The 144,179-nt window shown below is 45.5% G+C and overlaps 5 protein-coding genes and 1 long non-coding RNA gene across 8 annotated transcripts; 4 read left to right on the top strand and 2 right to left on the bottom strand.

Moving 5' to 3' along the window:
- Positions 1–29,202: 29,202 nt before the first annotated feature.
- On the top strand, positions 29,203–33,029 carry LOC127345899 (serine hydroxymethyltransferase 4). Its single transcript, XM_051372420.2, has 4 exons — positions 29,203–29,958; positions 30,306–30,696; positions 30,782–30,883; positions 32,504–33,029. Exons 1-4 carry the CDS (start codon positions 29,281–29,283, stop codon positions 32,746–32,748), a joined length of 1,416 nt encoding a protein of 471 aa, XP_051228380.1. The 5' UTR covers positions 29,203–29,280; the 3' UTR covers positions 32,749–33,029.
- A 36,110-nt stretch (positions 33,030–69,139) lies between these two features.
- LOC127338931 (uncharacterized) lies at positions 69,140–81,768 on the top strand. Its single transcript, XM_071827693.1, has 8 exons — positions 69,140–69,465; positions 69,547–69,781; positions 69,880–69,952; positions 70,053–70,307; positions 70,390–70,829; positions 71,002–71,332; positions 71,412–71,681; positions 81,692–81,768. Exons 1-8 carry the CDS (start codon positions 69,158–69,160, stop codon positions 81,766–81,768), a joined length of 1,989 nt encoding a protein of 662 aa, XP_071683794.1. The 5' UTR covers positions 69,140–69,157.
- Positions 81,769–81,901: 133 nt separating this feature from the next.
- LOC127338929 (uncharacterized) lies at positions 81,902–83,449 on the top strand. Its single transcript, XM_051364870.1, has one exon. The coding sequence runs from the start codon at positions 81,948–81,950 to the stop codon at positions 83,187–83,189; it is 1,242 nt and encodes a 413-aa protein (XP_051220830.1). The 5' UTR covers positions 81,902–81,947; the 3' UTR covers positions 83,190–83,449.
- Positions 83,450–87,838: 4,389 nt separating this feature from the next.
- On the bottom strand, positions 87,839–94,209 carry LOC127345898 (uncharacterized). Of its 3 annotated transcripts, XR_007879112.2 has the most exons (14): positions 93,994–94,209; positions 93,815–93,903; positions 92,391–93,742; positions 92,011–92,157; positions 91,274–91,372; positions 91,043–91,135; positions 90,711–90,909; positions 89,699–89,790; positions 89,453–89,605; positions 89,301–89,355; positions 88,807–89,191; positions 88,610–88,725; positions 88,145–88,546; positions 87,839–88,001 (listed from the first exon to the last, which is right to left on the bottom strand). It is a non-coding gene; the product is annotated as an uncharacterized lncRNA (long non-coding RNA). The 3 variants fall into 3 exon arrangements; XR_007879110.2 differs by having other exon boundaries at positions 88,807–89,355; XR_007879111.2 differs by having other exon boundaries at positions 88,610–88,680; positions 88,807–89,355.
- Positions 94,210–125,015: 30,806 nt separating this feature from the next.
- Positions 125,016–126,929, top strand: LOC127345895 (uncharacterized). Its single transcript, XM_051372419.1, has one exon. The coding sequence runs from the start codon at positions 125,169–125,171 to the stop codon at positions 126,441–126,443; it is 1,275 nt and encodes a 424-aa protein (XP_051228379.1). The 5' UTR covers positions 125,016–125,168; the 3' UTR covers positions 126,444–126,929.
- Positions 126,930–127,870: 941 nt separating this feature from the next.
- On the bottom strand, positions 127,871–128,434 carry LOC127340460 (cytochrome P450 CYP71D312-like). The gene has a single exon (XM_051366202.1). The coding sequence runs from the start codon at positions 128,432–128,434 to the stop codon at positions 127,871–127,873; it is 564 nt and encodes a 187-aa protein (XP_051222162.1).
- Between the last annotated feature and the right edge of the window lie 15,745 nt (positions 128,435–144,179).

The raw sequence follows: 144,179 nt of genomic DNA, 5'->3' as shown, positions 1-144,179 counted from the left end.
TTTTGAATACAACATTCGTGCATTCGTACATCCACAATCTTCATTTGCCTTGAATTATTTCGCAAGGACACTCCACATTACTCTTTTTTCTTGTGCCAAAATCACTCCATAATGTTAAGACGTCCATTGTGTGTATACATGCCAGCTGTATAGTGTTAGATTCTTCTGCTTTACTTATTTATTGTCTTTGTTCAATTGAATCACTATGTTAGTGATTATCTGCTAATTATTCTCCTTTCCAAACTAAAAGTTCTTCCCGCAAGTTCTTATGACTGGATAATAAGAAATGAACTTTGACATGTGTCGTGGATGTAGTAACTGTATCAAGGAAACTACTATTTTGTTTGATGAATTGGTGTACTGTCTTTCTAGTCTTATTCATGGTTGAGATTTTCTTTACAATTGGTTTTTCCCTGCCACATTACTGCTGAAATGCCCTCTCCATTAATTCTGGGTATCGTTTTCAGGTGCTCCTGCGATCACTTTGGCTCAAAATCCTTCTCGACCAGACCCCTTGGCTACATGGTAAAACACCTATTGATATCGCTCCGCTCATCTATGAGAGCTCCAAGCGGAAGTCTTGGAAGGTTGCGCATGCTCTTGAGGGGAGGCTTGGATTGCAAAGATTAACCTACAACGCCCCTTCTCTTTGGACCATTTCTTGCAATTTGTGGACCTTTGGACCTTGCTCACCACCATTCACCTCGACCCCGAGAGGCCCGATGATATATCTTGGAAGCTCATGGCAAATGGCCAATACACCACGAAGTCCGCTTATGCTATGCAATTCTTCGGCTCCACCTACTCTACATTTCACAATACTATTTGGAAGATATGGGCGCCGAAAATCAAATTCTTTGATTGGCTTGCAAACCAAAATAGAGTGTGGACGGCCGACCGCTTGGCAAAACGTGGATGGCCAAATTGTGGTTGTGCCCTCTTTGTAAACAATGTACGGAGACCGTGGACCACCTCTTCATCCATTGCCGTTTCACCACTCGCATTTGGCGCTCCATCTTCGAGTGGTTGAGTATCGTTGGCGGCATCAATCATGTTTGGTCCAACTACGAGTTCTCCGGGTGGTGGGACATGATGGCGGGGGGCTCTTCCAACAACCGTAAGGGCATTGCCTCCCTAACCCTTCTTGTCACTTGGGAGGTGTGGAGCGAGCGTAATGCTAGGGTCTTTCGGAACAAGAGTGCGACCACGTTCGTTCTTATCGAAAAGATTAGAAAGGAGGCAGCACTTTGGGTGCTTGCGGGTGCCAAGCGTTTGGGGGAAATTATGCCGGGAGAGTGATCCCTTGTATCTTCCTTTTTTCGGTTTTCGTTGCATGGTTATACATGTAAAACTCCTTCTTAAATAATAGAATGGGGTAAAGCTTTTGCCTCCATTTCAAAAAATAAGGATTTTGAGCAGATTGCTGAGTTCCTCCACCAGGCTGTGACAATCTGCACGAACATTCGTAGAAGACGGCAAACTTCTCAAGGACTTCTCTAAGGGCCTAGTGAACAACAAGGACATTGAGAACCTCAAGGTTGAGGTTGAGAAGTTTGCCACCTCCTTCGACATGCCTGGCTTCACGCTCGAGAGCATGAAGTACAAGGAGTAGGATGATGCATATGGTGCTCTTGTTGGTAATTGTCAATATTTCAGAATGGAGTAACTATCAGTTTACAAAATGCGACATATCTGCCTTCTCTCTAGAATGAAAAGGGTCACAAAAACGTGATTTCTGTAGCAACATCGTGTCATACCGGTCTATCCTTGCTGCTTCGTGCTTCACATGTTGTATTTTAAATTTTTTTCCCTTCCACATTGTATCATGTATCAGTTCAAAATATGCAGCATATACATGGGGAATTCCAATTCGGCTCATAGGTCCATATGAACCTATTGTGTGAAAACACAATTCAATTTTTTTTAAAATGAAATAAAATGGCAGTCCAATGGGCGTCGATGTAGGCGTGGGGCTGTCAGCAAGGACTCGACCCAGGCGCTATCTCCCATTCCAATGGGTGGGCGACTGCATGTGGCACTCGTGGGTGTGGTCGGGACTCAGAGGCAGCGCTGGGGTTGCTAGTGGGGGCGGGGAACTGCTGATGGAACAGGGAAGGGGAGTGGCGTGTCCAGCGGCAGCGCGTGGATGGCCTGCTGTTGTGGGTATACTTTATGAGTATATCAACGGTATGACCTAGATCCGGCAAGCCCGGGTGGCCTGAGACGGTGATCTCGGCACGTGGCCCATCGGGCGGCCCGATTCTTGTAGATCCTGAAGGATGAAGTCCAGCCCAGGAAGAGGAAGCCGGATCCCAACCGACCTACGAAGGAGGCCGGATCCGTGAAGGCCCATGAAGTATCCGGACCCAGCACGTTCTTAGAGGAAGGCGGATCCTTAACGTACACGGCAAGATATTGTACCATAGTTAGGCAACTTGTATTCCGGCTAGGACTCTCCGTGTAAACCCTAGATCCGTGCACCTTTATAAGCCGGATCCCGGGAGCCCTAGAGGCATAACCACAACTCATTGTAACAACGCGAAAGCGCCCAGATAATTCCAGACAAGCAGCAGTAGGCCCTATCATCGTGCAGATGTTCCGAAGATGGGTAAATCGCGTACCACCGTCCCGTGTGCACTCCTCCCTATGGCCCCTACTTCTTCTTCACCCTCGTGAGGATCCCTCCTCCGAGGCACCATCGAATAGGCAACGACAGTTGGCGCCCACCGTGGGGCCAGCAGCGTCTGGAGGCCGGAACCGGGAGGGTTCCGCCATGGGAAGCTAAGACTAGGGATGGCACCCGCAGGGTATGGGTGCGGGTAGAGCCATCCCATACCCGTACCCGTCACCTTCAATCTTACCCATCACCCGTACCCATACCCGTCAGCGGGTACAAGTTTTTCCCATACCCGTCACCCGGCAGGGTAAATGGGTACCCGCGGGTAAAAATACCCGCGCTTATAACACATCAAATTGATCAAAAAAATATGACATGAGCTGAAGCGATCCTAAATAGGGGACTAATCCTCACCAACCTACCAGTAATTGTGAGACCAGAAAGCGTGAGGTTCAACGTAGCTATGTGAAGGCATAATTAGGGGGAAATTAAGTACCTTTAGAATATTACATCGGTCTACTTTTCAAATTTAGATGGGTAGATGGGTACATGGGTATGGGTTCTACAATCCCATACCCGTACCCGTCCTACCCGATGGGTACGATATTTTCCCATTTACAAACCCATGGGTAATATTTTGTCCCATACCCGTGCTTCTATTGGGTTTTTACCCGACGGGTACGCGGGTCATGGGTACCCATTGCCATCCCTAGCTAAGACGACACCATCGCTGTGGGGCGCGTCCTTTACGCCGGAAACCTTCCGATCGTCCCTCCGGACGAGTGCTGGATTCCGGCCAAGACAAACCCCGTCAAGCTCTCCATCGTCCCAGTCAGCGGCATACACATCTTCATCGGCGAAACCGTCGATTCCGACGGAAACGCTCTGGTAAGTAACGCTGACGCGACCGCCGCTGAGCAGGACGCAGTTGCGAAGATCCGATCTGAGATGCAGGAGCTTCCTAAAGAAGATTCCGCCTTGGATCTGGAAAAATCAAAACCCACCCAATCCGCCCCTGAGCAGGAAATAAAGGTGGAAGACCAATGCAGATCCGCCTGGGTCTCCCAGGTGTTAGAAAAGCAAAGGTGTCACTTCGTACACTTCTTGGCCCATACCGCCGGAACCGCCCCTCAAGAAGCCGGAACTGGTCCCGAGCAGGTTGAGGAACCGGAAAACAGCGCTGCTCCAGATCAGCAGGAGGCTGTCGGAGAAAGCAGCGCTCCGGGTGAAGAATCAATCCTGGGCAACCTAAGCCCAATTTCCGGGGATACCCCCTCCATGGATACTGAAGAGTTCGATCGCAAGGTGAAGGAATTTGGATACGGTGATCAACCTGAAGTTGAATCCGCCCAGCCTAAACAGGTTCTCGCAACCTTGGCGGCGCTGGATCAACGGGAATCAGAGGATTAAAACACCCACTCCGACCCACAGCCATCCCATGCAGGATCTCCGCTCTCGCGGGAACGACCGCCTAAGGAAGCCTTGTCCCCAGAAAAACTGGTTGAGCAAGCAGGCATGGATGCAATCGCACACTCGGATATCCTCAACAAACCCATTACCCCCGAGGACGCATCAAATGCGGAGGCCCTAGAAGCCAAAAGGCAGGAGATGCTGGCCACAGCCAAAAAGTTTGCCACCACCACAGCCGCAATGATTGACGAGAGGAAGGAGGCCGCGAAGTTCGTGGACAATTTTCTCAAGCGAGAGCGTGAGGTGGACGAATCACTGGTGAAAGTCAAGCAACTCCGGAAGCATTGGGAGGACAAGATCACTGAGGCTCAGCAGGAGGTCGATAAGATCCGGTGAGAAACTATAGCTCCCCGTAAGATCACCTTCGCAACTCCGACCGAGCAGCAGCCGTTCGCCACTCCAAAGGATAATATGAAGAAGGCTGCGGAGATCTTGAAGAAAAAAGACAAGGAGATCGACATCGACTATGTCCGTACGCTCGTTGCTTCAGCAATGAAACAGCAGAGCAAGGCAGATACTTCGCGCAGGTTGGAATCCAACCCGGAACATTGCATCTCTACTGCGCAAAAGGACGCCTACGACAATCGTCATCGCGATGATGAATCACGAACCGGATCCTCGGAACGCAGAAGGAAAATTAGAGAATACCCAAATCCAATCCCCGTACCATCAAAGACGCCTCTGTCAGATCCGAAAAAGGGAAAGGATGCAATGTACACTGGTAAGGACAAGTACCGAAATCCCTCACCTCCGCCTAACGGATACCCGCGTCCTCCACCTCCTCGCCGCCGTAGTCCAGCCGGAAACACCAGACCCCATGGGCCTGGTGGAATCAATATCCGCGACAACGTGCAACCTCCAAGGAGCAGGAACAGGGAGCGAACGCCGGAACCTCGCCGGAGCCAGATCAATGATCGTGAGCATGGGCCCAGGAGGAGTCGGAACGAAGAAGCAACCCGGAGCCTCGCAGAAGCCGGAACGGCCAAGGCAGCCAGCACCAAGGTGAAGGCAGCCATCGAAGCCGGAGTCAGCATCGCGAAGGGTGGGGAGAGTCGGAAGGCGGAAGCAAAAGGTCGCATCGGCCCCCTCGCAGGTCTCCCTCACCACCACCTAGCGGTGGAGGAGGAGGTGGAGGCGGAGGCGGTGGCCGGAGATCTCGCTCACGCTCAAAATCCCCCCACAACGGCTCGCGTGATGCGCGGGAACGTCTCAATGAATACAAAACTGACTACATTGGCCCAAAGTGCTTTGGCAGGATGATTCGAGAGGAACCAAAGCCAAGGATGAACCTCAAGCTACCCGGAAACCTGAAGAATTATGATGGCACGGAAAGGCCGGATACCTGGATTGAGGATTACTATAATGCAGTAACCTTCGCGAGAGGAACCCCTAATATCGCCTGCCACATGCTTCAGCTGTACCTTGTAGGTCCAGCTCGGATCTGGCTCAACGACCTCGAGAAGAACTCCATATTTTGCTGGTTTGACCTGAAGACCGCCTTCGAAAAGCACTTCAGGGGCACCTACAAAAGGCTTGCCACAACAAGCGACTTACAAGCATGTATCCAGAAGAAGGGAGAAACATCAAGAAACTTCCTCACACGATGGTTGGCGACCAGGAACGAGTGCGAAAACGTCGATAATCGTACAGCCATGCATGCCTTCATAGGTGGATTGCAGAGAGGAGGACTGTTGCAACACAAGCTCACTTGCCTGGTCAACGCAAATAAACTGACCTTGGATGACATGATCACCATCGCCAGCGATCACACTGCCGCCGATGATGACGCAGGCGGAGATCACGCAGCAACAGCAATTCCCCTACATCAGCAGAAGAAGAGTCGTGATAACAGTAACAAAAGCGGAAAAATCCTCCTGATGACCAGAAGAGTGGCGGATTCGAGATGGTCTCCATGGCTTTCCAACGCGGAGGTCAAGGAGGCGGAAGAGGCCGCGGTCGCGGAGGCGGCGCCGGCAAAGGCCAGCAGCGTGGTGATGAAGTCACCCTGCCGGAACCCGCACCCCCCAAACCTATGAAGAGTACAGAGACATGCCCTGCCTGGCCCATTTGGATCTGGCTACGGGGAAGTCCACTCACACCAACCGCAACTGCAAGTGGGTCAATGATCTGAAAAATGACCCGGAAGCAGGATACAAGCAAGCCCGGAGCACCGCCCACGCGGCAAAGGAGGCAAGGGCAAGAACAAGGACAAAGATGAAGACAGTTCCGAGGCGATGGATGAGGATGATGCTTCGCCAGATCCCAAGGAAGGATCCGCAGCTAAAACCAACCCTTCGTCAAAAAGAGCGCAGGCGCATACCACACTTTCCTCGGAACCCCAACAGTCCGCGCCAGCAAGTCAGCTTTCCGGATCCTGAACGCCACAGTTCCAGCTGTGCCGCAGTATGTCAGGTGGTCGGAAGTCCCGTGCACGTTTGATAGGCAGGATCATCCTACCATTGTGCCAAAAGAGTGCTACGCCTTGGTTGTAAGTCCCCGCATCGACGGCTATGACTTCTCCAAGTGCCTCATGGATGGTGGAGCCAGTCTGAACATTATGTACCTGGAGACTCTAGAACGGATGAACCTTACCAAGGAACAGCTCAAACACAGCAACACTGAGTTTCATGGCGTGGTTCCAGGTAAAAAGGCGAATTCCCTCGGCAGCATCAGACTTCCTGTGGCCTTCGGCGATGTTAATAATTTCCGCGAAGAGATGATCACGTTTGAAGTCGTGCCCTTCAAGAGCTCCTACCACGTCATCTTCGGCAGGCCCATCTACCACAAGTTCCATGCAAGAGCGTGCTACATCTACAACAAACTCAAGATTCCGGGTCCCAATGGTATGATTACCGTATCCGGAGACTACAAGAAGGCTCATGAGTGCGAGTTGGGCGAAGCCGCCTTCCCAGAGTCTGTGTTATCTGGAGAGGAGTTGAAAGGCTACAGAGCCACGGTGGATCCGACTGAGATGCAGACCACCAAGAAACAGATCTCCGAACAGAAAATTCCTTCAAGGCCGCGATAGAGATTAAAAAGATCAACTTCAAGGAAGGAGATGCTACCAAGCAGGTCTCGGTCGGAGCCAACATGGACCCCAAATAGGAAGACGCGCTCGTCGAGTTCCTCCGCGCTAACATGGATATCTTCGCATGACAGCCTTCTGACATGTCCGGAGTACCTAGGGAACTCGCCGAGCACTACCTCAACATAAATCCGGGGGCTAAACCGGTGAAGCAAGCTATGCGACGCTTTGGAGATAAGAAGCGTCGCGCCATAGGAATGGAATTAGCAAAGTTACTAGAGGCAGGTTTTGTAGAAGAAGTTATCCATACTGATTGGGTCGCAAATCCCGTCCTTGTACCCAAAAAGAATTCTAAAATACTAAGAATGTGCATCGATTACTCCGGCTTGAATAAGCATTTTCCGAAGGATCCGTTTCCCCTGCCGCGCATTGACCAGGTCATTGATTCGAGGCAGGGCGGAACTTCTTTGTTTTCTTGACGCATATTCCGGGTATCACCAGATCCGGATGAAGAAGTCCGACCAAAAGGCGACCTCGTTCATCACCCCATTTGGCACTTACTGCTATGTTACCATGCCTTTTGGTTTGAAAAACGTAGGTGCCACCTACCAACATACGATGCAGCGGTGCCTGAAGGACCAAATTGGCTGGAACGTACACGCCTACGTCGACGACATCGCGGTCATGACCCGGAAAGGATCCAACTTGATCAGCGATCTCACAGAAACCTTTGAGAATCTCCGACGGTACAAGATGATGTTGAATCCGCTGAAGTGCGTCTTTGGCGTTCCAGCCGGAAAACTCCTTGGCTTCATTGTCTCTAACAGGGGCATCGAAGTTAACCCAGAGAAAATCAAGGCAATCTTGTGCATCAAAAGGCCAACTTGTCTCAAAGATGTGCAACGACTAACTAGTTGTGTTGCAGCAATCAGCAGGTTCGTTAGCCGTCTTGGCAAGATGGCGCTACCCCTGTACAAGCTATTGAAGAAGACAAACAAATTTGTCTGGGACGATGCAGCTGATGCAGCACTTCAAGGGTTGAAGGAAATACTTACCTCCCCACCTATCCTAGCAGCGCCAGAAGAGTCAGAGCCCATGCTCCTTTACCTGGCAGCTACAAACAGAGTCATTAGCCTCATCATCGTGGTGGAGCGACAGGAAGAAGGACACGAGTATGGAGTCCAAAGGCCAGTCTACTACATTAGCGAAGTGCTTACGGAATCCAAACAAAGATATCCTCACTTTAAAAAGCTAGCCTATGGAGTGTTCCTAGGCAGCAGGAAGCTGAGGCACTACTTCCAGGAGCATCCAGTAACAGTCGTGAGCAAAGCTCCGCTGTCAACGATTCTCAATAACGCTGACGCAACAGGACGCACAGCAAAATGGGGCATTGAATTATCCGCCTTCGACATCAACTACAAAGCCAGGACTGCGATCAAGTCCCAGATCTTGGCGGATTTTGTCGAAGATTGGACAGAAGCTCCGGATACAAATTTGGAGCCGGAACCAGAGAGATGGGTTATGCGCTTCGATGGATCCAAGCAGCATCAAGGCTCGAGAGCCGGAGTCACCCTGAAGTCCCCTACCGGAGAAGAACTGCAGTACGTTCTGCAGATCCACTTCAAAGCTACAAACAACATGGCGGAATACAAGGCACTACTACATGGACTGCGCATCGCTAAGGAGATAGGGATCAAGCACATTATCTGCTGCGGAGATTCCGACCTGGTGGCACAGCAAGTAGCCGGAACCTGGAACGCCAGAAACTCCGTCATGGCGGCTTACCAAGACGAAGTTGACGAGATCGCCAAATGCTTCCTCGGATACGAAGTCAAGTACGTCAGGAGAGATGACAACGCAGCGGTAGACATGCTGTCCAAGCTCGGATCCGGCAGGAAACCAATTCCGCATGGTATTTTCCTGGAGCATCTACGGATACCCTCGGTGAAGGTCACTAACCCGGAAAATCCAGATGTGGCAATATCTCCGGCCAAGGAAGTGATGGTCATCACTCCGCCCTGGACACAACCTTTCCTGGACTACCTCATTGATCAAAAGTTGCCAGAGGACGAGGTCCTCGCACGACAGATCATCAGACGAGCAAGATCCTACACAATCGTTGACGGACAGCTCTACAAATGAAGCGCAACAGGAGTATTTCTCAAATGCGTCTCCAATCAAGATGGCATTGAAATCCTCAGAGAGATCCACGCAGGGGATTGCGGGCATCATGCCGCCCCCAGGTCACTCGTTGCAAAAGCTTTTCGGCTTGGGTTTTACTGGCTCACAGCTAAAGAAGATGCTGACAAGCTGGTAAAGACCTGCCGAGGTTGTCGATTTACGCTACTCAACCAAACGCTCCAGCCCAAGAGCTGAAGACCATCCCTATCACCTGGCCATTTGCGGTCTGGGGGCTCGATATGGTTGGTAAACTAAAGAAATCATCTCCTGGCAGTTTTGAGTACCTCCTGGTTACTGTTGACAAGTTCAGTAAGTGGATCGAGGCAAAGCCAGTGAGAAAAGCCGACGGTTCTACGACACTAAAATTCGTCTGCAGCCTCGTTGTGAGATACGGCATCCCACACAGCATAATAGGGAGAATTGAAGGATTATTGTGAAGACGTAGGGATCCGGCTTGACCTTGCCTCTGTGGCCCATCCACAATCCAATGGTCAAGTTGAAAGGGCCAACGGCCTCATATTATCAGGAATAAAACCACGCCTCGAAGAACCGCTGCGACGCGCAGCTAGAGCTTGGGCTGATGAGTTAGACTCTGTCTTGTGGAGTTTACGAACTACACCTAACAGGTCAACCGGATTCACTCCGTTCTTCCTGGTATACGGATCCGAAGCCATGCTCCCCTCCGACATCATCCACGATTCCCCACGAGTTTCCGCCTATAATGAAGAAACTGCTGACGAGGCCAGACAACTATCTGTGGACTTGATAGAAGAAGCTCGTAATTTAGCTGACCAACGCTCCACCATATACCAGCAGAAACTCCGACGCTATCATATCCGTCGAGTTCGGAATCGCTCATTCATGGCCGGAGACTTGGTCCTCCGCCTTCGTCAGGTGAAAGACCATAAGTTGCAATCTCCATGGGAAGGACCCTTTGTCGTTAGCAAAGTACTTCACAATGGATCATACTACCTTGTTGATTTCTGGGAGTTAAAAGACAGACCTCCTAATTGGCACCGGAAACGCAAGAGAGAGGATCCGGATGACATATACGACGAAACAGATCGCCCTTGGAACATTGCATAGCTACGTCATTTCCACACTTAGCAAAAAAATTCCGAGTTACATACTCTGTAATAGTTATACATGATCAATGAAATAAAGCATTTGGTTCACTCTTTGAGTCCTTTACCTCCTTTACTTGTTCATTTTTAGATCGTGTATGTTTTCCAACTAAAACCGCAGAGCTGGATATTTCCGCCTTGGAGTGTATGAAAGTTGTGATTTTCAAAAATCGTCCTTTAGGACGTAAGCTTAAGTTTTCTGGAAGAAATATTTTCTGCTGCAAACTCATGGATTCCTAGTAGCGATTTCCGGCACCTTAGCTGGGGGCTTGTTTCCGCGGTTATTGATGGATTTCCATTGGGCTTCGTCGCCGCTGGCAAGCGTTTCCGGTTAAAGGTCTTCCGGCTCGCGGAAGGTCAAATGAGTAAGCCAGAAAATATAGAAACCAGCACTTGCTTTCATATAAATGAAACATGCAAATAAAATCAAAGGATAGCAGGATAAGTTCTTTCCGCCCATGCATACGTGTTTCGTCCCTAACTACTTAAGAATTTAAAGTTATATTACAAACCCTCTCGGGGCCAAAATGATGCATTGTTTTTTCCATCTTTCCGCAGGAATAAGTTTTTTACTTCTCCTTAGCCGGAGAAGTTTCCACATCGACATCAGCCACCGGAGCATTTTTCTCTTCACCCTTGGCAGGAGAGGAGACATCATCGTCATTTTCTTCTTCATCTACAGCCGGAGATGCAGCGCTGATACGTCTCCAACGTATCTATAATTTCTGATGTTCCATGCTTGTTTTATGACAATACTTACATGTTTTGCTTGCACTTTATAATGTTTTTATGCGTTTTCCGGAACTAACCTATTAACAAGATGCCGCAGTGCCAGTTCCTATTTTCTACTGTTTTTGGTTCCAGAAAGGCAGTTCGGGCAATATTCTCGGAATTGGACGAAATCAACGCCAAACATCTTATTTTTCCCGGAAGACCCCAGAACACCAAAGGAGAGTCGGAGGGGAGCCAGGGGGCCCCAGACCACAGGGCGGCGCGGCCTGGAAGGGGGGCGCGCCAACCTATGGGGTGGGACCCCCAGGCGCCCCCTTGCGCCGCCTCTTCGCCTATTTAACCCCTCGCGACCTAAAACCTCGATACCGATTGAAAAAACTCCAGAAAGACTCCAGGGGCGCCGCCGCCATCGCGAAACTCCAATTCGGGGGACAGAAGTCTCTGTTCCGGCACCCTGCCGGGACGGGGAAGTGCCCCCGGAAGCCATCTCCATCAACGCCATCTCCTCCATCATGCTCCGTGAGTAGTTCCCCCATGGACTACGGGTTCTAGCAGTAGCTAGTTGGTATTCTCTCCTCCATGTACTTCAATACAATGATCTCATGAGCTGCCTTACATGATTGAGATCCATCTGATGTAATCGGTGTTGTGTTTGTTGGGATCCGATGGATGATACATTATGATTAGTCTATCTATAAAGTTTGTGAAGTTATTGTTGCTGCAATCTTGTTATGCTTAATGCTTGTCACTAGGGCCCGAGTGGCATGATCTTAGATTTAAGCTCTATAATTATTGCTTAGATTGTATCTACAAGTTGTATGCACATGTCTATGTCCGGAACCAAAGGCCCCAAAGTGACAGAAATTGGGACAACCGGAGGGGAAGGCGTAGGTATGAGGATCACATGTTTTCACGGAGTGTTAATGCTTTGCTCTGGTACTCTATTAAAAGGAGTACCTTAATATCCAGTAGATTCCCTAGAGGCCCGGCTGCCACCGGCTGGTAGGACAAAAGATGTTGTGCAAGTTTCTCATTGCGAGCACGTACGACTATATATGGAAAACATGCCTACATAATTAATAATCTTGATGTTCTATCTTAATGCTTTGAATCCTATCAATTGCCCAACTGTAATTTGTTTACCCAACACTTGTCACTTATTATTGGAGAGTTACCACTAGTGTAGATCGCTGGGAACCCCGGTCCATCTCTCATCATCATATACTCGTTCTATATGTCATTGGAAGTAGTATCAACTATTTTCTGGTGCCATCGCCTCTGTGTTATTGCTACTGCTGCTGTGTTACTGTTACTACTGCTCTCATATTACTGCTGCTTTCACATCACCCCTGTTACTAGTGCTTTTCCAGGTGCAGCTGAATTGACAACTCAGTTGTTAAGGCTTATAAGTATTCTTTACCTCCCCTTGTGTCGAATCAATAAATTTGGGTTTTACTTCCCTCGAAGACTGCTGCGATCCCCTATACTTGTGGGTTATCAAGACTGTTTTCTGGCGCCGTTGCCGGGGAGGCATAGCTCTACTCATAAGTTCACCTGGGGAGTACACTCTACCTCTCTCTGTTTTTATTTTGTTTTATTTCGTTTTGCTTAGTTTACTTTTGTCTAGTTTATTTGTGCTTAGTTTATTTCTATCTAGTATTATTTTGCTTAGTTTCTTTTTGTCTTGTTTTATTTTTCTCATATACCCAAAAATCCATAAAAATTTGAAAAACCTAAAAATTAAAAAACTGCTATTATGGGAGAACCCACAACCTACTTGGAGCTTATAGAATATTATAATAATTATAGAGAATCAAGAACTGGTAAAGTAATGAGTGCTATGATAGAAAAATTGAATACAATTGCTAAAATCTTGCTTAAACGCCATGATATAAATTGTTGCTCTAAAGAGGATACTAAACATCTGAAATTTCAATGTGGCTTTAGTGAAGAAGCTTTAATTAAGAACTATAATTGGAATAGCTATATTCATCTTGGGTTCGAAGAGGTAGAATAATTTGTCTTATTTATGGGAGCCTCTGAGATAGAATCCTTCATGTCTAAAAATTATGAAACTTGTGCTGTTTGTAAGGACCTTAAAGATTATGTCTCTTCTATCCTTAATTTTTGCAATGAAAGTTACAGTGATAATCCTTATATTATTGATTATAAAGAGAGACTCATTAATGCACAAGAATGCACTCACAATTTGCGGGAACCTATGGAAGAAGAAATTGATGAACCTGAAAGCTCATTGGATGAAAAAGAGGAGGAAATTGATGAACCTGAAAGCTCATTGGATGAAAAAGAAGAGGAGAGTGATGAACAAAAGGAGGAAGAATGGATTAGCTACCCATGCCAACCTTCTAATGAGAGTAACTCTTTATCTCTTATACTATTTGATTGTCCTCCTTGCTTACCGAAAGAGGTTGAATGCTATGTTCCTGTGGATTCTCTTGAAATATTACCTATGAGTAAAAATTGTGAGAATAATTATGCTACTGATATTTATGATAATCCATGCTACTTTGATAAATCTTATGATAATGCTTTGTTTGTGCCTGATGTCGAAATGCATGGTACTAAAGAGTTTTGCGTAGCAAATGTTTATGATAAAGCTCTAGATGATGGTCCTATGTTTTTTGATAATATTAATTGTACTACTAATGAAAATGGGATTGGAGAGTTCTTGACTTTATGTAGGAGTCCCATATCTCTTGAGATTGATCAATCATCCTGTTATATTATTGATAAAAGTGGATTTGAAAGTTTTAATCCCACCATTTTTTATCTTGATAAAAATTATGTGTTTGTGGATCATGAAAAGCATGCTTTATGTGATAGTTATATTGTTGAGTTTGTTCATGAAGCTACTGAAAATTATTATGAGAGAGGAAAATATGGTTGTAGAAATTTGCATGGTACTAAAACACCTCTCTATATGCTGAAATTTTTGAAGTTACTCTTGTTTTATCTTCCTATGCTTGTCACCTTGTTCTTCATGAATTTATTTGTGTACAAGATTCCTATGCATAGGAAGTGGGTTAGACTTAAATGTGTTTTGAATTTGCTTTTTGATGCTCTCTTTTGCTTCAACTCTTATTTCTTATGAGTGCATCATTAAAACTGCTGAGCCCATCTTAATGGCTATAAAGAAAGAACTTCTTGGGAGATAACCCATGTATTTATTTTGCTACTGTTTTGTTGTGTTTTGGAAGTTGTTACTAATGTAGCAACCTCTCCTTATCTTTATTTTATTGCATTGTTGTGCCAAGTGAAGTCTCTAATAGAAGGTTGATACTAGATTTGGATTTCTGCGCAGAAACAGATTTCTATCTGTCACAAATCTGGGTAGGATTTTCTGTAGGTAACTCAGAAAAATCTGCCAATTTATGTGCGTGTTCCTCAGATATGTACACAACTTTCATTAGTTTGGAGTTTTCTGATTTGAGCAACGGAAGTACCTCTTTAAAATTCGTCTTTACTGGCTGTTCTGTTTTGGCAGATTCTGTCTCTGTTTTTTGCATTGTCTCTTGTGGACTTTAAGCAAGGCTTTCTAGACGTGGAGAGCTGTAGCTAATGTTTTATTGAGTTCTTGCAATGTGTCACTACAGGACTAAGGTGAATTAAAGTTTTTTGAGTACTAACCCCTCTAATGAAGTTTATGAGAAGTTTGGTGTGAAGGAAGTTTTCAAGGGTCAAGAGAGGAGGATGATATATGATCAAGAAGAGTGAAAAGTCTAAGCTTGGGGATGCCCCCGTGGTTCATCCCTGCATATTTCAAGAAGACTCAAGCGTCTAAGCTTGGGGATGCCCAAGGCATCCCCTTCTTCATCAACTTCTCAGGTTTCTTCTATTGAAACTATATTTTTATTCGGTCACATCTTATGTGCTTTACTTGGAGCGTCTGTGTGCTTTTATTTTTTTGTGTTTGAATAAATTCGGATCCTAGAAATCCTTGTTTGGGAGAGAGACACGCTCCGCTTTTTCATATGAACACTTGTTCTTCGTTTTACTTTTAATGTTCAATGACAAAAGTTGGAAGCTACAGCACTTATTATTGTTTGGTTGGAAACAGAAAATGCCTCATATTGTCTTGAATATTTGATACTTGGCAATTGTTTTGAGCTCTCAAGTAGATCATGTTTAATCTCATGCATCATGTAGTTTGAACCTATTAGTGGAGAACTACCGTAGAGCTTGTTGAAATTGGTTTGCATGATTGGTCTCTCTTAAGGTCTAGATATTTTCTGGTAAAAGTGTTTGAGCAACAAGGAAGACAGTGTAGAGTATTATAATGCTTGCAATATGTTTTTATGTAAGTTTTGCTGTACCGGTTCATACTTGTGTTTGCTTCAAACAACCTTGCTAGCCCAAAGCCTTGTACTGAGAGGGAATGCTTCTCGTGCATCCAAAACCTTGAGCCAAAACCTATGCCATGTGTGTCCACCATACCTACCCACTATGTGGTATTTCCTGCCATTCCAAGTAAATACTTCATGTGCTACCTTTAAACAATTCAAAATGCTTCTCAATTTGTGTCAATGTTTTATAGCTCATGAGGAAGTATGTGGTGTTTATCTTTCAACCTTGTCATTTACTCTTGACAGACTTTCATAATGGACTAGTGGCACATCCGCTTATCCAATAATTTTGCAAAAAGAGCTGGCAACGGGGTTCCCAGCCCCAATTAATTAACTTTCATTAATAATTCTCTTCACATGTTTTGCTCTGATTCATCAGTAAGCAACTTAATTTTGCAAATAGACACTCCTCCATGGTATGAGATTGTTGGAAGGCACCCGAGGATTCGGTTAGCCATGGCTTGTGAAAGAAAAGGTTGGGAGGAGTGTCACCCATAAATAAATAAAAACTAAAGTACATGTGTAAACAAAAGAGAAGAGGGATGATCTACCTTGCTGGTAGAGATAACGTCCTTCATGGGAGCCGCTCTTGAAAGTCTGGTTGGCGAGGTAGTTGGAGTACCCATTACCATTCGTTGACAACAACAAACACCTCTCAAAATTTTACTTTTATGCTCTCTATATGATTTCAAAACTTGAAAAGCTCTAGCACATGATTTTATCCCTGCTTCCCTCTGCGAAGGGCCTTTCTTTTACTTTATGTTGAGTAAGTTTACCTACTTCCTTCCATCTTAGAAGCAAACACTTGTGTTAACTGTGCATTGATTCTTACATACTTGCATATTTGCATTCATCATATTACTTTGTGTTGACAATTATCCATGAGATATGCATGTTGAAAGGTGAAAGCAACTGCTGAAACTTAAATCTTCCTTTGTGTTGCTTCAATGCCTTTACTTTGAATTTATTGCCTTATGGGTTAACTCTTATGCAAGACTTTTGATGCTTGTCTTGAAAGTATTATTCATGAAAAGTTTTGCTATATGTTATCTATTTGTTAGCAACTATAGATTATTGCCTTGAGTCACTTCATTCATTTCATATGCTTTGTAATAGTATGATCAAGGTTATGTAAGTAGCATGTCACTACAGAAATTATTCTTTTTATCGTTTACCTACTCGAGGACGAGTAGGAACTAAGCATGGGGATGCTGATACGTCTCCAACGTATCTATAATTTCTGATGTTCCATGCTTGTTTTATGACAATACTTACATGTTTTGCTTGCACTTTATAATGTTTTTATGCGTTTTCCGGGACTAACCTATTAACAAGATGCCACAGTGTCAGTTCCTGTTTTCTGCTGTTTTTGGTTCCAGAAAGGCTGTTCGGGCAATATTCTCGAAATTGGACGAAATCAACACCAAACATCTTATTTTTCCCGGAAGACCCCAGAACACCGAAGGAGAGTCGGAGGGGAGCCAGGGGGCCCCAGACCACAGGGCGGCGCGGCCTGGAAGGGGGGCGCGCCAGCCTATGGGGTGGGACCCCCAGGCGCCCCCTTGCGCCGCCTCTTCGCCTATTTAACCCCTCGCGACCTAAAACCTCGATACCAATTGACGAAACTCCATAAAGACTCCAGGGGCACCGCCGCCATCGCGAAACTCCAATTCGGGGGACAGAAGTCTCTGTTCCGGCACCCTACCGGGACGGGGAAGTGCCCCCGGAAGCCATCTCCATCAACGCCATCGCCTCCATCATGCTCCGTGAGTAGTTCCCCCATGGACTACGGGTTCTAGCAGTAGCTAGTTGGTATTCTCTCCTCCATGTACTTCAATACAATGATCTCATGAGCTGCCTTACATGATTGAGATCCATCTGATGTAATCGGTGTTGTGTTTGTTGGGATCCGATGGATGATACATTATGATTAGTCTATCTGTAAAGTTTGTGAAGTTATTGTTGCTGCAATCTTGTTATGCTTAATGCTTGTCACTAGGGCCCGAGTGGCATGATCTTAGATTTAAGCTCTATAATTATTGCTTAGATTGTATCTACAAGTTGTATGCACATGTCTATGTCCGGAACCAAAGGCCCCAAAGTGACAGAAATTTGGACAACCGGAGGGGAAGGCGTAGGTATGGGGATCACATATTTTCACGGAGTGTTAATGCTTTGCTCCGGTACTCTATTAAAAGGAGTACCTTAATATCCAGTAGATTCCCTAGAGGCTCGGCTGCCACCGGCTGGTAGGACAAAAGATGTTGTGCAAGTTTCTCATTGCGAGCACGTACGACTATATATGGAAAACATGCCTACATAATTAATAATCTTGATGTTCTGTCTTAATGCTTTGAATCCTATCAATTGTCCAACTGTAATTTGTTTACCCAACACTTGTCACTTATTATTGGAGAGTTACCACTAGTGTAGATCGCTGGGAACCCCGGTCCATCTCTCATCATCATATACTCGTTCTATATGTCATTGGAAGTAGTATCAACTATTTTCTGGTGCCATCGCCTCTGTGTTATTGCCTCGCCTTTGTGTTCTTGTTACTCTTTGCTCTCATATTATCACTGCTTTCACATCACCCCTGTTACTAGTGCTTTTCCAGGTGCAGCTGAATTGACAACTCAGTTGTTAAGGCTTATAAGTATTCTTTACCTCCCCTTGTGTCGAATCAATAAATTTGGGTTTTACTTCCCTCGAAGACTGCTGCGATCCCCTATACTTGTGGGTTATCAAGCGCCACCTCGGTCCTTGGAGCTTGTCCAGGTATACTGGCTTCCGGATTGAGCAGGTCTAGACTCTGCCTCGCGTTCCTTGAGAAGCTCAGCTTCAAGGGGCTCGTCGGCTGGAAGAACCACCTTGTCATAAAATTCGTCGTGGCGAATTCTCCGGGAGATGTGGGTGTCGTAGCCGCTAACTGTGTCCAGTAGTGCGTTCACATCCGTGTCCGGAGGAACACCATCAGTTACTCTGTCAATGTCAAGATCCGGATTATGCGCAAGACACGTAGCCAAGGACATGGCAGCAGCACCCCGAGCCGATGATGCCTGCAGATCCACCACCTACTCCGGAAGAACATCCATCCTCTTGATAAGCTTGCGAACGTTGCAGGTTTGGCTCTTCTTAATGGATAGGTTGTGACAGATTTTCCGGGAGGCGGAGATGAGATCCTTGCAGTCCTCTCCGGCGAGCTGAAGCAAATCATCGCACGGGAATTAGCTCCGACGTTCTTTGTTATATCCAAGCGGATCTGGAGGACACAATTTTTTTGATAGGGATTTCTATTTTCATGCCCTCGGGTCCTTAGTTGTGCTCAGTTTTCCCCAGCTCCTTAGTTTTTCCTCAGTTTTCCCCAAGACCTTGTCTGAAACCCGCAGAAGGAGCTCGGACGGAAGGAATCCGTTAAGTTGGCCGTTCCGTGCTAACGAGTGGGGTCGTGTCGTTTGTGGGGCCGCGTCGTGTGGGGCTGGTATGAAAGAACCGCGTGGGACAGGACGAGACCATGTTTGTGTGGCTGTAGTGTGTGGGGCCGTAGCGTGTGGAGCCGTGTGGGTCCGGGACGTGGGCACGAGTGGTTTCTGTCTCTTTCGCCCAGATTAGCAGTTTTCAATGTACATTTTTCCTCTCTCTCGCTCGATCTCATTCATATTTGATAGCCCAAATTGGTAGCAAATCTAGAGCAGCTTCTCCTTCTGTTTTTTAACGACATTCATTTCTTTATGCCTTCGTTTTTACCCAATCAGGTAGGAAATCTAGGGCACAAATCCAGAAAAAATATAGGATAAGCTGCATACAGCAGCCAACATAGTGCCGATAGAACCCTACAACATAAGCTACATTTAACATGAATTTAAGCTGCTCTACAGATAGAGCAGTCACATACAGAGAGTGCAGTAGGCATGTTCAACGCCTCCGAGTTGCTTTGTGACTACTTTGGAGGTTGCGCAGGCGAATCCCAAGTGCTTTGTGTTTGGCCATGAACGCATGCACGTTCACCGTCGTTCCAACTCTAGTGCCACATCTGCCAATGGATTCAGCATGGTTCACCAGGCAGTTGAAGTCGGTGGCGCGGAGCTTCCAGTTGCAGAAGGGGCACTTGTAAATGCCTCGAGCAAAGGGGCCATCGTAATGGCCGAACTGCAGCCTCCTGAGGACGTGACAAGTCTTGGTGTGGAAGGACTCGTCGTCGCTGTCGACATCGCTGCTCTGCACCTGTCACGTAGCACCAAAGATCGTGCAAAAAACACGGAGTCAATTGCAACGATGATGGAACAGAGAGTGAACAAAGATCATGCATCATAATATGGGCTCGAAAAAAAGAGGTAGCCTCAGTTACATTGGACACACTTATATCCAGGATTTGAGTGAGTAAACCAAAGATCAAGCACAACAAATTTGAACACACCAATTGTTTACTGACCAAACCCAGAATCAATTTGTGCCCAAATATTCATCATCATCGGCACAAATCTTAAACAAAAGCAAATCAAAAGCACTAATAACGCAAGATCTAACACAAAAGGATTGAACTAGGAATAGACGCACCCTAATAACGCTAGATCTAACACAAATGGATTGAACTAGGAACAGAGGAACCCTAATAACGCTAGATCTAACACAAAAGGACTGAAATGGGATAAGAACAAGGGAGCAAAGGGTTACCTCCGGCTCGTCGTTGACGATGCTGGTGTCGTAGGGGTTCTCCGGCGCGACGTAGGGCACTGGTTCATACGGGTCCCAAGTGACGGGGGCCTGGACGGTGGCGGCGGCCGATGCGCCGGTGGCTGATGCGCCGGCTGCTACGTTGGAAGCAGCGACAGGGGCCTGGACGGGGGCAGCGGCCGATGCACCGGCGGCTGATGCGCCGGCTGCTACGTTGGAAGCAGCGACATGGGCCTGGACGGGGGCAGCGGCCGATGCGCCGACGGCTGATGCGCCGACAATGGGCATCTCATTCTTCTCCATCGCTGGCGGTTTTCTTCGGGGTTTTTTCTTCGGTTGTGGAGAAGATGATGGGACAGGAGAGGTGGTTGCAGTGAGAACGTGCGTCGAGGGAGAGGAAAAGGGCTCTATAAAGATGAAGGTGGCGTGTACCGCAACACGCGTCCGCTATGCACGGCTGCAGCGTGCACCGCGACACGAGTCTAACCCTGGGACGTTTGATGTACTCAGTTATAACCTCGGGCCTTATACAGAAATTTTATCTGTACTCAGTTTTCCCCTCGAGTACTTAGACTGGCAAGTGCAATATACTCAGTTTTACCCTCAAGTAGCTAGTCAACAGAGAGTCAACAAATGAGATTAACATATCTAATTGAGGCATTTCATGCGCAAAAAAATTCAAAAAATAGAAACATAGTGGCACCTACTCATGGAGTCTTCCTACGCAACCTGCCACCAAGAAAACCTTAACAAACATATATAAATCAAGTTTTACCATAAATTGCCACTTCTCAGAATCACTAGTGTAGCTATGAAGATGCATGGTTTTCCACTCAAACCCCTTTGCAAAACATCTTCCCCAAAAACATAGTTTGTCTAAATGATGCCATAATTGTCACACTCATGTATATTTGAATTGCAAATAATTTGATGTAGCCCAATATGAATTATATTGTACAAAACACGCATTTTTCATTTTGTAATTCTTTTTGTTTGAATCCCTTAGTCTATTTACTATTTATGTGCCCTTGGATTGTTAGTACTACTCAGTTTTGCCCTCAAGTTCTGTCACAAATGCTCTCAGAAGCCCAAACTTATCCTGATTGGTTGAGCCGTTGTCACACGGATCGACTCCACGAACCGTTGATCAACTGATCTAACGGGAAGTATACCCCTCCCCGTCTCTTCGTGGCCACCCCTCTCTCTCTTCGTGGCCACCCCTCTCTCTCTGTCGGTGGATGCATTATTGTCACCCCTCTAACAATTATCAACTATCTTTCGCTTTCCTTTTTCTTTTAGGGGATATAGTTTTGGCATATAGTTTTAGTAATTTGAAATGGCCCAAAAGTGGTATAATTTTGGTATAAACATGAGGCATACATATTTGCGGATTTCGGTGAATGCATTATTGTCACCCCCCTAACAATTATCAACTATCTTTCGCTTTCCTTTTTCTTTTAGGGGATATAGTTTTGGCATATAGTTTCGGTAATTTGAAACGGCCCAAAAGTGGTATAATTTCGGTATAAACATGAGGCATACATATTTGCGGATTTCGGTGAATGCATTATTTTCACCCCTCTAACAATTATCAACTATCTTTCGCTTTCCTTTTTCTTTCAGGGGATATAGTTTTGGCATATAGTTTCGGTAATTTGAAACGGCCCAAAAGTGGTATAATTTCGGTATAAACATGAGGCATACATATTTGCGGATTTCGGTGAATGCATTATTGTCACCCCTCTAACAATTATCAACTATCTTTCGCTTTCCTTTTAGGGGATATAGTTTTGGCATATAGTTTCGGTAATTTGAAACGGCACACACTAATATAGTTCGGTGAGCAATGATAAGAATCCCTTGTATAAACATGAGGCATACATAAAGCATTCCAATATAGTTGGTAATTTCGTGAATGCACACACTAACCATGAAAACAACTACAAGTACATGTAACTGAATAATGAATTTGTAACAAGGTATCCCTTGTAACAACTTCTAGCGCCTGGTGAGCAATGATAAGAATTCGATCGCAATTATACAACAGAAAAAACAACCAGCCATCAGATTAGCTTGCTTCTTCAACTCGATCAGCTGCCTTAACTGCTTGTTCATTTTCTTCAGTTCTCCCTTCACTTCCACCAGTCCTACATTGGGAGCATTGGGCATAATCGGAACGGCTCCTCTCTCTGCCGCATTCTCTACAGCAAGTCCCCCCTCCCAAATTGCGCTCCCCAATAGCGCCAATTGATTCCTGCAATTGAAGCCTCTGAACGTACACATCGATCCACTCGAAATGCCTGCATTTCTTCAGGATCTGAAAACAACAACGGGAACCCTAAATCCCAAATTCGAGGGAATAGCAAGAAAATCGAGAGAAAACAGAGAAATTGGAGCGAGATCTAACCTTATCCCCCTCTCTATATGGCAAGCTCTCGCATGCAAGGAACTCACTTCCACGGTTGCCGTTCTCGTCCGTCTTACAGATCGACCGCTTCAGAGGCTCCTGGCGTGGGCAGTCAGGGCATCTTGTCAAAGGCACGGGTCCATACTGCGGCCATGAAGAACGGGAGGTCGAAGAGAAACTAGACATCACCCGCCTGCCGGAGAAGGGCTGCCGCTGGTGGAGAAGAAGAACAATGGGGCACGGGGAAAGAAAGGGGAAGCAATGGCACGGGCACGGGCGCGGGGCTGGCTCGGGCTCCCATTTTGCAACGGTCACCTGGGTAAGCTGTGGGTCCGGCGCATTTAACATGGACAAGTTGTGGGTCCCACGATGATCTGGATAAGTGAAGACGTGTCCACTGCGGGGCACCAACAGCGGCCCCACTTGCCAGCACCAACCAACGTCAACTAAATGTGATTCCTTCCGTCCGAGCTCCTTCTGCGGGTTTCAGACAAGGTTTTGGGGAAGACTGAGGAAAAACTAAGGGGCTGGGGAAAACTGAGCACAACTAAGGAGCCAGGGGCACGCAAATAGAAATCCCTTTTTGATAAGTATAACAAATTAAGCGCAACATATGCATTACTCTATGAGCTTCGAGGACATACCCATGAAGTCGGAGTTCATCAAATCCCAGCATTGTTCTGCTGTCTCCATGTACTTCCGGAGTCCGCCCAGTTCTTTTTGCTGCTCCTTGATGGTTTCGCTGTCAGTTTTCCTCTTGAGCTGGAATTCACCCTCCTTTCGGATGAGCTCCGAGCTTTTCTCCGCCAGTTTCTTCTCTGCCTCTGCAAGTTTTGACTCAAGATCTTTTTGGGAGGCGCGTAGAGTTTCCAGCTCGGAGGAGGCAGCAGCGAGGGACGAGGATGCACCTACTCAAAGATATGTAAACATCAAGTTTGAGATGCGGAACATAATCTACAGGCAAAAGAGAGTCGGAAACCAACCTTGGGCTTCTGACAGCTGCTTTTTTAGATCCGCGTTCTCTTGCTTGAACAACTGGATCTTTTCCGCCTGACTGAGTGTAACGCGGCGCTGAAGAGCAATGTTCTTGTGCACAACATTTAAATCTTCCTTCAGTTTGAGTTTTCTCTAAGTATCTAGACGCTAACTACACTAGTTTCCGCCTAAATACTTGGGGGCTACTGGGGAGTTACCTTTCGCTTGCAGATGAGCTTGTCGAAGAATTGGCCAGCTTCCTTTTTAAAATCCTGGATCTCCGACGTCTCGGCGTCAGGTTTACCCCAGGCGTTGTTCAGCATGGAGTTGAGCAGATCTTGCTCCAGCTCCCATTTTTCCGCCTTTGTGAGCTTGTTGAAATTTTTTGTGGCATAGGCTTTGGGGGTGGAGGTAAGGTCAGCCGGATCTCCAAAGTTCTTTGGGAAAACGACCATGTCACTCGCTGCAGCTTCAGCTTTGCCGGAGGAGTTGACTTCTGCTTCCTCTCGGCCTTGTACTTCAGTTTCTTCAGGGGCAGTGCCCTTGCCTCCGGAGCTTTCTACGCCCATTTTCTCGCTGCTAACCGGAATTATTTCCGGTGGAGTGGTTGTAGCAGGAGCGGGAGATTGATCTGCGGGAGGAGGAGATGGATGTGGGGTAGCTTGGGGGGCGCTTGGCGGAGCAGGAGTGACGGGACCGACGGCTGGAGACTTCTTCATGTATTTTGTTATGGGCTCCTGGACGTTGGTTCGCGTGGCGGTGGTACTCGGATTCCTACAAGCAGGCAAAGGAAAAATATAAGTAACAAAGCTTACCAAGATAAAAGACGCACGGTACTCGGAAACCTACGTCGCGCCTGGAATGTTGGGACGCGAGCGCTTTCCTGCTGTCGCCAGCAGTTTGAGGCGCTCACGCTCCGCCTTCTTGGAATCGAGCGGAGGCGGCTTGGTCACCTTGGGCTTTTTGACGGAGGCCTCGCCACTAGCTCCGGCTTCAGAGCCGGAAGCTTTGGCGCGGGGACGCTTCGAAGGTCGAAGGGCAGCCTTTCGGGGTGCTCGCTCCTCTTCCTCCTCAGGGTCCTTCGGATCCTCCTCCGACGCGTCACCGCTGACAGAGACTCGAAGTCTGTTGCGCAAATCTTCCTCCGCCAAAGTATCGAGCTGAGAGGAGGATTAGAAGAACAAGTTAAAGCACTTTGAAGATATGAGAAGTTGAAGAACAGCGAAGAAGCAAGTGCTTACCGGAGGACACTGGTCGTGCGTGTTGATGTCCTTGATCAGTTCCGGGACCGGTTGGCCCCGGCCTATCTTCACCAGCGTCTTGAATCTCCTTTTGAGAGAGTCAGCCGGAAGATCATGGCGCGTTACCCGGAGAGGACCGTCCGCCCCAGTATATGCGAACATCATGCGTGCGTTGTAGCGTAGAGGCTGGATTCTCCGGGAAAACCAGCTAAGGGTCAGCTGGGCTCTGGTTAGTCCGTCGTGGACCAACCAAGAAATCCTCCGGGCCGCCTTCTCCAGTATCGAAGTTTGGGCGAGCGTGGGGATGAAGCTCCAGCTAGCCAGTTTTTCTGGAGGCTTGTTGCTGAAGGTGGGAAGTCCGTCGTGGACATTCGGAACTGATAAGTTCTTCTCGTAGAACCATCCGGCGTTCCAGTACCGGACGGATTCGTGGGAATCGTGAGGCGGATACATGCGGCCGTGTCGGAGCATGAAGGTCATACTCCCGCAGTTCAGCATGGCCTTGTCCTTCGTTTCTTTCTTCACTCGGAAAAAGAACTGCCACAATTTGACATCTGGTCGGATCCCAAGATGCCCTTCACCGAGAGTTACGAAGTTGGAGAGAAGGAGGTATGAGTTTGGGCAGATGTTGTGGGGTTGGAGCCCGTATGTGTCGAGGATAGAGAGGAAAAATTCCGAACAGGGGAGCGACAGACCGCGCTCAACCCAAGCCTTGGTCATGACTCTTTCGTTCGCATCTGGCTTGGGGACGTCGGAGTCGCGCATGAAACTCCAGTGTTCGGAGATCATGCCCTCGTTCTGGAGCTCCCTAAGCTCCGCGTCGGTAGTCTCGCAGGGCCACCATTGACCCCTCACACCTTCGCGGATCCGGGCCTCGGAAGCCTTCTTATTATCCGCTTCCTGAACCTTGGTTGCCATTCTAGCTTGACCTTGAAGTTCTTCTTGAAGTTCTTGTGGAGTAGGAATCCGGTTTAGTACGGTACTCGAAGAGGCGGAGAATGGTTGAGCTAGCCTGATGTCGGAAACAAACGGCGGCAAGAATGCAATGGGATCCGGGCAAATCGGTTCTAATGTGCTGGGTTCCGGAGTGCTCGGAGAACTACTAGTACAATTTGGTGAACTATTTGACATGCTTACGGCTACATCCATGCGAGACTAAGTTGAGTATCCGGAATCTACACTAAGCTAATTCTTCTTCTACAAGACCGATACACTTATAGTTAATGGCGCGGTGGTTCGTCGAGACTCCGGCGAGGATGAGGTCGCCGGACTTGTAGCGCTGAGCCTCTGATGACCGCGAATCGGTGGTGGAGACAATTTCCCGATCAAACGCGCGAATCTCGGGTCAAGAGAGACCTTGGAATGGCGGTGGTCGAAGCTCTCAGTGTGGAGGTTCGCCGGAGTTCAGATCCGGCGGGCGGCGCTGTGCGAGGAAGAAGAAGAGGTGAAGGTTGCGGTGAAAGAATGGGAAAATCACCACGCGTGGGGGTATTTATAGACCTCGCGCGGAGATTCGTGATTCAGATCTAACGGTGGAAACGGAACGGTCACACCATCGGATGATTGACACGTGTCTTAGGTCAAAAGCGGTAAAACGACGTGGAGGTAACTTAATTGTGCGCTCCCGAAATTTTCGGCTAAAGATTCGCATCTCTTAGCGCGGGAAAAGAGGAAGTTGTGCGCGGGAAAAGCGAAATCTCCGTTACCTTGCCGATTCAGAAGAAAAGAAGATTTCCGAACAGATGATATCGGAAACAAGTAAAGTTTTGAAGCTCTTCAAGATTCTCTTCGGATCCGAGCTGAATGAAGTCGGAGGAATGATGAATCTCGGAGAACTTCGGGGGCTATTGTTATGGGTATACTTTATGGGTATATCAACGGCATGGCCTAGATCCGGCAAGCCCGGGTGGCCTACAGACGGTGATGTGGCATGTGGCCCATCGGGTGGCCCAGTTGCTGTAGATCCTGAAGGATGAAGTCCAGCCCAGGAAGAGGAAGCCGGATCCCAACCGACCTACGAAGGAGGCCGGATCCGTGAAGGCCCATGAAGTATCCGGATCCAGCACGTTCTTAGAGGAAGGCGGATCCTTGACGTACATGGCAAGATATTGTACCGTAGTTAGGCAACTTGTATTCCGGCTAGGACTCTCCGTGTAAACCCTAGATCTGTGCGCCTTTATAAGCCGGATCCCGGGAGCCCTAGAGGCACAACCACAACTCATTGTAACAACGCGAAAGCGCCCAGATAATTCCAGACAAGCAGCAGTAGGCCCTGTCATCGTGCAGGTATTCCGAAGCTGGGTAAATCGCGTACCACCGTCCCGTGTGCACTCCGCCCTATGGCCCCTACTTCTTCTCCCCCTCGTGAGGATCCCTCCTCCGAGGCACCGTCGAATAGGCAACGACACCTGCGGCTCTGGTACTCACTCTGGCTTTGGTGGCGGAGGAACCGGCACCGTGGTTTTGGGAGGGTTTGCTTTGCTTGCCACGAAGGTTGAAATGTGGATTTAACTCTTACCTCAGGCTTCCTTTGCTCGAGCTAGGGTGAAAAAAAAAACTAAATCCTCGGGAATTAACTCTTTTATTATTTTTCATCAAAGATTTGAATTTTCTGTTAAGATATCCATCTCTTATCTTTTGTGTTCATTCAAGATTACCTGGCAGTTAATCTATGCTCCTGCTTATGCCGTTTGGATCTTAGAAAACTTTGTTCTGTTGTTATCTTCCATAGTTTTACATTAAACAACCACATAACCTATGGAACACTAATAGAACAGATGAAACCAATATTTATCATTTCGGGCGCATTACAGCTCAAAAGTTTTGGCAATGTCGCGAACTGGTAGTAACAAATTTATATACTGGAGACGTACAAGCAATAAAACACGTCGAAACAACAAACATCCCACATTTCCATTGAAGATAGATAGGCACAACTGGAAGTATAACAACTGTAACTATAACTGATTGCCTGCGGCGGATCACTACCGCTTGCACTTGGCCTTTGCCATTTTCGTCCTCTTTTTCTTATCAGCCTTGTGGATCTTCGTCTTGCGAGTTTCCCTCTTTTCCTCCTTCACCTTCCTTTTGTTTCCTTCCGGCAGCTTTCTTTTCCTTGGGACCCAGCTTCGTCAACTCCTTCCACCAATAGTCTTCCTCAAAACTAGAGTAAGATTCACTGTCATGTGATATATCACTACTGTCGGCTTTGCCATTTTCTTCCTCTTCTTCTTATCAGCCTTGTGGATCTTCGTCTTGCAGGTTTCCCTCTTTTCCTCCTTCACCTTCTTTTTGTTTTCCTTCCAGGCAGCCTTCTTTTCCTTGGGACCCAGCTTCATGGACTCCTGCCGCCAACCATCTTCATCAGAACCAGAGCAAGATTCATTGTCATCTGATTCATCTTGCTCCTTGTTCTCCTTGTTCTCATTGAGTTCCTGCATAGATATGAAAGTATGTGAATGTCGTCGCACTAACAGTTGTTCCTTGTGGATTGCATCGCTATCCGAAGCACCGTCAGTAGGTCGGCACCCCGATCACGAACTACGCTCAGATGAAGATGATCTTCACGGCCCAGTTTGTGTGCAAGGCGCAACTGTTCCAGCCTAACTTGCTGGTCAAGGCTATCGACTTCATTGCAGACAACGAAGCAGAGTATGACGAGTATCGTAAGGTGCAGCCACCGGAGAGGAGGAGCTGGCTTAGGACCTGGCTTCGCAACCAGTTTCTAGCTAGGACTTGCTACAACCGGATCCCCGATCTGTAGTATTGAACTTGTTCGAGGTGGTATATACTAACCCCTCGTGTGATGAACCTGTGATGCATCACGGAATAGTTGTTTCGCTCGTGATGCATCGCCCACTAAGTAGTTGTTGTGTACTACCAGCACCTTTTGTGATGAACTGAATCTGATGTTTGCTGTTATTCAGTACTGGGTAACCTCACCACTCTAAGTGAAGGGGTTACCACAACAAGCAACTATCTGCAACCAAAAAGGCTGTAGGCTGCACGAGCAGGGAAGAAAGTACTGGAAACGGGCAACCAAACAATGGGGCCTAGCTTCCCTCTCTGTCGCAGAAAAGGCCTTCCAAACTACCAAACGACCCGTCTTTCATGGTCCATGGTCCATGGCCCATCCACGACGCGTAGGAAGACCCATCTCGCTAGCGCGGTGGTGCAAGAAATACATGCAAGCTAGATCTCAGATCTTAATGGGTATAATGGGCCGGGCGTTCAATACTAGTTGTTGCACGTTGGCTGCCACCACCAACCACACCAACCTCCGATAGCGCCACTCCGTCCAACGACTGGAAAAAAGGCCTACCCGCACCAACCTCCCTCCCTCCCTAGTGTAGTTTCCATGTGCACACCTCTTCCTATATATCTCTGCCCCTCTCCCCTCCTAGTATTCCCCACCACTCGCCCCGCCCCTCACCTCTACTGCCGCCGCCCAGCTCGCCCGCCGCTGCCGCAATGGACTCCGTCGCGTCGTGGGGGCTGACCCCGCTGGCCGCCGCCGACCCGGACGTCTTCGACCTCATCGAGCGGGAGAAGCGGCGGCAGCGGAGCGGGATCGAGCTCATCGCCTCGGAGAACTTCACCTCCTTCGCCGTCATCGAGGCGCTCGGCTCCGCGCTCACCAACAAGTACTCCGAGGGCATGCCGGGCAACCGCTACTACGGCGGCAACGACGTCATCGACGAGATCGAGAACCTCTGCGCCGCGCGGGCCCTCGCCGCCTTCCGCCTCGACGCCGCCCTGTGGGGCGTCAACGTGCAGCCCTACTCCGGCTCGCCCGCCAACTTCGCCGCCTACACCGCGCTCCTCAGCCCGCACGACCGCATCATGGGCCTCGACCTCCCCTCCGGCGGCCACCTCACGCACGGCTACTACACCGCCGGCGGCAAGAAGATCTCCGCCACCTCCATCTACTTCGAGAGCCTGCCATACAAGGTCAGCGCCGCCGACGGATACATCGACTACGCCAAGCTCGAGGAGAAGGCCATGGACTTCCGCCCCAAGCTGCTCATCTGCGGCGGCAGCGCCTACCCGAGGGACTGGGACTACGCGAAGCTCAGGGCGGTCGCCGACAAGGTTGGGGCCATGCTGCTCTGCGACATGGCGCACATCAGCGGACTAGTCGCCGCGCAGGTTCGTATCTTCATCTCCTCCCCTCTGCGCTAATTATTAATTATTCCATTTCCTTTGCGTTGTTGTATGTCGTCAAGATTGGATCTACCTACGGATCTGCGGACCAACGAGAATTGCTAGTTTGGATCTTGTTGGTTGTACCTGGTTGTTGAGTTTTCCGGCCGTAACTAACTGTATGTACTCCTATGTATCAGATCTGTGCATGTTTTACAGTTGTTGGTGCTCAGTAACTTACTATGAAAATTGGACACAACCTCCTATTCAGTTCCGATAATCTTTCTTCAGGTGTTTTAGGTAGTATATTACAATAGATTGATGACTAACGGGTGTTCACTTTTATCATCCAGGAAGCTGCAAATCCTTTTGAGTTCTGTGACGTGGTTACCACTACCACGCACAAGTCTCTCCGAGGACCAAGGGCTGGCATGATCTTCTACCGCAAGGGCCCCAAGCCTGCAAAGAAGGGTCAACCCGAGGGTGCTGTTTACGACTATGAGGACAAGATCAACTTTGCCGTGTTCCCATCGCTCCAAGGTGGTCCTCACAACCACCAGATTGCTGCCCTTGCTGTCGCCTTGAAGCAAACCATGACACCTGGATTCAAGGCCTACGCAAAGCAGGTCAAGGCCAATGCTGTCGCCGTCGGAAACTACCTCATGAGCAAAGGATACAAGATGGTGACCGATGGAACTGACAACCACCTTGTTCTATGGGATCTCCGCCCTCTTGGCTTGACTGGTATGTACTAGTTTATTTCTCTGAATTGGGTTTTCTAATTTCTAGCACCCTACTATCAGTTAACATTGTTGGCTATTGTCTGTAGGAAACAAGGTCGAAAAGCTCTGTGACCTTTGTAACATTACACTGAACAAGAATGCAGTCTTTGGTGACAGCAGTGCATTGTCTCCGGGTGGTGTCCGCATTGGTGAGAATCACTCAGTCTGCTTTACAGTTTAATTACATCTGTTGATGCTGCAAGCCTGAAGCAATTATTTCTGTAACTTTGACTTATAATACATATACAAAGTTATTTAGATTAGCTATGCAAAAACAATATCATTAGATTGGTTATGAGAAATATTTTCATAATAATTCCAGTTTTATATTTTTTTAATAACATAATCATCTGAAAGTAATGGTCATAGCTAAATATTGGAGACTGTCCATAGCTAAAATGTCATTTATTTACGAGCCGAGGAAATACTGTTTACTTGGTATTACATACATTTTTGTGTTTGCAATCAGTTTCATTGTGACCTTTTATTCACCACTGTTGAAGCGATGATTTTCTGTGGAATAAAACAAGTCCATGATACAGATTAAATTATGACTGACATTTTGGGAGATATCTTCAATAGTTCGAGGCATATGTTTGTATTGGATACCAGATAGCTTATCCCCATGCCCTGCTCTTGCAAAACTATGACGATGCACTTTCTAATTTCACATTGTAAATCTGTACTCCTATTATAGTGTACCAATTTTAATCAGACTCAGAGCATCAATTAGAACCATCAGCCTCCTAAATCTAATGCTTGAAAGCAGCAGGATTCACAAACGGGCAGTCACCTGAACTGCCTCACCATGTTCTAGAACCATCCCATCTTCCTTGCAAAAAAAAGCCCTTGTGTTACTGCCATATTTGTGTTGAGCTGATGCAAGATTCGAGTCTGCCTTCCCAGAGAATGGGGGGTAATTAACAATTAAACACGTGAGGGTCCTAGTGGGCACATTCTTATTTCTCTGGTTTATTTCCTCAGTTTTCCAACAATCAATGTAGATTTCCCTTGTACTAATTTTCAACCTTTCAAATACAACATTCGTGCATTCTTACATCCACAATCTTCATTTGCCTTGAATTATTTTGCAAGGGCACTCCATATTACTTCTTTTTTATTGTGCCAAAATCACTCCATAATGTTAAGACCCATTGTGTGTGTATATATGCAAGTGGTATAGTGTTAGATTCTTCTGCTTTACTTATTTATTGTCTTTGTTCAATTGAATCACTATGTTAGGGATTATCTGCCAATTCTTCTCATTTTCAAACTAAAAGTTCTTCCAGCAAGTTCTTATGACTGGATAATAAGCAAAAAAAAAAAGAACTTTGCCCTGTGTCGTGGATGTAGTAACTGTATCAACAGTATTATGGGACACAATTAACAACATTGAAATAAGATACTGGGCTATCAAGCTCAGGATCTTCCTTGTTATAATAATTTAATCTGACAGTGCATGTTAATATATCTGAGAGGCTTTACAAAATAACAGGATCATTCTAAAATCTCTCATAGTTAGGGGTTATTCTTATCTGTAGAGGATATATGATGCTATGTGATTGATGTAGGGCATTAATGGAAACTTTGCAAAATCAGGAGATTAAGCTATACTAGATGCAAATGTGCAAGGAAACTACTATTTTGTTTGATGAATTGGTGTAGTGTCCTTTCTAGCCGTATTTGTGGTTAAGATTTTCTTTACAATTGGTTTTCCCTGCCACATAACTGCTGAAACTCCCTCCATTAATTCTGGTTATTGTTTTCAGGTGCTCCTGCGATGACTTCAAGGGGTCTGGTCGAGAAGGATTTTGAGCAGATTGCTGAGTTCCTCCACCAGGCTGTGACAATCTGCCTGAACATTCAGAAGCAGCACGGCAAACTTCTCAAGGACTTCTCTAAGGGCCTAGTGAACAACAAGGACATTGAGAACCTCAAGGTTGAGGTCGAGAAGTTTGCCACCTCCTTCGACATGCCTGGCTTCACGCTTGAGAGCATGAAGTACAAGGAGTAAGATGATGCATACGGTGCTGCTGTTGCTAATTGTCAATATTTCAGAATGGAGTACTATCAGTTCACAAAATACAACATATCCGCCTCCTCTCTACAATGAAAAGTGTTAGAAAAACGTGATTTCTCTAGCAACATCCTGTCATACCGGTCAAAGCAATTCTCGCTGCTTCGTGCTTCATAGATCATGTTGTATTTAAAATCTACTTTTTTTCCTTCCAGAGTGTATCATGTATCAGTTTACAATATGCAGCATATATACATGGAGAATTCCAGTTTGGCTCATAGGTCCATATGAACCTATTGTGTGAAAACACAATTCAAAATTTCAAAAAAAATGAAATAAAATGCCAGTCTCATGGGCGTCGATTTAGGCGTGGGGCTGTCAGGAAGGACTCGAGCTAGGCGCTATCTCTCGTACCCATGGGTGTGGTGGCCGTGTGGAGGATGTGGAGGAGGGCAGCACTCGTGGGCGTGGTCAGGACTCGAGGCAGTGGGGGTGGGGAACTGCTGATGGAATCGGTGGGGAGAAGGGGAGAGTGTATGCTAGTATTTGTTTTTCTCCCAAACAAACTGATAAGACAGAACGGTATCCGTTTACTAGCCTCGTATCTGAACTTGTTAACATCCGCCAATTGAGAACAAAACAAATGGCACTAAGAGCATCTCCAACAGGCGCGGCGCGGCAAAAAAACCGCCGGTTTGCCGCGAATTTTTGCCGCCCGCGCGGGAAATCTGCCGCGTGCGCTGCCGCGCGCTATAAACACGACACGGGCGAAGCGGCCAACTGCCATTCCTCCCACGCGTCCGTCTCTCTCCCCGCCTCTCTCCCTCCCGCGCCGCTCCGCCTCCACGCGCCATCGTCCCCTCCGCCCCGCGCGAAGATGCCTCCGCGCTGCCGCCCCCCTCCGGCTACCACGGCGTTCGGGCGCGGCCGAGCCGATTCGACGCCGAAATCCGTTCCGGCGAGGAGCGGATCTGCCTCGGCACCTTCGACACGGCGCACGAGGCGGCGCGGGCCGACGATGCCGTCGCGTGGCGGCTGGGCCGCTCCCGCCGCGCGATGAACTTCCACGACGTGTTCACGCGGGAGCAGGCGGAGATGCTCGCGCCGCCGCTGCCGATGATCACGCGGGAGCAGCAGCGCCGACGCCGGGGAGCCGGGAGCGCCGCCTTCTCATCGCCGAGCGCGACGAGGCGCTTCGCCTTGAATGGGCGCGCCGCTTCCCGGAGGACGTCGCCGCCACGGCGGCCTTCTACGCGGAGAAGGAGCAGAAGGAGGAGGAGAAGGCGAAGAAAAAGGCTAGCCGCGACAAGCGCCGCGCCGAGTCCGCGGCGAGGAAGGCGGCGAGGGCCGCGAAGGCGGCGAGGAAGGAGGAGGAAAAGAAGAATGGCGCAAGGCCGTCGACCATCGTCCTCTCCTCCTCCTCCTCCTTCGAGTGGACGATGACGCCGGTGTCGGAGACGACTCCGAGCAGCTCGGACTTCGATTGGGAGTCGGACGAGTAGTTTGTGCCGCATTGTATCGTTGAACTTTTAAATATATTCGTATTTTTGATCAAATTTTCATAGTTTGTTTGATTTAAATTTTCAAAAAAAACGGTCGGATTAGCAGTTTGTGCCGCGCGCGCTGCAAAATAGAGCCTCTGCCGGAGGTGCGTTTTTCGCACAGCAACGCGCGCTACAAAATAGAGCATCTGCCGCGGGCAAATTCGCTAACACGCGCGCTAGCGGTATACAGCGCGCCGAATCGCGGGTTTACAGCGCCAGTGTTGTGGGTATACTTTATGGGTATATCAACGGCATGGCCTAGATCCGGCAAGCCCGGGTGGCCCATAGTAGGTGACGTGGCATGTGGCCCGTCGGGCGGCCCAGTTGCTGTTGATCCTGAAGGATGAAGTCCAGCCCAGATGCAGGGAGCCGGATCCCGACCGACCTACGAAAGAGGCTGGATCCGTGAAGGCCCATGAAGTATCCGGATCCAGTACGTACTAAGAGGAAAGGCGGATCCTTGACGTACACGGCAAGACTTTGTACCGTAGTTAGGCAACTTGTATTCCGGCTAGGACTCTCCGTGTAAACCCTAGATCCGTGCGTCTTTATAAGCCAGATCCTGGGAGCCCTAGAGGCAGAACAACAACTCATTGTAACAACGCGAAAGCGCCCAGATAATACCAGACAAGCAGCAGTAGGCCCTGTCATCGAGCAGGTGTTCCAAAGCTGGGTAAATCGCGTACCACCGTCCCGAGTGCTCTCCGCCCTATGGCCCCTACTTCTTCTCCCCCTCGTGAGGATTCCTCCTCCGAGGTACCGTCGATTAGGCAACGACAGTTGGCGCCCACCGTAGGGCCTGCGGCGTCTGGAGGCCGGAACCGGGAGGGTTCCGCCATGGGAAGCTACGACGACACCATCGCTGTGGGGTGATACGTCTCCGACGTATCGATAATTTCTTATGTTCCATGCCACATTATTGATGATATCTACATGTTTTATGCATACTTTATGTCATATTTATGTGTTTTCCGGAACTAACCTATTGACGAGATGCCGAAGGGCCAGTTGCTGTTTTCTGCTGTTTTTGGTTCCAGAAATCCTAGTAAGGAAATATTCTCGGAATCGGACGAAATCAACGCCCAGCATCCTATTTTTCCCGGAAGGTTCCAGAGCATCGAAGAAGTACCGGAGAGGAGCCCTGGGGGCCCCACACGCCACCCTGGCGCGGCCAGAGGGGGGGTCGCGCCCCCCTAGTGTGTGGGCCCACCAGGCCCCCTCCGAGGCTGCCCTTCCGCCTACTTAAGGTCTCCGTCGCGAAAACCCTATCACGTTCGACGAAACCAGAGAAAACCATCCAGAGCCACCGCCATCGCGAAACTCCAATTCGGGGGACAGAAGTCTCTGTTCCGGCACGCCGCCGGGACGGGGAATTGCCCCCGGAGTCATCTCCACCGCCGTCTCCACCGCCATCTTCACCGCCATCGCTGTCTCCATGATGAGGAGGGAGTAATTCACCCCCGGGGCTGAGGGCTCCGCTGTAGCTATGTGGTTCATCTCTCTCTCTTTGTGATCAAGTTGAATATCATCTATGTGCTACTCTAGTGATGTTATTAAAGTAGTCTATTCCTCCTCCGCGGTGTAATGGTGACAGTGTGTGCATCGTGTAGTACTTGGCGTGGATTATGATTGTGATCTCTTGTAGATTATGAAGTTAACTATTGCTATGATAAGTATTGATGTGATCTATGCCTCCTTCATAGTGTGATGGTAACAGTGTGCATGCTATGTTAGTTCTCGGTGTAATTGTGTTGATCTATCTTACAATCTAAGGTTATTTAAATATGAATATCGAATACTGTGGAGCTTGTTAACTCCGGCATTGAGGGTTCGTGTAATCCTACACAGTTAGTGGTGTTCATCATCCAACAAGAGGGTGTAGAGTAGTCCTATTATGTGATCATTGTTGAGAGTGTCCACTAGTGAAAGCAGGATCCCTGGGCCTTGCTTCCAAGCATCGAATCTCCGTTTGTTTACTGTTTTGTTGCATGTTTACTCGCTGCCATATTTTATTCAGATTGCTATTACCACTCATACTCATCCATATTACTTGCATCTCACTATCTCTTCGCCGAACTAGTGCACCTATACATCTGACAAGTGTATTTGGTGTGTTGGGGACACAAGAGACTTCTTGCATTGTGATCGCAGGGTTGCTTGAGAGGGATATCTTTGACCTCTTCCTCCCTGAGTTCGATAAACCTTGGGTGATCCACTTAAGGGAAACTTGCTGCTGTTCTACAAACCTCTGCTCTTGGAGGCCCAACACTGTCTACAAGAATAGAAGCTCCCGTAGACATCATGGGGCGCGTCCTTTACGCCGGAAACCTTCCGATCGTCCCTCCGGATGAGTGCTGGATTCCGGCCAAGACAAACCCCGTCAAGCTCTCCATCGTCCCAGTCGGCGGCATACACATCTTCATCGGCGAAACCGTCGATTCCGACAGAAACGCTCTGGTAAGTAACGCTGACGCGACCGCCGCTGAGCAGGACGCAGTCGCGAAGATCCGATCTGAGACGCGGGAACTTCCCAAGAAAGATTCCGCCTTAGATCTGGAAAAATCAAACCCCACCCAATCCGCCCCTGAGCTGGAAACAAAGGTGGAAGACCAATGCAGATCCGCCTGGGTTTCCCAGGTGTTAGAGAAGCAAAGGTGTCACTTCGTACACTTCTTGGCCCATACCGCCGGAACCGCCCCTCAAGAAGTCGGAGCTGGTCCCGAGCAGGTCGAGGCACCGGAAAATAACATCGCTCCGGATCAGCAGGAGGCTGTCAGAGAAAGCGACGCTCCGGGCGAAGAGTCAATTCTGGGTAACCTGAGCCCAATTTCCGGGGATGCCCCCTCCATGAACACTGAAGAGTTTGATCGCAAGGTGTCGGAACTCGGATATGGTGAACAGTCTGAAGTTGAATCCGCCCAGCCTAAACAGGTTCTTGCAACTTTGGCGGCACTGGATCAGCGACATTCCGATGACAATACCTTTTCCGACCCTCAGCCATCCCATGCTGGATCTCCGCTCTCGCGGGTACGTCCGCACAGGGAAGTGCTATCCCCAGAAGAGATGGTTGAGCAAGCAGGCATGGAGGCAATCGCACACTCGGATATTCTCAACAAACCCATAACCCCTGACGATGCCGCAGATCTGGAGGCTCTAGAAGCTAAAAGACAGGAGATGCTGGCAACTGCCCAGAAATTCGCTAGAACCGCAGCAGCAATGCTGGACGAGAGGAAAGAAGCCACGCACTTCATGGAAAATTTCCGCCAGCGAGAACTTGAGGTTGACGAACAACTGGTAAAAGTCAAGGAGCTCCAGCAACACTGGAAAGACAAGGTCACCGAGCTTCAGCAGGAGGCCGATAAAATCAGGCGGGAAGCTATACCTCCCCGCAAGATTACCTTCGCGACCCCCACTGAGCAACAACCACTCGCAACTCCAAAGGATAACATGAAGAAGGCTGCGGAGATCTTAAAGAAGAAGGACGAAGAGATTGATATCGACTACGTCCGAACACTAGTTGCCTTAGCAGTGAAGCAGCAGAGCAAGGCAGACACTTCGCGCAGGTTGGAATCCAACCCGGAGCATTGCGTCTCCACTGCGCAGAAGGACGCCTACGACAATCGCCATCATGATGACGAATCGCGCACCGGATCTTCGGAGCGCAGGAGGAGAACCAGAGAACACCCAAATCCAATCCCCATACCATCAAAGACGCCTCCGTCAGATCCAAATAAGGGAAATGATGCGATGTACTCTGGTAAAAACAAGTACCAGAATCCGTCACCTCCACCTAGGGGATACCCGCGTCCTCCGCTCCCCCGCCGTCATAGTCCAGCCGGAAACACCCGACCCCATGGGCCAGGTGGAATCAATATCCGCGACAACGTGGTACCTAGAGGAACAGGAGCAGGGAGCGCACGCCGGAACCTCGTCGTAGCCAGAACAACGATCGTGAGCCCGAGCCAAGGAGGAGCCGGAACGACGACCGCGAGCCGGAACCCCGCCGAAGCCGGAACGACGGCGGCAGCCAGCACCATGGTGAAGGCAGCCACCGAAGCCGGAGTCAGCACCGCGAGGGTCGCGGAGAATCAGAAGGCGGAAGCAAAACGTCAAACCGACCCCCTCGCAGGTCTCCCTCCCCACCACCCAGCGGTGGAGGCGGAGGTGGAGGCGGAGGCGGTGGTCGGAAATCTCGCTCTCGCTCAAAGTCTCCCCGCAACGGCCCGCGTGACGCACGGGAACGTCTCAACGAATACAGATCTGACTACATCGGCCCAAAATGCTTTGGCAGGATGATTCGAGAGGAACCAAAGCCAAGGATGAACCTCAAGCTACCCGGAAACCTGAAGCACTATGATGGCACCGAAAGGCCGGATACCTGGATCAAGGATTACTACAATGCTGTGACCTTCGCCGGAGGAACCCCTAATATCGCCTGCCGCATGCTCCAGTTGTACCTTGTAGGTCCAGCCCGGATCTGGCTCAGCGACCTCGAGAAGAACTCTATCTTTTGCTGGTTCGACCTGAAGAACGCCTTCGAAAAGCACTTCAGGGGCACCTACAAAAGGCCTGCCACGACAAGCGACTTACAGGCATGTATCCAGAAGAAGGGAGAAACATCAAGGAACTTCCTCACCCGATGGCTGGCATGCAGGAACGAGTGTGAGAACGTCGATCACACCACGGCTATGCACGCCTTTATAGGAGGATTGCAGCGAGGAGGATTGCTGCGGCACAAGCTCACATGCTTGTCCAACGCAAATAAACTGACTTTGGATGACATGATCTCCATTGCCAGTGATCATACTGCCGCCGATGACGATGCAGGCGGAGATCTAGCGGCCACAGCAATTCCCCTGCATCAACAGAAGAAGAACCGTGACAACGGTAACAGCAGCGGCAACAAGCGGAAAAATCCCCCTGATGACCAGAAGAGTGGCGGATCCGAGATGGTCGCCATGGCGTTCCAACGCGGAGGTCAAGGAGGCGGAAGAGGACGCGGCCGCGGAGGCGGAGCCGGCAGGGGCCAGCAGCGCGACGAAGTCACTGCTGCCGGAACCCGCGCCCCCCAAACCTATGAAGAGTACAGAGACATCCCTGCCTGGCCCACCTGGATCCGGCTACAGGGAAGTCCACTCACACCAATTGCAACTGCAAGTGGGTCAACGATCTGAAATCTGACCCGGAAGCAGGCTACAAGCGAGCCCGGAAGCACCGCCCACGCGGCAAAGGAGGCAAGGGCAAGAACAAGGACAAGGAGGAAGACAGTTCCGAGGCAATGGACGAGGATGATGCTTCGCCGGATCCCAAGGAAGGAGCCGCAGCTAAACCCAACCCCTCTGTCAAAAAGAGTGCGGGCGCGTACCACACCTTCCTCGGAACTCCAACGGTCAGGCACAGCAAATCAGCTCTCCGGATCCTGAACGCCACAGTTCCAGCTGTGCTGCAGTATGTCAGGTGGTCGGAAACTCCGTGTACGTTCGATAGGAATGACCATCCTACTGTCGTTCCGAAGGAGTGCTATGCATTGGTTGTAAGTCCCCGCATAGACGGCTATGACTTCTCCAAGTGCCTCATGGACGGCGGTGCCAGCCTGAACATCATGTACCTGGAGACTCTGGAGCGGATGAACCTTACCAAGGAACAACTTAAACACAGCACCACTGAATTCCATGGTGTAGTTCCGAGTAAAAAGGCGAATTCCTTAGGCAGCATCAGACTTCCCGTGGCCTTCGGCGATGTTAAAAATTTCCGCGAAGAGATGATCACGTTTGAGGTCGTGCCCTTCAAGAGCTCCTACCACGTCATCTTCGGCAGGCCCACCTACCACAAGTTCCACGCAAGAGCGTGCTACATCTACAACAAGCTCAAGATTCCGGGTCCTAATGGTATGATTACCATATCCGGAGACTACAAGAAAGCTCAGGAGTGCGAGTTAGGCGAAGCCGCCTTCGCAGAATCTGTGATCTCCGGAGAAGAGCTGGAAGGCTACAGAGCCGCGGTGGATCCGACTTAGATGCAAACCACCAAGAGGCAAATCTCCGAACAGAAAAACTCGTTCAAGGCCGCGATAGAGACCAAAAACATCGACCTCAAGAAGGGAGATGCATCTAAGCAGGTCTCAGTCGGAGCCAACATGGACCCCAAATAGGAAGACGCGCTCGTCGAGTTCCTCTGCGCTAACATGGATATCTTCGCATGACAGCCTTCTGACATGTCCGGAGTACCTAGGGAACTCGCCGAGCACTACCTCAACATAAATCCGGGGGCTAAACCGGTGAAGCAAGCTATGCGACGCTTTGGAGATAAGAAGCGCCACACCATAGGGATGGAACTAGCAAAGTTACTAGAGGCAGGTTTTGTAATAGAAGTTATCCATACTGATTGGGTCGCAAACCCCGTCCTTGTACCCAAAAAGAATTCTGAAATACTAAGAATGTGCATCGATTACTCTGGCTTGAACAAACATTGCCCGAAGGATCCGTTTCCCTTGCCGCGCATTGACCAAGTCATTGATTCGACGGCGAGGGCGGAACTTCTGTGTTTTCTTGACGCATATTCCGGGTATCATCAGATCCGGATGAAGGAGTCCGATCAAAAGGCGACCTCGTTCATCACCCCATTTGGCACTTACTGCTATGTTACTATGCCTTTTGGCTTGAAAAACGCAGGTGCCACCTACCAACGTACGACGCAGCGGTGCCTGAAGGACCAAATTGGCCGGAATGTGCACGCTTACGTCGACGACATCGCGGTCATGACCAGGAAAGGATCCGACTTGATCAGCGATCTTACAGAAACCTTTGAGAATCTCCGTCGGTACAAGATGATGTTGAATCCGCTGAAGTGCGTCTTTGGCGTTCCAGCTAGAAAACTCCTTGGCTTCATTGTCTCAAATAGGGGCATTGAGGTGAACCCGGAGAAAATCAAGGCAATCCTGTGCATCAAAAGGCCAACTTGTCTCAAAGACGTGCAGCGACTAACTGGTTGTGTTGCAGCAATCAGCAGGTTTGTCAGCCGTCTTGGCGAGAAGGCGCTACCCCTGTACAAGCTATTGAAGAAGACAGACAAATTTGTCTGGGACGAGGCAGCAGATGCAACACTTCAAGGGTTGAAGGAGATACTCACCTCCCCACCTATCCTAGCAGCTCCAAGAGAGTCAGAGCCTATGCTCCTTTACTTGGCAGCCACCAACAGAGTCGTCAGCCTCGTCATTGTTGTGGAGCGACAGGAAGAAGGACACGAGTATGGAGTCCAAAGGTCAGTCTACTACATTAGCGAAGTGCTTACGGAATCCAAACAGAGATACCCTCACTTTCAAAAACTAGCCTACGGAGTATTCCTAGGTAGCAGGAAGCTGAGACAGTACTTCCAGGAGCACCCAGTAACAGTCGTGAGCAAAGCTCCGCTGGCAACAATTCTCAATAACGCTGACGCAACAGGACGCACAGCAAAATGGGGCATCGAATTATCAGCCTTCGATATCAACTACAAAGCCAGGACTGCGATCAAGTCCCAGGTCTTGGCGGATTTTGTCGCAGATTGGACGGAAGCTCCGGACATAAGCCTGGAGCCGGAACCAGAGACATGGGTTATGCACTTCGACGAATCCAAGCAGCATCAAGGCTCAGGAGCCGGAGTCACCCTGAAGTCCCCTACCGAAGAAGAACTGCAGTACGTTCTGCAGATTCACTTCCAAGCTACAAACAATATGGCGGAATATGAGGCTCTACTACACGGACTGCGCATTGCTAAGGAGATAGGGATCAAGCACATCATTTGCTGCGGAGATTCCGACTTGGTGGCACAGCAGGTAGCCGGAACCTGGAACGCCAGAAACTCCGTCATGGCGGCTTACAGAGACGAAGTTGACGAGATCGCCAAATGCTTCCTCGGATACGAAGTCAAGTACGTCAGAAGAGACGACTGCGCAGCGGCAGATATGCTATCTAAGCTCGGATCCTGCAGGAAACAAATTCCGCCTGGTATTTTCCTGGAGCATCTACGGATACCCTCGGTGAAGGGCGCTAACCCGGAAAACCCAGAGGTGGCAGTATCTCCGGCCAGAGAGGTAATGGTTATCATTCCGGCTTGGACACAGCCTTTCCTGGACTACCTTATCGATCAAAAGTTGCCAGAGGACGAGGTCCTCGCACAACAGATCACCAGACGAGCAAGATCCTACACAATTGTTGATGGACAGCTCTACAAACGAAGCGCAACAGGGGTATTTCTCAAATGCGTCTCAAATCAAGACGGCATTGAGATCCTCAGAGAGATCCACGCAGGGGACTGCAGGCATCATGCCGCCCCTAGGTCACTCGTTGCAAAAGCCTTTCGGCTAGGATTCTATTGGCTCATAGCTAAAGAAGACGCTGATAAGCTAGTTAAGACCTGCCGAGGTTGTCAGTACTACGCTACTCAACCAAGCGCACCAGCCCAAGAGCTGAAGACCATCCCTATCACCTGGCCATTTGTGGTCTGGGGGCTCGATATGGTTGGTAAACTCAAGAAATCATCTCCTGGCGGTTTTGAGTACCTCCTGGTCGCTGTTGACAAGTTCAGTAAGTGGATCGAGGCAAAGCCAGTGAGAAAAGCCGACGGTGCTACGGCACTAAAATTCGTCTGCAACCTCGTGATGAGATTCGGCATCCCGCACAGCATAATCACAGATAACGGCACTAACTTCGCACAGGGAGAACTGAAGGATTACTGTGAGGATGTAGGGATACGGCTGGACATTGCCTCTGTGGCTCATCCACAGTCCAATGGACAGGTTGAAAGGGCAAATGGCCTCATATTATCAGGAATTAAACCACGCCTTGAAGAACCGCTGCGGCGCGCAGCAGGAGCTTGGGCTGATGAGTTAGATTCTGTCCTGTGGAGTTTACGAACTACCCCTAACAGGTCAACTGGATTTACTCCTTTCTTCCTGGTATACGGATCCGAGGCCGTACTCCCCTCCGACATCATCCACGATTCACCGCGAGTTTCTGTAGGATAACGTTGCATAGAAAACAAAAATTTTCCTACCGCGAACACGCAATCCAAGCCAAGATGCAATCTAGAAGACGGTAGCAACGAGGGGGTATCGAGTCTCACCCTTGAAGAGATTCCAAAGCCTACAAGATGAGGCTCTTGTTGCTGCGGTAGACGATCACTTGCCGCTTGCAAAAGCGCGTAGAAGATCTTGATCACGATCGGTTCCGGCGCCACGAACGGGCAGCACCTCCGTACTCGGTCACACGTTCGGTTGTTGATGAAGACGACGTCCACCTCCCCGTTCCAGCGGGCAGCGGAAGTAGTAGCTCCTCTTGAATCCGACAGCACGACGGCGTGGTGTCGGTGGCGGTGTAGAAGTCCGGCGGAGCTTCGCTAAGCTACGCGGGAAATATGAAGTGGAGGAGCAAAGCTAGGGTTTGGGAGGGGGTGGCCGGCCACTCAAGGGGGGCGGCCAAGCTATGGTCTTGGGGTGGCCGGCCCCCTCCCTTGGCCCCTCATTATATAGGTGGATCCCAAGTGTTGGTGTCCAAGTCTTCGAATAAGACCCGAAACCAAAACCTTCCATAGGAGGGGGCAAACCTAGCCCAACTAGGACTCCCACCCAAAGGTGGGATTCCCACCTCCCATGTGGGGGGTGGCCGGCCCCCTATGGTGGAGTCCACTTGGGACTCCACCCCCACTAGGGCTGGCCGGCCATGGAGGTGGAGTCCCTTGTGGACTCCACCTTCCTTGGTGGTTTCTTCCGGACTTTTCTAGAACCTTCTAGAACCTTCCGCGACATTTTATTTCACATAAAATGACATCCTATATATGAATCTTATTCTCCGGACCATTCCGGAACTCCTCGTGATGTCCGGGATCTCATCCGGGACTCCGAACAAATATTCGAACTCCATTCCATAATTCAAGAACTACCATTTCAACATCCAACTTTAAGTGTGTCACCCTACGGTTCGAGAACTATGCGGACATGGTTGAGTACTCACTCCGACCAATAACCAATAGCGGGATCTGGAGATCCATAATGGCTCCCACATATTCAACGATGACTTTAGTGATCGAATGAACCATACACATATATTACCAATTCCCTTTGTCTCGCGATATTTTACTTGTCCAAGGTTTGATCTTCGGTATCACTCTATACCTTGTTCAACCTCGTCTCCTGACAAGTACTCTTTACTCGTACCGTGGTATGTGGTCTCTTATGAACTCATTCATATGCTTGCAAGACATTAGACGACATTCCACCGAGAGGGCCCAGAGTATATCTATCCTTCATCGGGATGGACAAATCCCACCGTTGATCCATATGCCTCAACTCATACTTTCCGGATACTTAATCCCACCTTTATAGCCACCCATTTACGTTGCAAAGTGGTGTTTGATGTAATCAAAGTACCTTTCGGTATAAGTGATTTACATGATCTCATGGTCATAAGGACTAGGTAACTATGTATCGAAAGCTTATAGCAAATAACTTAATGACGAGATCTTATGCTACGCTTAATTGGGTGTGTCCATTATATCATTCACACAATGACATAACCTTGTTATTAATAACATCCAATGTTCATGATTATGAAACTAATCATCTATTAATCAACAAGCTAGTTTAAGAGGCATACTAGGGACTTCTTGTTTGTCTACATATCACACATGTACTAATGTTTCGGTTAATACAATTCTAGCATGATATATAAACATTTATCATAAACATAAAGATATAAATAATAACCACTTTATTATTGCCTCTAGGGCATATCTCCTTGATCTCCCACTTGCACTAGAGTCAATAATCTAGATTACATTGTAATATACCTAACACCCATGGCATCTTGGTGTTGGTCATGCTTTGCCCTAGGGAGAGCTTTAGTCAACGGATCCGCTACATTCAGATCGGTGTGTACTTTGCAAATCTTTACTTCTCCATCTTCGATGTACTCGCGAATCGAGTGGTAACGCAGCTTGATATGCTTCAGCCTCTTGTGTGACCTTGGCTCTTGTGCATTGGCGATGGCACCCATGTTATCACAAGAAATGATTAATGGGTCCAATGCACTAGGAACCACACCGAGCTCTACAATGAACCTCTTCATCCATACCGCTTCGATGAAGCCTCCGAAGCCGCTATGTACTCGATTCTGTTGAAGACTTCGCCACCGTGCAATCGTTTCGAGCTTGCCCAGCTTATCGCAAAGCACCATTCAATATAAACACGTACCCAGATTGTGACTTAGAGTCATCGGGATCGGTGTTCCAACTTGCATCGGTGTAACCGTTTACAACGAGCTCTTGGTCACCTCCATAACAAAGAAACATATCCTTAGTTCTTTTCAAGTACTTCAGATATTCTTGACCGCTGTCCAGTTGTTCCATTCCTGGATCACTTTGATATCTGCTAGTCAAACTAACGACATGTGCTATATCCGGTCTAGTACATAGCATGGCATACATGATAGATCCTACCGCCGAGGCATAGGGGATGTTACACATCCTTTCTCTTTCTTCTCTCGCCGTAGCTTCGGTCCTTGAGTTTTACTCAATACCTTGCCCGGTAACATAGGTAAGAACCCTTTCTTACTTTCGTCCATTCTAAACTTCTTTAGAATCTTGTCCAGATATGTACTCTGTGATAGCCCTATTAGGGCGTCTTGATCTATCTCTATAAATCTTGATGCCTAATATATACGATGCTTCACCAAGGTCTTTCATTGAAAAACTATTATTCAAATAACCCTTAACATCGCTTAATAGTTCTATATCATTTCCGATCAATAATATGTCATCTACATATAATATCAGGAATGCTACAGTAGCTCCCACTCACTTTCTTGTAAATACAGGCCTCTCCATGACACCGTATAAACCCGAAGTCTTTGATCACCTTATCAAAGCGTCGGTTCCAACTTCTTGATGCTTGCTTCAGTCCATAGATTGAACGCTGAAGTTTGCATACTTTGTCAGCATTTTTAGGATCGACAAAACCTTTGGGTTGTACCATATACAACTCTTCCTCAATGTCTCCATTAAGGAACGCCGTTTTGACATCCATACGCCAAATCTCATAATCGAAAAATGCAGCTATTGCTAACAAAATCCTCACAGATTTTATCTTCGCTACAAGTGAGAAAGTCTCATCGTAGTCAACTCCTTGAATTTGTCGGAAACCCTTTGCGACAAGTCGAGCTTTATAGACAGTATATTACCATCAGCATCTGTTTTTCTCTTGAAGATCCATTTATTCTCGACAGCCTTTCGGCTATCAGGTAAGTCTACCAAAGTCCATACTTTGTTATCATACATGGATCCCATTTCGGATTTCATGGCTTCTTGCCATTTGTTGGAATCTAGGCTCATCATCGCTTCTTCATACGTCGCAGGGTCCTCATCATTGTTATCTACAATCATGACATTTAGACAAGGATCATACCAATCAGAGTGGCACGTTCCCTTGTCGATCTGCGAGGTTCGTAGTTTCCTCGTTCGAAGTTTTATGATCATTATCATTAGCTTCCTCTGTTGCCGGTGTAGGCGGTACAGGTACAACTTCCGATGCTGCGCTACTCGATCAACGAGTATAGATTCATCAATCTCATCGAAGTTCTACTTTTCTTCCAGTCACTTCTTTAGTGAGAAATTCTTTCTCAAGAAAGGTTCCGTTCTTAGCAACAAAGATTTTGCCTTCGGATCTGTGATAGAAAGTGTACCCTATAGTTTCCTTAGGGTATCCTATGAAGACGCATTTCTCCGCTTTGGGTTCTAGCTTGTCCGGTTGTAACTTCTTTACATAGGCTTCGCAACCCCAAACTTTCAGGAACGACAGCTTAGGTTTCTTATTAAACCATAATTCATACGGTGTCGTTTCTACGGATTTTGATGGTGCTCTATTTAAAGTGAATGCGGCTGTCTCTAATGCATAACTCCAAAATGATAACGGTAAATCAGTAAGAGACATCATACTACGAACCATATCTAAGAGAGTTCGATTACGACGTTCGGACACACCGTTTCGTTGAGGTGTTCCCGGCGGTGTCAATTGTGAAAGTATTCCGCATTTCTTTAAATGCATGCCAAACTCATAACTCAGATATTCACCTCCACGATCAGATCGTAGAAATTTGATCTTCTTGTTACGTTGATTTTCTACTTCACTTTGAAATTCCTTAAACTTCTCGAAAGTTTCGGATTTATGTTTCATGAAATAGATATACCCATATCTACTCAGATCATCTGTGAAGGTTAGAACATAACGATAACCACCGCGCGATGCTACGCTCATTGGTCCACATACATCGGTATGTATGATTTCTAATAAGTCGCAAGAGTTCGCTCCATCATACCAGAAAATGGAGTCTTTGTCATTTTTCCCATTAGACATGCTTCGCATCTATCAAGTGATTCAAAGTCAAGTGATTCAAGTAATCCATCGTATGGAGTTTCTTCATGCGTTTCACTCCAATATGACCAAGACGACAAGTGCCACATATAAGTAGAATTATCATTAAGTTTAATTCGCTTAGCATCAATGTTATGTATGTGCGTATCACTACTATCGAGATCTAACGAGAAATAAGCCATTCTTTTGTGGTGCTCGACCATAAAAGATATTATTCATAAAAATAGAACAACCATTATTCTCAGACTTGAATGAATAACCGTCTTGCATTAAACAAGATCCAGATATAATGTTCATGCTCAACGCAGTACATAATAGCAATTATTTAGGCTTAAAACTAATCCCGAAGGTAGATGTAGAGGAAGTGTGCCGATCGCGATCACATTGACCTTGGATCCATTTCCAACGCGCATCGTCACTTCATCTTTCAGCAGTTGTCGTTTATTCTTTAGTTCCTGTTTCGAGTTACAAATATGAGCAACCGAACCAGTATCAAATACCTGTGTACTAGAACGAGAACTAGTGAGATAAACATCTATAACATGTATATCAGATATACCTTCTTTCTTCTTCTTGACAAGGCCGCTCTTCAGATCAGCCGGATACTTGGAGCAATTACGCTTCCGGTGTCCCTTCTCCTTGCGAATAGCACTCAAGATCGTGCTTAGGGCCGTTCTTAGGTTTCATAGGAGGCGTGGCAGCTTTCTTGCCACCCTTCTTGAATTTTCCTTAGACTTGCCCTGTTTCTTGAAACTGGTGGTCTTGTTGACCATCAACACTTGGTGCTCTTTCTTGATCTCAATCTCAGCAGCTTTTAGCATGCCAAAAAGTTCAGGTAACTCCTTGTTCATGTTCGCATATTGTAGTTCATCACAAAGTTCTTGTAACTTGGTGGCAGTGATTGAAGGACACGATTAATCCCAGCCTGTTAGGAATCACTATTCCCAAGTCACTCGAGTTTCTTCGCATGCCCGGTCATGGCGAGCATGTGCTCACTAACGGAGCTGCCTTCTTCCATCATACACCGAAGAAATGTTTCGATGCTTCATAGCATTCCATCGCCGCATGAGTCTCGAATATAGCTTTCAGCTCATTCATCAACTCATGAGGATCATGGTGCTCAAAACGTTTTTGAAGATCGGATTCCAGATCGCACAGGATGGCACACCGAACTTGAGAGTACCGAGTTTTCCGAGTCGCGTAAACAGCTTTTACTTCATCGGATTCATCTTCTGCGGGAGGGTCACCTAGCGGTGCATCAAGCACAAATTGCAGATTTCCGCCGAGAGGAAGATCCTCACATGACGGAACCAAATCGGTGAAGTTGCTACCGTTGCTCTTAAGTTTCTCTTTCTCTAGGAACTGATTAAAATTGATTGGGGACGCCATCTCTACAACATATATTTGCAATAGTTTAGACTAAGTTTATGACATATTGAGTTCAAATTTTAATTCAACATAATTAAAAACCTAAGTGAACTCCCACTCAAAACAATATCCCTCGCATTGTCTTAGTGATCACACGAACCAAATCCACCGCACCTAAACCCGATCATCACGAGAAAAGGTGTGATTTCAATGGCGAACACTCAAAGTGTTCATCATATCAACCATATGATTCATGCTCTACCTTTCGGTATCACGTGTTCCGAGACCATGTCTGTACATGCTAGGCTCGTCAAGGCCACCTTAGTATCCACATGTGCAAAACTGTCTTGCACCCGTTGTATGTACTTATCGAATCTATCACATCCGATCATCACGAGATGCTTCGAAACGATAAGACTTGATAACGGTGCTACTAAGGATGAACACTTTATTATCTTGAGATTTTAGTGAGAGATCATCTTATAATGCTACCGTCGCGATCTAAGCAAAATAAGATGCATAAAAGGATTAACATCACATGCAGTTCATATGTGATATGATATGGCCCTTTTGTCTTTGCGCCTTTGATCTTCATCTCCAAAGCACGGACATGATCTCCATCATCTTCGGGCATGATCTCCATCATCGTCGCGAAGCACCAAGGTCAATGGCACCGTCTTCATGATTGTCCTCCATGTAGCAACTATTACAACTACTTTGAAATACTACTCAACATGAAATTTAAAGACAACCATAAGGCTCCTGCGGTTGCCACAATACAATAATGATCATCTCATACATATTCATCATCACATTATGGCCATATCACATCACCAAACCCTGCAAAAACAAGTTAGACGCTCTCTAATTTGGTTTGCATATTTTACGTGGTTTAGGGTTTTCGTTATAGATCTAATCTACCTACGAACATGAACCACAACGTTGATACTAATGTTGTCAATAGAAAAGTAAATTGAATCTTTACTATAGTAGGAGAGACAGACACCCGCAAAGCCTCTTATGCAATACAAGTTGCATGTCGAACGAGGAACAAGTCTCATGAACGCGGTCATGTAAAGTTAGTCCGAGCCGCTTCATCCCACTATGCCATAAAGATGCAAAGTACTCAAACTAAAGATAACAAGAGCATCAACGCCCACAAACCATTGTGTTCTACTCGTGCAACCATCTATGCATAGACACGGCTCTGATACCACTGTAGGATAACGTTGCATAGAAAACAAAAATTTTCCTACCGCGAACACGCAATCCAAGCCAAGATGCAATCTAGAAGACGGTAGCAACGAGGGGGTATCGAGTCTCACCCTTGAAGAGATTCCAAAGCCTACAAGATGAGGCTCTTGTTGCTGCGGTAGACGATCACTTGCCGCTTGCAAAAGCGCGTAGAAGATCTTGATCACGATCGGTTCCGGCGCCACGAACGGGCAGCACCTCCGTACTCGGTCACACGTTCGGTTGTTGATGAAGACGACGTCCACCTCCCCGTTCCAGCGGGCAGCGGAAGTAGTAGCTCCTCTTGAATCCGACAGCACGACGGCGTGGTGTCGGTGGCGGTGTAGAAGTCCGGCGGAGCTTCGCTAAGCTACGCGGGAAATATGAAGTGGAGGAGCAAAGCTAGGGTTTGGGAGGGGGTGGCCGGCCACTCAAGGGGGGCGGCCAAGCTATGGTCTTGGGGTGGCCGGCCCCCTCCCTTGGCCCCTCATTATATAGGTGGATCCCAAGTGTTGGTGTCCAAGTCTTCGAATAAGACCCGAAACCAAAACCTTCCATAGGAGGGGGCAAACCTAGCCCAACTAGGACTCCCACCCAAAGGTGGGATTCCCACCTCCCATGTGGGGGTGGCCGGCCCCCTATGGTGGAGTCCACTTGGGACTCCACCCCCACTAGGGCTGGCCGGCCATGGAGGTGGAGTCCCTTGTGGACTCCACCTTCCTTGGTGGTTTCTTCCGGACTTTTCTAGAACCTTCTAGAACCTTCCGCGACATTTTATTTCACATAAAATGACATCCTATATATGAATCTTATTCTCCGGACCATTCCGGAACTCCTCGTGATGTCCGGGATCTCATCCGGGACTCCGAACAAATATTCGAACTCCATTCCATAATTCAAGAACTACCATTTCAACATCCAACTTTAAGTGTGTCACCCTACGGTTCGAGAACTATGCGGACATGGTTGAGTACTCACTCCGACCAATAACCAATAGCGGGATCTGGAGATCCATAATGGCTCCCACATATTCAACGATGACTTTAGTGATCGAATGAACCATACACATATATTACCAATTCCCTTTGTCTCGCGATATTTTACTTGTCCGAGGTTTGATCTTCGGTATCACTCTATACCTTGTTCAACCTCGTCTCCTGACAAGTACTCTTTACTCGTACCGTGGTATGTGGTCTCTTATGAACTCATTCATATGCTTGCAAGACATTAGACGACATTCCACCGAGAGGGCCCAGAGTATATCTATCCGTCATCGGGATGGACAAATCCCACTGTTGATCCATATGCCTCAACTCATACTTTCCGGATACTTAATCCCACCTTTATAGCCACCCATTTACGCAGTGGTGTTTGATGTAATCAAAGTACCTTTCTGGTATAAGTGATTTACATGATCTCATGGTCATAAGGACTAGGTAACTATGTATCGAAAGCTTATAGCAAATAACTTAATGACGAGATCTTATGCTACGCTTAATTGGGTGTGTCCATTATATCATTCACACAATGACATAACCTTGTTATTAATAACATCCAATGTTCATGATTATGAAACTAATCATCTATTAATCAACAAGCTAGTTTAAGAGGCATACTAGGGACTTCTTGTTTGTCTACATATCACACATGTACTAATGTTTCGGTTAATACAATTCTAGCATGATATATAAACATTTATCATAAACATAAAGATATAAATAATAACCACTTTATTATTGCCTCTAGGGCATATCTCCTTCAGTTTCCGCCTACAATTAAGAAACTGCTGACGAGGCCAGACAGCTATCTGTGGACCTGATCGAAGAAGCTCAGAATTTAGCTGATCAACGCTCCACCATATACCAGCAGAAGTTCCGACGCTACCACAGCCATCGAGTCCGGAATCGCTCGTTTATGGCCGGAGACCTGGTCCTCCGCCTTCGACAGGTGAAATACCATAAGCTACAGTCTCCATGGGAAGGACCTTTTGTCGTTAGCAAAGTGCTTCACAATGGATCGTACTACCTCGTCGATTTCCGGGAGTTGAAAGACAGACCTACAAATTGGCACCGGAAACGCAAGCGAGAAGATCCGGGTGACATATACGACGAAACAGATCGACCCTGGAACATTTCACAGCTACGTCCTTTCCACACTTAGCATAATTTTCCGAGTATCATACTCTGTAATAGTTATACATGATCAAATGAAATAAAGCTTATGGTTCACTCTTTGAGTCTTTTACCTCCTTTACTTGTTCATTTTTAGATCGTGTATGTTTTTCGACAAAAACCGCAGAGCTGGATATTTCCGCCTAGGCGTGTATGAAAGTTGTGATTTTCAAAAATCGTCCTTTAGGACGTAAGCTGAAGTTTTCTGATGGAAATGTTCTCTGTTGCGAACTCATGGATTCCTAGTAGCGATTTCCGGCACCTAAGCTGGGGGCTTGTTTCCGCGGTTATTGACGGATTGCCATTGGGCTTCGTCGCCGCTGGCGAGTGTTTCCGGCTATAGGTCTTCCGGCTCGTGGAAGGTCAAATGAGCAAGCCGGGAAACAATGAAGTCAGCACTTGCTTTCCGACAAACGAAACATGCAAATAATATTAAAGGATAGCAGGATAAGTTGTTTCCGCCCATGCATAATATGTTTCGTCCCTAGCTACTTAAGAATTTAAGTTATATTACAAACCCTCTTGGGGCCAAAATGATGCATTGTTTTTTCCGCAGGAATAAGTTTTTTACTTCTCCTTAGCCGGAGAAGCTTCAACATTGACTTCAGCCTCTAGGGCCTCTTTTTCTGCATCCTTTGCGGGAGAGGAGGCATCTTCGTCATCTTCTTCTTCATCTGCAGCTGGAGTCGCAGCGCCACTTTGATCCTTCGAGCCCGTCCAAGTGTACTGACTTCCGGATTCGGCAGGTCTGGACTCCGCCTCACGTTCCTGAAGAAGCTCCGCTTCAAGGGGTTCGTCGACTGGAAGAACTGCCTTGTCATAAAATTCGTTATGGCAAATTCTCCGGGCAATGCGCGTGTCGTAACCGACAACTGCATCCAGAAGCGCGTTGACGTCCGCGCCCGGAGGAACACCAGCAGTCACTCGTTCAAGATTCAGCTCCAGATGGTGCGCCAAGCACATGGCCAAAGACATGGCAGCTGCGCCCCGCGCCGAGGAAGCTTGCAGATCCACTACCAATTCTGGAAGCAAATCCATCCTCTCAATGAGCTCGCGCACATCGCAGGTTCGGCTCTCCTTGATATTAAGGTTGTGGCATATCTTCCTGGAGGCGGAGATGAGGTCTTTGCAGTCTTCTCCGGCTAACTGAAGCAGATCATCGCACGGGAACTGGCTCCGGCGTTCTTCATTGTATCCAAGTGGATCTGAAGGGCGCAATTTTGGATAAGTATAGTAAAAATTAGCACAACACATGCACTACTCTATGAGCTTGGAGGACATACCCATGAAGTCGGAATTCAGCAGGTCCCAGCAACCCTCCGCTGTCTCCATGTATTTCCGGAGTCCCCCTAGCTCCTTCTGCTGCGCCTTGATGGTTTCACTGTCAGTTCTTCTCTTGAGCTGGAATTCGCCCTCCTTGCGGATAAGCTCCGAGTTTTTCTCAGCGAGCGATTTCTCCGCCTCGGCAAGTTTTGCCTCAAGAGTTTTCTGGGAGGCACGCAGAGTTTCCAGCTCGGAAGAGGCCGCAGCAAGAGATGAGGATGCACCTGCTAAAAGGATATGTAAACATAATTTGGAATACGGAAAAAACTTGCAAGCAAAAAGAGCGTCGGAAACTAACCTTGAGCTTCCGATAGCTGCTTCTTCAGATCCGCATTTTCCTCTTTGAAGTTTTGAATTTTTTCCGCCTGGCTGAGGGTAACGCGGCGCTGAAGAGCAATATTCTTGTGCAATTCATAATGCAAAGCCTGCTGTTCCTGAAAATTCAGCCAGTGCAGGAGTAAGTTCAACATCTTCTTTATGGTTAAGTCTTTCTGAAGCATTGTTGCCGGAAAATTTCCGCCATAATGCTTGGGGGCTACCACGACATTTAAATTTTCCCTCAGTTTGAATTTTTTCTCTAAGTATCTAGACGCTAACTAAGTTAGTTCCCGCCTAAATACTTGGGGGCTACTGGGGAGGTACCTTTCGTTTGCAGATGAGCTTGTCAAGGAATTGGCCGGTCTCCTTCTTGAAGTTTTGGATTTCTGACGTCTCAGCGTCGGGTTTGCCCCAGGCATTGTTCAGCATTGAGTTGAGCAGATCTTGCTCTAGCTCCCACTTTTCCGCCTCAGTTAGTTTGTTGAAAAACTTTGTGGCGTAGGCTTTGGGGGTGGAGGTAAGATCAGCCGGATCTCCAAAATTCTTGGGGAAGACGACCATATCACTAGTTGCAGCTGCAGATTTGCCAGAAAAAGTGACTTCTGCTTCTTCATGGACTTCTGCTTCAGTTTCTTCAGGGGCAGGGCCTTTGTCGCCGGAACTTTCTCCGCCCGCTCTGCCGCTGCTAACCGGAATTATTTCCGGTGGAGTGGATGCAGCAGGAGCTGGAGATTGATCCGCGGGAGGGGGAGATGGCTGTGGAGTAGGTAAGGGGACGCTGGGCGGAGCTGGCGTCGCGGGCCCAACGGCGGGTGACTTCTTTGTCATATATTTGGTGATAGGCTCTTGGGCGCTGGTCCGCGCGGTGGTGGTACTCGGAATCCTGCAAGCATGCGAGGGAAACACATAAGTAACGAAGTTCACTAAGATGAAAAACGCATGATACCCGGAAACTTACGCCGCTCCCGGAATGTTGGGACGTGAGCGCTTCCCTGCTGTTGTCAGCAGCTTAAGGCGCTCGCGTTCCGCCTTCTTGGAGTCGAGCGGAGGTGGCTTGGTCACTTTGGGTTTCTTAGTGGAGGCCTTGCTGCTGCCTCCGGCTTCAGGGCCGGAAACTTTAGCGCGGGGACGCTTTGAAGGTCGAGGGGCAGCCTTTCGGGGCACATGCACCTCTTCCTCCTTAGGGTCTTCCGGATCCTCCTCCGCCGCGTCACCACTGACGGGTACTCGGAGTATTGCGCGTAGATCTTCCTCCGCCAAAGTATCGAGCTGCGAGGAAGGTTAGGAGAACAAGTTCAAATATGCTAAAGAAATAGGAAGCTGAAGAACGTCAAAGGAGCAAGGGCTTACCGGAGGACATTTGTCGTTGGTGTTGATGTCTTTGATCAGTTCCGGGACCGGCTGGCCCCGGCCTACCTTCACCAGCGTCTTGAATCTCCTTTTTCAGAGAATCAACCGGAAGATCGTGGCGCGTTACCCGGAGAGGATCGTCCACCCCCATGTACTCGCACATCTTGCGTGCGTTGTAGCGGAGAGGCTGGATTCTCCGGGAAAACCAGCTCAAGGTTAGCTGGGCTCCGGTTAGTCCATCGTGGACCAACCAAGAAATCCTCCGAGCTGCCTTCTCCAGGATAGGGGTTTGGGCGAGCGAGGGGATGATGCTCCAGCTAGCAAGTTCTTCTGGAGGGGTGTTGCTGAAGGGGGGGAGTCCGTCGTGGACATTCGGAACTGAAGCGTTCTTCACGTAGAACCATCCGGCATTCCAGTACCGGACGGATTCGTGGGAATCATGGGGCGGATACATACGACCACGTCGGAGCATAATGGTCATACTCCCGCAGTTCAGCATAGCCTTGTCTTTTGTTTCTTTCTTCACTCCGAAGAAAAATTGCCACAATCTGACATCTGGTCGGATCCCAAGATGCCCTTCGCAGAGAGTTGCGAAGTTGGAGAGCAGGAGGTATGAGTTTGGGCAGATGTTGTGGGGCTGGAGCCCATACGTGTTGAGGACGGAGAGGAAAAACTCCGAACAGGGGAGCGATAGAGCGCGCTCGACCCACGCCTTGGTCATGACTCGTTCATCCGCGTCGGGTTTGGGGATGTCGGAGTCGCGCATGAAACTCCAGTGTTCGGAGATCATGCCCTCGTTCTGGAGCTCTCTGAGCTCCGCGTCGGTGGTCTCGCAGGGCCACCATTGGCCCCTCACTCCCTCGCTACTCCGGGCCTTGGAAGTCTTCTTGTTTTCCGCCTCCTGGACTTTCGCTGCCATTCTAGCTTGGCCTTGGAGTTCTTCTTGGAGCTCTTGAGCAGTTGGAATCCGGCCTAATGCGGTACTGGAAGAGGCGGAGAAAGGTTGAGAAAGCCTAATGTCGGAAACGAACGGTGGCAGATATGCAATGGGATCCGGGTAAATTGGTTCCACAGTGCTGGGTTCCGGGCTACTCGGAGAACTACCAGTACAATGCGGAGAACCGTGCGACATGCTTCCGGCTGCACCCATGCAAACTAAGTTGAGAACCCGGAATCTACACTAGTCTACTTCTTCTTCTACGAGGCCGGTGCATGTACCGTTAATGGCGCGGCGGTCCGGCGAAACTCCGGTGAGGTGGAGGTCGACGGACTTGCGGTTCTAGGCCTCCGATGACCACGGATCGGCGGCGGAGAAGTTTTCCCGATCAACCGTGGCGAACTCGGTTCGAGGAGAGGCCTGGAGCGGTGGCGCGCGAAGCTCTCTGTGCAAAAGCTCGCCGGAGATCAGATCCGATGGGCGGCGCGACGCGAGGAGGAAGATGAAGTGGTGAGGATGAGGTGAAAGAATGCTAAGTTACCGCGCGTGGGGGTATTTATAGACCTCGCGCGGAGATTCGTGATTCGGATCTAACGGTGGAAACGGAACAGTCACACCGGCGGATGATCGACACGTGTCTTAAGTCAACATGCGGTAAAACAACGTGGAGGTGATTTAACTGTGCACTCCCGAAATTTCCGGATAAAGATTCGGATCTCCAAAAATTTAGCGCGGGAAAAGAGGAAGTTGTGCGCGGGAAAAGTGAAATTTCCGTTGCATTACCAAGTTAGAAGAAAAGAAGATTTACGGATCATTGAAGCCGGAAACAAGTGAAGTTTTGAAGCTCTTCAAGATTCTCTTCGGATCCGAGCTGAAAGGAGTCGGAGGAATGATGAATCTCGGAGAACTTCGGGGGCTACTGTTGTGGGTATACTTTATGGGTATATCAACGGCATGGCCTAGATCCGGCAAGCCCGGGTGGCCCATAGTAGGTGACGTGGCATGTGGCCCGTCAGGCGCCCAGTTGCTGTTGATCCTGAAGGATGAAGTCCAGCCCAGATGCAGGGAGCCGGATCCCGACCGACCTACGAAAGAGGCCGGATCCGTGAAGGCCCATGAAGTATCCGGATCCAGTACGTACTAAGAGGAAAGGCGGATCCTTGACGTACACGGCAAGACTTTGTACCGTAGTTAGGCAACTTGTATTCCGGCTAGGACTCTCCGTGTAAACCCTAGATCCGTGCGACTTTATAAGCCGGATCCTGGCAGCCCTAGAGGCAGAACAACAACTCATTGTAACAACACGAAAGCGCCCAGATAATACCAGACAAGCAGCAGTAGGCCCTGTCATCGAGCAGGTGTTCCGAAGCTGGGTAAATCGCGTACCACCGTCCCGAGTGCTCTCCGCCCTATGGCCCCTACTTCTTCTCCCCCTCATGAGGATCCCTCCTCCGAGGTACCGTCGATTAGGCAACGACAGCCAGATTATACCGCGCCTGTTGGAGATGCTCTAAAAGCTACAGGCAAACTGAAGATCAAAGTTCCCCGCAGGGAGAACACTATCATCTTCAGATAATTTCCTCTTTGCATCTGTCATCGTGCAAGCCTCAACACCATCGCGGCCCACATTGTTTCCTAGTAAAGATATCAGCTGTTACATGTAGCATCAGCCTTGCTCATTTGCAATTTTGCATTGCAAGCCGCGTCGGCCAAATTATCTATAGATCAACCCAGGTATACATAAGCTCCATCTAGTAGTCTAAACACAATAATGAACGAATGCAGTACCTAGAGCTGCAGCGTAATTCTTGCTTGCTCTTCATGTTTCAAATGTGAACTAGTTGTTGGCCCAAGCTAAATAGTCCTCTATAGTATGGTAGAGATGGCTGAGTTGACCTTGGATAGCCGGACCTGAGGAGCAATGTTGTAGGGGTGACTACGGTCAACACCAAAGCTGTTTGTGTGACAATATCAGTCTAAAGATGTCCACTCTTCTAGTTCCTTGTATGAGATAGCTAAGTGTTGAGGGGTGACACTCATGTTTCTTCCTGTAATGTGTATTATTAAAGCGCTCCCGATAATTCATATGTTTTTGTGGCTATTGGCACAAAACAATATTATCACTAGGGATAACTGAGGAGCAAGAATACGGAAGAACCACAGGAGTCTGTCTCTTCTGCAAGCAACTAGAATGAGTTAACCATCTTCCTTATAGAATTTGTTGCAGCCAAGATAATTGGCAAGGTGTTTTACTTTGTGTAACATGGTTTCGTTACATTTGCGGTAACATATCAGTGGGGTAGTCATTCTAGATCTTCTGCTCTGAATATTGCTACTTCTATTGTACTGTGGAGCCACAGTGAAATTGTGTTTAACCAAGGTTTGTGCATCAATATTAAACATGCCTGGAGAAGGGTTCTTTGCAACACAAGGGAGTGCCTATTACTGCACATAGGGGCTACTCGGACCAGACTGGAAAACTTTGTAGTAGCACATCTGGTGTCTGGTGAGCATCCTTCGCATGCCCACCAGGATCTGCTATGATAGTACAACCTGGGTCATAGTGATCGAAGATCCAAAAGTGATGGACTTTTAAGGGATTGGAAGTGCAGAAAAAATTCAAGAATTCAAAAGTTCGCAACAAGCATCATTGTAACAGGGGTACGCAAGCCAACATGTGTGTATATGTAGCTTAAGCCAATAGTACTTCAAGCACAACACACCAATTGACATAGCATGGACTGAAATAGGCATTCATGAAGAGCTAATAAACAACATCAGTCAAGCAAGCGGACGCAGGAACACGACTGATCAAAGAGATAACTGAAATACATATATTGTTCGAACATGAAAATACTGCTTGACCTCCCCTTCCTCGCATATATCGGTTGTAAGCCCAGAGTACTGATCGAAGTGGCAATAGCACCAAGGCCAGAACAGGTCTATTTTCACATACATTTAGGACAAGCGACGAAAATCGCAATACTGCAAGAGAACCGTAACAAGGCTGAAAGGTCGATTAAGATAGTGCTTTTCGGAGATAATATCCACCATCAAAATATGTTCAGTTCTTTGCCAGTCTCAAAATAACTCAGTTTTCTTTAACTGAACAATTCAGTTGTTTGTTAGACTCAAAACAATTGCTTAGGTCAATAACGGAAAACACAGTTAAAAAAAACGGAAAACAAAAGAGTTACTCGTAGTGCGACATGCCCTTAATGGACATGATCGTCAGTAGCCAGGAACCCTAGAAACTGGACAAAATCAATTGGATTAGAAAATCAACTTGAGAGCGGGGGAATAGGGAGACATACCGTAGCCATAGCAGCCGTGGGGAAGTGGAGCTCTAACCCTAAGACCATGGCGATGACTGCGCGGCGACGGCGGCACTGGAAGAAACCCTTGCGGCCAGCTCGACCTGCGTCAGATCATGTCGGTGTCGCGTAGGCAACGTAGACGACGTCGGGAAGCCAGGGAAAGCCGCTAAGCTCGCTGGAGCTCAACAACTCAACCATAGCAATAAAACCTAGAATCGGGCAAGGTCAGGATCTCGCAATTTAGGAAGCAATAAAAGAATCTAATGTGATAGAGCAGTAGAACGGAGCGAGGTGAGTCTGTAGGTACGAGCGTAGTAGCGGCAGCGATCGGAGATGCCCGAGGTACCAATGGCGTCGGTGAGGCGACCACGGGTGTGAGTGTCAGAGGGGCGAGAGTGAGGTGGAGGAATATCAAGTGGTGCGGTCGGTTTGATTGACATGACCGATTCGGTCTGTTTTGTTCCACGAACCTAATAGGTTGGACCCACTGAGGGCAATACCGTCATTTCTTAAATAGCCAAAATAGGCCAAAATCTAACTATTTTAGGAAAATACCTACTTGTAGAGAAAATTGCAAAGACTACAAATATCTTTTTTGTTAGATTTATAAAAATCTATTTTTAAGAGAATAAAATGCCAATTGTGTTATTGAATTAAAGAAGGGCATTTTAATAATTAAAGATACCTTAGAAATAATAAAATTAGTAAAAAAATCCAAAAATATTGCAATCAATTTAAAATCAATTAAAAGTGCAACAGATCCAAGAAAAATAATTTGTAATCATTAAAATACACTCAACAACCCTAAAAGGGGCAAGATTGTAATTTTGCCTAAAATCCACACGCATGGGAAGGGAATTAGTAATACGCCAACAATGCATTCCATATAGTTTCATTAGAGCATCATTTGTATTTCCAAATAGTGTCCTTATTCGAGAATGGTGATATCTTCAGTTCCTCTATGTGACGCCCCCAAAACCGGTACCATGAGAATTCTAGCGATCCCGTTAAAATCCGCACGATATCTCAACTTTGAGACACCCTCCTACACGACGTGCGCAACGAAGGACACATGTGGTGCATAGCTTGGAAGATCCACCAGTGAATGGCACAGGTGTCGAGGGTACGACGAGTGAAACAAGAAGTTTTGCCGTGATTTGCCTGATACGATCTGATATCCTAGAGTAAATGACAATCTCCTATACATGGTACTACAATCTTTTATACAGGGAAGCTACGGATGTTGTTTAATTACAAACGACAATCGTGGGATTGCTATGTCTAACATTCCCCCTCAATCTAAATCTACAGTAATTAGGTTGAGATTGGTACCTAATTTCTGAAGCATTTGTTTGTTTACCGGTTTTGTGAATGCATCGGCCATCTGATCAGCGGAAGACACAAACTGAACCTCCAATGCTCCACTGCCACCTTCACTCTGACAAAATGAAAACCAGCCTCGATGTGTTTAGTATGTGCATGGAACATCGGATTGGCTATCAAGTAGGTGTAGCCCAAATTATCACACCAAAGCACCGGTGGTCATGGCTGAGAAATTCGAAGCTCCTTAAGCAATGACTGCAACCATGTGGCTTCGGCAGTCCTGTTGGCTAGCGCTTTGTACTCGGCTTCCGTAGATGAGCAAGATACTGTTGACTGCTTTCGATCACTCCAGGAGATAAGATTTTAGGACTAAAGAACACGACGAAATGGCAATCCTAGAGTAAATGACAATCTCCTATACAGGGAAGCTACAAATGTTGTTTAATTACAACCGATAATCATGGGATTGCTATGTCTAACACGCGCCACTGGACTTGGCTTGAACTTCTTCGTTGGCTGGCTCTTTTTCTTGCCTTTGTTCTAATAAAACTACTACATAGAGTATGTCTACAAAAGGATGTCGCAAGTTTATCTAAACTTATAGTATATAGATATATCCGAATATCTTTTTATGAACGGGGGAGTACTATAGATCATGGGCAGATCCAGCCTATAGTCAAGGGGGGCAGCTGCCCCACTCAATTTTCATTTACCTTGTAATATGCTAGCTAAAAACTGATTTGCCCCCACTTAAAATTATTATTTGCACCACTTATATATCATATTTTTGCCACCTCTCAAAAATTGTCCTGGATCCGCCCTTGCTATAGATTTTGGGCATAACACTATTTATGTGTTTAGTTGTAATATTTTTAAGAAATTGTGATGTATTTTCTAAATTTTGTGGTATTTACGTTCATTCAGTTTTCTTATCATTTTTTTCCTTTCAAATATTTATTCTAAATGGATTATACTTTTATTTTTTTTAAGCTCCATTGAGTAATGCTAAACGTTATAGTAGAGGGGCAAGTTCTATATCGTTTTCTTGAATTGTATTATGAGGTAGGAAGGGATGAGAGGATATGATATTTCCTTTTCAAAAAGGAACCCAAGCAGACCAACATCAATTGATTGAGAATTGATTGATGCAGCCATGCCCGTGACAGAACATGCATGTTGTGTTGAAATATTGGGCCCATACACATTGGCCCATACTAGATTTCAGGTTTCCCTATAAATCTCAAAGCCCACTTAGTGGCAGCCTTGTGAGTTTGAGCCCAAGTTGGTGGCAGCTCACTAGGGAGTGGCAAGAGGTGGGAAGTTTAGTCCCACATGGAAAGTTGGGAGGAAGTTAGACCACCTTATAAGGTGGGTTGTTTCACCACTAGTAAGTGAGTGAGAATAGGAGTGCTACACGCGCGCGCTCCTCCTCCTCCTCGCTCGCTCGTCTCGACACGTCACGACGCGCCGCGCCGCGCCGCGCCGCGCCGCGGCGCGCCGCGCCGCGCCGCGCTCGTGGTGAGTGGATCGAGCCGAGACTTTCCTTACTTTTTGCAGCTCAGGAAAACGAACAGAGTTCACGAGTTAGGGTTTCCACCTCTCTCTGCTTGCGCCGCCATCGTATACTCCATCCCGCTCGCCGACGTGCATCGGTGAACGGGAGAGCAGGTCTCCGGAACCACTCGTCCTTGCGATCCTGTACGGGAGAGGGTGAATTAGGTTTTTGGGAAGCGCTCTGCGCGACTGCTCAAGCTCTTCATCATGGGTCGCCTTCCGTCCAAGTCGGGCGGTGCTGCCTACCGTCGTCTTCAACGCCGTCTACTTCGACCCGTCGTCCCCGTCGTCAACAACGTTGTCATCAACAACGTTACTGCCGCGACATCATCTGCTACACCTCCACCAGATCGGTACGTGCGACATATCTCGATCTGTTTAGCGATGGATGCTTTACCGTTTGCGCTGCTGCTACTCATGTTGATTAATGCATCTAGTATGTTTGAGTTTCACATGTTGCTAGTTGCTGCCATCATGTTTTATATTCTGGAATTAATCATGGAAATTGTGCCTAATTATCCAACAATCCAAAAACCTAATTGTAGGCAATTTCCTGAGTTAACAATGGCTGGTTTTTCCGATGCACTGAGGCCGGATAAGTTTACCGGTGTGCACTTTAAGAGGTGGCAGTATAAGGCCATGCTCTGGCTTACTCATCTGAAAGTGTTCGAAGTTACTGATGGTTTACCTGAAGGAACTATATCTGACCAAGATCAGAACAAGTTCAAGGAAAACAATACTCTCTTCGTCGGATGCGTTCTAAGTATTCTTGCTGATCGTCTGTGTGATGTGTACATGCACTTAACAGATGGTAAAGAGCTCTGAGATGCACTGAATGCTAAGTTCGGTGCAACCGATGCAGGCATTGAACTGTACATCATGGAGAGCTTCCATGACATCAGGATGGTTAACAACCGTTCTGTAGTCGAACAAGCTCATGAGATACAGTGCATTGCGAAAGAGGTTGAACTCCTTAAGTGTGCCTTACCTGACAAGTTTGTGGCTGGATGCATCATCGCTAAGTTGCCCCCTTCATGGAGGAACTTTGCCACAACTCTCAAACACAAGAGACAGGAGATATCAGTTGAAAATCTGATAGCATCTCTTGATGTTGAGGAGAAAGCTCGGGCTAAGGATAATACTGAGAAAGGAGAGGGTCAGTCTAGCGCCAACATGATGCAGAAGAAACCCTACAGCAAGAATAAAGGGAATAACAAGCCCTCCTTCAATAAGCCTATGAAGACTACAACCTTCAAGAAGAAGAAGATGATAAACAAAGCAGATCTGAGCTGCTTTACCTGTGGAGAGACTGGCCACTTTTCTAAGGACTCATCCGAGAGAGGGCAGACCGCAAGAAAAAGGCGAGGCAAGTCAACACTGTGACCGCTAGCAATGCTGATGGGTACGGTAATCTCTTTACTGTTCTTTCGGTATTTCAATCTCCATGTTGGTGGATTGATACGGGTGCTAATGTTCATGTGTGTGCTGACATATCCATGTTCACTTCTTACCAGGTCGCCCGGGATTCTTCCGTCTTGATGGGGAATGGGTCACATGCTTCTGTTCGTGGTGTTGGCACGGTAGATCTGAAGTTCACTTCGGGGAAGATCGTGCAGCTGAAGAACGTGCAGCATGTCCCTACTATGAACAAGAATCTCGTTAGCGGCTCCCTTCTATGCAGAGATGGGTTTAAGGTTGTTTTAGAGTCGAATAAAGTAGTTGTTTCCAAGTTTGGACAATTTATTGGTAAAGGCTATGAGTGCGGAGGCTTGTTCCGCTTTTCGCTTTCTGATTTCAGTAATAAGTCTGTGAACCATATTTGTGGCAATGTTAGTGATGATACCAGTGTTTGGCATTCTCGTTTATGTCACATTAATTTTGGTTTAATGTCTCGACTATCCAGTTTGAGTTTAATTCCGAATTTCACCATTGCCAAAGGTTCTAAGTGCCATAGTTGTGTGCAATCAAAGCAACCCCGGAAGCCTCACAAGGCGGCCGAGGAGAGAAACTTGGCACCTCTAGAACTCATACATTCTGATCTATGCGAGATGAATGGTGTGTTGACAAAAGGTGGAAAGAGATATTTCATGACATTGATTGATGATGCGACTAGATTTTGCTATGTTTATTTGTTGCGAACTAAAGATGAAGCTTTAGACTACTTTAAAATTTATAAGGCTGAAGTTGAGAATCAACTAGAGAGAAAGATCAAGCGTCTTAGGTCGGATCGTGGTGGTGAATATTTTCCTAAAATCTTTGATGAATTCTGTGAGGAACATGGCATTATTCATGAGAGGACGCCTCCCTATTCGCCCCAGTCAAACGGGGTTGCCGAGAGGAAAAACCGCACACTGACTGACTTGGTGAATTCCATGTTAGCCACTGCTGGTTTATCAAAGGCATGGTGGGGGGAGGCTTTATTGACTTCATGTCATGTCCTGAATAGAGTTCCTAACAAAAATAAAGATAAAACCCCTTACGAGGAGTGGGCTGGGAGAAAACCATCACTTTCGTATTTGCGCACATGGGGATGTTTGGCGAAAGTCAATATTCCAATCACTAAGAAGCGCAAACTCGGACCAAAGACAGTGGATTGTGTCTTTCTAGGTTATGCTCCGCGGAGTGTAGGCTATAGATTTTTAGTAGTTCAATCCGAGGTACCTGATATGCATGTTGATACTATTATGGAATCTCGTGATGCAACATTTTTTGAGAATATGTTTCCTATGAAAGATATGCATAGCATTGCTAGAATTTCTACTGAGATAATTCCTGAGTCTAGTCCATCTAATGAGTATTTTGAACAATCACATGAGAATGTTACTGAGAAGGATGACAATGAAGCTCCTAAACGGAGCAAGAGACGGAGGATTGAAAAATCCTTTGGTGATGACTTCATTGTGTACCTTGTGGATGATACTCCCACGTCCATTGCAGAGGCATATGCATCTCCAAATGCAGATGATTGGAAAGAAGCCGTCCATAATGAGATGGACTCGATTCTTTCTAATGGAACTTGGGAGCTATCAGAACGACCCCATGGATGCAAGCCTGTGGGCTGCAAATGGGTGTTCAAGAAGAAGCTAAGACCTGATGGTACTATTGAGAAGTACAAGGCACGGCTTGTAGCTAAAGGCTACACACAGAGAGAAGGCGAAGATTACTTCGACACCTATTCACCTGTCGCTAGACTTACCACCATTCGAGTACTACTGTCCATGGCTGCCTCCTATGGTCTTATCGTTCATCAAATGGATGTAAAGACAGCTTTTCTTAATGGAGAGTTGGAAGAGGAAATCTATATGGATCAGCCTGATGGGTTTGTAGTAAAAGGTGAAGAAAGAAAGGTGTGCAAGTTGTTGAAATCTTTATATGGCCTGAAACAAGCACATAAGCAATGGCATGAGAAGTTTGACAGAACTTTGACTTCTGTAGGCTTTGTTGTCAATGAGGCTGACAAGTGCGTTTACTATCGTCATGGTGGGGGCGAAGGTGTTATACTGTGTTTGTATGTGGATGATATTCTGATATTTGGTACAAACATGAAAGTAATACACGAGGTCAAGTCTTTCTTGTCAAAGTGTTTTGATATGAAAGATCTGGGAGAAGCTGATGTGATTCTGAACATCAAGCTTATTAAGAACGAGAGTGGGATTACTCTAACACAATCCCATTATGTTGAGAAGATGTTGAGCCGGTTCGGCTATGTTGATAGCAAGTCTTCTCCAACACCTTATGATCCCAGTGTGACAAGGGATTAACTTGTCAATGCCTATGGATTGTAGGCTAGGGTTTAGTTAGAAGTAGAGGGTAAGTAGATCTCGAAGGTTTCAGCCGAAAAGTACTCGACGATTGTGAAAACTAGGGTTTGCAGACAATGATTCGATTGATTCTTCGTCCCTCGACTCCCCCTTTATATAGGAGGTGGAGTCGAAGGATTCGTGTTGTACAAGTTTACAGAGTTCGGGACGGTTTCTAACTCATCCCGCCAGATTACAACACTTCCTATTACAACTCTATTTCTTCCTTAAACGCATCTTGGGCTCCCGAATCTTCTTATTCTTCGGGTAGTGGGCCTTCAATAAACCCCGGGTACTATATTCGGCAGGCCCATTTGGGATGCCTATGTCAGTAGCCCCCGAGATTTTGCTTGAATTGTAAAGTCAGGGAAAATCTCCACTGTTTATTTTTACCCGAAAGCCTTAATCTTTCTATATTTCTTCTCATAAAATTCTATATTGTACAGGGATATTGGTAATTGGGGCTAGTTCATCTGACGGATCAGGTACTAGTTAACTGCTCTAGTGGCAATCCGCAAAAACCTACTTCAAAATCACGTCCCTGGACATGATCTCGGGATACTGGTGTAAACTTCGACAGGTGCCGCTTAAGGTCTTACCATTCTGTCGAGTCCCAGTCAAATTTATCGGGTACCTAACGCGTCCGTTAGGATTTTTCTTCGTATCTGTTGATACGGATAAAAGTAGCAGAGCGCAGTCTTTGGCGATGCCACGCCCAATGAGAATGGATTACGGGTCTTACCTTCGCAAATTTGCGGCATTCAGAAATTGATCGCAACTTTGGCGTTCTGAGAATATATTGTCGAGTGCTTTTCCGGCTTTTGGAATGGCACATTTTATTGAGTCAAATATGACTTATATTGTTCTCCCGATGGGAGTATATGTAGAGTTAATTATAACTCGAAATATACTCTCTTGCTCTTCTATTTTTCCTTTGTTAATTTCATCGGGCACGCGAACAGCGTTCCCGATGGGAGTAGCCCCCGAGGCTACAGCCAAGAACTTGTGCTTGGTTGTAGGCTCAACATTTTATTCCACCTTGTCGCTATTTTGTCATTATTTCGCAATATGAACTCTTTCCTCTTCTTCTTCTTCTCTCTCTTTATTTTTATATTTCTCGGGTGCGCGAACAGCGCTCCCGATGGGAGTAGCCCCCGAGGCTATAGCCAAGAACTTGTGCTTGGTTGTAGGCTCAACATTTTCTATATTGTCATACTCGAAATTTTACTTTTTGTCGGAGTAGCCCCCGAGCATTTGGGCAAAAACTTGTATTTGATCAAAGGCTCCCGAAGTATTGAATATTTCATCCTGTCGCCAATCTCTGAATACTTCCTTGTCGACATTCTTCACTTAATCAAATTTACTTCATCCTTGACAAGTAGTCGTGAATTTTCTGTCCTGTGGGTCCATTGCTTCCACCACGTTGACACGTCGTGCAAGTGGGGGACACACGTCCTCCGCTTTTTCTGGCGCACGTACGGTAACGCCTATCTCAGTAAAAATACCTTTTTACCCTTGTTTCTAGAAGATCTATTCTCACCACACGATTTCTCCATCCAACGGCACGCTGCTTCACCCGATTCTTATATAAACCTTTCTTCAACCTCCGTTCATCCCCTCGCTTGCGCCGCTCATCTGTTCCCCTTCGCAAAACTTCTCCTGCGCCCGAATCTCTCCAAGCTTCCGCACTCACAGACCTTACTCTGCCCATTGCCGTTGATGCCACCGCGCACGCGACTCACTCGCCACAGCACTCCGGAATCCAAGATGGCTGCCGAGGATCTTGAGTGGGAGAGATCCAAAATCTCCAACCAAGACACCAACATGCTGAAGAGGCTTGGCCTCATGAAGAAGGAGGACGCCATCCGCTTCCCCAGCGAAGAAAGCTACCCCAAACCTCCAATGGAGTACCGGGTTAGTTTTGTTGATCATCTAATCCGCGGCCTTTCGACCCCAATCCATGATTTCCTCCGCGGCCTTCTTTTCGTTTATGGGATTCAACTACACCAGTTGACTCCCAATTCCATCCTTCACATTTCTATTTTCATCACGCTTTGCGAGTGCTTCCTTGGAATCACTCCTAATTGGATTCTTTGGAAACGAATTTTCTGCCTCCGCCGCAATGGCTCCCACAACGTCACTTATAACATAGGTGGCGTTGTAATCTGTGTTCGTACTGATGTCGACTATTTCGACGTCAAATTTCCTGACTCTGTCCAAGGATGGCGCAAAAAGTGGCTCTACATTCACGAAGAAAGCGCCAATTCTGTGGAGCACAACATAGTTCCTTTTGACGGAAGTGCCAGGATTCAGCGTCGCCGTTCCTGGGATGCCGAAGCTTCTGAAGAAGAGAAAAAGGCGACAGAGGCGCTCATGGCTCGTATCCATCATCTTCAAAACACTCGAGGCAAAGAGCTATCTGGTGTTCAAATTACTGCCTACTTCCTTAGGATTAGAGTGCAGCCTCTTCAGGCTCGCAAAAATCCCCTTTGGACGTATTCTGGTGAAAATGACGCCAACAGAGTTTCCAAAGTGATCTTTACGTAAAGGACCTGGAAAAATTGGTTCGAAGAATTTCTCGATTAGGCAAGAAGGATCCTATTCCCTCCTCCTGTCGAGTGGAACCATACAGTGCTTCCAATCCTCTTCCCGAGGTATTTTGTCTTCTCGAATTTCTATCTTGTTCTAAACTGTTCCTTGTATCTTATTGCAGTGGTATCTTACTTATTCTCTTTTGTCACTATTTCCTTGTAGAATCATCCTACTATGGCTTCCCTTCCTCCTCTTCCTGAGGATGGAGAGGTCGAAGAAAGAGCCGTTGTCGATGATGACAACCAGGAGACCCCCTCTTTTGTTAATGAACCCGCAGATTCTCGAAAATCTGCGGGATCTACTGAGAAGGATGCTGCCTCTGAAGGTACAACATCAGCACAATCTCCTCCTCCTGCTGTTTCTCCGAAGAGCAAAAGGAAAAGGAGCAATGGCGAAGATTCCGGGACCTCGAAACCCGAAGAAACTGCTCCTTTACCTCGAAAAGCAGCTTATGATCCATACGTCGAGAGTATCATCAGCTCGTAGGTTCCTTGCTCTTTTCCTTTTCTATTTGAAGAATTTTATTTTGCCTTGCTTTTTATGCTGCCACTATTTTGTCACAGTGATGATGAAGAAACACCAACTTTAGATGTGGCTGCTCGAACGAGCACGTCACATACTTTAGTTATTTCAGAAAAACCAGTTGAAGGGGAGGAATCGTCGCCTCCTCAACAAAATGTTGATACATCTACTCCTCCTTCGAGCCCCCGTGCCCCTTCACCAAAAAGGGCACGGGTTGAAAAGATTGTTGATCCTGCCCCTCAGTTGGGCAGTTCGTCGACTCTGCTCTTAGATGATGTAAGTTTGTCGGCATCTATATTTTCCTTATTTTGTTTTTTCACACCTTTTCTCTTTTTCATGCCGACGTTTCTTTTGATGTACTTACCTTTGAACAGCCAATGATCAAAGAGCTTCTTCGGATCGGGTCCCAATTTGTTGGGTACCGTGAATATGCCGCCAGAGCCGAAGGTAACGACTTTTATACTTGCTATTTTTCTTTGACTTTCTATTCCTGTTGCTTGTCGCTATTTTTTGATCTTTCTTTTCTTTCTTTTTCATATCTCGACAGAAAAACTTTCAGAGGCCAACGAACGTGTCGACGCACTTGCTCAAAAACTCGAGCAAAGTGAGGCGGCTCGCAAGAAAGCTGAACTTGCTGCTAGCAAAGCCAAGGCCGAGGTTGATGAAGCCAAGGTGAAAGCTGCTAGTGTCGAGGAGCTGCAGAGAAGGCTCAAAGATGCCGAATCTGCCTTAGATGAGCAGAAAACTGCACAAACTGTGCGTGAACAAGAGATCATCAAGCGTCTGAAGTCGCAAAGTCGACGTACGCTGAGTAATATCATCAACCCCTTCTATTGTACTTCCTGTTTCTTGGTTTTTGACTAATGGTTTGTCTCGTGTGGCAGCCCAAACAAACCAAGATTTTGATCTGGAGAATCCCGTTAATGACCCTCTCCTTGATGCACTTTCTCTTCTGGAGTTCCATGGGCGCGAAATTCGTGAAGGCGTGGCCAATGCCAGTGCAAGTTTGTCGGCGTTGTTCCCCTACTTCTTCCCGAAGAAAGAGGAACCTTCGACTTTCCTTGCCCTTGCCAAGCTTTTCAATTCGTCGGAAGACCTGGGATTGAAGATGCGTCAGGAGAATATGAAGGTTGCTGTCGAGAGTACTGTTGCCCTGGTTGCTGACAGCCAACAGACGCTTGATTGGATGAAGGTTGGCGACACCAGCCAGATAGAGCATTCGAGATGGAGGTCGCTGATCAAGGCAGCCAAGCCCAACACTAAGAAGATCTTGGCGTATCTGGGGATCAAGCCAGCTTCGACTCCTAGCTCCTCGAGGCCGGAGGTCTAGTTGCATGCCTCCTTGTTTCTTTTTCTGTTTCTTTTGCTTTTGTTGCCAAAGTAGTTGTTTTGGCGACACTCATTTCTTTAGCTCTGCTGTAGTGCCCTTGTAATGATTCCAAGAAATTAATGAAAAACTCTATCTGTCATTTGATGTTGTCTTGTCTAAATTTCAGTTGATATTTGATAACTATACTCCAACTTCCGCTCCTTCCAATGTATCGCCTTCTTCTCGTGCGAGGAGAGCTTTTGCTGATACTGCACCTGTCGACGATACCTTGTCGCAAGAACTGGATGAACTTCGGCAGCAACTTCAGTATGCGAAGAAGCAAACACTTGTGATGATGGAGCAATCTCGTAAGTCATCTGAAGCCGAAAAAATTGCTCTTCAACAAGCTCACGAAGCCGTGGCTGCTAAGGAAATTGCTGCTTCCGAGGCTGAAAAGGCAACTACTCGAGAAAATTTCATGCTCGAATTAATGAATGAAGCCAGTGCAGATATGTCGGGTATGCCTGTTTCGTCCGCTGATATTCTTTATCTTCATGCTATTGTTTCTTAGAGGTTTCCACTTCTTTGTTTTGATAGGTGCCTTTGTTGATGCTGCTGCCGAGGAAGAGAGGGTAAATGCTAGGACAACCCTCCTTGTTAATCTTTCCCTGGACCATGGTTCGTTGTTTTGGGCTACCCCAGAGAGGACCCGCCAAATTGTCAGATTTCAAGATCGCGCCTCTCAAACTCGCGATTTCCTTGACTTCTGTACCAAGACCTTGTCCATGGTTTACAACTCCATGTTTCCTCGGAACGTCCAACCAAAAACTCTTCCTGAATTGATGGAAAGGTTCAAGGAAGCTCGCAGTATCCATGATTTTGTCAAAGCTCAACTGGTAGCTGGCGCCAGATTTGCTCTTATCATGCTCCAAATCTGCCACTCGAAGCTTGACCTTACCCAGGTTGTCGAGAAGGTTCACCAAAAAGTAAAACGTCGGAGAGTTGGTGTTGACAGGATTAACACGAAGGTTACGCCTATAGCCGAAGCAATGATTGAAGACCTACTTCGGATGGATGCCGACTTTTTTGCCGATGGCCATTATGCTGATTTTCTTGGTGCTGCTCCTGAGGAAAACAGGGTTACTCTTGATGACATATTGAATCAAGACTAGTTAGTTTCTTCTTGTAGATATTTTTTCTTTGTAATCCATGACTATATTGTAAAGCAATCATTATATTTCTCTGTTTGTTTAGCCCCCGAGTGTTTCGGTGACTCTTTACTATATTTGTATACTTGCGAGGTTTTGAACCAAGGCATTTATATATTTAAGGCGAATATGAGCCCCCGAGCTTTTTATTGAGTACTATTTTGTATTTTTGTTGACTCACGAGGTATTTGAATACCAAGGCAAGTTTTTCCTTTTGTCGATGAACTATATTGAAATTCGCCGGAGCGAAGACTTTGGTCATGTCGATAAAGAAGAAAAGTTATATTGTCACTATCTTTATTATATTGCAGCACCGCGAGCCCGCCTCATTAAAAACCTTCTCCGGCCCCACTCGGTGCCCCGAAAAAGGAAAAGAGTGCGTCTGAAAACTCGCGGGCGTTTCAGTACATTGAAGCTTTACAAAGACTATATTTTGACTCTAGGCGTAGAAACGCCTAAGTTGCGCCACGTTCCCAGGGGTTTGGCTCCTCCACCCCTGTCTTCTTGTCCTTTATTCAGTATGCTCCTCCTCCAATTACTTCCGTGACAATGTAAGGGCCAAGCCATGGTGACTCGAGTTTTCATGACTTTTTTGCGTGAGCCGAAGAACTAGGTCTCCCACCTGAAAAGATCTTGGCCGCATAACGTCGTCGTGGTAATTCTTCAAGTCCTGTTGATATTTGGTTACCCGAGATAATACTTCATCTCGAGCTTCATCAAGTGCGTCGACGTCGTCTTCTAGCACTCTTCTCGACGTTTCTTCATCATATTCAGCGATACGTGGAGAGTTGTGCTCTATCTCGATTGGTAGTACTGCCTCTGCTCCATGAACCAGGAAAAACGGAGTTTCCTGCGTTGCTGTGTTTGGTGTTGTTCGGATGCTCCACAACACGCTTGGTAGTTCTTCGGCGGGTATGTCGAGCTTTTTCCGGTGGTCCTAACAAGCGCTTCTTGATACCATTGCAGATGATGCCATTGGCTTTCTCGACTTGCCCATTGGTTTGAGGATGTGCAACTGACGCAAAGTTCAGCTTAATACCCACCTCTTCGCAATAATCTTTGAATTCATGGGATGTGAAGTTACTGCCGTTGTCTGTGACGATGCTGTGGGGCACTCCAAATCTGAAGACGAGGCCTTTTACGAATTTTACTGCGGATGCTCCATCTGGTGAATTTATCGGCTTCGCTTCTATCCACTTTGTAAACTTATCGACAGCTACTAGCATGTACTCCTTTCCTCCTGGCCAGGATTTGTGTAACTTACCCACCATATCAAGTCCCCATTGAGCAAAGGGCCATGACAATGGTATTGGTGCTAGCTCTGCTGCTGGAGAGTGGGGTTTTGCGGCAAACCTTTGACACGCGTCGCAAGTTCTTACTATGTCCTTGGCGTCCTCGATTGCTGTCAACCAAGAAAATCCTGCCGAAAAACCTTGGCTGCAATAGCTCGACTACTTGCGTGGTGGCCACATATTCCTTCGTGTACATCCTTCAGAATTATTCTTCCTTCTTCGGGTGTGACGCACCTTTGCAAGACGCCCGAAATACTTCGCTTATACAATTCTCCCTTGACCACCGTGAAAGCTTTGGAGCGTCGAATTACTCGCCTTGCTTCAACTGGATCGTCAGGTATTTCTTTCCGAAGGATATATGATATGTACGGCTGCATCCACGGTATCTGTATCATCATGACCAAGTCCTGATCTTCTTCGTCCTCTTGCTTTTCTTTGGCAGCCCCCGAGGGTTTCTTCTCCTTCTTTTTTGACTTTGTTGGCTTAGTGGATCTCTCTGTTATCTCTTCCCAGAATACACCTGGCGGGACTGGAAGGCACTGTGACCCGATGTTTGCAAGAACGTCGGCTTCGTCGTTGCTCAACCTGCTAATATGATTTACTTCGCATCCATCGAATAACTTCTCAAGCTCGTTGTACACCTCCTTGTATGCCATCATGCTATCATTGATTGCATCACATTGGTTCATAACTTGCTGAGCCACCAACTGTGAGTCGCCAAAGATTTTTAATCGAGTTGCTCGCAGTGCTTTCGCCATCTTCATCCCGTGTATGAGGGCCTCATATTCTGCTTCATTGTTAGATGCGTTAAGGAACGTCATCCGGAGGATGTACTTCAATTTGTCGCCTTCGGTGATATGAGTACTACTCCTGCGCCAGCTCCTTTCTAGTCTCTTGGACCCATCAAAGTTCATGGTCCAAGTTCTCGATAAATCTGGAGGTCCTGTATTTTGCAACTCCATCCATTCTGCGATGAAGTCTGGCAGTATTTGCGACTTTATTGCTTTTCTTTTTTCATACGTGATGTCCCGAGGGGAAAGTTCTATTCCCCAAAGGGAGACACGACCCGTAGCTTCTGGGTTATTCAGTATATTTGACAAGGGAGCTTCATTGACCACTATGATCGGGTGTGCCGAAAAATAGTGGCGCAATTTTCGTGCTGTCGTGAACACTCCATATGCTAGCTTTTGGTACTGAGGGTACCTTTGTTTTGAAGGTGACAAGACTTCGCTCACGAAGTATACTGGCCGCTGCACTCCATGGATTTTCCCTTCTTCCTCTCTTTCGACAACTAATACCGTGCTAACCACTTGGGGCGTGGCTGCGATATACGGTAGGAGAGGTTCCTTTTCCTTTGGAGCCACCAGGATTGGTGGTGTCGAGATTTTTCGCCCGGATCCTCGAAAGCTCTGTCGGCCTCTTCGTTCCACCTGGAATTTATCTCCTTGTTTTATCGCCGCATAAAATGGTAACGCTTTTTCTCCTAACTCGGCGACGAACCTGCTCAAAGCTGCGACTCGCCCAGTTAGCTGCTGTATTTCTTTCAACTTTGTTGGCTTTCTCATTGTTACTATGGCTTGTATTTTGTCGGGGTTTGCTTCAATCCCTCTTGCCGAAACTAGAAACCCCAGAAGTTCTCCTGCTGGGACGCCAAAAGAACACTTCGTCGGGTTCAGTTTGAGGCAGAATTTGTCGAGGTTGTCAAAAGTTTCTTTGAGATCCTCGATCAATGTTGTCCCCTTTTTTGATGTTATGACGACATCATCGATGTATACTTGCACGTTTTTCCCGATCTGTGTTGCTAAACACTTCTGCATCATCCTCTGATATGTTGCTCCCGCATTTTTTAGACCAAAGGGCATTGTCTTGTAGCAAAACACGCCGTAAGGTGTAATAAACGCTGTCTTGGCTTCATCATCTTCTTTTAATCTGATCTGGTTATAACCAGAGTATGCATCCAAGAAGGAAAGACGTTCGCAACCTGCCGTGGAGTCGATAATTTGATCGATCCTTGGGAGGGGAAAGTGATCCTTAGGACAATGTTTATTGAGACACGTAAAGTCGACGCACATGAGAAGGCATGTCGTGTTTTTCTTAGGCACCATCACTGGGTTAGCTACCCATGTGGCTTCGTAGATATTTCTCCGATAAAAACAGCTTCTTCGAGTCGATTTATTTCTGAAAGCAAGTCTTTGCGGTATGGTTCCGAAAAACGACGCAAAGGTTGTCAGATTGTTTATTCTGTTGGATCCAAATTTAGGTGGTGCTCGGCAAGTTCTCTGGGTACTCCTGGCATGTCAGCTGGACACCATGCAAAGATTTTCCAGTTCTCACGGAGGAACTTGACGAGCGCGCTTTCCTATGCGATATCCATATCGTTTGCGATAGATGTCGTCTTTTTGGATCTGTCGGGTGAATCTGCACCTCCTTAGAATTTTTCTCGTGTTGAAAGTTGATTCTTTATTTGCCCTTCCAACGCGTGCAAGACGTCGTAATCAGTCATGCTTTTTGACGCCAAGTACTCGGCTTGCATCCCGAAAGTTTCTCGCCAACGAAAATCCTTGTCGCACTTATCGGCTAAGGCAAAGCTTCCCTTGACTGTGATTGGTCCTCTTGGTCCGGCAACCTCCACAACAGGTATGTATAGTGTGGTACCGCCATAAATCTAGCATATGCTGGTCGTCCCAACAGAGCGTGGTATTGTGATGGAAAATCCACGACTTCAAATTCGAGCTTCTCGATTCTATAATTTTCTCGGGTCCCAAATTGAACATCGAGATTGATTTTTCCCAATGGATAACTTGGTTTCTCTGGTGTGATGCCGTGGAACCTTGTGTCTGTTGGTTTCAAGTTTGCTAAGGATATGTTCATCTTCCTCAATGTATCCGCATACATGAGGTTCAAGCTGCTGCCGCCGTCTATGAACACTCGAGAGACATCAAATCCTGCGATAACTGCTGGCAGAATAAGTGCTGACTGCCCTGGTCGAGGAACTTGCTGCGGATGATCTGCTATTGTGAAGCCGATATCTTGTCCTGACCAATTAAGGTACTCAACTGTTGGTGGAGGCATTTTCTCTGCCATAAACACCTGTCGTGAGATTACTTTTTGAGCTCTATTGGACGGCCTTCCCTTGAATCATCAACACTTTGCTCCGTTGGAGTTAGGATCAACATAGGGTGGTGGTGCAGGTGCTGCCGCTATTCTTAGCTGGTGTCGATTGTCCTCTGTAATCGCGGGAGGTGGCGGTAGATGAACCTCGCTCCTAGGCTCCCGAGGGTTTCTCTGTGCTGCTCGAGCGTGAGCATTTTCTGCGTATCTGAACATTGCCTGAAAATTTCGACAGTCTTCTGCAGTGCCCGACCGTCTTTTCCCGTTGCCGTCGAGGAAGAAGTGCATCCGGCACGGTCCGTTCAGCATTTCCTCGGGGGACACGAAAGGTCTTGGAAACCTCGGCCCACTATTTTGCACATTGCGTGAATCATCCCTATTATCACCTCGCTGTTCACTGCTTCTCTGGTAATCATCTCTGTTGCCTCCTGTATTTGTCCGAAAACCTGCCGAAATTTGTCCTGGGGCGTCGTAGTTCTGGTACGTCCGAGGAAATCTTCGCCTCGGTTGATAGTTTCGACCACGGTCCTCCTCTCGACTGTGTCGTTTGTTGTGGACAGCGTCTTCTCCATCTGCCCATTTATTTGCTATCTCCATCAACGCGGATACTGGCGTTGGCTTGGTCCTTCCCAAAGCCTCGACAAAGTCTCCACGCTCGACTCTGCGACAAACGCATCTATCGCTCTCTCGTCAGATATGTTTTCTGCCGAGTTTTTGATGATATTCCACCTCTGGATGTACTTTCTCATTGGCTCATCTGGCTTTTGTCGACACGCTCTCAACTCCTCTAACGATGCGGGTTTTTTGCACGTGGATCTGAAGTTCTTGACGAACACGTCCTCGAAACTTTCCCAGCTGTCGATGGATCCTGGAGCGAGTTTCTTTATCCATGATCGTGCGGCACCACTCGGGTGCACCTGGATGCTTTGCATGGCTGTTGCCCTAGTTCCTCTGTCGCCTTCACCGTCTCCGGATAGTCGACTAGCCAATCCTCTGGATCTTGAAGGCCGTCGAATTTCTTGAAATTATCGGGTAACTTGAATCCCGAGGGGACTCGCGTTTTTCGGACTCTCCTCGTGAAGCATGGTAAGCCGCACATATCTTCGTCGTTGAGTTCTGGGGATTGCCGATGATCCCTTCTGTTTTGCCGCGCTCTGTCGACTCTTGCTTGTGCTGCTGTGTCTCTTGCTCCACTTGGCCCTTCAGGTGCTGCCGCTGTTGCTGCTGCGGGTCGCGGACTATTTTGCCTTGCCACTCCTTCGGGAGGCGTTGATATAAACGCTGTCCCCATAGCTCCAACTCCTGCTACCGCCATATTGTACAGTGTTTCCCTTGGGTCACCCGGAGGTGGTTTAGATGCAAGGATAAAAGCATGTGTCGCCATATACCCAGCCTCTGGTGTCTTAGGGATGATGTTTCCTCTTGTATCTATCGACATAAAGGACATGTCGAGGTTTTGAACCAAGTGTTCTCTTTCTGCCTCGGGTATGTGTTGCAGCCTTGATCTTGCTGTTCCGCGCCTCCCGATGGCTATCACCCGTAGTTCTAGATTGTCGACTTAGATCTGCCCTTCTCTGCTGGATGCAGAAGCTGCCTCCTTTCTCCTGTTCAACTCAGCTGTCTGTTTTTCCAATTCCCTGGCAGCTCGTGCGAGCCTATATTGATATGCTTGCAATTCTTCTGGTGTGGCTGTGGTAGCCATTGGTTCTGTGCCGTTCATAGCTCTCGCAGCTCTGTCCCACGCTGCTTGTGAAAGTTGAACTCTATCTCGCGGCTCTGGCCCGACGTATTTGTTGCCCAAGCCTTGTCGCAGATTGGAGGGATCGACGTATGGATTTCCCAAACTGTCGAAAGCCTCAGATGTCTCTTCTTGCTCTTCAATGGCGTAAATCTGATGATACTTTGTACTCAGATCTACGTTGGGTTTGGTGACATCATCGTTAAGATTGATGAAGACCTTGCCCACTGTGAGAGATTTGTCGATGAAGTCATGACTGTCGACATCGCTTGAGCCATCGCTTATATACGAGTCCGCAGATGACTCAAACGATATGTCGTTGAAGATCTTGGCGAGTTTCTCTCTTGCTCTGATGCTGACGTAGCGTGTCACCGAGGTTTCTTCTTCTCCTGACTCGTTTGACGATGCATAGCTTGAAAAATCGGAATCGGCCACTGATGATCCCGACGAAATCGGAATTTCGACACGATACGATCCTTCCTTCTCGACGCGAAAGTGGAACCTTCCGAACGTCATCTCCATGGGCTCCGCCAGATACGCATATGCATCCAAACGGGAGGGTGGGTGAGGAACAAAATCGACAAGACCAGTAGCGATCTGTTTACCTCGATCCATTGTGTTGCTTGCGGTTGACGATGTCGAAGATCTTGAGCGTGCCATCGAGATCAGCTCCTTACGCCTCTAATTCCCACAGACGGCGCCAATTGACAAGGGATTAACTTGTCAATGCCTATGGATTGTAGGCTAGGGTTTAGTTAGAAGTAGAGGGTAAGTAGATCTCGAAGGTTTCAGCCGAAAAGTACTCGACGATTGTGAAAACTAGGGTTTGCAGACAATGATTCGATTGATTCTTCGTCCCTCGACTCCCCCTTTATATAGGAGGTGGAGTCGAAGGATTCGTGTTGTACAAGTTTACAGAGTTCGGGACGGTTTCTAACTCATCCCGCCAGATTACAACACTTCCTATTACAACTCTATTTCTTCCTTAAACGCATCTTGGGCTCCCGAATCTTCTTATTCTTCGGGTAGTGGGCCTTCAATAAACCCCGGGTACTATATTCGGCAGGCCCATTTGGGATGCCTATGTCACAGTGTGACATTACGCAAGAACCGGAGGATTGCCGTAGATCAACTGAGATACTCTCAGATTGTTGGCTCACTCATGTACTTAGCGAGCGCGACTAGACCCGACATCTCTTTTGCTGTTAGCAAGTTGAGTAGGTTCATGTCAAACCCGGTGCGATCATTGGCATGCACTTGATAGGGTCATGCGCTACCTATGTGGTACAATGAGTTATGGGATTCACTATTCAGGGCACCCAGCTGTGCTTGAAGGATATAGTGATTCAAATTGGATCTCTGATGTAGCTGATCTCTACGCCACTAGCGGGTATGTATTTACCTTTGGAGGTGGCGCAGTGTCATGGAGATCTTGTAAGCAAACCATATTGACGAGGTCAACTATGGAAGCAGAACTTACTGCTTTGGACACAACCACTGTTGAATCAGAATGGTTGCGTGAGCTCTTGATGGACTTGCCTGTGGTTGAAAAACCTGTACCGGCAATCCTTTTGAATTGTGACAATCAAACTGTAATTGTCAAAGTGAACAATTCTAAGGATAACGCGAAGTCATCAAGACACGTCAAGAGACGTTTGAAGTCTGTCAGGAAATTGCGAAACTCCGGAGTAATAACTGTTACATATATTCAAACAGACAAAAACCTGGCAGATCCCTTTACAAAGGGACTATCACGTAATGTGATAGAAAGTGCATCAAGGGAGATGGGTTTGAGACCCGTTGATGTTACACCATAGTGGTAACCCAACCTTTGTGATCGGAGACCCCGTGAATTAGGACCTGGGAAAAACAAGCTAGTGGTTTAATTGAGGAGAGTATTATGTAACCCTCTCTATGTGAAGATGCACAACTCTCAATTGCTGTAAGGCAGGTTGGCAACAAGCCTTAATGTGTTTATGTTGGCTATTTTAGCAAAGATGCTGTCCTACAGAGCATTCTTGAAATAACACACCTATATGAGTCCGATTGTTAAACGTCGCAATCTACGAGATTTGGGTGATCTCTAGTAAACTCATGAAGAGACCACGAAGTATGACGCATATGCTTCACCCGCGGGGTAGGCTACTGGCAGCCATGTACTGGTTATGACTTTGAGTGAAACCCTGTTCACGCAAAACTTGCAATTCAAGGCTTAGTCCATTGTTCAAGTGTGAATGGATGTAGCTTAAGGTTCTAGGCGGAAGTTCAACTTAACAGTCTCCGCTGAAACACTGGTATATAAACAAGCAGTGAGTATTGGTAAATCTCTAAATGGGGATTTGAGATCTGGTGGGGGATTGTTGAAATATTGGGCCCATACACATTGGCCCATACTAGATTTCAGGTTTCCCTATAAATCTCAAAGCCCACTTAGTGGCAGCCTTGTGAGTTTGAGCCCAAGTTGGTGGCAGCTCACTAGGGAGTGGCAAAAGGTGGGAAGTTTAGTCCCACATGGAAAGTTGGGAGGAAGTTAGACCACCTTATAAGGTGGGTTGTTTCACCACTAGTAAGTGAGTGAGAATAGGAGTGCTACACGCGCGCGCTCCTCCTCCTCCTCGCTCGCTCGTCTCGACTCGACTCGACTCGACACGACACGTCACGACGCGCGCGCCGCGCTCGTGGTGAGTGGATTGAGCCTCGAGCCGAGACTTTCCTTACTTTTTGCAGCTCAGGAAAACGAACAGAGTTCTAGACGGACGCGTCGCAGTTAGTCGGTTCGGGTCGCTCCCGGGCCGTGGGCTATCTGTAACCGACTCGAAACGTTCGTGCGACGTGGGCGTGGCCCACGTTGTCTAGGGTTTCCCGAGCCTATATAATCTCTTGCCCGGCTACCGCAGAAAAACATCTAATACACGAGTTAGGGTTTCCACCTCTCTCTGCTTGCGCTGCCATCGTAGCCTACTCCATCCCGCTCGCCGACGTGCATCGGTGAACGGGAGAGCAGGTCTCCGGAACCACTCGTCCTTGCGATCCTGTACGGGAGAGGGCGGGTGGGTTTTTGGGAAGCGCTCTGCGCGACTGCTCAAGCTCTTCATCACGGGTCGCCTTCCGTCCAAGTCGGGCGGTGCTGCCTACCGTCGTCTTCAACGCCGTCTACTTCGACCCGTCGTCCCCGTCGTCAACAACGTTGTCATCAACAACGTTACTGCCGCGACATCATCTGCTACACCTCCACCGCCACCTCCACCAGATCGGTACGTGCGACATATCTCGATCTGTTTAGCGATGGATGCTTTACCGTTTGCGCTGCTGCTACTCATGTTGATTAATGCATCTAGTATGTTTGAGTTTCACATGTTGCTAGTTGCTGCCATCATGTTTTATATTCTGGAATTAATCATGGAAATTGTGCCTAATTATCCAACATGTTGTTAATTTCGTTTCTAGATTTTTGTATGGCCCATTTTGTTTAGTTGATGGTTTGTGCTAATTTTCCCTCATTAAGCTGAGTTTTCCTTGATGAAAAAGGAAGTGGAACTGATAAATCGTACTCGTGGGTGACGCTTGGTGCCGTGTACGAGGGCCTAGGCTGCGGAACCAAGTAGTAACTGCACACGCACGCACGTATTGGCCGCGCCAGTTTCAAAATTTAGCGTCTAACCGTCTTCCGTCGTTCGTGCTCACTTTCTCGTCTCCCGGGCACCCAATTTCTCCAGTTTAGATATCCATAATCTAGACAGCAACAGGCGGTTGGTTGCATCTACCCATCTACCACACACACGAAATGAACCGAGCACATAGATCGACCATGGCGGACTGGGCTTCGCTTCCACCGGAGCTCGTCCAAGACATCGCCTACTCCGTCCTCTCCACCACCGGCGGCGTCGACACGCACATGGACATGAGGGCCGTCTGCCCCAGCTGGCGCTCCGCCATCGCCAAGCCATCTCCGCACGCAGCGTTCGCCGACCACCGTTTCCGTCCACGGCACTGGATCATGGTGGACCTGAAATCCAGGAAGCACGACCCCGACGCCCGACTCTTCCTCCACGTCCCCACCGGCCGCTTCCGCCGCCTGCCCCTCCCCGTGATCCGCGACCACCTCGTCCTGGGCGCATGCGATGGGCTCATTGTACATGAATTCACGGACAGGGAGCGCCCGGACATGACAGGCATTCGTGTCCTCAACCCCTTTACAGGAGGCATGCTCCACTTTGCTGTGTCATTATGGGAGTCTGCTGATGAACTACGTACGGCAGTGAGCGGCGGCCCTCGCTCGACGCTGGTGGTGTGGCGGGACTATGATTGGAGATGGCGGACACTTCTATATGCCGATCCAACCAGCGATGATTTTAGGGAGGAGGAGAAGACTGGCTTGTCCTGGGTCCATAGCATGGTTACCTTCAAAGGCAACATCTATTATGCCGGTTCAGATGAAGGTGTATTCCAGTTTGTTGCGCCAGCAGAGCAGGGTGATCATGAGCCTGTGGTCATAGCCAAGATGTTGCCAGATGTGGACATATATTTAGAGGGAGATAGACCGTATGCACGCTGTTTTCTCGTGGAGTCTGCCGGGGAACTGCTGGTCGTTCGTCATTGGGGTCAAGCCTTGAAAGTTTTCAGAGTCGACGTCGAGCACAAGTTGCTGGAGGAGGTCAAGAGCTTGGGCTCCCGTACACTGTTCCTTGGCGGCGAGAGGTGTTTGTCAGTGGATGCAGATATTTTTCCATCAGTCGATGCTGATTGCGTATACATGTCTAACTGGGTGGAAATGCCAGAATGGCGGGGGCGCTACACGCACGTGTATAACCTAAGGGATGGTACCATGGAGATTCTCTACACTGAGCCGATGCTCCGTGCCAACATCCACCCCCGACCATCGTCTCCTCGTGCCAATTTCTGCCACCAACGTGGGATCTTCACGCGTGCCTACAACCATCGTCTACCCCCTCTCAGTCTTACTCAGGTTCTGCTCGACTACTGCAATGACAATACATGCTTCTATCATTTCAATGATTGGTGGTGAAGGATTTACCATAAATCTTATTCTTACCTTTGTGCTAGCACTTGCTTCCTCCCGTTGAGTAGGCTTCTTACCAAGTTTATCAGGAGTGGGAAATTATTTGCTTGTTGTAACAGTTATTTGAATTTCAGCTATCTCTTTCATTTCTCACTCCTTGCATGCAGCACTCAGCATATGTTCATTTATTCGTACTGCTCCAACTGCAGCTAGCAGCTAGCTGTTCGTTGTTCTATTTCTCTCAAAGGGTGTGCTCACTAATGCTGTGGGACACTGCATCTCGCCGTGTGGTCTATTTTGTCAAGAAAAGAGGCAAACTACGCAACTTCATATGGCTCGATGTGCAAAAACTGTTCATGACTGCTTGTTTCACTCTATTTTCTGACAGAGTACGGTTGTTGCAAGCTTCCAATATATTGTTACATCTCCATCACCCCTTTTTATGTACTGCAATGCTAGGACATATTTCGCCCAAACAAGCAGTATCATGGTTCAGGTTCAATTGCAGAAAGTTTCAGGTTCCAGAGTTTCAGTAAAATCCATGTCGTTAATTTGATCCTGGTGGCAAGTTGTATCGTCTATGTGCACCTCCAAGTCATGGAGATTTTATTGTGCTTTCTGAATTCGAAGTCGTTCCATCCCTTCAATGTTTCTGTACATCATGTGCGCGCTTTGGCAGAAGTTGATGCAATAAATTTAGGCACCTGATCTCGATCGACTAGCATATTTTTCGATGAAGGGTCTACTAGCATATAGTGGACAGGTGCAGTAAAAGAAATTCCAGAGTTCATAAGGTAAGGCTGAAATGCAAGAAACATGGTATGGCTTGGAGCTGCCTACAATTTGCATATGGAAATGTCATCCCTGAATTTGGAACCTGAGACAGTTTCTTTAAATTGAGCTGAACCAGATTCTCTTCTTACAGATGAACCTGATACACATAAATTCAGGCTCCAATGAAACCTGACACTGAACTCAAATGTAACCTTTGCATTGCATTACCCACAAAACACAAGTATTTAATAGGTTTTAATAAACATTGGGACCTAATAAAAAATCTGTAAGTTGAACTGAACCTGACGTGATTGTAAAAGTTTCGGGTTCCAATTAATTTGTGACCTTTCTGTGAAGTTCGATGGCACAAAATTATGCACCGGCACATGATGGACCGGTGCAGTAAAGGAACTTGTCATGCATGAACATGTAAATATATCCAGTTTCAGTAAACACGAGAAATATGACTTGGCTTGGACCTTCCTGTACTATGCCGATGGAAATGGCATCTAAAATATTTTGAGCAGAAACAGTATCTTAAAATTGAACTGAACCTAATGATTTTTCTTAAGATTGAACATGATACACGTCTTTTAGGTTCCAAGTGAACCTGATACTTCTTTTGCTGAAATCAAAAGTAAGCTTGGCATTGCAATACCCACAAAATATATGTATTTAATGAGTTGTAACAAACATGCATTAACTATTGTAATAACCCAGCAAATACATTAAGCAAAGCATCCCCACCGCCTGAAATTAGAGTGCACCAAAGAAAATAGATTTACTCCACCTAATTGTTCTTGCTTGTTCTTACATAAGCCTGAACAACTTTTGTAAATTGATACACAGTTTTTTTTAGCTTCTTTTCTATTCAACTTGGACCAATATCAAAACTAGTACATGATTAAAACATGAACCCTTTGCTGCACCAATTTAACTAGTCCTTTCTAGTAGTACAAATATTTCATCAGATATTTTACATTCGGAGCAAACATGCAGTAAAAGAAGAGCACCTGAACAAGGCTCTTAGGGCGAACGCTAAAGCTCTCTGTGTGATTCGGTGGCATCATTCTACTTATCCATGACTCTCTGCCATCCTTGAGGTCACGCACAAACATCCCTGTTGAACCTTTGTAGTATAAACAACCACCATTGATTGATGGAAGCTTATCTGCATCAACCGATAGGCTCCTGGGGCCAAGGAAGAGCGCCCGACTGCCAATACTCTTCACAGCCTCAAGCATATTCAGCTCGAGATCAACCCGAAAAATTAGAAAGATTCCCCAGTGTGTGTCATGAACGAGCAGCAGATCCCCGGCAGACTCCACGAGAAAAAAAGTAGATTTGCCCAGAAACTTGACTTTCAGGATCAGCTCGCCGTAGCTGTGCTGCACTGTCCCAGCAATCCTGAATAATGATCCCTCCATGTCGACCGCATAGACGTGGCCAGCATAGGCTACCATGCTTTGAACCTTGCACTGGCCACGGTGAGAGAGCTGCACTGAGAAGAAATTGCTGGTTGGATCCGCACACCGAAAGATTTTATCGCCATCATGACACGTGTACCGGAGCAGTCCTGGCTCAGAACCAGTTACCGCATTCATCTTTATATGTTCAGGGTGTATCGGCACGGAAAAGCGGATCAAGGAGCCAGTGAAGGGGTTAAGCACACAGGCAGCATGAGGGTGGTTACTTTCCCTGAGGATGACAAGACCATCTGAGGCGCTGACCACGGTGTGGTCGCGAAGCAATGGGAGGCGCAGGCGGAGGAACCGTCCGGTGGAGACGTTGACAAAGAGGCGGTTTTCGGATTCAGATTCCTCGTCGAGCATGATCCACTGGCGAGGGTGGAAGATGAGGAGGTGAGCGTCTGAGCCTCGTCGACATGGGTCTGCGATCGCAATGCGCCAACAGCAGCAGACTGCACGCATGTTCATGTAGTAGTCGATGTCATTGGTAGCCAGCAGGCAGACAGCCACGTGGCGGACGAGGTCGAATGGAAGCGACGACCAATCAACCATGACCGGTTTCATGGTGCTGCCGTGATCACCGTAGCTGTACCTTTCTGTATGCGCAGGCGGCTGCAAGTGCCCACCGCCTCGAACACCCACCAAGGCGCTGGGACACTTATTACTGAATTTCTCTGATTCACCTCTTTTCTCTTATCATATCTGCCAAGAAAGACAGATAGACAACACGTCCCAAGTGCCAAATCGTAGCAGTTCAGCACTTCAGCGGAAAGAAGACACGTTCTACTATCCTAGTAACAGGAATTGAGAGATTACTGACTATACTGATTCAGCACACTCGAAAGTCCAAATTAGCCGCAGTCCCTGGCCCTGCAGCAGCGAAATTAACTCGGAAATTAGTTATAAAAATGCGAGGAACAGTGTAAGAAATTGGTATAATCTGTTTCTGTGCATGCAAAGAGCTACTCAAATCAGAGAAAATTGAAAGAAAATAGACTGGGACAGGAACTACATAAGAGCAGATCTGACATACCTTCAGTAAGATGAAGGCGGGGGGATTCAAGGCGGCGAAGGAGAAGACGTCGACGACGACGGGAGAGAGGATGGCGGCGGCAACAAAGAAGGGACAGGCGGATCAGTATACTCTGGTAATCCGGTGGATCGGAGGGGATTGAGGGGATTGAGGGTTTAGGGTTTGGGAAAACGGACGGACATCGTGAGATTTATGGTCGCTTTTTTTGTTTACTACGCTACTACGCTTTTCTTTGGGCATGGACAGCTTTAGAGCTACACATAATTCTTTTTTTTGCAAAATTCGAAAATGGCATTTGAATCTTTCAAAACAATCAAGAGAAATCCATAGATGTTGATACTAATGAAATCTACGAGTGTGCAAAAACCAAGCGGAAATTCGTTTTTTTTAGGCTGAGAAAAAAAATGAAAAAATGCACATTTTCAAAACTTATTTTTTTTAGATTTGTTATTTTTTTGTAGCCTAGAATATAAGGAATTATAAATTTAAATTTAGCACTCTGGTAGAGTTATAAAAATATCTATACCTAGGATTTTTGTTCTGATTTTTTTGAAATTCACAAATGTCAATTTCAAAATATTCAAATAGACATCCACCATGGGGCTCCAGCTCTATTTGTGGTTTCCACTTTTCTACTTATTATAGAAAAGTTTATATAAGGATTTTTAACTTCTTTATTCTACAAGGGTGAATAAACGATTTTTCTAATTTGATGGCGCCCTAAAATTAGCCAATCCAGGCAGATGCATACAAACCGTCCGATCAGTTTTTTGTTTTCCTCGTGCGGTAGAGATAAGAGACGTACCAAAACGTTATCCCCCATTCCCCCACCTCCCCCGATCTCGGACGCCACATTTGACCTATCGGCGTTGCCCCATGCTCATGTCGACGCCGTCTTGGACCTGTCGGAGCCGCCCCATGCTCATGTCATTAGAAGTTACTAGCAATGGATGGGCACGGCGGCACGCCGCGCCAAGTGTGTTATACAATTTTAAAAACGCTCTTTAATTGTTAGAAGTAGTGAGGTTTTCGTTGTTCAAACAATATGCTTCAACATAGTTGGTACCAAAATCTCATAGTGCATGTATAGATGTGGTTTGTACAATTTATGTCAGAGATGGAGTGTACATGCTTTTAATATGAGTGTCTGTCATTGTCATTACAATGTCAAATAATCCACATTGAACGAAAATGCTCCCTTATGTAAATTCAGATATGTGGTTGTAGGTAGAGTGGAAGCAGCAAAAAATTAATTTCCAAACACAGAAAACTGCAGAAATTAGCTAGAACAGTACACCTTAATTCCAAACACACTTAATACTCAGAAGTCCTATGAAACAAAGTACTGTATGATAAAGAACATAGTAGCACGACAAGTAATTTATTTGCCTGGTAGGCACTTAATACAACAGTATAATAGAAGTCTTTGTTTCTAGAGACTGAACGTAGATTAGCAGCTCTAAACATGGTCTTCTGCGGACTAACGTCGGCAGATTCATGGTTTTATTCCTCCTCTTGGATCCTTAGGCTGAGCTGACTTGACTGGACATGCGAAAAACTAATGACAATGGAAAACTTGAAGATATGAAACTCACTTGAAATCAGACTAATACCCTTATAGAAACAATAGTGCAAACATGAAATATTCACAAGATGCATCAGGATTTTAGTTTAGATCTTAATACCTTTATAGTACCTGCGGAAGTTTGGCTAGCTTTTCCCGCAAATAATTGTTTCTGTGCATTGATTGAACCATGTGAAGCATGGTTAATTGTTGAAGCTGCTGCATTACATAGGATGCATCTACTGGTTGCATTACATAGGATGATATTATTATACAACTTCGTGTCGATAACAAAAGTCGGAGGAGTGATTTCCTGAAGGAAAGTTGTGTTTGTAGCCACATAGTTGCATGTCTGTCTTTGATGATAGTTGCAGTAAGGGTATTTGAGAGTTCTCAAAAAAAAAGAGTTTGATGTGAGATTGATGTTTCATTGTAATGCTATATGATATGCAATTAATATCTATATTAGACAGTTATCTGCGGGAAGAGTTCCTTCGCTAGGCCCTTCTTCTCACCAGTAGCACTGTAGAATAAATGAATCAGGGTATTTGTCTTGTAACATGAATATGGTAATAATTGAATGTACCTTTTTTTTGCTGTTTTAGTTGCTGTCAATGTATTCTTTATATTCTTGCCTTCACGTGTTGAGCTTTTGTCCTGCCGATTATAAGATTATATTATAGCTCATTCGATAATTTCAACCTGCCGATTATAAGATTATATTATAGCTCATTCGATAATTTCAACTATTTTTGGAGTCAGATTATGATTGTATTTATTTACCTCCTATGTCTGTGTCGACTGCTTCTTCGGCCTGTTTGCTGTTTCGGTTTTGGCAACGACAGCTCCCGAAGCCACAAGCTTATTTTAGTTTGCTGCCTTTTCTAGTGGAAACCTGAAAAAAGAGCAAACTGATTCTGTATATCTCAAGCTTGTAGGTCTTTATCATCCTCAAGCTAATTCTGTATATCTCAAGGTGGTTGTGTAAGCACAGATGCTTCATTGGTTGCTGCTCGTCTGGAGTTGCTAGGAGATGGCTCTGCTGGTGCTGGAGTATTAATCAGCTGGACGTTTGACATGGTGAAGAATACTAAACCATCGTTCATGTCAAGAGTTTTCGGTGTCACAGCGAAAACAATACACTTCTTCCCTGCTGTGTTAGCAATGGCTGGAGGGACGAAATCAGGACAGCTGTTAGTGGTTGCTGCAAGCAGTATTGCATCTCTACCTGTGAGGGTAGTGTCGTTGTCACCAAGAAACATGAATTGGTTGATTACCCTCTTGTTCTAGTTGTTCGGCCTAATATCAGTTGCCCTAACTGAGAGCTTATACCTGTACATATATATGATGATTTAGTGAACATATACCGCACATGGAAAGTACAATTATTTGTATGACGATGTTATTTGTTTTTGTACATGGAATTTACCTATGTCGTTCCTGTGTGGCTTTACAGCTGGGACATCTGAAGGAATTTCCAGTTGGAGCTGTTTTCTTCCAACAATCCTTGCATTAACAGAACCACCAGTTGTGTGGGTTGTTCATCTCTTGTGATCACAATGTTTAACTTCAAGCGTTTTCCCTGCATGAAGTGCCATTTACTTTACTGATACATTGTAGTGTACGACTATAGCTAGATGTAGTACATGTTATGTGATTTCAGCAAAAGGCTCACCTCGATTGCTTCCAGTTGTTCTTTGGATAAAGCATAAAGTGTGGTTTCAATTTGTTCGCCTTTTGTATTTTCAGAGCTCTGCTAGTGTTGTCCTTGTAGGCAGAAAGAAATCATTATATGACTACATATGATAGTATGTGCTAAAAACACAGACTCTAGTATATAAGTTTGCATCTATTTTGGGAATTGGTATGTTAATGTGCCAGCCAGTTAGAGAGGTGCTTTAAAAAGCTAACATCCCTACAACAGTATAAATCATTGCTTTTCGAAAAAGAAAACAACATAGGTCATTGCAATAGAACTATAGAAGTCAGCAGCAAGTCAAACTAATTTAATATTGTTTTAGCTGGTGTCTAGAATTTGAATACCTAAGAATTGAGCAACATTCATCCATAGAAATAGCAGTCATCCCTAAAAATTTAAGTGCCATCCTCTATTGTGTTGCCCTGAAAAATTAACTGAATCTAAACACATGCTGCATGTGAATGACTACCAATTCCAGCAATTAACGGTTGGGCAATAGACTGAAATTTATTGCAGACTGATAATAGCCAAATTGCACATCTGAATGTTAAGCTAATAAGAGAATATGTGGCGTATCAAAGGTTGGAGTTATTTGTCTAAGTTGCACAAAGAGGTAGAGTAAACATTGATAGATAATGAGGCTGGCAGGCAGAGCTAACGGTATGTATTTGGTGTGCAGGAAGTAGCAGCAAAACTAAGTATCTGAATGTTTAGGAGGTACCTGCTGATCAACAACAATGAAATCCGATTCATATAGATCAGGATCAAAGCAAATGATATCATATTTGTTTCTGTACCAGCGGTCTTAATTATCGACACATTACTCTATTGTAAACCAGAACAATGAATACTCATTCAACTGGGTCTACAATCTCATCACCGGAATTATTATCCGAAACTTTATCATTAAGGATGTATTTGGCCACAAAAGTCCATAATGGCAGTGAAAGATATTACCAAAAAAAAAGAAGTTAGTGGGGATACATACCACATAATAGCTAAGCATCTAAACTTCTTCAGTAGCCACTTCTCAGTAGTGAGAGCATATCAATGCCTCGCGTAGAAGATTGAACTTGTCCAGTTATTATTGCACCTCCCAGATGAGCAGTATGCTTGTTCTTCAGAAGATCTGCATCATCTTGGAGTTCCCATTGTCCCATCGTGATCTGCGACTTGATCACCCTCGGCTGCTCATACACATAATGATCAACTATATAAATTGGAAAAATTAATATAAAAATCAAATTACATGTTTTTCTATTAAAAACCAGTACAATCTTTTGATAAAGAGCAGCAGCAATTTAGGATGTATAACTCTACCTCGGTGATAGGGATCTCAACTATTTTTTTTCTTGGATGAAGATTTGCTACAGAGCTCGTTTAAAAAGTCAGAAGTGGTGAATTAAGGATCATCTTCCGTGAAGAAACCACCAAACAGGGCCGTGTGTTTTTCATAGAGAATGGACAATAATTGAGAGTAAATATCTCAAAGAGCTAACAATAAAAGTAGAAACAAACTGCGGGCAATAGACAAAGAGGGTCTCAACTTACTTGGTCTGGCTGTAAAAAAATGATCTTGCTCTTGGTGCGCTGTGTGAGGAAGGGGCTCATCATTTTGTTCGCAGCAAGGTAGCACATGCTGATGAACATCTGTATACCATGAGCCAGTCAAACGTATGGTCCCACTCTGTTGAAATTGCTACAATCAAGTACAAAGTGGTAGAAAAAGCTAATAGTCAGTCCTGATTAGGGATGCAAGTGGGGCAGGTTGCCGACGGATGCTTTTGCCTAATTCAGCTTTAATCTAATCATTGCAGCACATCACATTTTTGGCTAATTCGCGGGATGGTTTGCGGGACGCTCTTACATCCCTAGTTCTGGTCATATCAGAAATGGGGATAGTATGTAGAAAAGGGAAATATCCCTGATTTTCACTATGATTAGCAAAGCCCATGCCAATAGCAAAAGTTGGACACACATAAACTAAATCTTGGGCACAATCATCTACAACTGGATTTCGAACTACACTATCATGCTAAATCACAATTAATACAACTGCAAAGTCCAAATAACTAATTCAATGCCGATCATGTATAGCTAGCAAAACATAGAAATAACTATTTTTTCCATGGAAAGTAGCATAAATAGAAATATATCTTGATATGGGCAACACAGAAAGATGTGCATTCCTTTTATCGCATGAAAATAATTATCTAGCCCAATTAGAATATACCAATGTAAACACAGGAACACTTAGCAATGAGGATTAAAAAAGTGACAGGAACTACCTCACCGAACTGAGATGCGGCAGGGAAAGTGGATTCTATGGAACCAAAGCAGTGCATGGCCAGCCCGCAATATACATAACAAATAGATGCTCACAATAATCTTCAGTTGTCAATGCATTCCCCCAAGGAGCAGAGAAAAGGAAGCAACTAAGAACCGAAGGAGCAGAGAAAAGGAAACAATTAAGAATAATAGAGTTAAGCAGGAAGATAATGGTCATCAACATGATGATGCACTTCGATAAACAGAGCGCAACATGTAATGAACTAAACTACTGAAATTGGACAACTAAAACAGTGTGCATAACATAGGATAACCTGACCCATAACATAATCCGCTATTTAGTTTCCAAAAGAAAACAGGTAAAGAACACATAACGAACCTACTTAAATGTGTACTGTTACTTTTCACCGGAAGCATGGCTGCAGGTTTATGGCCATCACCTAGGACAGGCTTAACCCAATGTGCCTCCCCTCATACCAGAACTTGAGCTTGATGTATTCCACTCAAAATCTCAAGCTTGAACTGGTTTCCGATTCTTTGATACAAGTTTGAACATCTGGGAAAGCAAGGTAGAACCAACAGTTAAAAAGAACTTATATGGAGAGAAAAAAAATGCTAGACACACAAAGGAGAAAATAAGAAAGGGATATAAAGGAGAAAATACATTCTCTTGGACATTAAAATATTTAAGGTTGGGTGTTTTCGTACAATTTACCATTAAAATGACATTTGACTACAGAAGTCTAAAACGGCACTGAAGTATACTGCTGAAAAATCATTACATAGGAGTTGGTACTAACCTCTTAGATGTCTTATTAAAACTTTCAGGAGTTGACTAAAAACAACTATCTTAGACGATCCCTTGGCTAGATACTGAATGGTAATGACTCTTAGCACTATAGCAGAAAAAATAGAGCTTCATTTGATCATGTCAACCAAAACAATGGTATGATGTATAGAAGTATCGATTTGCAGCGTAATACAAAATGTAGAAAGGAAAAGAGAAAAAACAGAGACACTTATTACACACGCAAGGGCAGACACACATCGAGCTAGCCATGTTTTAGGTCAATGGTTACGTTCATGCATGGGGAACCACCTCAACTGATCAAGGAGACGATCCATCAGGAGGGTGAAGAGGAGCAAGCAATAACACGTCTTCAACATGAAGCTCTACCACGTAGGCCTGGCGGAGACCAATCTCGACCTAGTAGCAGACTAACCAGAGGTGCATCTAAATTCTAAACCACGCAACAGCAGACCTCCGGGGAAAAAAGACAACATCAGAAAATTATAGACAATGGTAGCAGTATTCACCTCAATTATGTTAACCAAATTTCTATTGTTAAAAGCTATTATATGTGTAGGTTAGATCAATTTCAATATTACTGCTTAGCAGGCACCCCTTCATGTGATTGATTCAAACTCATAAGAACCAACTTTAATTAAGTCTAGAGGGCATCCAAATTCAGATGAATACAAGGGGTCCCTGAATACAATACGCAAACCAAGATCAGAGGAAGGGGAGAGGCAAAGCAGGGTAGGATTCAGCCATCGTCACATGAGGAGCAGGGGAAGAGAATGTGGGCGAGGGCGTTCTTTTTTATGAGAGGGAGGCCCATCGTCACATGAGGAGCAGGGGAAGAGAATGTGGGCGAGGGCGTTCTTTTTTATGAGAGGGAGGCCCATGGCAGAGGCAGCTACTGGCCCATGGTCAACGCGGCCGTCTGCCTGAGAGACAAAGAGAGGAGATGAGACGGGAGAGATAGAGAGTAAAGGGGGGGAGAGGCTAGGAGGACATACGTGCGCAGCGGCAGGTGCAGCCGCTGGTGTTCCCGCCGGTCCGGTGGTCAACGCGGCCGCCGCCGTCCTCGTCCTCGCCCTGTCCGATGCTGCCAGAGCCCAGAGAGATGAAGTGAGGCGCAGGGTGGAGGAAGGGGTTGAGATGAACCAACATGGAGCACAGGAGGAAGAGACCATACCCACGCACCGAATCGTCGAACGGATGCTAGTCTAGATCGTTGACGTCGGCTTCTCGCTTCTGGAGCAAAAAGCAAGGACAAACTCGCTCATCTGCCCTACTCATCGCCAAAAGGTCGCGCCCTCAGAGATTGGGAATTGCCTCGTGTTGAGACCGACAGCATCCGCGAAGGCCAGAGACTCGCCGAGGCCGACGACCGCGATTCTGTTGGGAATCTTGCTGCTCTGACCGCAACCGAGCCGGCCTATATAGGTGGATCTGCTAGATGCGCGAAGAGTGGCGCGAAACATGCCACCACGGCCTCGTCCCCACCGGCGAGGATGGCGAGCGTGTCGTCCCAGGCGCCTACGTCACAGCCGAAAATAGGGCCGTCGACGGCGTGGAAGTTGAGCCGCCGAGGCGACCTCACGCTTTATGGATAAGGAGGAGACAAAATATTCACTCAAAGCGGTGTAAAAATAGGTGTCATACCTAGAGATGATGAACCGACCGACAATTCAGAAACCAAACAGCCCCCACCACCATCAGTAAGGTCACAGCTACGACCACATCGAAGAAACACCAAGGCAGCCCACCATTAAAACTTTGGAACGACATCATAGGTAACCAAATTTTACTCAAAAGGCTACACAAACCCAGACTGTACACAAGAGAAAGCCTGCAGAAATCAAGTCATCCTAAAGGTGTACGTGTCGTTACCATGGTAATTCAAAAGAGGCTCCAAAATTGTAAGAAAAATCAAAGTTGTTCATCTTTAGTATAGTAGATATGAGCATTGCTTGTTCATAATGTGTTGTGTTATTTTTTGGCGGACGATTAGAAGTTTTCACTATCTAATTAGCATTGGGATAATCCCCATGTAGCATGTGTTGTGTACACCAAAGGGGGTTGTGCGTGCTAATTGCTACATGGTGGATTTTCTCACCGACTCATGTGTGGCATGTTATTATGAGACCCACATTGTTAGTCATATAGTGCCATCGAATTTGGCCGTTGATTGGTCTTCGACAATGTTATCAAGGGATGATGCTCTTGAACCTTTTGCCTTGTACAACCACATGGGGTTGTGATATAGGTATGCCAAACAATCGTACCGAATAAGTATCTTGGGTCTATAAAAAAGTATGAAGCTCATGGACTCGGAGCTTTGGAGGCCCAGAAGGTTGAAGACTTTCGGGTTAGAAAGTAGAGTTGTAATAGGAAACTTGTATCAATATAGGAAAGGCCCAACGCGGCTCGACAGTTTGTAACTTGTACCACAGGGAAAGCCTCGGCTTCGCCTCCTATATATATAAAGGGGAAACCGAGAGAGAAAGAAGGGATCGAAATCATTGAAACCCTAGCCACCATAACTTTGAGTTGAGCACCTTCGTTCGGCTGAACCTTCGAGATCTACTTGCCCTCTACTTCTTACGAAATCCTAAGTGTACGGTACGTAGGCATTGACGAGTTAATTCCTCGTCAATTGGCACCGTCTGTGGGAATTAGATGCTGCAAGGTTCTGATCTCGATGGCATCTTCAACATCATCGTCAACAGCAAGCAACGCGATGGACGGATGTAAACTTGTCCAACCCGATCTCGACGATTTTGTTCCTAACCCTCCCGCCCGTTTGCATGCATATGCCGATCTGGAGGGGTCGGCGGAGATGACTTTCGGGAGCTTCCACTTCCTCGTCGGGAAAGAAGGATCACATCGTCTCGCGACACCAATTTTTTTGGGACCGTTGGCGGCCGAGTCTGATTTCTCGGGATCGTCAACATCATCTGTCGAGTCAGGCGACGAAGAAGTTTCGCCGCCACGCTTCACCAAGACCGCCGACATCGGGGCATTCAACAATCTGTTCGGTGACATGACTTTCGGGTCGTTCACAGAAACCGATCTAGATAGCGACTCGGAAGGTTTCACCGACTTCGACTTCACCAACATCACCAACTCTACTGCTAGTAGGGAGGTCTTCGCCGATCTATACGACGGTGTCACCGACCCTGAGGCTGATTAAAACACAACAGCAACACATCACCAGATCTGTGTAATCACGGGAGCAGGTCGTGGAGAGGATGAAGAGTCTGAGGTTTTCGACGATTTGGGCAATCCCTATGTCGATCCCGTAGATCTCACGCGAGGAACAGGAAGCAAATATATAGGAACTGAGCCGCGAGAAAAAGTACAGCTGTCGCAGGAAGCATGGGATAGAGCTGCGAGACCCATGAACAGTACGGAGCCAATGACTACACAAGCTTCTCCACAAGCGCTGCAAGCATATCAATATAAACTCAGTCGTTCCAGACGTGAGCTAGAAAAAATGGAGCGAAAACTCGACAAAATAAAAGCTGCAACAGGTGCCTCCAGCGAGCGCATGGCCAACTTGAGTCAACACTCGAGAAACTCAGCAGACAACCATAGGGATAGCCGCGCAAGAGCAAGATCTCGGTTGGCGGGCATACCCGAAGGAGAAGGGGAGAACTTGATTCAAAACCTCGACATGTCTTTCATGTCAATAGACACGAGAGGGCACATCATCCCGAAAATAGCAGAGGCAGGATACATGGCGACATACGCATTCCTAATGGCGTCCAAGCCACCTCAAGGAGATCCTAGATCATCACTATACCAGATGGCTATGGCAGGAGTTGGTGTTATGGGTGCGACGATAGCATGAAGAGAAATAGCACCAAAACCCGAAAGTGCTCCACACCGGAGCAGCCCAAGGCAAATAGTCCCCGACGTACTGTGGCAGCAACGCGAGATGCTCCAAGAGAAGGCGACGCGAGGAACACAGTAGCTCAACCTCGAGTCGACAGAGCACGCGAGCAAATAAGTCGAGAAAACAGAACACGTGAAAATCGGCATACACCGGAAGATAGCAATGAGAACTTGTGCGGACTCCCATGCTTTATCCGAAGGGTTCGCAAAACTAGAGTGCCCACTAGCTTTAAGTTATTCGATAACTATAAAAAGTTCGACGGGCTACAAGATCCAGAGGATTGGTTAGTCGACTATGATGGGTGGAACAAGAGCAACAGCTATGCAAATCATTCAGGTCCCTCAGTGGAGCCGCAAGATCCTGGATGAAGAAGTTGCCAGAAGGACCCATAGATAGCTGGGAAACATTCGAAGACTTGTTCGTGAGAAATTTTTGGTCCACTTGCAAAAAACCAGCATCAATAGAGCAGCCAAGGACTTGCAAGCAAAAGTCGGATGAATCGATGAGAACATACATCCAGCGGTAGAGTATCATCAAAAACTCGGCTGAGCACGTGTCTGACGAAAGAGCAGTTGATGCGTTTGTTGCAGGGATACGAATGAGATACTTAATCGAAGATTTGGGAGATCTAACCCAAGAACAATAGTAGAACTCATGGTAATAGCGAATTGGTGGGCCGACGGGGAAGATGTTGTTCATAATAAACGTCAGAGGTCACCCGAAGAAGATCTCAATAGAAACAACAACCAGAACAGGCGACGTTTCCGCAACTTTGCGGAATATGACGGTCCCGGCCAAGTAGCGGCTGGCTTCCGAGGAAACAGTGGAGGAAATCATCATGATGATTATCACGGGAGCAATGACCAACGAAGTGATCACAGAGATGCACCGAGTTCTAGCAGACAAAACAATCGGCCGAGGTTTCCAAGGCCGTACAATGTGTCACCCGAAGATTTGCTTAACGGGCCATTTCAGATGCACTTCTATGTCGACAATGATGGAAGGAGACAGTCAGGCCAACTCTAGAAGGACTACCGAACTTTCCAAGTTTTGCGAAGGGCGACAGAAAGCACACACGCGGAAGCAGTAAACAGAGGATATGTGTAAGGACCTACGAGCGAAGTACATGTACCTCTTCCACCACCACCCGCAACTACTAGTGCAAACCAACATCAATTGCAAATTGCAGGGCCTCCAGACACCAATAAAGATTTCACACGTACAAGAGGAGCTGTATCAATGATACATAAGGGTAGACCTTCGAACATGTCACAGAAGCTAATCTCTCGACAGGTGAACATGGCAGTACTGGCACCTCCTCCAACTATTGAGTACCTCAATTGGTCGATTCAGTATAGAGGACAACCCACCCCAAGTTCCACGTCCAGGACATTCAGCGATGATACTACCAGCGGTTATCGAGGGATATGACGTTTCTCGCATATTCATAGATGGAGGAAGCAGCATAAATCTCATATACGTAGATACATTGCCAACCTAGCACCAACGAACACACGTTTCCACGGCATCTCACCCGAAAAACCAAATTATCCCTTGGTCAAGATTGTACTCGACGTACAGTTTGGAACAATATAAATTTCAGAAAGGAGAAACTGGAGTTCGAAATCATTGACTAGCCGTCGCAATATCACGCCCTCTTGGGACGACCCGCATATGCTAGGTTTATGGTTGTGCCGCACTACACATATCTGTTATGGAGGATCCCCGGACCTAAGGGCCCAGTAACAGTCAAAGGAAGTTTTGCCCTGGCAGATAAGTGCGACAAGGACTTTCACAAGCTTTCTGAAACATTCGGAGTGCAAGCTGAATACGAGGCATCTAAGCTGACCACCAACTACGACGTGTTACCAGATGGAGGTAGATCCTTGCAGGAGCAAGCTTTCGACACCTCCGAGGATTCCAAGGAGGTGCAGATCCACCCGACCGATTCTAAAAAGACAACATCCATCGCGGCTAACTTGGATAGCGCATAGGAAAGCACGCTCATCGAGTTCCTCCGTGAGCGCTGGGAAATCTTCGCATGGTGCCCAGCTGACATGTCAGGAGTACCCAGTGAAATTGCCGAGCACCCTCTTAATTTAGATCCAAGAGCCAGACAAATTCGACAACCTTTGCGGACTTTCTCCGAGCCGAACCGCAAAGCTATGTTATCTGAGATCCGTCGACTCAAAGAAGCTGGTTTCGTTAAAGAACTACACACCGAGGCCACGTGGGTCGCTAACCCAGTGCTGGTCCCGAAGGAAAACACTGAAGTCCTTCGCATGCGCGTTGATTTCACGTGTCTCAATAAACATTGTCCAAAGGATCACTTCCCCCCTCCCGAGGAGCGATCAAATTATCGACTCCATGGCAGGTTGCGAACGTCTTTCCTTCCTGGACGCGTATTCTAGTTACAATCAGATCCGCCTAAAAGAAGAGGATGAAGTCAAAAAACTTTCATAACCCCTTATGGTGTATTCTGCTACAGAACAATGTCTTTCGGGTTTAAAAAACGCAGGAGCCACATATCAGAGGATGATGCAGAAATGCCTCGCCACACAAATCGGCAAAAACGTCCAAGTATATATTGACGACGTAGTCATCACAACAAAACAAGGGTCATCCTTCGTCGATGATCTTCGGGAAACTTTTGACAACCTCGACAAGTTCCGTCTCCAACTGAACCCGACAAAATGTTCCTTTGGCGTTCCTGCGGGAGAACTCCTCGGATACCTGATGTCAGCTAGAGGAATCGAGGCCAATCCAGAGAAAATACAAGCTATCCTGACGATGAGAAAACCAACCAAGCTTAAAGATATACAACAGCTAACCATGCGAGTCGAAGCTTTGAGAAGATTTTTCGCAAGGTTGGGAGAAAAAGTGTTGCCCTTTTACGTGCTTATCAAGCAAGGGGAAAAGTTCGAGTGATACGAGGAAGCAGACAAAGCCTTTGAGCATCTGAAGCGTACAATTTCAACACCACCAGTACTGGTGGCGCCACGAGAAAAACAACCTTTGCTATTGTACATTGCGGCCACACCTCAAGTGGTTAGCACGGTTCTCGTAATAGAACAAGAAGAAGAAGGAAAAAATCATGGAGTCCAGCGACCAGTATATTTCCTCAGCAAAGTCTTATCACCATCCAAGCAGCGCTACCCACAGTATCAGAAGCCGGCGTATGAAGTCTTCATGTCAGCAAGAAAGCTAAGACATTATTTTTCGGCACACCCGATAATAGTGGTAAATGAGGCACCTCTCTCGAACAACTTGAACAATCCAGAAGCTACAGGACGTGTCTCCCTTTGGGAAGTCAAACTTTCCCCTCGGAACATCACATACGAAAAGAGGAAAGCAATCATGTCGCAAATTTTGCCGGACTTTGTTGCAGAGTGGATGGAACTCCAAAACACAGGACCTCCAGATTTGTCGAGTACCTGTCATATGTACTTCGACAGGTCCAAGAGATTAGAAGGAGCTGGATCAGGTATGGTACTTATTTCACCGCAAGGCAACAAGATGAAGTACATATTACAGATGACCTTCCCCAACGCATCGAACAATGAAGCAGAATATGAAGCTCTTATTCATGGGATAAAGATGGCGAACGCATGTGGCGCTACTCACCTCAAAATCTTTGGCAACTCTCAGTTGGTTGCACAACAGGTGATGAACAAGTGTGATGCTGTTGCCTGCCAAAACCCACCGGCGGGCAGCGGCGAGCAAACACGAAGAGCCGGGAGGCTACCAAGACTGCTGGGTGGGCCCTGGTCCCTCGACGTCGTCCCGCAATGCTCCGGCACACGTCCTGACGGTTGCAAGGGCGTGCCACCTGACCTATACCTGGTCAGGGAGGTGTTGGATTGCTTCGATTAGTTTCCTGCATGGTAGACACGTAAACATTAAATACGAGCCCGATCGGCTCTCAGGTTGCCCTGTGGATCGGCTCGAAGAGCCGATTGCCCCATGGTTCACGTTGGATTTACGATGACATGGGGATCCTGCTCGATCGAAACAAAGCTAAACCAATCTACGACAGTTTAGGGTTTTCACCGCATAACCGGAACATCCTACGCGTAGTTGAGCCTAGCAGATACGAAAGATGATGGAAAACTACTCCTAAAAGAGGCCTAAAAACCAACGTTAAGTCAATTCCCGGAACATCCCTTCTAGGAACAATAAACCACACCTTACGCATGATACGTCCAATTTGCATCACTATTTTATATCATAATTTGCTGTTATTCATTGATATATTTCATATTGGGACACAATACTTATGTTATTTCATCTATTTTGCATGTTTCATCATTATTGGAGGATTAAGCACCGGAGCCAGGATTCTGCTGGAAAAAGCACCGTCAGAACGCAATATTTCGGAAGATCAACTGTGGAAGGAAATTATACCAAAAATCCTATTTTTCAAGATGACGAAGGAAGCCAGAAGGAGGAGCTGAGAGGGCCCAAGGTGGGGCCAGACCACAGGCCGGCGCGGCCCATGGCCTGGCCGCGCCACCATGTGGTGTGGGGGCCCCACAGCCCCTTTCGCCTCCTTTTCTTCGCGAAACCCTTCGTCCCGAAAACCTAAGCCACAGAGGGTACCTCACGAAGAGTTACAGCCGCCTCTGCGGGGCGGAGAACACCAGAGAGAATAGAGCTCTCCGGCGGGCAGGAATCCACCGGGGAAATTCCCTCCGGGAGGGGGAAATCGACGCCATCGTCACCGTCATCGAGCTGGACATCATCTCCACCGCCATCACCATCATCTTCATCATCATCACCGCCATCTCCACCGCAGCACCTCGTCACCGCTGTAGCAATTTGGGTTTGATCTTGATTGTTTGATAGGGGAAACTCTCCCGGTATCTATTTCTACTTGTTGTTGATGCTATTGAGTGAAACCATTGAACCAAGGTTTATGTTCAGATTGTTATTCATCATCATATCACCTCTGATCATGTTCCATATGATGTCTCGTGAGTAGTTCGTTTAGTTCTTGAGGATATGGGTGAAGTCTAAATGTTAGTAGTGAACTATGGTTGAGTAATATTCAATGGTATGATATTTAAGTTGTGGTGTTATTCTTCTAGTGGTGTCATGTGAATGTCGACTACATGACACTTCACCTTTATGGGCCTAGGGGAATGCATCTTGTACTCGTTTGCCAATTGCGGGGTTGCCGGAGTGACAGAAACCTAAACCCCCGTTGGTATATCGATGCAGGAGGGATAGCAGGATCTCAGAATTTAAGGCTGTGGTTAGATTTATTCTTAATTACTTTCTTGTAGTTGCGGATGCTTGCAAGGGGTATAATCACAAGTATGTATTAGTCCTAGGAAGGGCGGTACATTAGCATAGGTTCACCCACACAACACTTATCATAACAATGAAGATTATTTAGCCGTATGTAGCGAAAGCACTAGACTAAAATCCCGTGTGTCCTCGAGAACGTTTGGTCATTATAAGTAAACAAACCGGCTTGTCCTTTGTGCTAAAAAGGATTGGGCCACTCGCTGCAATTGTTACTCTCGCACTTTACTTACTCGTACTTTATTCAACTGTTATATCAAAACCCCCTGAATACTTGTCTGTGAGGATTTACAGTGAATCCTTCATCGAAACTGCTTGTTAACACCTTCTGCTCCTCGTTGGGATCGATATTCTTACTTATCGAAGATACTACGATACACCCCCTATACTTGTGGGTCATCAAGACTATTTTCTGGCGTCGTTGCCGGGGAGTGAAGCGCTATTGGTAAGTGGAATTGGTAAGGAAAACCTTTACTGTTTGTGCTGATTTTATTTCTGCCTGCTGCTATAAGTCATTATGGAGAGATCTTCTCTTCAATTTCTATTTGGGAAATCTACTACTACTGCAACGGTAGTGGATGAGGCGCCAGGTGAGGAAGTGATACCATATAAAATACCTATGAAAATTATTGAACGTGTTATGGATAACCGCTATGAAGGGGATGGAACTGTCCACCCTGGAGATCATTTATTGTGCTTGCATGAATTATGCGGTTTATTCAAGTGTGCAGGTATTGCTATGGATGAAGTGAGGAAGAAACTATTCTCTATATCGCTGTCTGGTAAGGCGGCGCATTGGTATAAATTACTGGATAATGGGGATTCTCTTGAATGGAATGATATTGTGCCCCGGTTTTATTCTAAGTTCTATCCTCCAAGTGAAATTCACAAGGATCGGAATCGCATATATAATTTTTGGCCTCATGATGGAGAGAGTATTGCCCAAGCTTGGGGGAGATTGAAGTCTTTAATGCTCAAATGCCCCATTCATGAGCTTCCTGGTAATGTTATTATTGATAATTTCTATGCAAGACTTTCTTTTCAAGACAAGACCTTCTTTGGATACTTCTTGTTCTGGATCATTTACACGCAACAAAGAAGAGTTTAAAAGGGACCTTCTTAATCGGATCCAAGAAAATACTGAAGGTTGGGAGAACGACAAGGATAGAGAATCAGGTATAATTTATGATTATAAATGCATTGAAGCTTTTATGGATACTGATAAATTTCGTAATATGAGTGCTACATATGGTCTTGATTCTCAAGTTGCTGCAAATCTTTATAAAGCTTTTGCCTCTCATTATGAATTGCCTAAGAAGAATTTTGATAAGTATCATGAACCGTATAAAGATAAAATTGATTCATCTATTAATAAATGCGTTGTAGTTGAAACTGCTGATCATGTTATTCCTGAAGCTTATATTGAAAAAACTCCTTTCCCTGCTAAAATGAAGGAGTACTCTGTTATAAATAGTGCGGTTCATAAAAGTGAAAAGAAACCTGTAGAACCTGAAGAACAAATAAAAGTTGAACCTCTTTGTTGCAATAGTTAAAGATCTTGTGACTGAAAATGTGGAGGATGGTCATATTATTTTCTGTGAAGATGCTTCTAATATTATTTCACATCCTAATAAACCCAAACAAGTTAGTGTTCCTATGCTATCTGTTAGAATTGGTGATCATTGCTATTATGGTTTATGTGATATTGGTGCAAGTGTTAGTGCTATTCCTTATGAGCTTTACACGAAGATTATGCACGAAATTGATTCTTGTGAACTTGAAGATATTGATGTGGTTATTCAGCTGGCTAATAGAGAAACTATTTCTCCAATTGGTATTGTTCGAGATGTGGAAGTTCTATGTGGTAAGATTAAATATCCTGCTGACTTTTTGGTACTTGGTTCTGCTGCTAGTGATTATTGTCCTATCATTTTTGGTAGACCTTTTCTAAATACTTGTGGAGCTATTATAGATTGCAAGAAAGAGAAAATTTTGACTAAATTTGCTGGTGAATCTTATGAGTTTAACTTCTCTAAATTTACCAAAACTCCTTATAAAGCTGATTTGCCTAGTGATGATTTTAAAATGGAGCAGTGTGCATCTATTGTTCTTGTTCCTAATAATCCTTTGCAAAGAACATTTGGAGAATAGCGAGAGTGAAGTTTTTAGGAAAGAAAGAGATGAGCTTGAGGAAATTTTTCTTCGTCAACCTATTCTCAAGCATGATTTACCGGTGGAAGATTTGGGTACAACACCGCCACCAAAGGTAGATCCTGTTTTTGATTTAAAGCCTTTACCTGATAATCTTAAATATGCTCATATTGATGATAAGAAAATATATCCTGTTATTATTAGTTCTAAGCTTACAGAGTTAGAAGAAGAAAGGTTATTGGAAATATTGAAGAAACACCGAGGAGCTATTGGCTATACTCTTGATGATTTGAAGGGGATTTCTCCTTCTATTTGCCAACATGCTATTAATATGGAAGATGATGCAAAGCCTGTTGTTGAACATCAGCGTCGTCTAATTCCGAAGATGAAGGAGGTGGTAAGGAATGAGGTATTAAAACTTCTTGAAGCTGGTATTATATATCCTATTGCTGATAGTAGATGGGTTAGTCCTGTGCATTGCGTTCCCAAGAAAGGAGGAATGACTGTTGTGCCTAATGATAATGATGAGCTCATCCCTCAAAGAGTAGTTGTAGGGTATAGAATGTGCATTGATTTTCGAAAAGTTAATAAAGTTACTAAGAAAGATCATTACCCTTTACCATTTATTGATCAAATGCTAGAAAGATTGTCTAAAAATACTCATTTTTGCTTTCTTGATGGTTATTCTGGGTTTTCACAAATTGCTGTTAAAACTAAAGATCAAGAGAAAACCACTTTTACTTGTCCCTATGGAACTTATGCTTATAGGCGTATGCCTTTTGGTTTATGTAATGCTCCTGCTACTTTTCAAAGATGCATGTCTGCTATTTTTCATGGCTTTTGTGAGAGTATTGTGGAAGTATTCATGGATGATTTCTCCGTCTATGGGAATTCTTTTGATAGTTGCTTGCGAAACCTTGATAAAGTTTTGCAGAGATGTGAAGAAACTAACCTTGTTCTTAATTGGGAGAAATGCCACTTTATGGTTAATGAAGAAATTGTATTGGGACATAAAATTTCTAAGAGAGGTATTGAAGTTGATAGAGCTAAAGTTGAAGCAATTGAGAAGATGCCCTATCCGAGGGATGTTAAAGGTATTCGTAGTGTTCTTGGTCATGCTGGGTTTTATAGGAGATTTATTAAAGATTTCTCCAAGATTTCAAAGCCTCTTACTAATCTTCTTCAAAAAGACGTACCTTTTGTTTTTGATGATGATTGTAAGGAAGCTTTTGAAACTCTAAAGAAAGCCTTAACAACTGCTCCCCGTAGTTGAACCTCCTGATTGGAACTTACCATTTGAAATTATGTGTGATGCTAGTGATTTTCTTTGTAGAGGCGCTGTTCTTGGACAGCGAGTAGATAAAAAACTGAATGTTATTCATTATGCTAGTAAAACTCTTGATGCTGCTCAAAGAAATTATGCTACAACTGAAAAAGAATTATTAGCTGTAGTCTTTGCTTGTGATAAATTTAGATCTTATATTGTTGATTCAAAAGTTACGATTCATACGATCATCTTTGCAATTAGATACCTTATGACAAAGAAAGATGCTAAACCGAGGCTTATTAGATGGGTACTTCTTTTGCAAGAATTTGATTTACATATTGTAGATAGGAAAGGTGCTGATAATCCTGTTGCTGATAATTTATCTAGATTGGAAAATATTGCTTATGATCCTGTTCCTGTTAATGATAGTTTTCCAAATGAACAATTGGCTGTAATAAAGGTGAGCTCGCGAGACAGTCCTTGGTATGCTGATTATGCTAACTTTATTGTTTCCAAGTACTTGCCTCCAACCTTTTCAGCTCAGCAGAGGAGGAAATTCTTTTATGACTTGAGGCATTATTTCTGGGATGACCCACACTTATATAAAGAAGGAGTGGATGGTATTCTACGAAGGTGTGTTCCCGAATATGAACAACAAGAGATATTGAGTAAATGTCATGGTAGTGTTTATGGAGGACATCACGCCGGAGAAAGAACCGCGCAAAAGGTTCTACAATCAGGTTTTTATTGGCCAACTCTCTTCAAGGATGCGAGAAAGTTTATTTTATCTTGTGATGAATGCCAAAGGGTTGGTAATATCTCCAGACGTAATGAAATGCCTATGAATTATACTCTTGTTATTGAACCATTTGATTGTTGGGGATTTGACTTCATGGGACCTTTTCCGTCTTCAGAAGGTAATACTCATATACTTGTTGCTGTTGATTATGTTACTAAATGGGTGGAAGCCATACCTCCAAAAAGTGCTGATGGTGAGACCTCTTTAAGAATGCTTTTAGACATTATTTTTCCTAGATTTGGAGTGCCTAGATATATTATGACTGATGGAGGTTCTCATTTTTATTCATGGAGGTTTTAGAAAAACTCTTGCTAGGTATGGTATTAATCATAGAATTGCTTCCGCTTATCATCCTCAAACTAGTGGTCAAGTAGAATTATCAAATAGAGAGATTAAATCTATTTTGGGAAAGACCGTTAATAAAACTAGAAAGAATTGGGCTAGTAAATTGAAGGATGCACTATGGGCTTATAGAACTGCTTATAAAAATCCCATGGGAATGTCACCTTATAAAATGGTTTATGGGAAAGCTTGTCATTTACCTTTAGAACTAGAGCACAAAGCTTATTGGGCTGTTAGAGAATTAAATAAAGATCCTAAACTAGCTGGTGATAAGAGGTTGTTGCAATTAAGTTCTCTAGATGAATGGAGAAGTGAAGCTTATGAAAATGCTAAACTCTTTAAAGAGAAAGTTAAGAAATGGCATGATAGAAGGATAATCAAAAGAGAGTTTAATGTTGGGGATAAAGTCCTATTGTATCGGTCTCGTCTCAGACTCTTTGCAGGGAAATTACTCTCGAATTGGGAAGGACCATATGTTGTTGAGGAGGTGTATCGTTCAGGAGCAATTAAAATTAGCTCTCTCCAAGGCAATGCCACGCAAGTGGTGAATGGACAAAGACTCAAGCATTATATCTCAGGTGATTCTTATAATGTTGATGTTGATATTATTCAAGTGGAAACACCGGAGGCTTTCATTAAAGGACAAATTGACAGTCCGCCAGAACTCGACTTTGAATAGGTAACAGTACTGGTAATCAAAAGTTCGCAATTTACTTTCCGAACAATATTTTTGCTGTTTTTGGAAAATATGAAAAATTACGAGTTCGAAACGGAGTGGAAGCACGAGATCGTGCCACCATAGGCCGGCGCGGCCTGACCTGGGCCCGCGCCAACCTATGGTCTGGCCGCCTCGTCGCCCCTTTCCGACTCTGGTTCGATCTGGTACTTTCCGTTTGTCGTGAAAATTTTTGCTATATAATCCCCCGGACCCCTGGAGGTCCGTATATCGTTTTCTCGACGTGTTTTGTTTCGAGCTGTTTACGCTGTGGATCTGTTTTCGGTCTAGAAGCACCATGGCCTCCAACAACAAGGGCAAGGGGCTTTCGGAGGAAGAAGTGAAGAGGGTGCCATCAAGACAAGAGCAGCAAGCCATTGGGAGCAAGCAAATCTTGGTGGGATCTGTCGACACTCGACGTTCTTTTTCTCATAACTTGCAGGGACCTTTACCACCCGCTCTTAGCCTCGACTCCTTCCCTGTGTTGGAAGAAGCTCTATGGACTACCGATGAGTTTTGTGATCAATATCGGGCTCTAAGAAGAGAAGTGGAGATACTCCAGGAGGAGAATTGCCGTCTCCGAAGAATGCTAGAATACCACTCGATTCACATCACAAGGTCATCATCGCCAACTTCAGATAACAATGAATCTCTTCGAGTCTTAGTGCAGAATTGCCAAGCTGAGAAACTGAAGCTGAAGGAGATCTGTAAGAAGCGCGGGAGGAGTTCATCACCATCATCGCCGAAGGAGTAATTCATCATCGGTATTGGCATCCCCTTGGTTTGTTCCAAGCTTGGGGGAGTGCCGCGGTATCACATCATCATCACTATCTTTTACTTTTTACTGTCAAAGTAGTGTCATATCATGAGTAGGGAAGTTATCATATAAGATGGGTTGCAGTTTGGAAGTATCTCTCCTTTAGTTGGTTATCTATGTATCCCTTGGTGTGAGTTATCGTTATGGAATATTAATGAGAAGTCTTATCATTTACATATTGCACATCTTATTTTAGTTTGCAATCTCTATTATATGATTTACCTTGTTGTTAGTATTGGTATCACTTTGGGAGCATTGAATAAATCTATTTGGTTTTGGCAAACTTAGCATTGGTCAATAGCAACAACACTTTGAGGTTTAAGTAGAAAAGAGAAATACATGTAGTTATTTCATTGTCTTTCTTTCTTGTTAGCTCATAGCTTATTATTCTGAAGTTAAAATTGTTTGTGCTTACAAGGAAGATGCATGATTGTTTCTATCACATGTATATTTGTTTGTTTCCCTCAACTCTTATGCTTGCTAATTAACCTTGCTAGCCAAAAGCTTGTACTGAGAGGGAATACTTCTCGTGCATCCAAACCTTAGCCCAAACCTATGTCATTTGTGTCCACCATACCTACCTATTACATGGTATTTTCTGCCATTCCAAGTAAATACTTCATGTGCTACCTTTAAACAATTCAAAACTTAGTATCTCTTATTTGTGTCAATGTTTTATAGCTCATGAGGAAGTATGTGGTGTTTTATGTTTCAATCTTGTTGGGCAACTCTCACCAATGGACTAGTGGCTTCATCCGCTTATCCAATAATTTTGCAAAAAGAGCTGGCAATGGGATTCCCAGTCCCAAACTAATTAACCTAATAAGACACTCCTCCATGGTATGTGATTGATGGATGGCACCCGAAGGATTCGGTTAGCCATGGCTTGTGTAAGCAAAGGTTGGGGGGAGTGTCATCATAATAAAACTAAAATAAAAAGGCACTCCTTCATGGTATGAGATTGTTGGCAGGCACCCGAGGATTCGGTTAGCCATGGTTTGTGAAAGAAAGGTTGGAAGGAGTGCCACACAAAATAAAAATAAAATGGGAGCCGCTCTTTGAAGGTTGTCTGGCAAGGGGGTTAGAGTACCCGCTACCAGTCGTTAACAACAACAAACACCTCTCAAAATGTTACTTTTATTATCTCTATATGATTTCAAAACCGAAAAAGCTCTAGCACATGATTTAATCACTACTTCCCTCTGCGAAGGGCCTGTCTTTTATTTTATGTTGAGTCAGTAAACCTATTTCCCTCCATCTCAAGCAAGCATTTGAGTAGTTGTGATCAAACCATTATATTGTGATTTGCTTTATCATGTCTTTTATTCTTCCTTGTTTAGTACAAGTTTTATCTGAATGAATATAGCTTTGCAAGTTATCAATGATCATGAGGAGACCATTATGATTGAGTATGCAAGTTGTGCCTTATAAACATTAACATGAGAGCGCTGCTCAATGAGATAAGTATAATCTGTTAATTGTTCTCTGACCAAGAACGAAGTTTGCCATCACCAATTATGATTTCTTATGCACCTTTATTTGTGATTACTTTATACTTGTTTCAAGTTGAGTTATATGAGGAAGTTGTTTACTAGAATGTCTTGTGTGAATGAATATGATGCTTCTTGTCCGTATTTTATTTATCGACTCTTCACTCCATAAACATGTGGTCCTGTTTACTGAGTTCAGTTTCGCTTGGGGACAAGCGAAGTCTAAGCTTGGGGGGAGTTGATACGTCCAATTTGCATCACTATTTTATATCATAATTTGCTGTTATTCATTGATATATTTCATATTGGGACACAATACTTATGTTATTTCATCTATTTTGCATGTTTCATCATTATTGGAGGATCAAGCACCGGAGCCAGGATTCTGCTGGAAAAAGCACCGTCAGAACGCAATATTTCGGAAGATCAACTGTGGAAGGAAATTATACCAAAAATCCTATTTTTCAAGATGACGAAGGAAGCCAGAAGGAGGAGCTGAGAGGGCCCAAGGTGGGGCCAGACCACAGGCCGGCGCGGCCCATGGCCTGGCCGCGCGACCATGTGGTGTGGGGGCCCCACAGCCCCTTTCGCCTCCTTTTCTTCGCGAAACCCTTCGTCCCGAAAACCTAAGCCACAGAGGGTACCTCACGAAGAGTTACAGCCGCCTCTGCGGGGCGGAGAACACCAGAGAGAAAAGAGCTCTCCGGCGGGCAGGAATCCACCGGGGAAATTCCCTCTGGGAGGGGGAAATCGACGCCATCGTCACCGTCATCGAGCTGGACATCATCTCCACCGCCATCACCATCATCTTCATCATCATCACCGCCATCTCCACCGCAGCACCTCGTCACCGCTGTAGCAATTTGGGTTTGATCTTGATTGTTTGATAGGGGAAACTCTCCCGGTATCTATTTCTACTTGTTGTTGATGCTATTGAGTGAAACCATTGAACCAAGGTTTATGTTCAGATTGTTATTCATCATCATATCACCTCTGATCATGTTCCATATGATGTCTCGTGAGTAGTTCGTTTAGTTCTTGAGGACATGGGTGAAGTCTAAATGTTAGTAGTGAACTATGGTTGAGTAATATTCAATGGTATGATATTTAAGTTGTGGTGTTATTCTTCTAGTGGTGTCATGTGAACGTCGACTACATGACGCTTCACCTTTATGGGCCTAGGGGAATGCATCTTGTACTCGTTTGCCAATTGCGGGGTTGCCGGAGTGATAGAAACCTAAACCCCCGTTGGTATATCGATGCAGGAGGGATAGCAGGATCTCAGAATTTAAGGCTGTGGTTAGATTTATTCTTAATTACTTTCTTGTAGTTGCGGATGCTTGCAAGGGGTATAATCACAAGTATGTATTAGTCCTAGGAAGGGCGGTACATTAGCATAGGTTCACCCACACAACACTTATCATAACAATGAAGATTATTTAGCCGTATGTAGCGAAAGCACTAGACTAAAATCCCGTGTGTCCTCGAGAACGTTTGGTCATTATAAGTAAACAAACCGGCTTGTCCTTTGTGCTAAAAAGGATTGGGCCACTCGCTGCAATTGTTACTCTCGCACTTTACTTACTCGTACTTTATTCAACTGTTACATCAAAACCCCCTGAATACTTGTCTGTGAGGATTTACTGTGAATCCTTCATCGAAACTGCTTGTCAACACCTTCTGCTCCTCGTTGGGATCGATATTCTTACTTATCGAAGATACTACGATACACCCCCTATACTTGTGGGTCATCAACGCACTACCGGATCGTCCAACCCCAGCGTAGGGCCTAACCATACGGATATCAAACTAATCCTTGAAGAACAAGGAGCAACTATAACAGATCGGATCTACTAAGTAAAGAAGCAAGCAAGGTGCTGCCCTTACACCTAAGATAGGTGTAAGGACAGCTAGATATTGAGGGACGGCATAGCTAAGCAAATATGTATAAGAAAAGCATCGATGCAAGCCCCAAAACACCTAAGATAAATGATATTGCTCGCCATCAACAAGGCTTCAGTACGAGCAACACCAGATAACGAATAAACTTATACTGCCTAGATCGCAAGATGCGATCTAGGCAGCATGATGCTTACCCGGAAGAAACCCTCGAAACAAGGGGTGGCGATGCGCCTAGATTGTGTTTGTTGTGAACGTGATTGTCCTCCTTTCTCAATAACCCTAGATACATATTTATAGTTCGTAGACTTTCTAATTCGGGAATAAACCTAACCGTGTATGGGCTAAACTCTATCTTTTAATTCTAACTAAATCTACCATAGTATACAAATACATGGGCCATCTAGCCCAAATTCTCGTACAAGGCCGCTTCAGAGACTCTCCACGTGTATATCCTCCAAGCCCATCTCAATTACGGCCCATCTCCTGATTTGGCCAAAATCTGGTGATAACAGATGCAGTCAATGACAGCATGATAGCATACAAAGAGTTATACAATGAACTCGAGGAAACCTTCGACGGTTGCAAAGTAAATCATGTGAGCAGACTCAGTAATGACGAAGCCGATGTTTTGGCAAACATCGGGTCGCAATGTCTGCCCATACCACCTGGAGTTTTCTGGGAGGGTATCAGTGAGAGATCAACCAAGTCAAAGAAAACGACAGCGCCGAAGCAGCCGTAGAAAAAGGATAAACCCAAGAAAGACTCGGGGGCTCCAGTAGCCCCAAAACCACATATTTCGGATAAAGAGGAAGAATCGGTGGAGGCCATGATGATACAAATCCCTTGGATGCAAACGTACTTGGCATATATCACGAAGAAAGAAATACCCGAAGATCCAGTAGAAGCATGAAGAGTTATTCAGCGATCTAAGGCGTTCACAGTTGATACGTCTCAAATGTATCCCTAATTTCTTATGTTCCATGCTACTTTTATGATGATACTCACATGTTTTATACACATTATATGTCATTATTATGCATTTTCCGGCACTAACCTATTGACGAGATGCCGAAGAGCCAGTTGCTGTTTTCTGCTGTTTTTGGTTTCAGAAATCCTACAAAGGAAATATTCTCGGAATTGGACGAAATCAACACCCAGGGGCTTATTTTTCCACGAAGCTTCCAGAAGACCGAGGGAGAAACGAAGTGGGGCCACGGGGCGCCGCCCCACTAGGGCGGCGCGGCCTAAGGGGGGCCCGCGCGGCCCTAGCGCGTGGGGCCCCCGTGACTCCTCCGACTCCGCCCTTCCGCCTACTTAAAGCCTTCGTCGCGAAACCCTCTGTACCGAGAGCCACGATACGGAAAACCTTCCAGAGACGCCGCCGCCGCCAATCCCATCTCGGGGGATTCAGGAGATCGCCTCCGGCACCCTGCCGGAGAGGGGAATCATCTCCCGGAGGGCTCTTCATCGCCATGATCGCCTCCGGATCGATGTGTGAGTAGTTCACCCCTGGACTATGGGTCCATAGCGGTAGCTAGATGGTTGTCTTCTCCTCATTGTGCTATCATGTTGGATCTTGTGAGCTGCCTATCATGATCAAGATCATCTATTTGTAATGCTACATGTTGTGTTTGTTGGGATCCGATGAATATTAAATACTATGTCAAGTTGATTATCAATCTATCATATATGTTGTTTATGTTCTTGCATGCTCTCCGTTGCTAGTAGAGGCTCTGGCCAAGTTGATACTTGTAACTCCAAGAGGGAGTATTTATGCTCGATAGTGGGTTCATGCCTCCATTGAATCTGGGACAGTGACAGAAAGTTCTAAAGTTGTGGATGTGCTGTTGCCACTAGGGATAAAACATCGATGCTTTTTCTAAGGATATTTGTGTTGATTACATTACGCACCATACTTAATGCAATTGTTTGTTGCTTGCAACTTAATACCGGAAGGGGTTTGGATGATAACCTGAAAGTGGACTATTTAGGCATAGATGCATGCTGGATAGCGGTCTATGTACTTTGTCGTAATGCCCTGATTAAATCTCATAGTACTCATCATGATATATGTATGTGCATTGTTATGCCTTCTTTATTTGTCAATTGCCCAACTGTATTTTGTTCACCCAACATGCTATTTATCTTATGGGAGAGACACCACAAGTGAACTGTGGACCCCGGTCCATTCTTTACATCTGAAATACAATCTACTGCAATACTTGTTCTTCACTGTTCTTCGCAAACAAACATCATCATCCACACTATACAATTAATCATTTGTTTACAGCAAGCCGGTGAGATTGACAACCTCACTGTTACGTTGGGGCAAAGTACTTTGATTGTGTTGTGCAGGTTCCACGTTGACGCCGGAATCCCTGGTGTTACGCCACACTACACTTCGCCGCCATCAACCTTCAACGTGCTTCTTGGCTCCTACTGGTTCGATAAACCTTGGTTTCTTACTGAGGGAAACTTGCTTCTATACGCATCATACCTTCCACTTGGGGTTCCCAACGGACGTGTGCTTTACGCGTATCAAGCTAAATTTCAGGCGCCGTTGCCGGGGAACTGAAGAAAAGTTACACCACAAAGATTTCTATCTCCCACGTCAACTGCACGCCAGCAAATAAATTTCTGGCGCCGTTGCCGGGGAGATCAAGACACGCTGCAAGGGGAGTCTCCACTTCCAATCTCTTTACTTTGTTTTTTGTCTTGCTTTACTTTATTTATTACTGCTTTGTTTGTTCTTATATCAAAATACAAAAAAATTAGTTGCTAGCTTTACTTTATTTACTATCTTGTTTGCGTTCTCCATATTAAAAACACAAAAAAAATTAGCTACTTGCATTTAGTTTATTTTGTTATCATGTCTAGCTCTGAACCTGTTACTTCTCCACCTTATGAATTAATCTTTACTTTTAAACAAGGGGATGAGGAGAGTTTTAAAGATGCTTGGTCTAGAATTTTTGATTCTTATCGTAAAGCTGAACCTCAAATGACTCTAAGTTTGCTCCTTAGTAACTTTTATTTTGGGCTTATGATTCGCTATAGATATGCCTTGGATGCTGTAGTGGGAGGAGATTTCCTTCATTGCGATGGGGATCGAGCTTTTAATGCCATAAAGAAATTGGCTGCATCACATAGGTCAGCTAATAATTTTGATTCATCTCTTATTAGTCTTTATAATAGATTAAACACTCTTGAAACAAATACATCTTGCTTGAAAGAAAGGTATGGTCAGATTCGTGAGCGTCTTGATCATGTTTTAGTAAACTCTGAACCTTCAATGTGGGACCCTACCGTTAAAATTGCTATTGGTGGTGAAACTTTTTATGCTCATTGTGATATTATGTCTGAATTTTGCCTTATGCCTAAGAGTATTTATGAATCTTTGACACTCTGCGGACTTACTGAAGGTGGAGAAGGAATAACTCTTACTGATAACTCTGTTATAATTCCTAAGGGAATAGCCGAGGGTGTGTTCACAACCATTCTTGGAAGAACGATATCCACTGATTATCTTGTTATTGAATGTGTAGGAACAGGACAGATCACACTTGGAAGATCCCTGCTGAAACTATTGGGAGCAATCATAGATGTGGGAAAAGGCACCCTAAAATTCACCTCTACACCGGGAGGCGGCCATGTATTCCCTAAACCAAAGAGTAAGAAAAAGAGTAAGAATGGTAGGCGTAAAGCCCGAGGTAATAATGTTGATGCTTCATCTCTTGATAATACTTGATTCACACTTTCTGCGCCTAGGTGAAAGGCGTTAAAGAGAAGCGCTTATGGGAGACAACCCATCATTTTACTTCTGCACTTTGTTTTATATTTGAGTCTTGGAAGTTGTTACTACTGTAGCAACCTCTCCTTATCTTTATTTTATTGCATTGTTGTGCCAAGTAAAGTCTTTGATAGTAAAGCCAATACTAGATTTGGATTACTGCGCAGAAACAGATTTCTTTCTGTCACGAATTTAGGCAGGTTTCTCTGTAGGTAACTCAGAAAAATCTGCCAATTTACGTGCGTGATCCTCAGATATGTACGCAACTTTCATTCAATTTGAGCATTTTCATCTGAGCAAGTTAAGTGCCCCTGAAAAATTCGTCTTTACGGACTGTTCTGTTTTGACAGATTCTGCCTTTTATTTCGCATTGCCTGTTTTGCTATGATTGATGGATTTATTTGTTCCATTGACTTTCAGTAGCTTTGTGCAATGTCCATAAGTGTTAAGAATGATTATGTCACCTCTGAATATATGAATTTTCAATTATGCACTAACCCTCTAATGAGTTTGCTTTGAGTTTGGTGTGGAGGAAGTTTTCAAGGGTCAAGAGAGGAGGATGATACAATATGATCAAGAAGAGTGGAAAGTCTAAGCTTGGGGATGCCCCCGTGGTTCATCCCTGCATATTTTAAGAAGACTCAAGCATCTAAGCTTGGGGATGCCCAAGGCATCCCCTTCTTCATCGACAACTTATCAGGTCACCTCTAGTGAAACTATATTTTTATTCAGTCACATCTTATGCACTTTACTTGGAGCGTCTTTTTGTTTTTGTTTTTGTTTGAATAAAATCGGATCCTAGCATTCTTTGAGTGGGAGAGAGACACGCTCCGCTGTTGCATATGAACACATGTGTTCTTAGCTTTATTCTTAATGTTCATTGCGAAGGTTGAACTACTTTGTTCATTGATATATGGTTGGAAACGGAGAATGCTGCATGTGGTAATTGGTATAATGTCTTGAATAATTTGATACTTAGCAATTATTGTGCTCATATAGATCATGTTTAAGCTCTTGCATCATGTACTTTGCACCTATTAATGAAGAACTACATAGAGCTTGTTAAAATTTGGTTTGCATGATTGGTCTCTAGAGTCTAGATATTTTCTGGTTGAGGTGTTTGAACAACAAGGAGACGATGTAAAGTCTTATAATGCTTACAATATGTTCATATGTGAGTCTTGCTGTACCATTTATACTTGAGTTTGCTTCAAACAACCTTGCTAGCCTAGCCTTGTATTGAGAGGGATTCTTCTCGTGCATCCAAATCCTTGAGCCAAAAACTACGCCATTTGTGTCCACCATACCTACCTACCACATGGTATTTCTCTGCCATTCCAAAGTACATTACTTGAGTGCTACCTTTAAACTTCTATTCTTTGCCTTTACAATACATAGCTCATGGGAAAATAGCCTTAAAAACTATTGTGGTGAAGAATATGTACTTATGTATCTTATTTCTTAATAAGTTGCTTGTTGAGCGGTAACCATGTTTCTGGGGACGCCATCAACCTTTACCTTTGTTGAATATCATGTGAGTTGCTATGCATGTTCGTCTTGTCTGAAGTAAGGGTGATTTTCATGATCAAATGGTTTGAGTATGCATATTGTTAGAGAAGAACATTGGGCCGCTAACTAAAGCCATGAATCATGGTGGAAGTTTCAGTTTGGACACAAATCCTCAATCTCTTTTGAGAATTTTATCTGTTGTTAAATGCTTATGCATTAAAGAGGAGTCCATTATCTGTTGTCTATGTTGTCCCGCTATGGATGTCTAAGTTAAGAATAATCAAAAGCGAGAAATCCAATGCGAACTTTCTCCTTAGACCTCTGTACAGGCGGCATAGAGGTACCCCTTTGTGACACTTGGTTGAAACATATGCTATGCAATGATAATCTGTGTTAATCCAAGCTAATTAGGACAAGGTGCGGGCACTATTAGTATTCTATGCATGAGGCTTGCAACTTATAAGATATCTTATACATAACACATATGATTTATTACTACCGTTGACAAAATTGTTTCTATGTTTTCAAAATGAAAAACTCTAGCACAAAAATAGTAATCCATGCTTCCCTCTGCGAAGGGCCATTCTTTTACTTTATTGTTGAGTCAGTTTACCTATTCTTTCTATCTTAGAAGCAAACACTTGTGTAAACTGTGTGCATTGATTCTTACATGTTTACCTATTGCACTTGTTATATTACTTTGTGTTGACAATTATCCATGAGATAAACATGTTGAAGTTGAAAGCAACTACTGAAACTTATATCTTCCTTTGTGTTGTTTCAAAGCTTTCTACTAATAATTTATTGCTTATGAGTTAACTGTTATGCAAGTCTTATTGATGCTTGTCTTGAAAGTACTATTCATGAAAAGTCTTTGCTATATGATTCAGTTGTTTACTCATTGTCTTCATCATTGCCTCGAATCGCTGCATTCATCTCATGTGCTTTACAATAGTATTGATTAAGATTATGATAGCATGTCACTTCAGAAATTATCCTTGTTATCGTTTACCTACTCGAGGGCGGGTAGGAACTAAGCTTGGGGATGCTTGATACGTCTCAAATGTATCCATAATTTCTTATGTTCCATGCTACTTTTATGATGATACTCACATGTTTTATACACATTATATGCCATTATTATGCATTTTCCGGCACTAACCTATTGACGAGATGCCGAAGAGCCAGTTGCTGTTTTCTGCTGTTTTTGGTTTCAGAAATCCTACAAAGGAAATATTCTCGGAATTGGACGAAATCAACGCCCAGGGGCTTATTTTTCCACGAAGCTTCCAGAAGACCCAGGGAGAAACGAAGTGGGGCCTAAGGGGGGCCCGCGCGGCCCTAGCGTGTGGGGCCCCCGTGACTCCTCCGACTCCGCCCTTCCGCCTACTTAAAGCCTTCGTCGCGAAACCCTCTGTACCGAGAGCCACGATACGGAAAACCTTCCAGAGACGTCGCCGCCGCCAATCCCATCTCGGGGGATTCAGGAGATCGCCTCCGGCACCCTGCCGGAGAGGGAAATCATCTCCCGGAGGGCTCTTCATCGCCATGATCGCCTCCGGATCGATGTGTGAGTAGTTCACCCCTGGACTATGGGTCCATAGCAGTAGCTAGATGGTTGTCTTCTCCTCATTGTGCTATCATTTTAGATCTTGTGAGCTGCCTATCATGATCAAGATCATCTATTTGTAATGCTACATGTTGTGTTTGTTGGGATCCGATGAATATTGAATACTATGTCAAGTTGATTATCAATCTATCATATATGTTGTTTATGTTCTTGCATGCTCTCCGTTTCTAGTAGAGGCTCTGGCCAAGTTGATACTTGTAACTCCAAGAGGGAGTATTTATGCTCGATAGTGGGTTCATGCCTCCATTGAATCTGGGACAGTGACAGAAAGTTCTAAGGTTGTGGATGTGCTGTTGCCACTAGGGATAAAACATCGATGCTTTGTCTAAGGATATTTGTGTTGATTACATTACGCACCATACTTAATGCAATTGTCTGTTGCTTGCAACTTAATACCGGAAGGGGTTCGGATGATAACCTGAAAGTGGACTATTTAGGCATAGATGCATGCTGGATAGCGGTGTATGTACTTTGTCGTAATGCCCTGATTAAATCTCATAGTACTCATCATGATATATGTATGTGCATTGTTATGCCTTCTTTATTTGTCAATTGCCCAACTGTAATTTGTTCACCCAACATGCTATTTATCTTATGGGAGAGACACCACTAGTGAACTGTGGACCCCGGTCCATTCTTTACATCTGAAATACAATCTACTGCAATACTTGTTCTTTACTGTTCTTCGCAAACAAACATCATCATCCACACTATACAATTAATCCTTTGTTTACAGCAAGCCGGTGAGATTGACAACCTCACTGTTACATTGGGGCAAAGTACTTTGATTGTTGTGCAGGTTCCACGTTGGCGCCGGAATCCCTGGTGTTGCGCCGCACTACACTTCGCCGCCATCAACCTTCAACGTGCTTCTTGGCTCCTACTGGTTCGATAAACCTTGGTTTCTTACTGAGGGAAACTTGCTTCTATACGCATCATACCTTCCACTTGGGGTTCCCAACGGACGTGTGCTTTACGCGTATCAACAGTGGGTCAAGGGAGAATTATACAAACGAACTATATCGGGTGTGCTGCAGAGATGTGCTTATCAGACTTGAAGGAGAAGCAATTACAGTTGGAAGAAAAAATACAACTCGAAGAAAAGCACTTACAGTTGGAAGCACATGTACGTACACCACTGAATGGTTCCACGCAACAGGAGGAAGGAACTTCACTTTTCTTGCTCAAAGAGGTGAAGTGGTGTACTAGTTTTTCCAAATCCTTCAAAGGAAGATCTTCGGAAACCCTATCAACATCTTCAGCACCCGAATATAACCAGAGGGGATTCTTGCGAGCTTGAAGAGGATGCACTCGAATCCGCAGGAAGTGTGCGATGATCTGCACACCCGACAGCTCCTCCCCTTCAGTGTTCTGCAGCTCCTGGATACGAGCAATCAGAGACTGAGTGGCCGCTTTTTTCGGCTTTGGCCTCCACGTCCCAGGATTTGCGCCTTTGATCAATGTCTTCCGAGAGTCAAAAGGAGCAAGGCCATACTCTTGAGCATCCGAGGATTCGTCCTTAACAAATAGAGCCATTTCCTGTGCCAGCCTTGGACGAAGTTAGCGAATTTCAAATCAAAATAGCCAAGTTCTGGCCGGATAGGAATATAGACACCACCTACATTGTAGACGGTGTTCTTCGAGTTGTTGAGGCGGAGATAGAAAATGCGTTTCCATAAGCCCCAGTGGGGGTAAATGCCCAGGAAGCATTCGCACAAGGTAATGAAGATGGAGATATGGAGGATAGAGTTGGGCGTCAGCTGATGGAGCTGAATCCCGTAAATAAAGAGAAGACCGCAGAGGAATTCATGGACATGAACGGATAATCCGCGGATGAGGAAGTCAATGAAGGTTACCCAGAAACCTGAAGGAGGAGGAGGGGTACTTTCATCCCCTGGCATCTGCATCGCCTCCTTGTTGAACATGCCCAGATTCTTGAGCATGCGGTGGTCCTGCGACGAGATCTTGGATCTCTCCCATCGGGAGACCTTCTCCTTCTCCACGCGCTCGCCGGTGCCGGGAGCGACGTTCCTGGTGAGCTTGGTTAACGGAGGCATGGTGACGAAGTGGTGGAGCAGAGAGAGGAAGAGAAAGATGGGCGTATGTGGTGCTCAAGGAAGTAGAATGGTAGAGCAATGGCAGGAGTGAATGATGGTGCGACGCAGCGAAGGGTAAAACTGAGCCCAGGGGTAAGAATTTATACCCTGGAAGACGATGAGGCTTGACCATTGGATAAACACGGGAAGATCCTGGTAAAAAGTTTTACAGTTTATTTTGGAGGGGAGGAAGTTACCGCGCGCTTGCCAGGAATATCGGAGGACGTGCAAGCCCCACTTGCGCGACGTGGGGGACGAGCATAAACTTTGGACCCACAAAACAGTGGTCCACCAGAAGTCGTGTCTTCCGGAGGTGGCCACACATGGTTTTCGTCAGCATTGACGTCATGCCGATAAAAAATCTTCGAGTTGCTGGAACAATACATAGTTACGTTAGAAGCAAACTTCAGGAGGCTATGTTCAGATGCAAGCACCTGTTCATATGCTCGGGGGCTACTCTTATCAGAAGTATTGAATATACTTTTGATAAGATCACGTGATGATGATACAAATATAGAGTTGGTTAAATAACAGAAGTTGAGCCTACAACCAAGTGCAAACACTCGGTTGTAGCCTTGGGGTCTACTCCCATCGGGAGCGCTGGTCGCGCACCCGATGAATTATAGAAAGGGCAAAAGAAAGAGAGACAAATAACAAGACAATATGGAGCAGGAGCCGAAGAATTTTTGCGTACATCTTCGAGTTACATGTACTCCCATCGGGAGGTCAAGATATTATTAACATGTTAACTCAAAGAAATAAAGAATTCCAGCAGCCGCCCAAAGGCACTCGACAATATATTCTCAGAGCGTGTCCGCCGCGATAAAAACTCTAAATGCCGTGACTCGACAAAGAGCTCACGAAGGTAAGACCCCAGGATCCGTCTTGTGCGGCGTAGCATCGCATATGAATGCGCTCTTTCACTTTATCCGCATCAACAGATGTGAAGAAAAATCTCGACAGACGCGTTGGGTACTCGATAAAATAAGTTGGAATTCGATTCATGATAAGTCCTGAAGCGGCACGTGTCGAATTACGTCAGTATCCCGAGTTCGAGTCCAGGGACTTGAGCTTGAAGTAGGTTTATGCGGGTTTTCCACGAGAGCAATTAACTGGTACCTGATCCGTCAGAAGAACCAGGCTCATCTACCATTATCCCTGTGCAAAATACACTTAGTGAAAATTGACAATGACTCAAAAGTATTATTAAATAGATGTACGATGGAGATTTTACTAGACTCTACGATTCAAGCAAAAATCTCGGGGGCTACTGACATAGGTATACCGAATAGGCATGCCGAATAAGTACCCTGGATCTATAAGAAAGTATGAAGCCAGTAAACTCGGAGCTTTGGAGGCCCAGAAGGTTGAAGACTTTCGGGTTAGAAAAGTAGAGTTGTAATAGGAACCTTGTATCAATATAGGAAAGGCCCAACGCAGCTCGACAGTTTGTAACTTGTACGACAGGGAAAGCCTCGGTGTTGCCTCCTATATAAATGGGAAGCCGAGGGAGAAATAAGGGATCGAAATCATTGTAACCCTAGCCACCATAACTTTGAGTTGAGCACCTTCGTTCGGCTGAACCTTCGAGATCTACTTGCCCTCTACTTCTTACGAAACCCTAATTCTACAATACATATGCATTGACGAGCTAATCCCTCGTCAGGTTGTCCTTCTACTTAGGTCGCTAGCTCCATTTCTAAAATTTATGTGTCCAATATAAGTATGAGGCTCTAATTTAGTTCACTTCGTATCTATTTTGTTGCAATGGTCGATGATAAATTTTTGTAGCACATTGTGATTGAAGGACGATCTTGCAATACCTAGTGTTGTGCAGAAACATATTGGTAGTGCATTCTCCTTGGTCTTGCAGGATCATCTCTTAGCTTGTCATGTGCTATGTAAATATGAGGCTCCCGATTGTCACTTGTGTGTCGGTGATTACAATATGCACTAGCTAATCAAGGAAAACACAAATGTTGTGCATTTTACTTAGTTCACTGGCTTCATCCCTAGAATTTGTGTACCCAATATAAGTATCAGGCGGAAAATATGTTTATTATGTATCTCTTTTGTTGCAATGGCCGATTATTACACTGAGAGTGGATTTAGTGATCATGTGTATAGCTACGCATGCAATCGATGTCGCTGTCGTTGCACGGGAAGATGTTGCGGGCCATCACACGACGTTGGATCTACGCTGATGATTTGGCGCAGCAAGAGGCGAGCTCAAACACTATCGGTCAACGCAATCGGGAGTTTTTTTAGTGCTAGTGATGTGCTGGTTTGGATCATCTCTCGCGGCCGCACCTTCATGCCGCAACTCGGAACCAAAGCTCCCCTGGCCCAAAATCAACTAAATAAAGCTAGTTAGTATCTCCCACATGTGCTAATAAATAAAATCTCTATGGAACAAAAAAATATGCACCAGATATTGACCTGCATATGGTGGACTTGTGTAGTAAAGTGAATTCAGGAGTTAACTGCAGTGTGCAGATGGAAATGGCATCTGAAAAAATTGAACATGAACAGATGGAGTACTATAAGTTGAACCTGAAGTTTTTCTTATGAGTGAAGTTGATACACATTATTCAGGTTCAAAATTAACTTGATACTGTCTCTTACTGAAATGTAACCTTGAGGCGCTCTAATGTTTTGGCTCGGAAAGAGATGGCTTGAGGCCCAACGAAAAGAGCAGGTGTTACCCCGGCCCAACTACCCAACCCTAGCTCCATCTCAAAGTTCTAAGAGCATCTCCAGTCGCGTCCCCCAAAGCGTCCCCCAAACCGCGCCGGATTGAGCGTTTTGGGGACGTGTTTCGTTCGTGCCGCGATTTGGGGGACGTCGCTCCCCAGTCGCGTCCCCCAAACAAAATTTCGCAAATTTTAAACTTAACTAGATTCGATTAGATTCGTCCAAATTTACATAGATTCGAACGAAATTTGACTAACTTTAAAACTAAACCTAATCTAGAACCGCTTGCGGCGGCCGGAGGCGTCGTAATGCTATTTGGAAGTTGTACATCTCGTCGGTGACGACCTCCTGCTTGCCGCGCTCGTCGACGGGCTCGTCCACGGGCTCGTCCTTCACCAAGCCGCTTGGTCCTGCCTCGCCGTCGTCGGTGAGGTCCACCAGCGGCTTGCCGGAGTCGAGGATGGACATGGCGATCGCCGCGTCCAGGTCGCCCCTCCAGGCGTCCTTGTCGTCCATGGACGCCATGAACGCCGCCCGCAGCCCTGGGCAGTCCTCGGGGTCGTCGCTACTGGCGATGAGCCGCTGCTGCCGCTCGTACTCCGCCAGCAGCGCCGCCTGCGACGCTTCCTCCGGCTCCTCCTTCACCTCCGGCTTCGGGATGAGGAGGGCGCCGCCGCGCCTCCCTTGCTGCCGCCCGCTGCCGCTACCGCCACGCCTCGTGTTGACGGGCGTCGCCCGCTCCTCCATGACCTCCCGTGTGGGGACGGTGGAGGGCGCCGACCGGTACGCCGAGGACGGCGTCGATCGCGCCGATCGCGCCGGTCCCGAGGAAGAAGAGTGCGAGGAGGACGAGTAAGTCGTCCTCCTCGGCTGCCATTGAGGAGACGGCGGCGGCGACGACGGCATCTCCAGCCGCGGAGCGCCGTTGCGGAGGCCGCGGATGACGTTCTCGAGGGTGCGCCCCGGAACGCCCTAGAACAGGGCGCGGCCGTCCTTGTTCCAGCTGTTGGGGCCGCCGACGAGCCCGTCGGTGCTGCGCATCTCGACGTCGTACCCGCACGGAAGTACGGCGTCCACCAGCGTCGTTGTTGTCGACCGCCCACGTCGGATCCCTCCGCTCCTGGGCGGTGAGTTGAGCCCGACGGACGCCTTGACGGCGTCCCACCATTGGTCCGTGCGCGGCTTCGGCGGCGGCGGAACGCCAATGCCGTTCGCGGCCATCTTCCAGCCCGCCGCTGTGGCAGCCCGCATGTCCGCGGGACTGGATACCGGGCGCGATACAGCTTCACGCCTCCGCCACGGTGAGGCTGCCGCGTCCGAAGCCGTTCGCCGCGGCGATCTTGCGGGAGGACGACATTTTTTGAGCGGCGAGGAGAGGATCTGGGAGGGGGAGGCGGCGGCGACGAGAAGGATTATGAGCGGCGCTAACTGCAGGGCGCCTTAAAACAGCGGCGGCAGCGGGTGGTTGCACGCAATAACTCCGGCGCGGACGGCCACGCGGCCATGCACGACGAGACGCGTCCCTGCGTCGCCTGAGAAAACAGGGACGCCATTAACGTCGCTTGACCAAAGGTAGGCGACGGGGTTTTAGCCTTCCGTGCCGCTGACGGGTCGGGCCCGCGTCGGTTGGCCTCGCTGTTCGTTGTGTCCGGCGTCCCGAGCGTCCCCTGTGGGACGGGACGGGCTCGGGACGCCGGACACCGTATAGGGGCGCGCGGACAAAAAGGGCTTTGGGGGATCACGGTGGGCAGCTTTTTGTCCGCCAGCCCCGTCCGTTTGGGGGACGCGACTGGAGATGCTCTAACAGCTCCATTCCAGCGTACAAGCTTGCTCCGTCGCCACCCAGCCGCCTCCCTTCTCGCAGCAGAGCAGAGCCGCCACCCAGCGCCGATCTAGATCCCTGGATCTTCGCGCAAGGCGGCGCGCTCGAGGTGCTTGGCGAGGACCCGGCCGGCGCACGGCAATGAAGGAGGAGGGCGACTGGAGCAGCTGCGAGAGGCGGCTGCACGTCAGCGCCAGGTCCGCTGACAGATCCCTCATTCCGGAATGGGCTTCACTTCCACCGGAGCTTGTCCAAGGAATCGCGTACTGCGTCCTCTCCACCGCCGGCGGCGTCGACACATACACGGACATGAGGGCCGTCTGCCCCAGCTGGCGCTCCGCCATCGCCAAGCCATCTCCGCACGCCGCGTTCGCCGACCACCGTTTCCGTCCACGGCACTGGGTCATGCTCGACCTCAAATCCGAGAGCCGCGACGACGACCACCACGACAGGCTCTTCCTCCACGTCCCCACGGGGCGCTTCCGCCGCCTGCGCCTCCCGGTGCTCCGCGACCACCTCGTCCTCACCGCGTCCGACGGGCTCATCGTGCTCAGAGACAGGGAGCGCCCACGCTTGGCTCGCGTCCTCAACCCCTTGACAGGCGACATGCTCCACTTTGCTGCGCCCTTGTGGGAAGGGTTAGGGTCTGTGGCTACACTGCATGCCGCAGTGAGCGGCGGCGGCGCTCGACCGGCGCTGGTCGTGTGGCGGAAATGGGACAGAAGAGTGCACACGGTCCTGTATGGTGATCCAACCAGCACTGAATTTGCTGAGGGGTACATTGGCAAGGACTTGCTGACTACCATGGTTACCTTCCAAGGGAGCATCTATCTTGCTGGTCAGCAAGGATCGGTATGGAAACTCGTCCCAGCAGAGCACCGCGATCCTGAGCTTCTAGTCGCAGCTCAGATGTCGCCTGATGCGGACATATATTTACAGGAGAACAACATTGCAAATTCTTATCTCGTGGAATCTGCCGGGGAACTTCTGCTCGTTCGCCATCGGGATCAAGCCTTGAAAGTTTTCAGAGTCGATGTCGAGCACAAGATGTTGGAGGAGGTCAAGAGCATCAGCTGCCGCGCACTGTTTCTTGGTGCCGAGAGGTGTGTGTCAGTGGATGCCAATATGCTTCCGTCCATCGACACTGACTGCATATACATGTTTGATTGGGTACAAACTCACATAGAGCGTGTCTTGCATGTCTATAACCTAAGGGACGCCACGATGGACATTATCTACCATCCAAAACAAAGCTTTCACGAGGATCCCTATCATTATTTATTTGGATTAGACATTTACAGTAGTCACTATGGATTTGACATTTACAGTTTTCACAACAACCATCATGTCCGCCCTCTCAGTCTTATTCAGGTTCTCCTCGACTACTGCAACGGCGATACGAGCTCTAATTTTTAAGGATGATCAAGGATTCAAGGACGTGACAATAAATCATCTTCTTACCTCTGTGCTAACACTTGCTTCCTCGGTTCAGTACTTATATTCTTCTTACCAATGTTCTCAGGAGTGTTAAGAGTATTGGCTGTTGAATAGTTATCTGAAATCCAGTTGTCTCTTTTGTCTGTCTTACTACTTGCATCCGGTACTCAATATATGTTGATTTAGTCATATAACTTCATGTGCAGCTAGCAGCTGTTTCCTGCGCAATATGTTGTGTGCTCAAAGTATTACTAGCTTTTTAGATGGTTACGTCCTTGATGCACTTAAGTAGTGTCAGGTTCCGAGGTAGAATGATCTGAACCCGGTTCAACTATATCAGCAGTATAGAGTTTCAGTCTAGAACCTAAGTAATGCAATTTCGTTTATGTGTATTCATGTTTGTGTTGGTTTATTGGACCATCTATATGGAGCACTAAGTAATGGCTGATTTACTGTGTTCCCTGACCCCTTGAGCCATTTCATCCTACAACATCTCTGAATCTAAAACTGCAACTGCATGATTTATGTGATCTTGGCTTGCACCTACAATGAAATGCTGTTGTCCATACACCAAATTCTAGATTGTTCGGTCAATGCTACTGAAGTTGTGGAATACTGGATCATGTCGTACCGTCTATTTTGCGGACAAGAGGCAACCAACGAAGCTCCATATGGCTCGATGTGCAGTGGCTGTTCATCAATGCTTGTTTCAGTCCATCTTCTGACAATGTAGGCTTATTGCAAGCTTCTGATTCTTTTTCTGTACTGCAATGGTAAGGTGTATCCGCCGAAACAAGCAGTATCAGATTCCGGGTAACAGGAACGACATGCTTAGGCCTTTGGGTTCAACCATAGGAAGTATAAGATTGAATTCAATCAAATTGACATGGTTTCAGGTTACTATTTGTGTGATCCCGTTTTAGTAGAATGTATGTCCTTAATTTGATTCTGGTGGTAAGCTGTATATCATCTAGCTACCTGCAGCTCCAAAGTCGTCCGCAGCTTACTGTCTATCTACAGATAGCGAGTAGGACTCACATAAGTTGACGCTTTCTAACAAGTACTCCCTCCGTCCCAAAAATATAAGGCGTCTAAGGATTAGTTAACAAGTACAAATATTTACAATACTAAATCATTATCAATAGACTCACCCTAAAGTATATTTTCTTAATATGTCAATTTGATATTGTAGATGTAAATATTTTTTTTGTAAATATTTGGTCAAAGTTTGTAAGGTTTGACCATTTTGGGATGGAGGGAGTACCATTTTTTACACCCAAAAAGTTCTTTAATTATAAAAGTAAATAAACTTCCTAGTATACAGGTTATTCATACAAGATGTTTTTTTTTGTTTTTCGAATATACATACAAGATGTTAAAACAACATAATCATGTAGACATGAAAATTATAGCATGCCAAAATGATTAGTAGCATTCAACAATAGTTGAGTCCGACGATGCGTCCTTATCCCATACGCCTCGGCCATATCAAGCCTCTCCGGATTACCACTATCGGGGAGGTTCCAGTCGAAGTGGTATAGAAGGCTCGCAAGGGCAAACTCGACGTTCGCCAATACAAACATCCCACTGAACATTCTCTGGCCCTCACCATAGGGGAAGAAGGTGAAGTCCGAGTCACTGCAGTCCGCTTTCTCGCCCTCGAATCTCTCGGGTATGAAGTCACTGGCGTCAGTCCAGTTCTGCCCGTCCCTACCAATCGCCCATGCATTGACGAACAAGGTAGTGCCCGGAAGCACGTCGTAGCCCATGATCCTCCTCCGTTCTGTGCACAGCATCGGGCGGAGCAAAGGCAAAGGAGGGTGCAACCTGAACGTCTCCCTGATGACCATCCGGAGGTAGTGGAGCTGGCCGTCGATGTTCGCCTCGGCCACAGTCTTGCCGTGGAGGACTCGCCGGACTTCAGACTGCGCAATAGCAATTATCCGCGGGTTCCTCATAAGCTCCGACATGGCCCATATTATCGTCGTCTCCGCCTCTGACCCCATCGAGAAAATGTCCTGGTGACATGACAAATGAGATCCGCATGTCATCCTCTATGTACAATAAATTTTTTTTTTTTGGATTATCTTTGACTCCTGATAATTTGTCACTTGCCTTTTTCTTTCGATCTCATGCCGCATTTGAAACGTTGAGCAAGCTGCTGGCTCATGGGTCCCGCATGTCATCCTCTACGAACAATAAAAGTTTCCTTTTTTGGAGTTATTTTTTACCCCTAATTTCTGGTTATTTGCCTTTTTCTTTTGATCTCCTGTCCTGTTTGAAACGATGAGGATGATGTTGACAGGTCGGTCCCACATGTCATCCTCTATGAACAATAAAGGTTTCCTTTGATAGATTTATTTTTGACCCTAATTAATTTCTTGCTATTTCCTTTTTTTATTTTGATCCCCTGCCGCCTTGGAATAGTTGAGGATGCTGCTGCCTCATGGGTCCCGCATGTCATCCTCTCAGAAAGGTAAATGTTTCATTTCTTGGATTTTGTTTACCAACTGATTTTTGGCTTTTTTTGTTGTTTCGATCTCCTGCCGCCTTTAAAACGTTGACAACGCTGCTGCCTCATGGGTCCCCAATGTCAGCTTCCCCGTACTGCAAATCCTCTTTCTGCAAAGGTTTAGCTAGGGTTTAGGGTTTAGGGTTTAGGGTGTAGTGTTTAGGGTCTAGGGTTAGGGTTTAATTAGGGTTTAGTGTTTAGTGTTGTTTAGTGTTGTTTAGGGTTTAGGGTTTAGGGTCTATTGTTTAGGGTTTAGGGTCTAGGGTTTAGGGTTTAGTGTTTAGGGTGTTTAGGGTGTATGTTTAGGGTATAATTAGCGATTAGGGATTAGGGTTTTAGGGTTTAAGGTTTAGGGATCATCGATCGAGTGCACACACACATTATTAGAGGCACCCGCGCCTTTGCGCATAAAGTGCATGCGTATATAAGTGTGTGTTTTGGCCACCAACGATATATAGATCGAGAGAGATTGAAATGTATATATATCCCCAAGAATATGTTCAGATATATATTGAAATATATGCACGAATGATATGTGCAAGGTATGACATGCGCGCATGCACACTAATTGTATATATATATATATATTATGAGGCAACTAATTAATCAAATGTGTTTTCATTCGAGAGAACTTGTCAAAATTCAAGTTAATTAATTTATCAGCGCTAATTAGTTGGTCGCCTGCTTGATGCGCAATGAAGTGTCGTTGGCCTATATTTATGTAGGGCTTAATTAGGGTTTAGGGTTATCTAGCTAGGGTTTTAGGGTGTTAGGGTTAGGGTTAATTAGGGTATAGGGTCTAGGGTTTAGGGTTTAGGGTTTGGGGTTTAGGGTTTAGGGTTTAGGGTCTAGGGTTAGGGTTTAGTGTTTAGTGTTTAGTGCTTAGTGTTTAGGGTTTAGGGTTTAGGGTGTAGTGTCTAGGGTTTAGGGTTTAGTGTTTAGAGTGTTTAGGGTGTATGTTTAGGGTATAATTAGGGATTAGGGATTAGGGTTTTAGGGTTTAAGGTTTAGGGATCATCGATCGAGTGCACACACACATTATTAGAGGCACTCGCACCTTTGCGCATAAAGTGCATGCGTATATAAGTGTGTTTTTGGCCACCAACGATATATAGATCGAGAGAGAGATTGAAATGTATATATATCCCCAAGAATATGTTCATATATATATTGAAATATATGCACGAATGATATGTGCAAGGTATGACATGCGCGCATGCACACTAATTGTATATATATTATATATGAGGAAACTTAATCAAATGTGTTTTTATTCGAGAGAACTTGTCAAAATTCAAGTTAATTAATTTATCAGCGCTAATTAGTTGGTCGCCTGCTTGATGCGCAATGAAGTGTCGTTGGCCTTGATACGTCCAAAACGTATCTACTTTCCCAAACACTTTTGCTATTGTTTTGCCTCTTATTTGTGTATTTTGGATACAACTACTAACGCTGTTTTCAGCAGAATTGTTCTGGTGTCTCGTTTTTGTGCAGAAATCCAACTTTCAGGAAAATCCTCGGAATTTATGCGAAAGGTCTTATTTTTCCAGAAGATTGACGGAGCCAGAAGGGCAAGCCAGGTGGAGGCCCGAGGGCCCCACACACTAGGCCGGCGCGGCCTAGGAGGGGGGCGCGCGGCCCTAGCGTGTGGCCCCCTCGGCTGGCCTCCGACGCCCTCCTTTGGACTACTTAACGCCTTCGACCTAAAAACGCACAGGAGTTAGTCGGAGTCGCCAGAAACCATCCAGTACGCCGCCACCATCGCGAAACTCCATCTCGGGACCAGAAACTCCGTTCTGGCACCTCGCCGGGACGGGGAATTGGAGGAGATCATCGCCATCATCACCACCGACGCCTCTCCATCGACCACCCATGTTTCCCCCATCCATGTGTGAGTAATTCCCCCGCTGTAGGCTGAAGGGGATGGTAGGGATTGGATGAGATTGGTCATGTAATAGCATAAGATTGTTAGGGCATAGTGCCTAGTATCCGTTGTTGGTACTTTTATGATATTGTTGCAACTTGTTATGCCTAGTATCCGGTACTCTATTAAAAGGAGTACCTTAATATCCAGTAGATTCCCTAGAGGCCCGGCTGCCACCGGCTGGTAGGACAAAAGATGTTGTGCAAGTTTCTCATTGCGAGAACGTACGACTATATATGGAACACATGCCTATTGATTGATTAGTACTTGGATACCGTTTTATTATTATCTGAAAATGCCCTGCTTTGATTGCTACATGAGTTTCTCTCATCCATGCAACTCCCGTCATCCATCCCTGTGCCTACAATATTTTAATCCCGCTGTTTACTATAATCACTACTGCTGTCTTTGTTACTCTGGTGCTGTTATTTCACTACTGCTACTGCTATAAAACTGTTACTACTGATAAACTCTTGCGAGCAAGTCTGTTTCCAGGTGCAGCTGAATTGACAACTCCGCTGTTAAGGCTTTCAAGTATTATGTGTCTCCCCTTGTGTCGAATCAATAAATTGGGTTTTACTTCCCGCGAAGACTGTTGCGATCCCCTATACTTGTGGGTCATCAAGACTATTTCCTGGCGCCGTTGCCGGGGAGCATAGCTTTATTTGGAAGTTCACTTGGATTGATATTGTTCGCTGCAAATTCTCCATCATGGGTAAACCTCGCGATACTAAGGTCGCCATATTAACATCCACTACAAGAAAAGGTAGAACTCTGAGTACCTCTGCTGCTCTTGATTCACCATCTGTGATAAGTAAACTTGTTTCACCACCACAAGCTTCAAATGCTGGTACTTCTGCTGAATCTGAAAATTCCTCTTATAATTTTGATGATGCTTCTGATGTGCTTGATAATGATGGTTCGTTAGGATCTTTTCTAGATGCTACAATTGCTAGGTCTAGACAAATTGAAAATACTGAAACTCCTAATGAAAATGCTGCTACACCTGTTAATTCACCTGAGTCTGTTGAATACTCTAGTGATGATCTTGATGAAGATTATGTGGAACTTGATGATGATTTTATTGAAAAATGCAATGCTACTACTGATGCAAGAAAAATTAAAAAGTTGCTTGCAGAACATACTGTTAGATATAAAATGTCTCCTGATCCTAAATTTGCCACATCTCCTATAAACATTAAGGATAAAGATTATGATTTTTCTCTTGATCTATCTCATATAGCTATTGTTGAGAAAACACCCTTTTGTGGTACTGAAAAAGAAAGTGCTGTAGAACACATGATTGAGCTATCTACTCTGAGTAGCTTGTTTTCTGATGATGTTAAGAAGCGTACTTACTTTGTTGCTAAAATCTTTCCATTCTCATTAAAGGATGACGCTAAAACTTGGTATAACAGTTTGCCACCTGATTCTATTAATAGTCCAAAAGAATTGCTTGATATTTTCTTCCGGAAATACTTTCCTTCTAGTGCTCAACATATTGCTTTGCAGAGAATTTATAATTTTGACCAGGAAGATGGAGAGAAATTGCCTGAGGCTTGGGCGAGATTTTGCGCTCTTATTAGAGCTTGGCCTGAACATGATTTGGAAAAGCATGATTTACTTGATATATTCTATAGTGGACTAACCATTGAGTCTAGGGCATTCCTGGATAGTTGTGCTGGTTGTGTTTTCAGGAAAAGAACTCAGGCAGAAAGTGAAGAATTATTGGCTAAAATAGGCCGGAATCATGATGATTGGTCTACACCTGAACCAACCCCGACACCGATATTGAAGAAGAGGGGTGTGATTAAATTAAATGATGAAGATATGATGGAAGCCAAGAAATATCTTAAAGAGAAGGGTATTAAATCCGAAGATGTGAAGAATTTACCTCCCATAGAAGATTTATGTAAGATAACTCCCCCTTCATCCATGATTGAGGTACACTCTCTTCAACACTTTACTAGAGAAGATATTCCGTATTCAAAACCTCCTGCACAATGCTTAGATGAGTTTGATAATTATATTGTTAAGCAAAATAATTTTAATATGAGAGTAGAGAATCATTTAATGGAAAACTCTCGAGCTATTAGTGAATTGCATGGTATTGTGGAGAGAACCTCCAATGATGTTAAGATGCTTGTTAAACATTTTCATATGGTTCAAACTCAAATTGATCAACTCACTAAAGTTCAAAATGACTTGTTGGAAAATAGTTCTAAAGAAAAACATGCTTATGAAGTTACAACTAGAGGTGGTGTTTCTACTCAGGATCCTCTATATCCTGAGGGGCATCCCAAAAGAGTTGAACAAGATTCTCAATGAACTGAAACTAGTGCTCCATCTAAGAAAAAGAAGAAGAAACATAAAACTGTTGTAGAATCCTCTGAGCCTGTTAATGATCCTAATAGTATTTCTATTTCTGATGCTGAAACTGAAAGTGGTAATGAACATGATAAAGATAACGATAAGAATGATGCTTCTGATAAAGAAGAGGTTGAAGATGAACCTGAAAAGCATGCTAAAAATAAAAAGTATACTAAAGAAGATTTTATTGCTAAGAAACATGGTAATGAAAGAGAACCTTGGGTTCAAAAGCAAATGCCTTTTCCTGCTAAGAAACTAAAATCAAAGGAAGAAGAACACTATAATAAATTTTGTGATTGGATGAAACCTTTATTCCTGCAAATCCCTTCGACTGATGCTATTAAATTGCCTCCTTATTCAAAGTATATGAAAGATATTGTCTCTAACAAAAGGAAAATTCCTAATGAGGAGATTTCCACTATGCTTGCTAATTATTCTTTCAATGGTAAGGCTCCAAAGAAGCTTGGCGACCCAGGTATACCGACTATTCCTTGTTCTATTAAGAATAATTATGTTAGAACTGCTCTATGTGATTTGGGAGCGGGTGTTAGTGTTATGCCTTTCTCTCTTTATAAGAGACTTTATTTAGATAAGTTGATACCGACTGATATATCTTTGCAAAGGGCTGATAAATCTACTGCTATTCCTGTTGGTATATGTGAGGATGTTCATGTTCAAGTCACTAATAACTGCTTGATATTAACTGATTTTGTTGTGTTGGAAATGCCTGAAGATGATAATATGTCTATTATTCTTGGGAGACCTTTTCTCAACACCGCAGGGGCTGTTATTGATTGCAATAAAGGAAAAGTTACTTTCAATGTTGATGACAAGGAGCATACCGTTTATTTTCCCAAGAGGATTGAGAAAGCATGTGGAGTTAATACAATTTCTAATGTGAGAACTATCAAAGTGGGAACCATTGATTGTCCTATATATGAGCCTGAACAAGGATATCAAAATATTATGATTGGATCAATGTCAATACAATTCAAGGTAACATGATTGATTTGAGGTTTAATTCTTCTTATGTTATGTAAAATTTATTTGGTGGCAAGACTTGATCACCCTTGTTAACAAATTCATTTTATATGCATAGAAGAGCTAAACAACATCTCTTTCTTCCTCCACTTGATCTACTTGCTGTAGCACTTTTGTTTTGCAAAGTTCTTTAGTTAATTAGAGATTTCAAAATCTTTTTCTGCCCAGTAATAATAATTTTGACACCCAGAAATGTGCATTTTTCAAAGTTTTCAAAAATTCACAAAAATTATACCGTTGGTATTATTTTTCGACGAGGCATCTGGGAACACCTGGGGATGACCAGTGGGGCACCCCAGGGTGGCACCCCATAGGCCGGCGCGGCCAGCAAGGGGGGCGCGCCACTCTGGCGTGTGGGCCCCTCCTTGCCCCACTACATCATCTCTTCCTCCCACTTTCTTCTCTCTCCCGAAAAAAACTCGCACCAGGTTCCTCTCACTCGCGTTTTTGCTCAAGAGCTCTAGATTTCTCGATCTCTTTGCTCAGCCTAGATTTCTGTCTGAAATTTGGCACATTTGCTCTCCGGTATGCGACTCCTCCGATTATCCAAGTAGAATTTTGTTTGGTGGAGTATATCTTGAATATTTTGCTGCTGTAGGTAACATGTTTAGTGAGCTTGCATGCTTGTTCTAAGTGGTAAAAACTAGTCTTGATGCATGTTTAGTACTCTAACAAGTTCCTATGGTAGTTTCCCTCAAATATATGTCACCAAATCAAATTTTATAATGATTGTTGAAAAATTTCAGGAAATGGAAAGGAGTAGGCACCAACTCAACCAACAAGAATTGGAGGTGCAACAAGTTATGAGAGTTCACCGCGAAGAAGGAGTATACCCCTCTTACTACCCGTGCATTGATTTTATGAGAAGTGCAGGAACCTTGAGAGATGTTCAGGATCTAATTTCTCGTGCAGGGTTGGATGATTTTATTGTTGGTGAACCGTGCCAATATGCAAAATTGACTATGTCTATAGTGCAGGATTTTGAATTCAATTGGTCGCAAACTAACCCCATGGTTCAGTACAAAATTTATAATAAAACTGTCAACTTGCCATTCAATGATTTTTGTGCAGCAATTAGAGTGCCGCAATGAGGATCATGCGAGAAGATAAGGGGATCGCCGCAAGAGTTCTTGGACCTCTTCAAGATGATTTGTCATAGAAGAAGCTTCTCAGAGGATGGTGGTAAAATCAGTATCATTCAACTCCCAGCTATTCGCTACTTTGCTTATTTCATCACCAAGTGTGTTCTAGCTAGAAAGAATGGAAGTAAATTATCTATCCAGGATTTAGCTTTTCTAGCTGCTGCATTGCAAGGTAATAAGACCTATAATTTGGGTGCTTTGATAGCCTCTAGACTTGCCACTAACCGTGAGAAGGGCGGAATTTGTGGAGGTCTCATCGCCTCCCATTTATTAGCTATGCATGGTGTAGAACCTCACCATCTCGATATTCAGCTTCCCATAGAGAAACTTGACATAGTCTCCATGATTAAGCATGAATTTGTTTCTGACTCATCCAATTTGAGTAACCTGTCTTACAGAATAACATTTTACAAGAAAACTTGGAGAACAACTAAGAAAACTGAAAAACTAGTAGGATTACCTGCACCTGTTCTATTTAACCTTGATTCCAGGGAGGATTGGTCAGTCACGGAAGGTGCACTGAATGCATACATAGAGGGAGGAGGCCATCGCGCAAGAGACAACACGGAGGAGGATGAGGAACACCTCGATTCGTCATCCGATGCAGCAAGTTCTTCACATCAACAAGTTGGGCATGAGGATCCTTCACGCTTTTCTTCTGCATCGGGACCTTACTATGACTACGTCATGTATGATCCACCGGCGTGGAACCCAGACCCTCGCTGGGGTTGATCTCCACTTAGGCCAAAACCCTAAGCTTGGGGAGAGGTATACCGGCATCACTCATTCTTTTCATTTTATGGTTGCTGGATACTTGTACATACTTTTTTAGTTTCTTTAAGTGGTTTTCTAATAAGAGGGAGATGCTATTTGGGGAAGTGCTGCCTGAAAACAGATTCTGGACTGTTACTAAAAACATTCGTGCGCACAGCCATAACGTTATATTGAGTTGCAAATTTTTGTGCATGTTCCCCAGGTTGTTATCTAACTTTAATTAGTTGAGCACTTTTCGAACTGAGCAACGGAAGATTTTTGTAAAAATCGATTTCTGTACTGCTGTCAGGTTTTGGCAGATTTCTGCCATCCTGCTTTTCTGTGTTTCTTCTAGTTTTCATTCTCTCGTTTTTGCTTTGTTTATTTCCTAAAACACAAAAAGACCAAAAATATTTCTGTTGTTTCGCTTCGCCATTTGTTTATCTTGGTTTCTTATTCCCATTTTGCTTTATTTGCTATCGTTGGTTTGCTATAAGAAAATCCAAAAAGATTTTGCTTTGTTTGCTTGTTTCCTTTTGTTCTTGTTTCTAATTCGAAAACACCAAAAATATTTGCTGTTCTTCTTTGGTTTTGTATAGTTCATTATGGAGTTCAATGATTTTCGGTGGCTGGAGCGTGCTTCCATTCCATATTATTCAAGCTACACAAGTGAAAAGGCAATAATGATGATCTACAACAATCTAACTGTGGTGAGAGGCTGGTATGAACTCTATTTGTTTTCATTTTTGTACATATACTCATCCATGTGAGCGTGCTTAGTTGGTTCATGTGAGGTATATGTCATTTAAGAAAGTCTAGTAGTTCATGGTCTCTCATGATTAGCTCCAATTTATTAATATGAGTAGCATGACATAAATATTAGCTTGCATTACTTTATTCATAGATGGATATGACATTGTGGTATCCTCCTCTGAATAATTCATTTGAATCAACTTGGCACATGCTCACGCATGCATATGACTGAACCAAAGTCAATTAAGCCTCGATGATTTACTTCACCTCAGAGTTCTTGTATCACTTTTATGCCTCCATTAATTTATTTTGCCGCAAGCATGATTATGACAGTTACTGCTCTCTTGATTGTTGCTTCCCAGTCTATTGCTAACCTTCACTTGTACTGAGCGGGAACGCTGCTCGTGCTTCCAAACCCCTGAAAACCAAGTTATTCCAGAGTGTCCACCATAAATACCTATGCATGGCATTTCAAACCATTCCAAGTAAATTCTCATGTGCTACCTTTAAAACCTTCAAAATGCTTCTCAATTTGTGTTTATGTTTTATAGCTCATGAGGAAGTATGTGGTGTTTATCTTTCAATCTTGCCATTTACTCCGGACGGACTTTCACAATGGACTAGTGGCACATCTGCTTATCCAATAATTTTACAAAAAGAGCTGGCAACGGGGTTCCCAACCCCAATTAATTAACTTTCATAAATTTAGAAATAGACACTCCTCCATGGTATGTGATTGTTGGTCGGCACCCGAGGATTCGGTTAGCCATGGCTTGAGAAAGCAAAGGTGGGGAGGAGTGTCATCTAAATAAAACTAAAACTAAAAGGCACTCCGTCATGGTATGAGATTGTTGGCAGGCACCCGAGGATTCGGTTAGCCATGGTTTGTGAAAGCAAGGTTGGAAGGAGTGCCACCCAAAAAAAAAAAAATTCATGGGAGCCGCTCTTGGAAGTCCGGTTGATGAGGTAGTTAGAGTACCCATTACCATTCGTTGACAACAACAAACACCTCTCAAAACCATTTTACTTCTGTCTTTAGAAAAATGAAAAGCTCTAGCACATGTTAATCCCTGCTTCCCTCTGCGAAGGGTCAATCTTTCACTTTTACATTGAGTCTCCATCCTTTCTTTGAGTACTTTCTTGAGAGCACAACTGTCATTCTTAGTATAATATGCTTGTCCCAAAATGTGATTAATTGTGGTATAACTGTGATGCTTTTATCTTTGATAATCTCTACTTCTAGTCTTTCCATGAACCTCAAAGGTGCCCGAGCATTTATGTTTTGTTGTACAAACACGGGCAAACGAGATACCACTTTATCATATCCTTCTATGAACATTGCAATCCTGCTGATAGACATGATTCATGATGCTCATTATTAATTTGTTGGTACCTTTTCCATGATTGACATAGCTATTAGATGATTTTATTTGCATGTATCTTAGTATGAATTGCTTAAGTACTTGCCATATCATGAGAATATTTACATCATATGAACAAATGTGTTCGTGAAAGTTCTTTTATCGCACTCAATTGTTAACTGAATTGCTTGAGGACAAGCAATAAGCTAAGCTTGGGGGAGTTGATACGTCCAAAACATATCTACTTTCCCGAACACTTTTGCTATTTTTTTTGCCTCTAATTTGTGTATTTTGGATACAACTAACACGGACTAACGTTGTTTTCAGCAGAATTGCTCTGGTGTCTCGTTTTTGTGCAGAAGTCCAACTTTCAGGAAAATCCTCGGAATTTATGCGAAAGGCCTTATTTTTCCAGAAGATTGACGGAGCCAGAAGGGCAAGCCAGGTGGAGGCCCGAGGGCCCCATACACTAGGCCGGCGCGGCCCAGGAGGGGGGCGCGCGGCCCTAGCGTGTGGCCCCCTCGGCTGGCCTCCGACGCCCTCCTTTGGACTACTTAACGCCTTCGACCTAAAAACGCACGGGAGTTAGTCGAAGTCGCCAGAAACCATCCAGTACGCCGCCACCATCGCGAAACTCCGTCTCGGGACCAGAAACTCCGTTCTGGCACCTCGCCGGGACGGGGAATTGGAGGAGATCATCGCCATCATCACCACCGACGCCTCTCCATCAACCAGCCATGTTTCCCCCATCCATGTGTGAGTAATTCCCCCGCTGTAGGCTGAAGGGGATGGTAGGGATTGGATGAGATTGGTCATGTAATAGCATAAGATTGTTAGGGCATAGTGCCTAGTATCCGTTGTTGGTACTTTTATGATATTGTTGCAACTTGTTATGCTTAATGCTTGTCACTAGGGCCCGAGTGCCATGATCTCAGATCTGGACATGTTATTGATTCATGAAGATATTCGTTGTTTATGATCTTACCTGCAAGTTGTATACACATGTTGCTGTCCGGAACCCGAGGCCCCAAAGTGACAGAAATTGGGACAACCGGAGGGGAAGGCGGTGATGTGCGGATCACATGTGTTCACGGAGTGTTAATGCTTTGCTCCGGTACTCTATTAAAAGGAGTACCTTAATATCCAGTAGATTCCCTAGAGGCCCGGCTGCCACCGGCTGGTAGGACAAAAGATGTTGTGCAAGTTTCTCATTGCGAGCACGTACGACTATATATGGAACACATGACTATTGATTGATTAGTACTTGGATACCGTTTTATTATTATCTGCAAATGCCCTGCTTTGATTGTTACATGAGTTTCTCTCATCCATGCAACGCCCGTCATCCATCCCTGTGCCTACAATATTTTAATCCTGATGTTCACTATAATCACTACTGCTGTCTTTGTTACTCTGCTGCTGTTATTTCACTACTGCTACTGCTATAAAACTGTTACTACTGATAAACTCTTGCGAGCAAGTCTGTTTCCAGGTGCAGCTGAATTGACAACTCCGCTGTTAAGGCTTTCAAGTATTCTTTGTCTCCCTTGTGTCGAATCAATAAATTGGGTTTTACTTCCCGTGAAGACTGTTGCGATCCCCTATACTTGTGGGTCATCAGGCCTATATATATATGTAGGGTTTAATTAGGGTTTAGGGTTTAGGTTTATCTAGCTAGGGTTTTAGGGTTAGGGTTAGGGTTAATTAGGGTTTAGGGTTTAGGGTTTCGGGTTTGGGGTTTAGTTTTAGGGTTTAGGGTGTAGGGTTTAGGGTCTAGGGTTTAGGGTTTAGGGTTTAGGGTTTAGGGTGTAGTGTTTAGGGTTTAGGGTCTAGGGTTTAGGGTTTAGTGTTTAGGGTGTTTAGGGTTTAGGGTTTAGGGTTTAGGGTTTAGGGTGTAGTGTTTAGGGTTTAGGGTTTAGGGTGTAGTGTTTAGGGTTTAGGGTCTAGGGTTTAGGGTTTAGTGTTTAGGGTGTTTAGGGTGTACGTTTAGGGTATAATTAGGGATTAGGGACTAGGGTTTTAGGGTTTAAGGTTTAGGGATCATCGATCGAGTGCACACACACATTATTAGAGGCACCCGCGCCGTGCGCATAAAGTGCATGCGTATATAAGTGTGTTTTTTGGCCACCAACGATATATAGATCGAGAGAGAGATTGAAATGTATATATATCCCTAAGAATATGTTTAGATATATATTGAAATATATGCACGAATGATATGTGCAAGGTATATGACATGCGCGCATGCACACTAATTGTATATATATTATGAGGCAACTTAATCAAATGTATTTTCATTCGAGAGAACTTGTCAAAATTCAAGTTAATTAATTTATCAGCGCTAATTAGTTGGTCGCCTGCTTGATGCGCAATGAAGTGTCGTTGGCCTATATATATGTAGGGTTTAATTAGGGTTTAGGGATTAGGGTTATCTAGCTAGGGTTTTAGGGTGTTAGGGTTAGGGTTAATTAGGGTTTAGGGTTTAGGGTCTAGGGTTTAGGGTTTGGGGTTTGGGGTTTAGGGTTTAGGGTCTAGGGTTTAGGGTTTAGTGTTTAGTGTTTAGGGTTTAGGGTTTAGGGTGTAGTGTTTAGGGTTTAGGGTTTAGTGTTTAGGGTGTAGTGTTTAGGGTGTTTAGGGTGTACGTTTAGGGTATAATTAGGGATTAGGGATTAGGGATTAGGGTTTTAGGGTTTAAGGTTTAGGGATCATTGATCGAGTGCACACACACATTATTAGAGGCACTCGCGCCTTTGCGCATAAAGTGCATGCGTATATAAGTGTGTTTTTTGGCCACCAACGATATATAGATCGAGAGAGAGATTGAAATGTATATATATCCCCAAGAATATGTTCAAATATATATTGAAATATATGCACGAATGATATGTGCAAGGTATGACATGGGCGCATGCACACTAATTGTATATATATTATATATGAGGCAACTTAATCAAATGTGTTTTTATTCGAGAGAACTTGTCAAAATTCAAGTTAATTAATTTATCAGCGCTAATTAGTTGGTCGCCTGCTTGATGCGCAATGAAGTGTCGTTGGCCTATATATATGTAGGGTTTAATTAGGGTTTAGGGTTATCGCTAGGGTTTTAGGGTGTTAGTGTTAGGGTTAATTAGGGTTTAGGGTCTAGGGTTTAGGGTTTGGGGTTTAGGGTTTAGGGTTTAGGGTCTAGGGTTAGGGTTTAGGGTTTAGTGTTTAGGGTTTAGGGTGTAGGGTTTAGGGTGTAGTGTCTAGGGTTTAGGGTTTTGTGTTTAGGGTTTAGTGTTTAGGGTGTTTAAGGTGTACGTTTAGGGTATAATTAGGGATTAGGGTTTTAGGGTTTAAGGTTTAGGGATCATCGATCGAGTGCAAACACACATTATTAGAGGCACTCGCGCCTTTGCGCATAAAGTGCATGCGTATATAAGTGTGTTTTTTGGCCACCAACGATATATAGATCGAGAAAGAGATTGAAATGTATATATATCCCCAAGAATATGTTCAGATATATATTGAAATATATGCACAAATGATATGTGCAAGGTATGACATGCGCGCATGCACACTAATTATATATATTATATATGAGGCGACTTAATCAAATGTGTTTTTATTCGAGAGAACTTGTCAAAATTCAAGTTAATTAATTTATCAGCGCTAATTAGTTGGTCGCCTGCTTGATGCGCAATGAAGTGTCGTTGGCCTATATATATGTAGGGTTTAATTAGGGTTTAGGGTTTAGGGTTATCTAGCTAGGGTTTTAGGGTTAGGGTTAATTAGGGTTTAGGGTTTAGGGTTTAGGGTTTGGGGTTTAGTTTTAGGGTTTAGGGTGTAGGGTTTAGGGTCTAGGGTTTAGGGTTTAGGGTTTAGGGTGTAGTGTTTAGGGTTTAGGGTTTAGGGTCTAGGGTTTAGGGTTTAGTGTTTAGGGTGTTTAGGGTTTAGGGTTTAGGGTTTAGGGTGTAGTGTTTAGGGTTTAGGGTGTAGTGTTTAGGGTTTAGGGTCTAGCGTTTAGGGTTTAGTGTTTAGGGTGTTTAGGGTGTACGTTTAGGGTATAATTAGGGATTAGGGACTAGGGTTTTAGGGTTTAAGGTTTAGGGATCATCGATCGAGTGCACACACACATTATTAGAGGCACCCACGCCTTTGCGCATAAAGTGCATGCGTATATAAGTGTGTTTTTTAGCCACCAACGATATATAGATCGAGACAGAGATTGAAATGTATATATATCCCCAAGAATATGTTTAGATATATATTGAAATATATGCACGAATGATATGTGCAAGGTATGACATGCGCGCATGCACACTAATTGTATATATATTATGAGGCAACTTAATCAAATGTATTTTCATTCGAGAGAACTTGTCAAAATTCAAGTTAATTAATTTATCAGCGCTAATTAGTTGGTCGTTTGCTTGATGCGCAATGAAGTGTCGTTGGCCTATATATATGTAGGGTTTAGGGTTTAGGGTGTAGTGGTTTAGGGTTTAGGGTGTAGTGTTTAGGGTTTAGGGTCTAGGGTTTAGGGTTTAGTGTTTAGGGTGTTTAGGGTGTACGTTTAGGGTATAATTAGGGATTAGGGATTAGGGTTTTAGGGTTGAAGGTTTAGGGATCATCGATCGATCGAGTGCACACACACATTATTAGAGGCACCCGCGCCTTTGCGCATAAAGTGCATGCGTATATAAGTGTGTGTTTTGGCCACCAACGATATATAGATCGAGAGAGAGATTGAAATGTATATATATCCCCAAGAATATGTTCAGATATATATTGAAATATATGCACGAATGATATGTGCAAGGTATGACATGCGCGCATGCACACTAATTGTATATATATTATTAGGCAACTTAATCAAATGTGTTTTCATTCGAGAGAACTAGTCAAAATTCAAGTTAATTAATTTATCAGCGCTAATTAGTTGGTCGCCTGCTTGATGCGCAATGAAGTGTCGTTGGCCTATATATATGTTGGGTTCAATTAGGGTTTAGGGTTATCTAGCTAGGGTTTTAGGGTTAGGGTTAATTAGGGTTTAGGGTTTAGGGTCTAGGGTTTAGGGTTTAGGGTTTGTGGTTTAGGGTTTAGGGTCTAGGGTTAGGGTTTAGTGTTTAGTGTTTAGGGTTTAGGGTTTAGGGTGTAGTGTTTAGGGTTTAGGGTCTAGGGTTTAGGGTTTAGTGTTTAGGGTGTTTGGGGTGTACGTTTAGGTTATAATTAGGGATTAGGGATTAGGGTTTTAGGGTTTAAGGTTTAGGGATCATCGATCGAGTGCACACATATTAGAGGCACCCGCGCCTTTGCGCATAAAGTGCATGCATATATAAGTGTGTTTTTTGGCCACCAACGATATATAGATCGAGAGAGATATTGAAATATATATATCCCCAAGAATATGTTCAGATATATATTGAAATATATGCACGAATGATATGTGCAAGATATGACATGCGCGCATACACACTAATTGTATATATATTATGAGGCAACTTAATCAAATGTGTTTTCATTCGAGAGAACTTGTCAAAATTCAAGTTAATTAATTTATCAGCGCTAATTAGTTGGTCGCCTGCTTGATGCGCAATGAAGTGTCGTTGGCCTATATATATGTTGGGTTCAATTAGGGTTTAGGGTTATCTAGCTAGGGTTTTAGGGTTAGGGTTAATTAGGGTTTAGGGTTTAGGGTCTAGGGTTTAATTAGGGTTTAGGGTTTAGGGTTATCTAGCTAGGGTTTTAGGGTTAGGGTTAGGGTTAATTAGGGTTTAGGGTCCAGGGTTTAGGGTTTGGGGTTTGGGGTTTAGTGTTTAGGGTTTAGGGTCTAGGGTTAGGGTTTAGGGTTTAGGGTGTAGTGTTTAGGATTTAGGG

This window comes from Lolium perenne, chromosome 3 (assembly GCF_019359855.2).
Source record: "Lolium perenne isolate Kyuss_39 chromosome 3, Kyuss_2.0, whole genome shotgun sequence".
Lineage (NCBI taxonomy): Eukaryota > Viridiplantae > Streptophyta > Magnoliopsida > Poales > Poaceae > Lolium > Lolium perenne.
This window is presented reverse-complemented; position numbering and strand designations above follow the sequence as displayed.

Excerpts from the sequence above, each read along its gene's own strand:
- LOC127345899 (XM_051372420.2), top strand. The coding sequence starts at position 29,281 with ATGGACTCCGTCGCGTCGTGGGGGCTGACCCCGCTGGCCGCCGCCGAC. Across the intron at positions 29,959-30,305 it reads GCGGACTAGTCGCCGCGCAG|GAAGCTGCAAATCCTTTTGA; the intron begins GTTCGTATCTTC and ends TTTATCATCCAG. Across the intron at positions 30,884-32,503 it reads TCCGGGTGGTGTCCGCATTG|GTGCTCCTGCGATGACTTCA; the intron begins GTGAGAATCACT and ends TATTGTTTTCAG.
- LOC127340460 (XM_051366202.1), bottom strand. The coding sequence starts at position 128,434 with ATGTCGGAGCTTATGAGGAACCCGCGGATAATTGCTATTGCGCAGTCT.
- LOC127338929 (XM_051364870.1), top strand. The coding sequence starts at position 81,948 with ATGAACCGAGCACATAGATCGACCATGGCGGACTGGGCTTCGCTTCCA.
- LOC127338931 (XM_071827693.1), top strand. The coding sequence starts at position 69,158 with ATGGCTTCCCTTCCTCCTCTTCCTGAGGATGGAGAGGTCGAAGAAAGA. Across the intron at positions 69,466-69,546 it reads GTCGAGAGTATCATCAGCTC|TGATGATGAAGAAACACCAA; the intron begins GTAGGTTCCTTG and ends ATTTTGTCACAG. Across the intron at positions 70,830-71,001 it reads CTAGCTCCTCGAGGCCGGAG|TTGATATTTGATAACTATAC; the intron begins GTCTAGTTGCAT and ends TCTAAATTTCAG.
- LOC127345895 (XM_051372419.1), top strand. The coding sequence starts at position 125,169 with ATGAAGGAGGAGGGCGACTGGAGCAGCTGCGAGAGGCGGCTGCACGTC.